Below are 127,775 nucleotides of genomic sequence, written 5' to 3'. Positions count from 1 at the left end.
AGCTACTCTTCCCTCTCCGGGTTGATTACACTGAGAGTAAGGTTTGATTAATACCTCTTAATGCTCTCTTCCTCTCCTTCTTATAATAGTATTTGTCCCCTCTCCCTCCCATGCCCTCTTTGTGTGTAATAGAATATCCTATTTTCTTATGCACTCAAGTTTCTCTTGGTGTCCCCTGCTATTCACCCCCTGTTTCCCATCCCCCATGCCATCTTAGATTATTTAGTGTTCCACCCTCACCCTGCTAATTATTCTTCTGATTACTATAATAGTGAATATTATAATAGTGAATAGAGTTCACTACAGAGAATTAAATATAACATTTCTCTACATAGGAATACAGATAATTAGATCTCACTGAGGCCCTTAAAAAGGCAAATTTAAAAATTATAAATTTTCTTTCTTTCCCCTCTGTATCTTATTTACCTTTTCAGGTTTCTCTCGATTTTTGTGGTTGGATATCAAACTTTCCATTTAGCCCTGGTCTTTTCTGTGCAAATACCTGGAATTCTTCAATTTTGTTGAATGCCCATACTTTCCCCTGGAAATATATAGTCAGTTTTGATGGGTAGTTGATCCGTGGTTGCAGGCCCAGCTCTCTTGCCTTTCTGAATATTGTATTCCATGCCTTGCGGTCTTTTAGCGTTGAGGCTGCCAGATCCTGTGTGATCCTGATTGGTGCTCCTTGATATTTGAATTGTTTCTTTCTGTCTTTTTGTAAGATTTTTTCTTTTGCTTGGAAACTCTTGAATTTGGCAATTATATTTCTGGGTGTTTTCTTATCTGGGTCGAATGTCGCAGGTGTTCTATGGATCCTTTCAATGTCTATGTTACCCTCTTGTTGTAGGACTTCAGGGCAATTTTGCTGAATTATTTCTGTTAGTATGGAGTCCAGGTTTCTATTAATTTCTGGTTTTTCTGGAAGACCGATTATTCTCAAATTGTCTCTTCTAGACCGGTTTTCTTGGTCTGTCACTCTCTCATTGAGATATTTCATGTTTCCTTCTATTTTTTCAGTGTTTTGGCTTTGTTTTATTTGTTCTTATTGTCTTGAGAGATCATTAGTTTCTATTTGCTCAATTCTAGCCTTTAGGGATTGATTTTCGGCTATAATCTTTCGGTTTTCGGCCATAATCTTTCGGTTTTCGGCCATAATCTTCTGGTTTTCGGCCATAATATTCTGGTATTCCTTTTCAATCTGGTCATTTCTGGAGTTCAATTTGCTTATCAGTTCATTTGGTTTCTGAACCTCACTTTCCAATTGCATGATTCTACCTTTTAAACAGTCATTTTCTTGCCAGATCTCTTCCATTTTCCTCAAAATCTCAGTTTTGAACTCTTCCATAGCTTGTGAGGAGTTTTCCTTATTTGAGGAGGGTCTGGATGCTTGTTTGTTCTCCTCCTCTGTTTGCTCAGTTGTCTGGATTTTCTCTGTGTAAAAGCTGTCGAGTGTTAAAGACTTCTTTTTCTTGTTGTTAATCTTTCTCTTCTGAACTTCCTGAGACTGGGTAGCCATTGTTAGCCCAGCAGCTTCTCAGGTTTATCCTTGCGCTCAGGGTCTGTCCACGGTCTTTTGGCTCCTGAGTTCTGAGTTCTGGTTTTTTCCAAGGTCAAGCCCCCTGGTAGACCCCCTTGCTTGATCCTCTGCCGAAGGTTTCTTTACAAGTCTCAGGGCGCTGCTTCCACAGTCGTATACCCGTCCACACTGGTTCCCCACTTAGGCTTTAGTTCCTGGCTCTGTCTGCCTCCACCCACGCCTCCACAGTGCCTGCACTCCGCTCAGCCTGCGTTGTGTGCCCTGCGTCCTGAGCCCGCGCTCAGATTTCGCCTGCGTTTTTTGGCTTAATGGGGTCCTAAGTCTTGCTGCTCTCAGGATCAGGCCCCGGAGCTGCCAATGACTGGATGGGTGCCCCAAACTTGCTCTATTTCTTTTTAGCTGGCTTCGGAGCTACAGGTGTTGTGTGTGGAGGGGGTGGGGGTGGGGTGGTTACTTAGCCCGCGATTTCGTGAGGGCTGTTTCACCCTTTTATAGCATGGAAATGCCTCGATTCCACATACCTTCCACGCTGTGCCCTGTTGTGGGGGTTCCTCCGTTCGTCTGGACTTGTTTTTATGTCCCCTTGAGGAGTTTTGTGTGTTTCAGTCAGGAGAGGTTAAGAGCTGCTTCTTACTCTGCCGCCATCTTAACCCAGAACCAGGATGTATTACATTTTTATGATGGTTGGAGACATAATGTTGAATAATTTTACAATGGACACATTCAAACTAATTAACATCTTCATGAATTTGGAGAATAGCTTCATAGTGGGTACATTCAAGCATTTTCACATTTTTAAAGAAATGATCAGGAAGTTGGAGACAGATATAAAGAGAAAAGTTCAGGACTGGCTTATTTGGAAGGGGCTGGTGTGAGGATCAGCCCAGCCATTTGGCTTGACCAGCTGGAAGAAGCTTCAGATACAATAGAAGAGGCTTCTAAGACAAAAGGGTACTCAAGATTGGACCTTAAGATTTGATCATGAGTATTTCAGGGTCTTAGAGCATCCATCTAGGACTCCTGCCTCAGGCAAATTCCCAAACAAATCCCCAAAGACCCAACCAATATTTGTTCTGCTTGAAGGAAGGGACGGGATAACCTTGTCTTGGAGTTTGAAGAGAAATGGATAGGGGGAGGGAGGGCTTGGTTTTTACTAACTTTTTGGTGATATTAATAACTCTTTATAACATACTAATTTTTCACTCCACACAATAAGTAAAAATTATAAAATTAAGATACAGTCTCCAGAGAATTTTAACCATTAACAGCAAAAATTGGAATGAAGAACTAAACTCAAATGGGGGCTTCTACACTTACTATTTGTGGCACTAGTATCTTTACATCTCTGAATTCTAGTATCTTCAAAAACAAGGCTGCTATGAGGGTTTCGAATAAGCTACTGTATGCCATGGAGAACCCTCAAAGTTGTAAGGGGCAGAATGTAAGGGGTAAAAATAAAAGGGTTGGACTGAATTTATCAGAGTGTGGTTGCTAGGAATTAACTAATCCCAAATTTTTTTTTAGCAATTTATTTGTAAAATAGAGGGAAAGAGTGAAAGTAGAGAAATGAGAAAGAGAGCAGAGTAAGAGATCTAGCTTAACAGAATTAGATTATGTGCTTAAGTCCTGGCTTTACTCTGTCAGGGCTCCAGAAGCCCTAGCTGAAGGGCCTAAGGATCAATTAGTAAGAGTTTTAGTCAGGAGACCTCCTCCCAGACAAGGGGCCCCTCTGGAGGGTAGTACCTCCAGGAAAGCAGGGGAAGAGAGTCAGCCTTTTTCACTCATCCATGTGGTAGTCCTAATAGAAATAGAAAGGAGTCCTTAGCTGGGGCTCCTCCAGGGTCAAGTTGAAGGCAAAAGACCTGCTCATAGGAAGTTCTTGCCACTTATAAAGAACATTCCTTTCTTCATTTCCTGTGCCTTCCTCCCACTTTACATGTACCAATTACGGCTAAAGCTTTGCTTTGGACTGCCCAGGGGCAAGTCAGTCAATTCTGATTCATTACTCACTATAGCACACATGGGTCACAGACCTCCCCATGCTTAAGGACAAGGATAATTGGGGTATATACACTCTTCTGGTGATTATATCTAAAAATGGACAGGGGAGAGTTAATCCCATCTTCACAAAGTTCTTGCTGGCTCTGGTTATCTCTGGAGCCATGTGTGACTCAGACCTAAAGGACTTGTACTTTGAGATTATGAACTGGAAGATATGATGTCTCAGTGGATATTTAAAAGGGAGTGTCTTACTTTTAGGTCTCTCTTCCCTTCTAGCCACAAATCAAGTCAGTGTTGTTTCCAGCAGTTTTCCACAAAGATTTGGTGGAGGGATAGCCAGACATCAGAGGCACATGAACTGCCTAGGTAAGCCTGAACTAGAGTTTAGGCTGCCTCTTTGTGTTTGTTTTTATTTGATTTTAAAGAAACTAATATCTGCCCTTGGATGGATAAAGTTTGTAGGCAACATAGAAGGTTTGAGAGGTTGGAAGTTCCTGAACATCACTGATTTGCTTGCAAGAGAGTCCTTTCTACTATTCCAGGACTCTTGGAAAAGTCAGCTACCAACCAGATGATTGGCTCAAATCTGAGCCATTTTACCATAATAACAGTATTGTTTGGATAGTGCAGAGTTGAGGAAAGATGGAAAATGCCTATTCAGCAGTCCTGCAAACTATTTTGTGTGTGTGTGTGTGTGTGTGTGTGTGTGTGTGTGTGTGTTTAAACCCTTCCTTTCAGTCTTAGAATTAATACTAAGAATAGTTTTAAGCCAGAAGAGTGGTAAGGGCCAGACAATTGAGGTTAAATGACTTGCCCAGGGTCACACAGCTAGGAAGTGTCTGAGGCCAGATTTGAACCCATGACCTCTCCTCTCCAGGCCTGGCTCTCTATCCACTAGGTCACCTAGCTTCCCCAAACTACTTTATGTTTCGAGATTTGAGCATCTCAAGGGAGTATGAGTAGCTATAAGTTAAATTACTGAATCCAGTTTTAAGTTGTTCTATCAAGTTTTGTTAAGTTGTGAGTTTTGTGTCTGCTTTAACATTTTTTGTATATGTTAGAGATAAATGTCTGTCCCTTATCTAATTTATGTTGTATATTAAGACTAGACAGGAACTACAACATAAACTCTAAGTAAATTGGCTTCCCAAGATGACAAATGTGAGAAAATAGAGCCTAGCCCCTTTTATTAGAGATTGGGGTCCATAAGGACTAAATTCAATCTGGATTGTGTGCAAGGGTTCAGAGCAGAGTCAGTTAGTCAAACCGATAAATATTCATTAAGTATCTTCTTTAGCAAGAAGTGAGAAGAGACTGCAATGGGGTGTTGGAAGTAGCAGAGGACAGAAGGGGCATATGGAGAAAAGTTGCAGGGGTGTAATCAACAGGATTTGGTGGGATTGATTGGTTTGGGAGAAGATTATAAGAGATAGTGAGAACTTTAGGGGGTGCAAGCATAGGAATTGGGAGGATGAACAAGCCCTCAATACTAATAGGGAAGTTTGGAGCAGGGTTAGAATTTAGAGGCAGAGTTAACTAGATGACTCAGAGGACAGAATGCTGGCCCAGGAGTCATGAAGACCTGAGTTCAAATCCAGATTCTGACACTTACTAGCTTTGTGACCCTGAGGAAATCACTTAAACCCTGTTTACCTTAATTCACTAGAGAAGAAAATGGCAAACCACTCCAGTATCTTTGCTAGGAAAAACTTATGGACAGTATAGCCCATAGGGTCAGGACAAGACCAAAGAACAAAAAGGTTGGGGGAAGGGTGATGAGTTCACTTTTGGACCAGTTGGGTTTAAGATATCTACTAGATATTGTTTGAAATGACTTGAAAGGTATATGGAGATTTGAGATTGGAAGTCAGAAGAGAGGTTAGGGGAGGGTATAAGGATTTGAGAATCACCAGCAAATACACAGTAGTTGATGAGATTACCAAATGAAGCGGTATGGAAGAAGAATGCACCGAACTGAGTCCTGTGTGACATGGAGAGTTAGAGGGCATGACTTGGTTGAGAATACAGCAAAGGAAACTGAGAAAAAGTAGGTAGAGGGGCTTCTTTGTGGAGAAGGGAAAAGGCTGAGTGTCCCAGAAGTTATCAATAATAGATATGTAAAAGATTTGGTAAACCTTAAAATGCTATAAAAATGGCTGGAAAGAAGAAAAAAAGAGAATGTTTTGTACTTTACTGGTTTATTTCTTGTTCGCAAATTATTTCCTAAACACTTATGGAATAGTTGTGCTCCACGCTGTTTAATTATTAATGCTAATCATCATTAAAAAAAAAAAAGCCAAGGCCTTTTTATTTTGTAATGAAGAGCACGCAGCATATTATGGTCGGGGGCTAGGGGTCATGCAGGCTTTACACCGCAATACTCATTGTAAGACCTCAGAATGCACTTGGCTTGGGCTCTGAAATATCAGTGAAAAATATTCTCGTTAAAAACTTGGGAAGGAGGTGGGGCAACGAACGCCCTAGGTTTTGGAGTAGGAGCTAGAGCACTTTAAGTAACTGACGCCTTAGTTTGGGGGTGTGGCGACAGAGGTGAGGGGCGGGGTCCCGTCTCTGGAGCTCTCGAGAGAACTACAATTCCCAGAAGGTCCTGCGAACACAGGAGGAAGAGGGGCAGGAAGCGGCGCGGGAGGCGGGCGCCAGCAGCTGGCCCAGTCCGGTACCCCCTCCGTTGTCATTAACTACTGCCGCCCCCGGATTTCCCGAGCCAGAGCTGGTGCTGGAGGAGGGAAAGAGGTACCCGCGGCCTCGATGTTCTCAGGAGCTCTCAGCCTTTCTGGACCGCCATGGGCTTCGCCGGGGATGTAGGGAGCTAGGCTCCGAGACCGGGCCCTGGAGGCGGGGAGGAAGCGGGGCGCTGCGCCCCGAGGATGGAGAGAGCGATGGAGCAGCTCAACCGCCTGACCCGCTCCCTGCGTCGCGCCCGCACTGTGGAGCTTCCAGAAGGTAGGGGAACAGAGCGGAGCTGGGAGGGAGGAGAAGGCCAGTCCAAGGCAGCCGGAGGATTGGAAAAGAACCTCTAAAGTTATACTTTTCCCATCGGCAGAGGGGCCTTTTGGCTGTCCCTCGCTCTTTTCTCCGTCTATCCCTAGTGAGCGGTGTGGAGTTGTGAGTTTGGGTGAGGGCCGGGTCAGTGTGACTTGCCTTGACCTCACTGTCAGGGTGAGGTAGTGAGGGCTTAATGGGTTGGTGGGAGTGGTGATGGTCAGACCCGATATTCTTCTAATATTCAATTAGATTTTTCCGAGCTCTTCACCCTCGGCACATGAGATTTTATTTACTTTTTAAAAATGCATTTTGATAAGTATTTGGATGTGCTGGTTACCATTGTAACCATATGTATTTTATTTTAGGCATTTAAGCCCATATTTTGAGAAGAGATTCACAGACTTCTCCAGAGTGCATAAGGGGTCACGTGACACAAAAAAAGGATAAGAACCCCAGAATCAGAGGCTTGGTAGAATCTTAAAGGACCTGGGTTATTAAGGGGTTCGGTTCCCCTTTAATTTCACTGTTCTGAGCTATGCCTTCTCTTCTGTTGCTGTGAAGACCAAATTGTAGATGCATATTTCTCCCTAATGTAGGATCTCAGGCTTTATTTCTAAGTTGCTAGTAGGCGGTTGTTTATTTAAATTTGCCTTTTTGAAATCGCTGATGGGGTGGTTCTGCAGCTACTGATCTCAATTCATATTTACATAGGACTCACAACTACCTCTTGAGCTAGGTTACAGGTATTCCCATAATGATAGATTCTGAAACAATCCGAATATAAATGCAAAGATTGTTAGGATTGATTGCTGCATGCTCAAGAGGTTTTGAGATTCATGAATAAAGAATTTGTTAGAGACTTTGGCCTCATTGGGGAATCAGTTTTTGATGACTCTTTAGCCATCTCAAGTTACTACTGAGGTTGGATAGTTTGAAGCAGCATTTATGCTGAATAAGAGAAAGTATAAATATTTGAATTGTTTTAAAGAATCCATTCTTATTTGATCTGGTAGTGACATAACAATTGTTTCAGAGAGCAGGTTGTTGAGGATTGAAAAAGATTCATCCTTGGCATGGATATCTTAAGAACAGCCCTTTAAAAAAGAGATGGGGAAAGAGGTAGGGAAAATGACCTCAATCATATTTAATTCTGGAGAACTTTTAAAGAAGTACTTCTTATTATTTATTCGTTTAGGAAAATAGCCTTGTGACATTTGGTTAATTCAAGGGATAATAGAATTTTAAATTTCTACTAAAATGTTTTAGGTGACCATAGCTAACCATATAGAGTATAGTTTATGTAAAGTTGTTTTATTAGTGGTGCTAAAGGGTTTTAAAGTATATTATACAATGACATTAATGATTTAGAGAAAAACTATAAAAATATATTATCTCTCTCAGAATTGAGGCAAAGGGAATATTTGTATAAAGAAGGTTCTTCTTATTGTTCATTAATGATTTGCCATTTAGATTGAAACTTTTTCTGGCACAAACCCCCCCAAATTTAAAAAGCTTATGATAAAAACACTTTTCCCCCTTCTATACATATCCATTCTTCTTACTAGTTTCTGTTACTTTTGGAAATAATATTATGATCTCAGGACTTAAGGAATCAATTTTAATCATAGAGGAGAAGACAATCTGTGACCATATCATGCTGATTTTCCCTCTAATATTTTGAAGATATTTTTCTTTAAACCCTATAGCCTCTACCTTCTATTAATAAAGACTGATTAGGGCTATGCAAATTATAATAGTCTAGGTCTACTGTCGTCTTTTTCTCTTGTAATCTGATTTCCACAGTATTTGTGTTGTTCTCTGAACAGAAAAAGGTGTTCAGTAAATGCTGATTAGATTGCTTTCAATTCTTTTTAAATGATTTTTTGAAAATATCTAAGTATAACAGTTTTCCTTTACACATTTTGTCTGAATGACCACAGATGCCATGAATGAAAAATGTTATCACTGGAAATGGTATTCATTTCTCCTTTAGTTAGGGAGTATCAATGGATGAATATTCTATTTATAACACTCTTAAGCCATTATTTGCTAAGTTTCCTGCTAGTGATATTGTTTACCATGATGTGATCTAGTTGAGTTGATAGAGTTTGTGTTCAAATTTTATTTGAGTGTGTACACATGAAAGATAAAAGAGTACTGTCATAGTATCTTGCATTGAAAAATATTTTTTGAATACATATGTTTATGACACCATTTTGATTTAGGCTGCTAAATACTGATTATTTTTAATGCCTTTTTACTTTTATAAGTGTTTGGAAAGATTTCTTGTTAATATTGAGTATTTTTAAAAAAATTAAAGTCCAAATAGCAAAATCAAAAATTAGTTATTTAGTAAGGACATTTTTGAAAATGTACATGTAAAGCCAATAAAACTTGCTAAACTGGAGCATTGTCTTAAACATCTTGATAATTTGACACATTTGTAATTTAATTGATGTAAATACTTCCTTAGTTATGCAGATAATAATCTGTGCCTAACTTCCCATTCTGTTTGACTCTTGTCCATGGCCTCTCCTATATACTCCAGTAGGGATTCTTGCAACATGCTAGGGTCTTTCCTGTAAATCTTTTAACATTGTGTAGATACCAATAGATTGCCTATTAAATTAAGACTAGCCAGCTTCCAATTCCATTTATGAATTCCTCTTATTATCCCCTTTATTCTATTTATTGTGTAATGCCTTGTTGGGAACATGCCACATGTGGCCTTTTAATGCTCACCTTGCCTTTTTCATATCCTTTTAGGTAGCCTACGAGGTGAATTCTTTGATGGCTTTAGTATTCTGTGACTTGCTTTACCTGAAAAATATTGATCTTAAAAGATGGTCATTTGTTTCAGGGGGAGGATGTCATTTAAAAAAACAGCACTGCAATGTTTCCAAAAGCAATCTCGGGCCTTCTTCTGATATTCTATTCTGAGTTGTTTCAGGTAAAAAAAAATCTGCCTATTTTGCAATAAAAATCACTGAGGCATAACTGCAGGCCAATAACTATTTATTAAAGGGACCTGGCCCCATTTTATGAAAGGGATCTTAAATCTTCCTTACTATCTGAGATATGCCCCCTCCCTAGTACAGATTTTATAAATGTTAGGTCCCAGACAGTCCAGACAGTACACCACAAAATACAGATTCTTATTGGTAGTTACAGTAACATTGGTGGTCCCAAGGCAGTGGGTTGGGCAACAGGCAGAATTTGGGCAATCATCAAGCCGGTGAGAATCCCACCCAATGTTGGGCAGTTGAGGGAAATGACAAAAGATCAAGGGATTCCTAAAATGACTTGTAGACTTTCTATGAGTGATCATAGGAGTTGCAAAATAAGGGTAATTTCTGCTGATAGGATGGATAAGAGGTACACCTATTACTGACTCTCATAATGACTTTTATGGGGTCATAAGATGGGCAATGGATTGTTTATCTCCTCAATTTGGGTGAAGGGAAAGTATCAGACTGTAGAGATTTGGATGATCCCCTTCATTTAACATTAACTTATCAGGCCACATGGATGTTGGTGCTCTAGCTGAGACATTTTTCTGGATAGGCATGTGAACTCATGACTCTTATTATACAGTCTTAAGCCTGATTTTTATGACCAAAAAAGTTTGATAAAAGAAAGAATCCCTTCAACCTGTTGTGAGTATGATGTGGATTATTATTTATATAATCAAACTTGATTGACTACATATGAATATGGACATACTGAACAGTTACTTAGTAATCATACTTTAAACAGTAATACTGCTTGGAAATAACTAGGGATAATTATAAACTATGGATAGATCATGAATCAATCAATCAATTATTTTTCCTACGATCTAGTTCATTGATCATTCAAAGTTTCTGTTCAAGATATACGTGCTGGTGGACCAGCTCTATGGGATTTTTGTCCAGTTGCTTAGTATAATCTGAACATTACACAATTCTTTATCTACTTCAATTTTTTGTATGCATATTTAGGCCAAATTATCTTGAGTCATGATTTCTTGCCTCATTTAGGAGACTACCCTTTTCTGAGAATAGATACAATATGTCAGCATTTTATCATTCCCAGTCAGCATCTTGATCATCTATTTTATGGGCATCCCTCTTCATTTGCATTCTGGAATGGAGAATCTTAAATGACAGACAGAAGGATGTAGCAAGTATGTATCTCCCTGTTTTATATCTTGCTTGATAATTATCAGAATTTCATAGAACAAAGTTATTTGTTATATCTTTCAGGGAATCATGAAATTTGCATGGGAGATACTTTTTTTTTGGAGGAGATTCTTCAAGGCAGTGTTTTATGCTACAAAATTCAATGTTTTTTGTAGTCTTAAGAGACTGGATTTGTGTATTTTTTACATTTTCAGCCAATTGTGTGTGAAGATGAGGTCTACTATGGAGAATTGCTTGTGAATTTACTTCTTATATGTTCATATTATTCTCATTAGGATTTAGTTGAAATGGAAAGAGGCATCTGGATCGGTACTTTATCCATATATTTTAGGCCATTTTTAGAGGGTAATAAGATACATAATTTCCCTCAAGCATAATTATCACCCCTTCTTTCAGATATCTTGTGAGTCAAGCCCTCACTAACTGCAAGATTATGTTGCTTTTTTCGTGGTCTTATGCTTATATGTAACTAGTTCAGTTTACTTTAGGCTTTGAATATTTTTGTAGAAGCATTGCTTTTTGATGAAAAGCCTAAACTTTTGGCATCAGCATATATGCATTCATAAAAATCATAAAAAGATCTCCATGAAAACAATAATAACTTATGTGCCAGCATCTATTGCAAAAGATGAGGAGATAGAGAAATTCTCTTAAAGAATTCAATAAGACTCTCCAAATAAATCAACTTTTTCTTTAATATCTTATGATTTAAATGTAATGAAATGCCCACCTAAAGGGGAAGAGTAAAGAAATTTGGAAAAATGGCTGTAATAAGAAACAGGGGAGAGACTTAAGGCTTGCAGCCCATATGCAAGCCTCATGTTATACATATCATGAATACTTTCTTCAAGTAGAGTTGGGAGGTGCTAGACATGAGCATAAAACACTATTACAAAAATTAAATTGATGGTATTTTAAAAATCAATCTTTAATCAGCAAAAAAAAGAAACCACCTTTCTCTCCCTCCCACCTAATACCCCCCCGCCCCGACTTTTAAAAGGGTTAACATGTTTTTATAAATTATAGTGCTAGGGATACTTGCTAAGGAGGAAAGAAAAATAAAATTCTTATTCCAAACATGTATAGTTAAACAATATACATTTCTTCGTTGGCCATGTTCAAAAACAACTCTCATTCATGAGATCTTTATATGTGTATCAGGAAGTAGATAGCATGTTTCATTCTGAGTCCTTTGGATTGTGGTTGCTCATTACTCTGATTAGAGTTCTTAAGTTCTAAAGTTATTTGCCTTTACAGTATCATTGTTATAAAAATTGTTCTGTTTCTGTTCATTTCCTTCTATTAATTTATTCTTTTCATTATGTCCTATAGCACAGTAGTGTTCTATCACATTTATATACCATAACTTGTTCAGCTATTCTCTAGTTGATAGTCACCCCCTCAGTTTCCAGTTCTTTGCCACCTCAAAAAAAAAACAAAACAAACAACATTTTTTAAGTCCTTAAGAGTTTTTTTTTGTTTGTTTGTTTAGGATTAACCTTTCCCTTAATCTATTTTCCTTTTCCTTTCTTTGTCTCTCTTGAGTGAAATATATTTCTGTACCAAAATCTATATCTGTGTGTTCTTCCTTCCTTTGACCAGGTAGGATGACAGTGAGGTTCAGATGTTAGCTGCTCCCCTTCTCCCATTTCTTCCTTGTTATGTAGACCTCAGAGGGAACTCTTGTATCATCTTTATTGAAACATAAACTGTATATCCTGGTTTTGTCCCTTATGCTTGTTTATTCGTGCTTACCTTTTTATATTTCTTCTGACTCCTGCGTTTTGAACTTTGTACAACTCTGAACTTTTCATTGGGATTGTTTGGAAGTCTTGTATTTCCTTAAAGTTTCATTTTACAGACATAGAATTCTATTCATTTTTTCTGACTCAATTATTCTGGAGTGTAAGCCTAGATCTTTTGCCCTCTGGAATATTGTATTTCAAACTATCCACCCTTTTAAAGTGGTGGCTTCTAAATAATTCGTGACCCTGCCGGTGACTCCCTGTACACACGAACCCTTTCTTTCTGGTTGCTTGCAGGAAACTCTGGATTTTGGTTGTAATATTCTGGGAAATTTAATTTTGGAATATCTTTTAGGAGATGATTGGTGGATTCTATTTTTACTTTGCCATCTGGGTAGTTTTCTTTTATGATTTTTTGAAATATGACTTTTTTGTCATGGTTTTTAGTAGGTAGTCTAGTGATTTTTTTTTAAACCCTTACTTTTTGTTTTTGAATCAATACTAAGGGCTAGAAAATAGGAGTTAAGTGACTTGATCAGGTCACATAGCTAGGAAGTATTTGAGACCAGATTTGAATCTAGGACCTCTTGTCTCTAGGCCTGGCTCTCAGTGCATGGAGAGTTGCCCCCTTGAAAATAAGTTTGAAGGTGGTATCTCTTCTGATATTATTCCTTCTCTAAATACCTTGAATAGTTGATTCCAAAGTAATCTTAATTCTTTCCTTTTAGAGAACTAGGCACTTAGAACTATTAGAAGTCTAGTTATACTGTAACTAGATTATGCTTTAGTAGCAACTGCATGTTCTCTCTCTGAAATTCTTTATTGCACATGTACAGTAGTGATATACTAACTTCTTTTTATTGGTTTCTACCTAGATAATGAAACTGCTGTCTATACATTAATGCCAATGGTTATGGCTGACCAGCATAGGTGAGTATTTCTTTGAAAGACTAATATAATTTTTAGAGTTAGCTAAATAATTACAAAAAGACAACTTAAAAATTTAGACCTATGAATGATCTTAGAGACAATCTAATTCAAAGCTTTATTTTATGTATATGAGAAGTAGAGACAATGTATGTTTAGACTTGCTCAAGGTGAAATAAACCAACATTTGTTTAAAACTTCCTTCATTATGGCCTTTAAAACCTTTTTCTTTAAAAAAACAAATTTGTTGCTGGAGCAGTCCAACCAGTGGAATGATCTTAGACAAGTCAGTTATCTTAATAGTACAGATGATGAAAATAACAATAATAGTAAACATTGTGCTAAATGAGATTTGTTGTACTGGATTCAGTAAAAAAGAAAAACCTATTGTGAGGCTAGATACAAATACAAACCAATTCCTTCTCTGAAGAAGCTTATGTCCTGCTAGAAGAATGAGAGTGGGAATCTAGCATGTGCACAGAAAAAAGTGAGGGTATTTGATTTCACTAGGGTACTTTTAGATTCAGAGATTATGTAATTAAAATACTTTAACTTTCATGGAGAAAAATGTATGGTTATGATATTTTTTCCTATAGTATTCTGAAAGTATGATGAATTATATACAAAGTGTCCCAAAAGTCTAGTGCAACTTTTTTACTTTTTTCTTTAAGCCTTAATCGCTTTAGTCACATAAAAATAACACTTTTGGGACACCTTGTAATAATAACACATTCCATGCACATTAATGTTGGGCCAGTTGTCATGGACTACTAAGATGTATTGAGGTAGAAGGAAGTGAGTAAGTGCAGATCTGTTCACCTGGAAATTGTAGAAATGTAGGAAAGCATATTTTCATAAATGTATTGCTTTTTTGGTACTCTGCCATTTGTGAAGAGATGTTGACTAGAAACAGAAAGGTACTTAAGCCTAAGATTATTGGCATTTAAAATGGAATAAAATTGCTCACCTATAGACGAGGTTGTAAACTTAACTTTAAGTTGGTAAGTATAAAAACAAACAAAAAGAAAGCAGCTATGGATTTCGCAGTAAATTTACAAGTGATTCAGGGAAAACTTAGATATGGGGTCACAAATTCCACATCAAGCATGTATTATACATATGCAGTTTCTCTAACCTACCTCCCTTTGTACAGAAGCATTCATTGTTAGCAAAAACCACTCTAGGTAACTTCAGAGTAGGGAATATATCAGTGTCTTAATAGTCATGATTGGAACTGTCTGGTCTCTAGTTTAATTGATTATATCATGTACTTTTTGGTAGTTACATTGCTTTGGGCAAATTGTTCCACTTCAGAGAATTATTTCTCTCTTGTGGCTTTGACTCTCTCCTTCAACTTGAAGATTTGATAAGGTGAGTTGAGAAGCTTTGAACTGTACTTTAATCTTCTGATTTTGTTTCTGTGTAGGTCTGTTTCAGAATTATTATCCAATTCAAAGTTTGATGTCAATTATGCATTTGGACGGGTGAAAAGAAGCTTACTTCATATTGCTGCAAAGTAAGACATAGTTGGTTTGGGCAGATAAATGTGGTTTGTGTGCTTACCTTTTCTTGTCAGCATTCTGTTTTTTTGTTAGTTTTTTTGGGGGATTATTCTGGAATGTCATCATTGATATAACCATAAACTACTGCTGTAGACTCTGGGTTGGACCTTGTGAAGATTGTAGGCTGGGTGAAGTGTAGATTCCTTTTGTGATAGACTGAACAATAACCCTTCAACCAAATTTACTTTTTTTTCTTTTGAAGTGGAGAAATTATTAAAATTATTAAAAACTTCAAATTAACTTTAAATTAGTTTTTATCTGAAAATATGCTAACTAATTTAAAGTCATTGACTTTTGTCATCTATTGCTAATATATATTTAAAGCTAGATGGAGAATACTATTTAGTTAGATTGTTCCATTAATTATTAGTAATAGAAAATTAGACTTTTGGAAAATGTTTTCATGACATCTGTAATTCAAGAAGTAATGATGAGTCAGTCATTAAAACAGTGTATCTACATATGCATTAGTACACGTTTATGTATTTTCTGGATTTGCGAACTGTGGCTAAAACAAGCTTCTAGTTAATTGATATCCTAGTAGAAATAGAATGTATTATCTTCATGGGGTAAGTGTCAGATGTTTAAATTGGTGACCAGAAATATACTTAATTTTTGACATTTGAATATTGAATTAATCAATATGTTTCCTTTAGTTACTAAAAGAATTTGAACTCTTAATATTTTCCAGTTGTGGATCAGTTGAATGCTTGGTTCTGCTGCTAAAAAAAGGAGCAAATCCTAACTATCAAGATATTTCAGGGTGTACACCTCTTCATTTGGCAGCTAGAAATGGGTAAGATGATCTTAACTTGTTTTTCATAATATGTTCAAAGATTTCCAATTATCTTTAATTAGTGATTTGTGATATTTACCTTGTGAAAGTCATATAAATATGTAAGTATGATCAATTTTAATGTAGAATTTTAATTAAAGATAAAATAGGTTAGACTTTTTCATATCAAGGACGGGGGGAAAAGCATTTTTCAAGGGCTTATTGTGTGTCAAGCACTGTGCTAACAAATACTTTACAAATTCTATCTCATTTGATCCCTAGAAAGTCTGAGGCCAGACTTAAACTCAGGATCTTGCTCATTCCAGGATTAGTGCTTTATCCACTTAGCCAGATAGATATGTAGCTGCTTCAAGAAATAAAGACTATCAAGAAAAGTAAAATGACTATCACCAAATTTATATGGTTACCTGGTTTTTTTAGATGTAGTTATAGGTGAACGTAATATCATTGGACTTCTATAGTTTTCTTTTTTGTGAGAAGCAGTAGGGTGAGTAGAGAGAGAATTGGTCTTGAAGGCAAAAATCTAGGTTCATATCCTGCTTTGTGCACATATTAGCCAGGTGACAGGAACAGTCACTTAACTTCTTAGTTAATTTAATTTTCTTAAGATTGGGGATCTTGATTTTATTATTATTTTTTTTTAGTATGATGTTTCCCTTTGGCAGTCTAGTGAAACCTATGGATCCGATCCCTTCTCTGAATAATGTTTTTAAATGCATAAAATAACACCCATAGGTTACAAAGGAAACCAACTATATTGGCCTACAGTTATCATGATATTATAAAAACAAGTTCATGGAGCTCAGGTGAAGAATCCTTTCTCCTAAGTGTCAGAGTGTCAGAGGAAGTGTTGATTACCCTCACTATTCGTCAGGGAAGCCTCCTCATCTGTGAGATCATGGATTCATTCCATTTATGTTTTTTATTTCATCTTAAATTATAATGACATCAAACTTTTTGAAATATGGCATTCCTATCTCCTTTCTGGAATCTTTTACTTCTCAAACTTTACTTCCCCCTCCTCCCCCCTATGTAATTTAGTTAGGGTTAGACCTCAGAGAGAATACTTTTTTCAGGCAGAATTTTAAAGGAATGAATCATTCTCTTTTAAGTAGATTTTTTAGATAACTGAAGCTTGCTTCCTTAAATGTCAAAACATTTCATTTTAGCCATTTTTGGTTGAAAATTTTTTTTTGCCATTTTTAATAGAGTACATAGAATATATTAAGGAGATGACTCTGGATTATTATAATAGTGTGAGACAGGGCCTAGACTTCTAATTTCATTCATATAGAGAACTCTCTGTTGAAGAAACTCCTTTTTTCTAATGCGTGTTACTGTTTCTTCTGTAACTTATAGTTAAGGTTCTTTAGGGCATGGAGAGGCTAAATGATTTGACCAGGGTCACACAGAAATGGTATATGTTAGAAATGGGATTTGAAATCCAGTCTTTCTGACTGAGGCCAATTCTCAATCCATGCCACATTGCTTCTCTATTTCTATGAATAGCCGTTATTATACTCTTATATTAAATTTTTTTCGGTAGCTAGGTGATACAGTGGATAGTGTACCTGGCCTGAAGTCAGGAAAACTCATCTTTTTTAATTTTAAATCTGGCTAGACTTACTAGCTGTGTGACCCTAAAAAAGTCATTTAATCCTGTTTGCCTCAGTTTTCTCATCTATAAAATGAGCCAGAGAAGAAAATGACAAACCACTCCAGTATCTTTGTCAAGAAAACCTCAAAATGGGATCATAGACACAACTGAAATGACCAAACAACAAAAAAAATACATTTCTGACCTTTAATCCTGTTTGGACATAATGTTACTTGCCCCTTCACTGAATAATTCCACATTGCTGAGCTTTTTTAATTCTTGCATTAACTTTTTTTTTTTTTTTGAGGCAAACAGGTTTAAGTGACTTGCCCACGGTCACACAACTAGTAAATATCTCAGTCTAGATTTGAACTCAAGAAGATGAGTCTTCTTGACTCCAGGCTAAGCACTCTATTTACTGTGCCACCTTTCTGCCCTCTTGCACTGACTTGTAAAACATTTTCTATGTTCTTTGGAAACTGCCTATCAACCATCACTTGTTGCTAGTGTATTTGCTTCTACTGACATTCCTTGCCTCTTTTCTAATTTATACTTTTTAATGCCATGGGCTAACAAACAAGATAATGAAGCATGTGAAAATTAAGTTTAAGGAAAGGTTAAAATAGGCTCTAATTGAGGTTCTCAGAATTTTATGGGAATTAAGTGCAGGATTTGTGACTCGTTTGCTTACTTAGTGATTCTTTTGGTTTATTTCTTAGTTATCAGCCATTTTCTAGATAGTTGAAGTTGCTGGATAGGTAATATTTGGAGAAAGGAAAGTGGTAGTAGAGCATCTTATGTTATTCTCTTCTAGCAGTGAGCTCATTACAGGATTGATCCAAATGATCAGTGAGGAAAATATATAAAGTGGTAATAAAATTGCAGAGGTTGAACATTTTTAGGACTGAATTACTCTCTGGCCTTGTCCCTTTTCTCATATAGTCCCTGAACCAAGTGATTGGCCAGTACTTTTTAGTAGGTCATCTGTTGTAAGATTGTTATAATACCTATGGTAGACATTGTAAGGTGAGCATCAAAGTCAGAGTAAGTTAATCCATTGCTAAATTTACTCTAGATCTGAGAAGATTTAGTCATTTTATAGACTTTTGGAGCTGAAAGGATCGCTAGAGATCATCTAGTGCAGTAACTGCCTCATATTACAGATAAAGAAACTGAGGCCAGAGAGGGGAAAGTGAATTAGGACCTAGAATCACATTCCCTGTCTATAAGGCAAGTATTCTTTTAACTTTAATTTTTAACTCTTAGCTTTAACATGTCTTCATTTTTTAGGTTTAAAAGATGGCAGACAGTAGGCAAGTAAGAATTTTTTTTAATGATTAATTTGTTACTATATTGCTATGTGGGGTTAATAATATAGTGCTTAACTGTCTTATGAAAATGTGCAGATATGAACAATTATTTCACTAAATGTTCATAGTCTAATTAGAAGCTGAAGAACAGTTTGCCTCACAGCATGAATAAAAACAAGTTCAATTCTTTTGTCATTATAGCAGGAGATTCTGGCAGGTGACTCAGTGACTCAGTATGAAAGATATGGACAAGGTCCCAGTATTGAAAGGCAGGATGTTTCCTGCATTAGTCTGCCAGAAAGAATTCTTTTAAACTCTTCTTTAGAAACAAAGGCTTTACAATTAACACATGAAGATGAATCATTTTAATTATTAGGTTTGTCAGTATTAGACCATCTCAGTGGGAGGAGGTCCTCATCCCATAAATTTTTTTTTAATTTTATTTTTTAGAAAAGTTATCATGGTTACATTATTCATGTTCTTACTTTCCCCTTCANTAATACTTATCGAGGATCACATGCTTTCTGAGGTAGGCCTCAGAGGTAGGACAATGCTCACATATCTCCATTCTGTTTTTTTTTAATAATTTTTATTTTTTAGAAAAGTTATCATGGTTACATGATTCATGTACTTACTTTCCCCTTCACCCCTCCCCAAATGCTCCCCCCTCCCATAGCCGATGCACATTTCCCCTGGTTTTAACATGTGTCATCCATCAAGACCCATCTCCAAATTGTTGATAGTTGCATTGGTGTGTTAGTTTCGGGTCTACATCCCCAATCATGTCCGCCTCAACCCATGTGTTTAAGCAGTTGCTTTTCTTCTGTGTTTCCTTGCCTATAGTTCTTCCTCTGAATGTGGGTAGGGTTCTTTTTCATAAATCCTTCAGAATTGTTATGGATCATTGCAATGTTGCTAGTACAGAAGTCCATTACATTCTATTTTACCACAGTGTATTGGTCTCTGTGTACAATGTTCTTTTGGCTCTGCTCTTTTCACTCTGCATCAATTCCTGGAGGTCTTTACAGTTCACATGGAATTCCTCCAGTTTATTATTCCTTTTAGCGCAATAATATTCCATCACCAGCATATACCACAGTTTGTTTAGCCATTCCCCAATAGAAGGGCATACCCTTGTTTTCCAGTTTTTTGCCACCACAAAAATTGCGGCTATAAATATTTTCCTACAAGTCTTTTTATCTATGATCTCTTTGGGGTATAAACCCAACAATGGTATGGCTGGATCAAAGGGCAGGCAATATTTTATAGCCCTTTGAGTATAATTCCAAATTGCCGTCCAGAATGGTTGGATCAGTTCACAACTCCACCAGGAATGCATTAATGTCCCAATTTGGCCACATCCCTTTCACCGTTCATTACTCTCCCCTACACTCATTTTAGCCAATCTGCTGGGTGTGAGGTGATACCTCAGCGTTGTTTTGATTTGCATTTCTCTAATTATTAGAGATTTAGAGCACTTTCTCATGTGCTTATTGATAGTTTTGATTTCTTTATTTGAAAATTGCCTATTCATGTCCCTTGCCCATTTATCGATTGGGGAATGGCTTGATTTTTTATACAATTGATTTAACTCCTTGTAATTAACTCCTTGAGTAATTAGACCCCTGTCAGATTTTTTTGTTATAAAGATATTTTTTCCCAATTTGTTGTTTCCCTTCTGATTTTGGTTGCACTGTTTTTGTTTATACAAAAGCTTTTTAATTTAGTATAATCAATCATCCCATTCACATTCAGAGTTTTAATTATCAGTTGTGTATTCTCCAACATTTTGGTATCCTCTCTTAGGCTGTTTCCTTTTAAACCAGTGTTTTGTTTTAAACCAGTAACCCTTGTCCCCTCCCTTGATTTACTACCTTTCTACCCCCTCCCTTGTTATTCCCCTCTTTTTATTTTTAAGGCCTAATGAATTCCCTCTCCCTTCTCCTCCCCTCCCTTTTTTGACTTCCCCACTCCTCTGCTCCCATTGGTTTATCCCTTTTGACTTTCTCAGTAGGGTTAGATAGAGTTCTATATCTCTATGGATATAGCTACTCTTCCCTCTCAGGGTTAATTCCACTGAGAGTAAGGTTTAAATATTATCTCTTAATGCTCTCTTCCTCTCCTTCTTATAATAGTATTCATCCCCTCCTCTTCCCATGCCCTCTTTGTGTGTAATAGAATGTCCTATTTTTCTTATTCATTCAAGTTTCTCTTGGTTTCCTCTACTATTCACCCTCCTCTTTCCCACCCATCCCCTTATCATCTTAAACCATTTAGTACTCCAACCTCTCCTTGTGAATAATTCTTCTAATTACTATAATAGTGGATACTATAATAATGAATAGAGTTCACTACAGAGAATTACATATAACATTTCTCCATATAGGAATACAAATAATTAGATTTTATTGAAGTCCTTAAAGAGGCAAATTTAAAAATAAGAGTTTTCTTTCTTTCCCTTCTCTTATTTACCTTTTCATGTTTCTCTTAGTTTTTGTGGTTGGATATCGAACTTTCCATTTAGTCCTGGTCTTTTCTGTGCAAATACTTGGAAATCTTCTATCTTGTTGAATGCCCATACTTTCCCTTGGAAGTATATAGTCAGTTTTTATGGGTAGGTGATCCTTGGTTGTAGACCCAGTTCTCTTGCCTTTCTGAATATCATATTCCAAGCCTTGCAGTCTTTTAGTGTGGAGGCTGCCAGATCCTGTGTGATCCTGATTGGTGCTCCTTGATATCTGAATTGTCTCTTTCTGGCTTCTTGTAAAATGTTTTCTTTTACTTGGAAGCTCTTGAATTTGGCTATTATATTCCTGGGGGTTGTCTTTTCAGGGTTTAGTGTAGAGGGCGATCTATGGATCCTTTCAATGTCTATATTGCCCTCTTGTTGTAGAACTTCAGGGCAGTTTTGCTGAATAATTTCCTTTAGTATGGAGTCCAAATTTCTATTAATTTCTGCTTTTTCAGGAAGACCAATGATTCTCAGATTATCTCTTCTAGACTTGTTTTCTTGATCTGTCAATTTCTCAGTGAGATATTTCATGTTTCCTTCTATTTTATTAGTCTTTTGACTTTGCTTTATTTGTTCTTGTTGTCTTGAGAGATCATTGGCTTCTACTTGCCCAATTCTTGTCTTTAGAGACTGGTTTTCTGCTATATTCTTTTGATTTTCCTTTTCGATTTGGTCTATCCTGTTTTCTAGCTGTTTGATTTTGGTCTCCAATTTGCTTATTAATTCTTTTGATTTGGGGGCATCTTTTTCTAATTGCCCAATTCTAGCCATTAGAGACTGGTTTTCGGCTATAATCTTTTGGTTTTCCTTTTGAATCTGGTCTGTTTGGCTCTTCAAGGCTTCCAGCTGGTCATTTCTGGTCTTCAATTTGCTTATCAATTCATTTGATTTCTGAGCCTCACTTTCTAATTGTGAAATTCTGCCTTTTAAACTGTTATTTTCTTGCCAGTTCTCTTCCATCTTTCTCATAATCTCAGATTTGAACTCTTCAGTAGCTTGTGACCAGTTTTCATTTTTTTGGGAAGGTTTGGATATGATTATTTGTTCTCCTCTGCTGTTTGCTCTCTTGTCTTGAATTTTTCTGTGTAAAAGTTGTCGAGTGTTATAGATTTCTTCTTGATCTTTCTCTTCTGGAGTTCTTGTCTCTGGCTTGCCATTGTTAGCCCAGCGCCCTCTCAGCTTTATCCTCATGCCAAGGATCTGTCTGTGCTCTTTAGGCTCCTGAGGTCTCAAGTCTAGTTGTTCTCAGGGTCAAGCCTCCTGGTGGTCCCCTTGCTTGTTCCTCTGCCTGAAGCTCCTTTAACAGTCTCAAGGTGCTGCTTCCACAGTCGTATACCACTCTGCACTGGGTCCCCACTCAAGGTCCACTCCTGTGCTCAGGATCTGCATCTGCAGCTGTGACCGGGCCTGCACTCAGGGTCTGTGTTCAAAGTCTGTGCATTCTTTAGCCTCTTGGGGTCTTAAGTCTTGCTGCTCTCAGGAACAGGTCCTGGTGACCCCAGGTAGCTGTCAAGGACTTAATGGATGCCCCAAATTTGCTCTAACTCTTGTACGCTGGCTTTGGCCCTGTAGGTGGTGGTGGTGGTGGAGGGGTTGCTCAGCTCGCGTTAATTGGTCTCTCAGTTTCTGATCCCTTAAATTCAACCTTCATATAATTGCCAAAACAATCTTGTTAAGGCCTAGGGACCATGCCGTGGTCCTCTATGGCAAAACCATCAATGGCTCCCTATACCATTAGGATAGAATACTTTAGTTTAGCTTTTAAAATCTTTCTCAGTGTGACTCCAGTCTCTACATTTCCAAACTATTTACAGTTATTTTCCCTCCATGCAATCTCTATTTTTACTCACTGCTGCTAGTATTTCCTGATATGGCTTCCACTAACCCAACCATTTCCTTCATACCTCTCAGAACTTCTATCTACTTTCTAAGCTCAACTTGACTTTCCTCAGTGAAACCCATTCCTAACTTGCCTTTTGGTCTTCTCCCTCCTGTTTGTTAGTGCTCTCTCTCCCTCCTTAGATTACTTTGTAAACACAAGGTGTACTTGAGAGTGCATTGACATATAGTTATTGAGCACTGGACTTTGATTCAGGGAGACCTGATTCCCATTCCTGATATTAACTACTATTTTGACTACGGTAAAATCTCTTCACTCTGAGCTTCATTTAATTTGTCTTTCAAATGGGGAGAATAGGACAATTCTGAGAGATTTATGGAAAAGAAAGCTACTCACATTCAGAGGAAGAACTACAGGAGTGGAAACACAGAAGAAAAACAACTGCTTGAACACATGGGTTGATGTGGACACGATTAGGATGTAGAGTCTTAATGACCACCCTAGAACAATTATCAACAATATGGAAATAGGTCTTGTTCGATGATACAGGAAGAAACCAATGGAAATATGCGGGTTGGGGGTTGGGGGGAGAGAGAGCAAGTACATGAATCATGTAACCATGGAAAAAATTTTTCTAAAAAAAAATTAAAAGTTAAAATATAAATAAAATAAAATGAGGAGAGTAATACTTCAAGTACTTCTTGCCTGTAGTTGTGTGTCTGACCAGAGATCACGTATTGAAAGTGCTTTGCAAATTCTTAAACACTATCTAAATAACATGTATTAGTAATAGCATTGTCCTTTGGTAGAAGAGAAGGGTCTGGAGGGCAGGGATCCTTTTTTTTTTTTGGTCTTCTTTGAATTCTTAGCACCTATCATAATATTTTGTCTATAGAAAGCACTTAATGTTAGAATTATAATGATTTGTATTTTAGTAGGCCAAAGATAGGAAAGCTTTAGTGTTGACTATTTTGTGGTAATTGCTTTTTCTTTTATCTTAGTATTATCTTTTAAAAGTTTTATAATTAAGAACATGGTATTTGATAAGACTATCATAATATTTCAACTGATTGAAATTTGACTTATTTTATTTAAAGAAAGATTTGAGTGCTGCTTTCTGAATGAAGTAAAAACTTGATTATTGTTTTGTATGTTGGCACACACCTGTATTTACCTTGTGTCAGCAAGGTTAAAGTTGGCAGGTCATTTGAGTTTGGGAATTCTATATATAGTGTAGTATTTCTAAAGCCAATCAGGTGTCCACTAAGTTCCTTGCCACTCACTACCATTGAGGTGAGTCCCTGGGAATGGAAGACAACTTTATTGACTATGGAGGGGTGAACATAGCCAGCTTTGAAAAATGGAGCAGAGAGCAAGGCCTAGAGATGAGAGGCCCTGGGTTCAAATCTAGCCTCAGATACTTCCTATCTGTATGACCCTGCACAAAATCATTTAACCCCAGTCACAAAGACCCCAATTTAAAGGAGGGGGGGGGGAGAAAATAAAAATGGAACAGGTTAAAACTTCTGTGCCAATCAGTATTGGATTAGAACCCCAGAGTGGCCACTTCCACCCTAGTTGAGAGAGAGAGTCTCAAACAAACTTCAAAACAAATTCCCTAAAACAACAATGACAAAAAACCTGATTACATATTTTCCCCCTCTAGCTATCTGTAAATAAGACCTAATGTTTGAATATGTGCAGATTTTAGAAACATTATGATTTTGTATTTCATTTTAAATGATGTTGGCCGAGTTTATTGTTTTAAGTAGGGTAGTTGCATAATTATGTAACATTATCAGCTGTTGGAATTGAATTAATTTCTTTGTAAAATACCTCTCTCATTCTATAGTGTGTTATACTGTTACTGTTTATGACATTTGTAAATGTCTCTTTTCTTCTTTCCAGTCAGAAGAAATGCATGAGTAAATTATTAGAATACAGTGCAGATGTCAACATTTGTAATAATGAAGGACTGACTGCAGTAAGTGCTGGAAATTTTGCTGAAAAATGCTTTTGAAAAAGTAAAACTTAACATGATATACAAGTTTTGAAACAAATGATTTTTTATGCTTTTGTTTAAATGTTTAGAAGTGTCTTTGCAATAACTAAATGGATCATAGATATCTGAAGGCTTATTTTTCTTTTAGATTTTTTGAGGAATTTATTTCAGAGAAACTTTGCTAATAATCATCTTTTTGTTTCCTTGCTTATTTCTTTTTGCATCTGTTTTTATTCTGTCATCCTCTAGTTTTCTTTCCTTAGCTTCTGTCACTGATAGTCACTGAATCTTTCAATAGTACATTTTTTCATAGACATTTTTGGAGGTTAGACAGTGGGTGTGGTTTTCCTCTTCCTTGTTTCCTCACTGTGCTCAGGATTAGAATGTTTTTCTTTCCTCCTTATCCTGTCCCTTTCAAAATGAAGTCAGTGTAATATACTTTGTGTGAGCATTTTCCTCCACCAAGGTCCTTCTTTGATACCTTGTGCTTTGTTGGAGTCATTCTCTTCTGCATTTGGATGTGTATGTGGCCCTGCCCATTACAGTGTGATTATGACAGGGTTCTTTTTGTTGTTTTTATTTGCCTGTTTTTCAAACCTAGTTCCCGACATCAGACTTGAGGTTAGGTCTGTGCTCTCTGCCACACTTTTGGAGGGGAGACCTGTATTATTCCTGTTGCTGATTTCTTGAGGATATAGAGTATTGGGATGGGCACCTGCAAGATTTCAGTGCTCCCAAACTGGTCTGATCCAGCACAAGTTCTTTTTGGCTACTCCCAAGTCTGAGCTCTGCAATTCCTGACCTGACTTTGGCTCTGTGTAAAAGTAGACAGCTGCCTGATTCTGACTCTGTCAAACAATTTGAAAGACCTGTCGACTTAGAGCAGTAGGCTCTGCTTTGTTGGTTCTGATATTCTGGTTATTCCTCTGCATGCCAGGCTAATCATTGTAAGTAAGATCCTGCTTTGTAACTGAAGTCTGAGCTATACTACTGTTGTTGTTTTCTGAACTTCCTCCTTTCTCCATACCGTGCCCAGGGTTTCCCACTGGGAAAGGCAGAGGTCCTCTTCTCACTCTCCTGGATTGTCATCTATCCCTGTTAGTGCTGTGGTGTGGGGCTCTGGAGATGCCCTGGTGTGACTGTGGGACCTACTCTTATCTTGGTATACAGCCTTGGTGCTAGAGTGTTGTTCCCTGGCCCACTCTGGCTGCAGCTTCTCTCAAGTCCACAGAACTGCTTGTCTATATCTTTATGCTGAGCTGGGCTAGACCTAAAGGACTCACTGTGATTTTTTCTGGATTATTTCTCTATTAGGATTTGGTCTGGCACATTTTCTAGATCTTACTAGGAACTTGTCCACAGCTGTCCATTTTCTAAGTATGAAGAATATACAACTTGTCTCAATGTAGGGAGTTTCAATATTGGTGAAGTCAGACCCTTGAAATAAGTATGTAAACTGTATGGAACAGATAGTAATTTCTTATATATTATAATATATTAAGTTATAAAATTATATCACAAGTTCAGAAATCTAAAAGTCAAATTTTAAGGGGTTATGTTCTAGAAGATATAAAATGAAATACTAATTTTAAGAAATAGTATGTTGAAGTAGTTTAAGTGTAATAACTAAGACATTAAATTTAATCCTCCTTTGCCATTTGTATTGCTTTTTAAAAATATGGATAATAATTTTGAGTATTGTCTATTGTAGTGGTTCCCAAACTTTTTTGGCCTATTACCCCTTTCCAGAAAAAATATTACTTAGCCCCTTGGAAATTAATTTTTTAATAATTTTAATAGCAATTAATAGGAAAGATAAATGTACCTGTGGCCATTACTGCTCTCCTGGATCTCTGCAGCACCCACCAGGGGGCAGTAGTGCTGCCCACTTTGGGAATCACTGGTCTATTGTATACCTATTCACAAATAAAGATTTTTGTCATGAAAAGTCCCATGAGACAAGATAAGGGAAGTATCAGTTTTGAATGGGAAGATCAAGGAAGGCATCTGAGAAGGTGATATTTAATCTCTGCAATGTAGACTGACTGGGTAGAATATATATAAGTAAAAGTAGAAATGGTAGGGAGGGTATAATATGAACCTAAGTAATGAGAGTAAATGTATGTTTGGAAGATTACAGACAATCTAACTTGATTAGAGTATAGAACATATGATGAGTTGTAGTGTGAAAAAAAGAATGGATCTAAATTGTGAGAGATCTTGAATGCTAGGTAAAGAGTTGGTTTTTATTTGGTAGACTTTAAGGAGTCATTGAAGGCTTTTGACCCGAAGAATAATGTCATTATTTTAATGACTCTGGAAACCAATTTAGGTGGTGGTGTATAGGTTGGCTTTGAAAAGCTAAGGAAAATAAAAGACAGAATTTCTTTTAGGGGCTATCGTAATGTTCTTGGCAAGCAAGACTTTGTTTTAGAAGACAGCCTAGTAAAGTAAAAAGAACATGACTTTGGAGTCTAAGGATAATTTCTGTTTTTGATACTACCTGTGTGACCTTGGATAAATAAATCATTGAACCTTTCTGGACTTTAATTTTCTCACCTGCAAAGTGAGGGATTTGGACTAAATGGATCCAGAGGTTCTTTCAACTATAAATCTGATGCTCTGCTCCAATGATAATATAAACTCTTTTGATGATAGGAAAAGTAGTAAGATGGGGATAGGGTTGAGCAGTAATAAGAATGAATCAATAAGATTTGGCAACTGCCTTTATAAGATAAAGGGGAAGAATCAGAAATAACTTTGGGTTTTGGTGATAAATGGTTAGAGAATGGTGATGCCATTAGAAGAGATAGGAGTAGGGGTAGCTAGGTGGCTCAATGATTGAGAGACAGGGGGTCCTGCATTCAAATCTGGCCTCAAACACTTCATAGCTGTGTGAAGCAGCCCTGAGCAAGTTACTTAACACCTATTGCCTTGCTCTTACTCCTCTTCTGCCTCGGAACTAATATACAGTGTTATTTCTAAGACAGAAGGTAAGGATTTAAAAAAAAAAAGAGGTAGGGAAGTCAGGAGTGACAATGTTTAGAGTAAAACTGATGAGTCCAGTCTTATGTTCAGCTTGAGGTACCTGTGAGATATCCAATTGGATATCTTCAGTAGATGTGGGAAATATGAATCTAGATCTTGAGAGAGGTTAGGCCTGGAGAGATGTAAATTTGGGAATTTTCCACAAAGAAGAGCCAGAAGCAGAGATCATAGAAATAGGAAAAGAGTTGTCAGTAAAAAAGAGTGTTAGTAACAGTGTGTGGAGAAGTGTATGTTAAGCTTGTGGGAAGAGGAAGAGGTGACAATGGACACAAAGAAGGGGCTGTTAGGCAGAGAGAAAACCATATTTTATTCTCTGACCTTGGTTTCTGCATCAAAGAGGTGGCAGTTAATATTTTCAAATGCGTCAGAAGTTCAGGAAGAATGAGGACTGTGGAATGACTGTTGGATTTTATGCAATTAGTTTAATAGTGACTTTTGAGGGATCAGTCTCAGTAATATGTTATGAATTGAAGCCAAATTTAGAAGAATCCTTTCATAAAAGTGAATGAGTGGGGCAGGAGGATATGGAAGTGGTGAGTGCAAGATTATTCAGTCAAGCAATTTGACAGTGAAAGGGAAAAAGAACAATAATTTAAAATAGTGGAGGTGAAGGGAGTTGGGTCTTTTTTTTTTTTTTTTGATAAGGAACACGTGATATTAGGCAGGCGCAAAGGTGAGGAGAGATAGAAAATAGAAAAAAGGGAAGAGATCTCTTTATTGCCAACTCTGTCTTTTTCTGAGGATGTTATCCTTCTTGATCTCTCTGTAGTATTTGATGCTATTGATCATCTTTTCTTCTTGGATAATTTTTCCATTCTGAATTTTTGTGACTATTTTCTTGCTTCTTCCCTTACCTTTCTGAGCATTCCTTTCCAGTTTCCTTAGCTGTATCATCATTCATATTCTGTTCCTTAAGTGTTGTGCCTTAAGGTTGTCTCCTGGGCCCAGTTCTGTCTGAACTTTCTCACTTAGTGACCATATTAGTTTCCATAGGCAGTTATCTCTGTGAAGATGACTTGCAGATCTAGATTCCTAATCCTAGCCTAGAACTCTAGTCTAACATCATCAATTGTTTATTGGACATTTTGGTCTGGATATCCCATAAATTTTTCAAACTGAACCAGTATAAAATAGAATTGAATATCTCTTTTTCCAAACCCACCCTTCTTCCATACTTCCTAATTTCTGCTAAGACTATCACTCTCCATCATTCACCTACATTTATAATTTCATGTATCATCTTCTGTTCCACATTTCCTATTCATCCCATATAACCAATTAGTTGCCAAACAAATTTTGCTGTTTCTTTTGTCTCCTTTGCACTTACATAGCCACTGGCTTAGTTCATCCTATCACCTTTGATCTCAACCATTGCCTTAGACTCTTTAATTGGTCTCCTACCTCAAATATTTACCCATTCTAGCCCATCTGCCATAAAGATACCAAAGTGACTTTCCTAAATTGCCTCTTGGATATCATTCACTGTAATTCTAGTAACTCGATATCAAGGATACTTTAAGGATCAAATATAAACATCTCTGCTTGCAATCTATAGCCCTTACCAAACTAGCTCAAACCTACTTTTCCAAGCTCATTATACACTTCTTGATTGTTACTATAGCCAAGCCAAACTGACATTCTTAATTGTTTTTGACACAGAACATGCTATCTCTTTGCCTTTGCACTGCCTTTCTCTTATGTATGGTATGTACTTCTTCCTTACCATTTCCTCTTAGAATACCTAGTTTTCAAAGCCCAACTAATGTTCCACTTTTTACATGAATCCTTTCCTTATCCTCCAGGATGTTAGTACTTCCATTCCTAAATTATCTTGTGTCTCTTTTGTATGCACTCATATATGTTGTCAACTCCTTGAGGGCAAGGACTATTTCAGTTTTGTCTTTATACACCCAGTCCCTAGTGTAATTTTGGTGATATATTAACCCTAGATATTAAATTATATTGCAATTTGCCACTAGTGGTTGGTGGTTATAGACAGGCTTTTGGGTAGAGATGATCCTGTAGTTGACAGTTGAAAAGATGGCTGAGAAATCAACTAGAGACTGAATATATAAAAAAATCCTACTTATTTGTAATTACAAGGTTCAGGGAAAGAACAAGGAAAAAGAAAGGTGTTTTATAAATATTATTCCTATACTAAAGCCTTCTAACTAATTCCCCAAAAACCCCACCAAAAATTCACAAGAAGTGTCTTCTGCCTGAGAAACCCAAGCCTATGCTAATCTCCTTAAATCTATTTTAAGTATTTATAGTATAGTATAGTATAACTTTCTAAACTATATAATCTAATCAAGTTATTAGTATTTTTATTTTTATCTTAAAATCAATTCAGTTTCTCAGTCTCTCCTCCAGTCTCCAAGCTCAATTCACTGACAGGATAAAGGTTCACTCCAGGTCCGACTATGATTATTATTCTCTTCTTCCCACACTGGTCAGACCAGGGAAACACCCGAGTTTTCTCCTACTTTTGTCAGTTTTCTCCTTCAAATCTTTATCATCTCACATGATGTTTCATACCAACTGCCATCAGAAATCCTCCACAAACACACAGAAATAATCTGTCACCTCCTTTCTCTTGAGAAATCAAACCCAAGAGAGCACTTAACTTCCAACATTCTCAGCAAAGGATCATTGGGAATTTAAGAACCTCCATGAAAATCCCAGTTTGGTCTTAAGGTAACACCTCTTTCATAACTCTTTCTGTAGCTGGAGACCTTTTTTATAAGAGACCTTCTTATAACCAACCTTATTTCCTAATAAATACAATTATCCTAATACTAGCAAAATACCTAGAAAAAAGTAAATGTTTAGTAAATACTGGTTGGTGAATTAATAACTGATAGATCAGGAACCTGGAGGAGGGATTGAAATTAAGGGCATCAGTAGAATAAACCTTGACCAAAGGGAAAGCTATCCTTTTCTTTTTTGAAACAGAAGTGAAGGAACAAAAATTGGGTGAAGGCACAGAGAGATTTTGAGAGAGATTGTGTTGAGTAACTTTAACCTTAGCAGAGTAAGAAGTATGATTATTTGTTGAGAATATGTTTGTTCAGGAGTTGGGCCAGTGGTTCAGAGAAGAATGAGGCCTTTAATTTTTTCAAATAGTTTATATAGTATTGGAATTAGTTGTTCTTTAAATGTTTGATAGAATTCACTTGTGAATCCATATGGCCCTAGGGATTTTTTCTTAGGGAGTTCCTTGATGGCTTGTTCAATTTCTTTTTGTGATATGGGATTATTTAATTATTCTATTTCCTCTTTTGTTAATTTAGGCAATTTATATATCTTAAAATATTCATCCATTTCACTTAGATTGTCATATAACTGGGCAAAATAGCTCTTAATAATTGCCTTAATTTCCTCTAAAGTAGAGGTGAGATTGCCCCTTTCATTTTTGATACTGTTAATTTGATTATCTTCTTTCTTTTTTTATTTATTAGTTCAATGGTTATTTTACTTTTAATTTTATTAATTTCTCCTTTGATGTTTAGAATTTCCAATTTAGTTTTTATCTGGAGTTTTAAAATTTGTTCTTTTTATAGATTTTTTAATTGCATGCCGAATTCATTTATCTCTTCCCTCTCTATTTTATTGATATAGGCACTCGGGTATACAAATTTTCGCTCGAGTATTGCTTTGGCTCTATCCCATAGGTTTTGATTATGTTGTCTCCAAGTTGTCATTCTCTTCAATGAAATTAGTAATTGTTTCTTTGATCTGTTCTTTGACCTACCAGGTTTCAAAAATTGGATTATTTAGTTTCTAATTGATTTTAATTTTGTCTCTTCATGAACCATTATTAATTATAATTTTTATTGTATATTATGATCTGAAAAGTCACATTTATTATTTCTGCTTTTCTGCATTTTTTAGTGATGTTTTTATGCCCTAGTACATGGTCAGTCTTTATATATAAATCATGTGCTGCTGAAAAGAAAATAATAAATTTATTTTATTTTTATTTATTTTTATTTTTCATTAATTTTTTTTGTTTGTTTTGATTTTTGTAATTAAAATTTTAAATTTAAAAAATTTCTAAAAATTTATTCATTATTTTATTCATTATTATTTTATTAAATAATTATTTGTTTTAGTTATAATTATATGTATAATTATAAATTATATATAAAATATATAATTATAAATTATAAATATATAACACAATCACAATTACTAAATTAATTATTAAATTATTAAGTAATTTAATTTATTTTAAAATTTTATTTTAAAATAAATACAAATAAAAAATAATTAAAAAATAAAAAATATTTTTATCCCTATTCAATTTTTCTTGATGTCTATTAACTCTAATTTTTCTAACATTTCATTCATTTCTCATTTCTTTCTTATTTATTTTTTGGTTTAATTTGTCTAGTTCTGATAGGGGAAGGTTGAGGCTCCCCACTAGTATGGTTTTACTATCTATTTCCTCCTTAAGCTCCTTTAGTTTCCCCTTTAAAAATCTGGAAGCTATACCATTTGGTCCACATATGTTGATTACTGCTATTTCTTAATTATTTATATTGCCTTTTATCAAGATGTAATTCTCTTCTTTATCTCCTTTAATCAAATCTATTTTAACTTTAGCTTTATCTGAGATCATGATTGCTACTCCTGCCTTTGACTTAGTTACAGCCCAATAGATTCTGCTCCAGCCTTTTACCTTTATCCTGTATGTGTCTACTTGCCTCAAGTGTGTTTTTTGCAAACAACATATGGTGGGATTCTGTTTTTTAATCTATTCTGCTCTCCATTTTCATTTTATGGGTGAATTCATCCCATTCACATTCATAGTTATGATTACCATCTGTGTATTCCCCTCCATTTTGATGGCTTCTTTTAATCCTGACCTTTCTCCTTTTATTCTTTCCTTTCCCTCCATTGTTTTGCTTTTAATAAGTCTCCCTGCTGCCTCCCCAATATTATTTCCCTTCCTACCACTTCCCTTCTTATTCCCCTCTTACTTTGGGGCCTTTTGATTGCCTCCTCAACCTCTCCCTCCTCTCTCAACACACCCATTTCTTATTCCCTTTCTACTTCTCTATAGGGTAAGATACAATTCTATTCCCCAGTGAATCTGGCTGTTCTCTCTCTGAGCCAGTTCCAATGAGAGTATGGTTTAAATGTTACCTGCCACCAACCTCTTTCTCCCTTCCATTGTATTTGTCTCCCCCCACTGCTTCTTTATGTGATATAGTTTACTTCATTTTACTTCTCTTCCTAATTCTCTTTTAACCCCTAGTTTTATATTTTTTGACATATCATCTTAAAGAGCTTATTACCACACCCTCTATGTAAACTTCTTACTGTTATGATGATAATAACAATTTTTAAAAATTACAGATATTATCTTTCCATATAGGAATATAAGCCATTTGACCTTATCAAAGCCCTTAATTTTTTTCTCTTATTTTACCGTTTCATGCTTTTCTTGAATTTAGTATTTGGGCCTCAGATTTTCTGTTTAAGTTTGATCTTTTCTTCAGGAATGCTTGGAAATCTTTTTTTGTTAAATGATCATTCTTTCCTCTAAAAGAATATTGCCAGTTTTGTTGAGTAGTTGATTTTTGGTTGAAAATCCAGTTCCCTTCCAACCAGAATATCATATTCCATGCCTTCTAGTCCTTCAATGTGGAGGGTGCTAGGTCCTGTGTGATCCTGAATGGGGCTTGATGATATCTGAATTTTTTCTTTTTAGGTGTTTGTAGTATTTTCTCCTAGGCCTGGGAGCTCTTGAACTTGGCTATATTGTTCCTGGGAGTTTTCATTTGGGGATTTATGCAGGAGGTGATCTGTGGATTCTTTCAGGCTCTATTTTATCCTTTTGTTTAAGAATATCAGGGCAGTTTTATTGGATAATTTCCTGTAGTATGATGTCTAGGCTTTTTTTTTGTTGTTGTTACTTTTTTGGGTATTCCAATAATTCTTAAATTGTTTCTCTTGATCTATTTTCCAGGTCAATTATTTTTTCAGTTAGGTATTTCATATTTTCTTTTTTTTGTTCTTTTGATTTTTTTGTTTGTTTCTTGATGCTTGTGAAATCATTAGCTTCTAATTGCCAAATTCTAATTTTTAAAATCTGAATTTCTTCTATGACCTTTTGATCAATCCATTCTTCTTTTCAGGTCACTTTTTTTTTCTCCTTTGACTTTTTGGCCTCATTTTCCAGTTGGTCAATTCTAGCTTTTAAAGCACCGTTTTCTTGTTTTAATTCATGTGCCTCTGTTTTTAGATCACCTATTATGCTTTTTAAGCTATTGTTTTCTTTTTCCCATTTTTCTTTGGCCTGTCTTACTTAATTTTTGAATTCCTTTTTGAGCTCTTCTAGAGCCTGAGTCCAATTCCCTGGATTTTTTTAGGTTTTTCTTGAAGTTCCTTGGGTCTCATCATCATCTGTTGGTTCTGTTCTTTGGTCTTTATCTCCAAAGAAATGTTTAATTGTTACCTCCTTTTTCTTCTTGTTGTTTACTCTTCTTTTTCTTTCTTTCTTTTTTTTTTTTTTACTCATTTTTATCCACCCTGTGGACTGTAAATTAGCCCCTCTGTTGGTTTACTGGACCAGGGTGTTTGAACTGCTCTGGCCTGGAATGGAATCTTCAAATTTCTCTCTCTTCTGCTGGTATACTGGATTAGACCATCGAGTTGACTTGCCATGCTATTCTGCCCTAGGACCAAATCTTCACTATAGCCAGCCACCTGTGGAGCCTGAGGGCACCTAACCAGATGAAATGATAGGATACTTGATATTTTAGTCAGTGTAGACATAGACTCATTTTCTTGGTATCTATTATCTAATTATGATATTTAAAGATTTTTTCCACTAATTAATTTTGAGAAGGAAATAATGATTTGCCCCCCACACACATTTTACATTCATTTGTTCTACATAATTTTCTTTCCTTTAGTAATAGCTAGGAAGGAGGTTTGCAAGGTTAAGCTATCTGCTTCTATTATAGTAGTGAGATGCCTCTACTTTTCCCCCTCCTTGCTTCTCTTCTCTAGCTTTCTATCAAGAGTGCAAACTTCTCTTGACTATTATTATTGGGTATACTTAGCATAATAGTCTGGGAAAATTTTGAGTGCTATAGGAAGTTTTCACTATGGGAGGATTCCAACTTGAAAGTATGTGAGAAAGCATTTTGATATTAAGCATTTTCTAGGGTTCTTGGTGACTCCTATTTTTTCCTGATTTTGTTTATATATCTGTTGAGAATAGCATCTTTAATTACAAAATACTTTAGTTTTAACAGCAGCTATTTTTATATTTATTTCCATGATTTCTTTGTTACTTTCCTTTGTATGTGTGTGTGTATATCTATGTATGTATATGTATATTTTATTGTTGAAGGGAAGGTTGGGGAATGAAGGTAAATGAGGGTAGGATGAATTTAGTACCAAGGTATGGACATGGGAAAAAATTAGCACCTTGCCTTTTGGAAAACATTTGTGCATATTTTGAAAACTCAAGGGCATTTAAGAAGGCAGATATCTTGTACTTGCTTTATCATTTTGTATTATGGAAAGATTAATTCTGAAACATAACTTTGGGGTGCCCAAATTTCATTGCAGATTTTAATTGGGTAAAAAATTAAGGGAAATATATATAAACTTAAAAGGATCACTAGTTTGGATGCTAAATTACAATTAAAAATTAGTTTATTTTAATGTTCAAATGTAAACATTTCTTATAAAAGTATTAACTGGCACAAATTATTCTACAGATCCATTGGTTGGCTGTAAATGGAAGAACAGAACTACTTCATGATCTTGTACAACATGTCAGTAATGTGGATGTTGAAGATGCAATGGGACAGACAGCATTGCATGTTGCTTGCCAGAATGGTCATAAGACAGTAGGTTAAATTTAGTTGAAATTTTTTATATTTTGTAAATTTTTGAAAATTCTGAATTTGTGAAAAGTTTTTCAGTAGGAATATTTGTGAATTTTGCCTTGAAATATCTTTCTTTTAAAAAATTTTCTGTTAATGACTAGATTGCTGATTTGTTTTGGTAAAGTAGAAGAATGTCATGCTTTTTAATACTTTAGTGTTTAAGTAACTTAGTGCAGATTACAATTCCTTGAGACAGTTTTCATGAGTGCTATTAAGCAGTAGGTAAGCTAGTAAGACTTGAAACATTTTTAGGTTGATGGGAAATACTAGAATTTGTGCTTTGATGGACTAGCCTTCAGGAATCTAAGGTTGTTTGTGATGAGACATTATAAGAAATTTATAGTGTTCAAGTATGAGGCACAGTATCAAGACTGAGATTGGGAGGCAAAAGTTGTGTTTACTAACAGGAAAAAAGATTTCTTTGGGATGTCCACTTTGATTTTAATGTCTAAAAATTAAATTAGTTCATTATCTTTAAGGAATAGTTATATTTTAAGGAATAGTTATTATTCCCTAAAAAGTTACCCTCTTTAAGTTTATGAACCTATATTTTTAAAATTCTGCCAAAATATTCTGACATTTGATTTGACTCTTCAGTGTTTTGGAAAATCATAATTATGGCTGAAATTCAGGAATTCTTTTGTAAAATTATTGAAGTTTTGTATGTGATCCCTGTCAACAATATCTTAAAGAAGAAGAATCTCCTGAGTTTTCAAATTTAAAAACTTTTAGCTACATAATATGAAATAGTTAACCATAGTGAAAAAAATTATAATAATTATAACAACCTTACCCTCTCTGTTTCCATAAAGTTTAGATGAGAAATATATTATAGTAGTTGAGATCAACTGCTTTCAGTTAGGATAAAAGATAGTAGACCATTAAGAAAGCTTTGGCCCAAACCATATGTGCTTTATATAATGCACTAAAAATGTGAATTATACTCTGGAGTCATTGAAGATTATGTAGTATAAGTATAATGTGTTCCATATGTTTTACAACATAAAGCAGGTGTGGTAAATAATGCTTTGCAGCTAAGGAATTCTGCTTTCAAAAATTATCTTCTAGGAAAATTTATAGATCATTGGACTTTACCATGATGATTTTGCCTGGCTGAGATTTTGCAGATGTAGTAGAGCAGGAAAGGAAAAAATAGTGAGCTTCCTAATAGTATTAGAACTTTTTTTGTTCCTACAGTTTGTGTTGGGGAATAAGATTGCTGCTAAATCTCCATCTTAGCCAGAGGGTTTTTTGAAGATTGTACAGAAGGAAATATATGGTGGTGAGATGTTACTCAATCATTGGTGATTGCCATTAATCAGAGGATCAGAGTTTCTGAAGGGACCTTGAAAAGTCACTCAGTACTCTTGTCTCTGGGTAAAATTATACTTATAGTAATTGTGCTAATTCTAATATGCCTTGGAATTGGTAATTTTTTATCACCCAATAGAATTTTATTGGATAGAAATCTTGTATTGAGCTGGACTGAATTATCTTGTCGAGATTGAAAGCTTTTTAAGATGTTAATTATTATTATTGTTTTTAGTAATAATGAACCATTTCCTAAGTTGCTAAAGAGTTGTTCTAAAAGGCTTTATTGCGTCTTAGTGATTTAGGAGGTTTTGGAATTAGGGAGACTTTTATTTCAGTTCATTAGAATTGTATATGACCACCTTTAAGCCCTCCTAACCCTGATTATGTCCATGAAGGAATGGTAGATCAGCTAGGTGATTCATTGGATAAAGTGCCAGGCTTGAAGTTAGAAAAATTAATCTTTATGAATTTGAATCCAGCCTCAAGACACTTAACTGAGACACACAGTGTGACCCTATTTAAGTCATTTAACCTGATTTGCCTCAGTTTTCCTGAACTGGAGAAGGAAATGGAATACCACTCTAGTATCTTTGTCAAGAAAATCCTAAATGGGATCGTGAAGATTCAGAAACAACTGAAAAATGACAGAAAGAGCTTATGTATGTGAGGACATGTATTGTTTTTACATAATCTGAATTTTTGTTCTTAAAATTTTTTAAAAGGCTTGAAATTTTAGTATTCTTTTATAAAAATAAATGTAAAACTCTTCAGAGGGAAATACACCTTCAAGGTCCAAAAGAAGTCTTCTGTTGAATTAATATAGAGAGGCAAAAGACAGAATTTTTCTGTAAAGTTTTACTTTTAACCTCAGTGTAGATTGAATTTTAGGTATACCTAAGAAGAAAGTTTGAGTAGATGTTCATGAAAGAGAAGAAGCACTATTTCTAATTATCAGGCAGCTTCATAGCATTTCTTATTGCTATTTCATTGTTGCTTTGATAATGAAAAATGCTTTAAAGATTATTAGGATGCTAATTAAGTTAATTTAGTAATCTATTACGAATTTACATAGAGGGTTAAATTTAAATCCAATTTGCAGAACATATATCTATTTCTCCAAAAATAATCAACATGAAAAACATTTTTTTTTTTGCTGTTGATCCTAAGCTATACAATATGGACATTCAAATTTTGTTTACTGAGTCTATGCTTTTATCTTAATGTACAAGGTGTTTTAGGATTTTGAAGGTTCCTTCTTAAAAGGCAGTGTCAGACAGTGGACAGAAAGCCAGTCCCAAGAAGAACTGATAGTTGCTATGCTGCTGGGTGGAAGGAGTTCTCTTCACCAGTACTATTATAGGCCTAAGCAAAAAAAAAGTAATATTTATAATAGACAGATTGAAAATTGTGACCATAACTTCTGAAACTTCTGTCCTTGATTGATGATTTTGACTAATAGCTCTTATTTGACCTATACCTTTGCCCTATGTCACCTTAATTATAACATGACTTTAGAACTTATCATCAAGGGTATATTATATAATCCAGAAAACTTTGAAACTCTTGGATCCTCTTGACATGGAGGGGACCATAGAGGTCAGGTGTGGTTCATTCATTGGCTAAATAGTTATACTTGGGATAACAACATTTCTTTCTCTATTCCATACTTACTCTTATGATATGTACAGAATATTAGTGACATAGTAGATGAAAGTGCTCTGAACTCAGGGGAAAAAAGTGCAATATATGTATCTGAGAATATGGTTCTTATTGCTGTGGAAAGTGACTTTTCCAGGAACAGAGCAACTTGCAGACCTCATGTGTGATGATTGGATTTTGACATACAGTAGCAATTTAGTCAATGAATTGAATTTTATCCAGCTATCTAAAATGCCAGATTTGAAATTAACCTTTAATAGTTTTAATTCTTGCTGTCTTTAGTTGTTAGAAAGTCTTAAATGAAGTGAACTATTGTTGTAAATGAGTGCTTTCTTAGCTTTTTGGGACAATTTGGAGCCATAAACTCAGAGCATTTTATTGTCAAATGATCTAACTACTTAAACTTAAATGTTGTCAGTATATTTAGCCAGAAATTAATTCAAAATTAAATTTAAAGAAAATATCTTTTTACTTGAGTAATTTGATATCTTTAAATTTGATATCTCCGTTTTAAGCTTCACAAATTTTATATGAAAAGGCAATTGAAATCTTGTTAGGGTAGACTAAAGCTCATCAAACTAAAAAACAATTGTTAATTTGACAGTGGCATTATAGATTGTTATTTTCAAGAGAATTATGACTGACTGCGTTTCTTATTGAAATTGCAGGCTTATTAAGGAACAATAAGGTTATTCTACTACATTCAGTCAGCTATATTGGTATCCATAACCATCCTCCAAACTTTTCATCCAGAAACTTACAGGGCAGTCATGTACACTTATTTGAATGCCTTTCCCCAAAAAAAGCTTGGATTCAGCTTTGAGGCATAAAGGTAGGTTTGATTCACATATTTCAGAATTTATTTTTAGGTTTAGAGAAAGTTAAATTTTTCTGATGTTAGAGTTCTATGTTGGCTGATTTGTAGTGATAGCAGTTTTTCTAATTACTATTATTTACCAGGACAAGTGAATACTCTTGACAATTGCTTGATAATTAAAGAAGTGTATACATAAGTTTTAGGTAGTTGGTCTTCTAGAGAGATGATGGTAAGCCAATTGAAGTTATCATATAGCAGGTTGTTTTTAGAGAGTATGTAAGCATGTTATAATATTTTGCTTAAATGATTAGACTTTAATTTCCAGGGTTGGCAGGAATTGTGTTTTATTTAATTTTGTATATCCTTCAGTGCCTAAAATAGTGCCTTAAATGTAGTAAGCACACAAAGAAAACTTGGTTGACTTGAAATAATGCGTTTCTACTTTTTGGATTATTTATAACCATTTGCTAAAAGGAATTTGCATTTAGTCCTTTATTGTTTTAATATTGGCCATTTATTTTGTTCAGTTTTGTCACTTTGAATTTGGACATTGACATGATTTTGGATATGTGTGTGTATGCTTGTCATCAGTGTTTTGGTTCTTGGCTTGCCATTGACTTCAATTAAATGACTTCAGAGTTTGGCCCAAGAACATATGTGAGAGCCTTCTTATTTTACAAAAGTGTGCTGAAAAGACATACAGCTTGTTGTGTCTTCTAAGGCAAAACCTGGAATCCAGATGGGCTACTGTCTTCCTTTCTCTTGCCCAGATTCCTCTTTACCAGTTACCTACTTTTTAAGGTTCTAAGAAGGAAGATTTGTTGAGCATAATAAACCCTGTCTGCTCTTTGGAGAATCCTGAAGTAAAGTTTAAAAATTTCTGGCAATTTTGAAAATGTGGGGGAAATTGAAAAATTTTTATGAAAGAAATTAGATATTATATAATATTTAATGGCCTTTAGCTATATGATTTTATTCATATTTGAACATAAAATGTATCATATATCAGTTTATACATAAGATTGTGATTGATGTATTAAATGCAATAGTGTTTTTAGGTGGTAATTAATTAGCTAATTGATTGATCTTTTATTCTTAAATTTTTGTTAAAAATGCATTTTAAAGCTTCCAATCTTTGTGTATTTTAGACTGTATCAGTTTGAGAAGCCAACAAAAACTCTAAAAGAATAAAAAAGAATATTCTAATAAAACTGACATAATTCTAAAAAAACTGACAATTTATCAGTGTGTTAAGGAGGTACAGTAAGCAAAGATATATGAAGACTAATTATATGAAGACTAATTAGACTTTTTTTTCTGCCCATTGTAAGTTCTGGAAATTGGGATTTTGATGGAGTCTATTGTTTCTGATTGCCTTTGAGCTTCATTGTGACTAATTCTGGTTCATTGTGGGTTTGAAGTATCCTTGAAATAATTTATATACACCAAAAGCCACTGAAACTTATGGTACAATTGTTTAATTTTGGGCAAGTTACTTAAAACATATCCTTCCTTAACTGTAAAATGTGGAACATAACACCTATCTCACAAGGTTGTTGTGAAGATCAAATAACATAATATTTTTAAAATGCTTACTAGCACAATGCATGATGTATAGTGGATGCTTAGTGTTTATTCCCTCCCTCTTATCTGTTCATCATTTTTTAAATTTTATTTTAATTTTTTCAGTTCTTGCTAATTCTTATGTCTTCCTCTCCTTCAAAAAAATCCCAAACTCTAATACTAAAAATGCATTGTCAAGCAAAACACATTACTGTATTTGCTATGTCCAAAAATGTGTGTCATTTTGTATATTTAGGTCATTACCACTGTCAGACTCTTTTGTAGTATTCGAGTATATTGTTTTCCTTATTCATTCAATTCATGTTTTAATGTATGATTCCAAATTCTTTATATTTGCTGTTTCTTATACCACAGTAATATTCCATTAAATTCAGAGAAACCCTATTTGTTTAGCCATTGCACATGTGCTGAGACTCATTTTATTAAAAATCTTACTTGTTTTTACAGAGTTCCTTGATTTCATTGATGTCAGTCACCTACTGGCTATTTATTCTGGTTATGATGCTCAGCAAACTTAACTAGACTACCCTTTGTACAGTGGATATAATATGCTTTCTTTGGGTCATTATTAAAACTTCCATTAAAAAGGGCATGCCAGAGCTCACTCTGTTGGTGTAGCCTTTTTCTAAAAAAATAAATTATCAATATTTTTCTTTTTTATATCACATTTCTCAATGTCCCTGAGAGCCATCTTTTAGAAGAATAAAAACAAGGGGAAAAAACACAAAACAGTTCACAAAAATTAAATACATTAAAAAAGGTCTAATGTTTCTATTGTTCTTCATCTAGAACCCCCCCCATACTTGGAGCCAAACTTAGTCATTATAATTCCCTAATATTCAGTTTAGATTTTTTTCCTGTTTACAATGTTACAATCATTTTCCTGATTCTACATATTTCACTTTTTTTGTGGTTCATATAAGTCTACATAGTCTTCTCATGCTTCTCTATATTTATCATTTCTTATATTGACATATTATAAATGTTTAACCATTCCCCAAATCAATGGACATTTACTTTGTTTCTGGTTCTTTGCTAAATATTTTGATGTATATGCCCATTATCACCTCTTTTATTTAACATTGTACTAGAAACACTAGCAGTAGCAATTAGAGAAGAAAAAGAAATTGAAGGTATTAAAATAGGCAAGGAGGAGACTAAGCTATTACTCTTTGCAGATGATATGATGGTCTACTTAAAAAATCCTGGAGAATCAACTAAAAAACTAGTAGAAATAATCAACAACTTAGGCAAGTTGCAGGATACAAAATAAATGCACATAAATCATCAGCATTTCTATATATTTCCAACACATCACAGCAGCAAGAGGTAGAAAGAGAAACACCATTTAAAATCACCCTAGACAATATAAAATACTTAGGAATCTATCTACCAAAACAAATACAGGAATTATACAAACATAACTACAAAACACTTTCCAAAAAAGTAAAACTAGATCTAAACAATTGGAAAAACATTGAGTGCTCATGGGTAGGACGAGCTAACATAATAAAAATAACCATTCTACCCAAATTAATTTATTTATTTAGTGCCATACCTATCAAACTACCAAAAACCTTTTTTACTATATGGGACTTTTTTTTTTATCATTGACTTTTTTGGGGTGGTGGCCTAGGGATGTATGGATGTTTATTCATTCTTTTTTTTTTAGTAAAACTCCAAATTGCTTTGCAGAATGGATGGAATAATTCGCAGCTATATGAGTAGTATATTCATTATCCATTATTTTACAATCTTGACATCCTTAATTATTCCCATTTATTCAGTTACATCACGGAACTCTCTTGGCAGATTAACTGAATTTCCTTTTTTGACATGTTTTAACTAGATGGATAAGTGGGGACTGCTGTTGTGCACAGTTTGCCTAGATTCCAGTAAAACATGTGATAGTCTATTCTTGTGGATGAGAGGGTAACCTACAACTAGAGAACAGTATGGTTAGGTGCATTCAGAAGTGTTTGGGTGACTGTACCCAAGGGCAGTTACTAATTTTCTTTATGCCAGTTTAGCAGGCAGTCTTTTGGAGTATACCAGGGCTTCTTCTGTGGTTATTTGCTATTCAATATATATATTTAAAAATTCTATCTTATTTTAATAATGGATTTTACTTATACATCACATTTATTTCCAAAAATATCCTTTCCACTTCCTTTTTTCCTACTCAGCAGGCCATCTTTTGTAACAAAAATTTAAAAAGGAAAAAAAGGAGAAATTCAGCAAAGGTTACTCTTGATGTTTGACAGTACTATTCATATCTTCAAGTGAAGGGAGGGTAATTACACTTTTTCCAACTTTTTTGTAGAGCATAACTAGGTCATTAATTATGCAACATTAAGTTTTATTTTATTTTATTTTTGTTTTGTTTTTCTATTTACTTTGTAATAGTCATCGCCTTTTTGATTTTGTTTAATTTACTGTCTGTTCTTACAAAGTCTTCTTATGTTTCTTTTAATTCATCCTATTCATCATTTCATACACTACAGTAATATATTTTATTCATGTACCACAAGTTTGTTTAGCCCTTACCGAGTTGAAGAGCATCATCTGTCTGTCAGTGGCTTGGATGAAGGTATAAATTGTGTACTTCAGAAATTTTCAAATGATACAAAGTGGAGTGTGTAGTTCATAAAGTAGTAGTGAGAATCAAGTTGGTCAACATATAAAATGCTTTGAAAACTTTAAAGTGTTATATAAATGCTAACTCTTATTGTTGTTATAGCTAATATACTGAATGAAGAACCAGGATTTAAAAAGACAGACTAAGTTAGAAGGTTGTGCTAATTCTAAGAGGGGAAATACACAGGGAAGAAGTATGAAGTCATATAAAGTCATATGACATAGGTTAAAAATCAATATTTCAATGAAATGTGGAAAAATAGCAATTTCTTTGGAAAAAGTTCTGAGAGTTTTAGTGGATTTTAGTAACTCAGTTTGATTAATAATAATAAGTGCACCAGAAAATCCAATGTGATCTTCTTAGGCTCTTTTAAGAAAAGCCTCATATCTAACCCAATACAGACCTGCTTTGTTCTGTCCTGATCAGACTACATTAGGGGAATTCAATTCTGTTCACCACAGAACAGGAGAGCATTGATAGGCTGGAGAGGATTCAGAGGATAGTGAGGAGTAAATGAAGGCTCTCAACATTATGCTACAGATGGGCAATGTTCACTCTGGAGAAAATGAGTGAATTTTGAAACTTGATATAAGGAAGGGCTTCCTAATAATCAGAACTATACAAAAGTGAACTGGATCGCCTAGCTCAGTTCACCAGAACAGTGTTTGATTCATCATAGGTGCTTTATAAATACTTTGGGATTGTAGGTTTGCATTCATTAGAAGACTTCAGGTAAAGGCTGGATGACTACTTGTTGGAGTTATTGTAGAAGGGATTCCTGTGAATGTATGAGTTAATCTAGATGACTTCTGAGGCCCCTTCCAATTCTGGAATCTTTATATTGCTTTTGGGAGTCCATGCTTTTGGAATCATGTCATATAGATGCCTTTTGCCACTTCCTACAGTAAATACCATCATATACAGATTAAGACTAACTTACCTAATACAGAATCCTCAGTAGAGTTAATAGTTATAATGAGGCTTTGGTAGATTTCTGTTGAATATGAGAAATTTTAAGGTAGCTTCTTAAAAAATAAAAATTTATGTTTACATTTTAAGAATTTTCTGAATGTGAATGAACTCTTACTATATATATATATACATATATATATATATATTTAGTGTAGTTGGTCCTATAAATTGAAACTTTTATACTTTTTTCTCTTTAACTTGGTTTTGACTCTTTATTTTTTTCTTTCAGACAGTTCAGTGCTTGCTAGATAGTGGTGCTGATATTAATAGGCCAAATGTGTCTGGAGCCACTCCACTGTACTTTGCTTGCAGGTATGGTATTTTATTTTTTATTTTCAAGAACAATATATGACATAAAAAACATGGGACTTAAAATTTTACATCAAATCAAATAGTATTTTTGTTTGGTTTCATATTGAGTACTGTGTATTTTCTGTGCAATAAACAGTTTTTAAGATACAGCATGGTCCTGTGACTAGGATGCTTGATTTAGAGAGGATATAAATTACTTTCTCACTCTCTTTTTCTCTGAAAAATAACTACATCATCTTCATTTTCTGGGAATCAGTTTTTTCTTCTCTTCAGTTCTTTTTTGTTTCCTTCTCATAGCGTTCTTTGATGGTAAATTAAATAATTATTTGCAGTAATCTGAAAACTTTTGATTTTTCTTTGAGATTACTTCTATGGACAACATTTTTATTAAAAATACTAATAATTGTTGTGGCTGTTCCCCAGTTTATCTTATGCCTTTTGTTGACATTTTAAATGTCCTTTCCATTCATGTAAACAAGTGAAAAATGTGCTATAGTGGAAATGATACTGAAATGGGAGTCAGAAAACCTGAGTTGTAGATCTAGCTTTGCTTTTCTCTAGTTTACGTGACTTTGGGCAAGTCACTTGGCCTTTTGGACCTGTTTCCTTAGGCTTCATTTCCCAGTTTCCTTTATAAAATGAAGGGGAGTTGGACCAGATATTCTCTATATTTTTGCCATACATGTTACAAAGATAGCAAGTGAGAAGTAACTGGTAGAAGCAACACTCTGGACAGCAGTTCAGGTAGTCCAATTCAGGGAACAGTCTTGTTTATTGTTAATTCCCTACTACTTTTGATCCCTTTCAGAACTATTTTGGACCTAGCTATTTTGGACATTTCTTTGTGGTTTGCCCTCCTTCTCTGCAGATTACAGTCTTTCAAGACCCTTTTATCTAGCCTGTCTAATTCTTGTCTGTTTTTTTCCTTAAATTCTTTAGAGAATATGCATTGGAGACATTTCCCTGAATCTTGTTAATATTTTGCTTTTGCTCTTGTACTGTTCCAGCTATCCATTTCTTATTCCTTACTCTCACTACCTGACTGATACACCTCTTCTTTTTGACCATGTATGTTCTTGATAATGTCTTTTATGTCATCTCACAAGCAAGTTATTGGCAATGAATTGTAGCCTACTAATACCCACTATTTATCTCTCTGTTGCCTTTTATTTTTTCTAATTTATTTTTATTTTATTGATTAATTATGAAAAATTTTCCATGGTTCCATGATTCATATTCTTTCCCTTCCACCCCCCTTCCCATAGCCAGTATTCAATTTCACTGGGTATTACTTGTGCCATTGATCATGACTTATTTCCATATTATTGCTATTTGCACTAGGGTGATTGTTTAGAGTCTACATCCCCAATTATATCCCCAACAACCCATGTGGTCAAACGGTTGTTTTTCTTCTCTGTTTCTGCTCCCACAATTCTTTCTCTGGATGTGGATAGCATTCTTTCCCATAAGTCCCTCAGAAATGTTTTGGATCATTGCATTGCTGCTAGTAGAGAAGTCCATTATATTAGATTGTACCACAGTCTCTCTGTCTCTGTGTATAAGGTTCTCCTGGTTCTACTCCTTTCACTCTGCATCAATTCCTGGAGGTCATTCCAGTTCACATGGAACTCCTCCAGTTAATTATTCCTTTTAGCGCAATAGTATTCCATCACCAACAGATACTACAGTTTGTTTAGCCATTCCCCAATCGAAGGACATCCCTTTGTTTTCCAATTTTTTGCGACCACAAAGAGTGTGGCTATAAATATTTTTGTACAAGTCTTTTCCCCTATTATCTCTTTGGGATACAAACCCAGCAGTGGTATGGTTGGATCAAAGGGCAAGTAGTCTTTTAAAGCCCTTTGGGCATAGTTCCAAATTTCTCTGTGCCTTTTATTTTATTTATTTATTTGTTTGTTTAAACCCTTAACTTCTGCATATTGGCTTGTAGGTGGAAGAGTGGTAAGGGTGGGCAATGGGGGTCAAGTGACTTGCCCAGGCTCACACAGCTGGGAAGTGTCTGAGGCTGGATTTGAACTTAGGACCTCCTGTCTCTAGGCCTGACTCTCATTCCACTGAGCTACCCAGCTGCCTCCCTTCTCTGTGCCTTTTAGATTGTTACTCATATGTCATTTTCATCAAATGTAGTCTCAATCTCTCTTACCTGAACTTACTTTTTCACCTTAACATCCTTGTCTAATGTTGTTTAACTCTTCTCTAGCTTTTATCTAGTTCTCTCAGGGAAATTCTTTGTAGACCTCAGAAAAAATGACTAATAATGTTTGGGAAGCCCATGGGATACACATGTTATAGAAAGATCTTATTTGTGTTATTTTTTTTTTCTCCTCTACCATTGGACTTGAAATTATGCCTATTAAGAAAGGGACCAGCTTTTCTATTTTCATAGAATTTATAGGAATCTAATTCTATAAAATCACTTTGATTAGGTTGATTCAGTTTTTCCTGAAGCAACTGGTATAAAAGAGCTCTATCTATATCTTCTGTGCTATAGTCTTATCTGAACCTAGCATGGCATATCTCCTTTTCTAGAAATTTATATACTTTAAATTTTGTTCCTGATTTTTAAGAATCACCTTTTTTGGGGTGTTCACAGTTAGGGATTATCTTTTACCTTGTTTCTCTAAACTCAGCTCTAATAATAAGAAGTAGTTCAATTTGATTTTTGGAAGGTATCTTTATGCAATGTCATGATCTTTTATAATCATCTGGAAATAAAACATTGTTATGTCGCATCAAGTGCTCATCTATATTCCGAGGAGCCGTGATTTTAGTGTTAACCGTTACAGAACCTTTCACTGTCTTCTTATGCTTTTATTCTTGCCTTTTAAGTTTAACACAAGTGAACTTTAGGTTTTTGGGGAAAAGATGGTGAAATATATTTGAGGTTAGAATTATACCGAAAGAATAAGTTGACCATTTTGGAAGGGAGATAGAAATTGAACATCAATCTCATTTGTTGTCAGTCCTTTTAACAGTGTCCAAAGTGCAAAGACGATAGTGAAGACAGTATTAAAAAGATGAATACCTACCAACCCTCATATATTTTCTTTGAGAAGGAATAGGGCAGTGTGTATAGAAAACAGAAAAAGTTAAATTTGCAGACAAACCATAGTTAGAAAATGATAGAAATGGACTGAATAAGTTCTTGAGAGTTAATTATTCAAGAATGTTTTAGTAGAGATATTGCCATTGTTTTCTTTTAAGAGACTCATTAGTTGTAACCTAGGAGGTTTCTTGAAGTATACAAAATCTTGTATGTTTTTCTTACTGTCTGAACTCTTACTATTAAAATTATTTTTCTTTTTAATCTTTAGATTACTGCTTATTCTCTATAATGTGGAGTATCTCCAAAATAACCTTGTTAATTAGTATGCACTCATAATTATCCACAGGTAAAATGTTGCTAAGTGATTTAGAGATTTCACCTTTTCATTTGTGAACTAAGGTTGCTTGAGGCCATGAGAGGTGAATAAACTTAAGTTTAGGGTTGCCCCCATAGAGTAGCAACACTACAACTCTCACTTGGACCTCTGACTCTAAATCTAAATACTCTTTTCATTACACTAGGCTGCTTCCTTCTGCTTATTTTATTGTCTTCATTCTCAGAATCTTGGATCCTATTTGGATTCATGCTATTCAGAGTTGTTCTTTTCAGAATTGCTTGCTATCCTTTGGACTTTGACTTTTCTCCTATCATTTTTCAGTTGTGTCTGACTCTGTGTGACCCCATCAAGCAGTTATTTATGGAGTTTTCTTCACAAAGATACTGGAATAGTTTGCCATTTCCTTCATCATACTGGTTTGCTTTTAATGCTGAGTCCTTTAATCAGTGCCACTATTAATTGGAGTGGGAGAAGTTGAATTTTGTTTTTACTTCAATTTGTTTACTATGACTTTTCATCTCATAAATACATTGTATCCTTTTTGAATTCAGCATGCTTTTTATTCTAACATTATATTCATTGATTGACTGACTCTTAGATTCTGTTCTCTGAAGTTGGAACCATTCTATTGATTAGCAAATACTAGCTTATAACTGCCTAGTCAAACAGATACCTACTTAGTGCAAAGCAACTCCTCTGAGACAGAGAAGGAACTTAGTAGTCTAACAGTCATTGCGATACTGAAAGGCTCAAGAGACCAAGCAGGAAGTATTAGAAGCTTTCACTTGTTCTTGTTCTGATTGAATAAGGGATAGTTGAAAAAAATTCCTGTATAACTCTTAAGGAACCCTAACAGCCCCCTCCCCCTTGCAATTTCATGTACTGTGACTCAATTGACAGATTTAAGTTACCTTGACTTGGAAAGGATGATTTACACATAATGTGAATGTTACACGTTAGCATGTGTTCTGATGCTCTTATTTAGAAAGCTATATTACTCCTTTCTATGAAGTTCTTACTTCCATCTACCACTTCCAAACTATTCTAACCCTGTTCACCATCCTTGTTGCTATCATCTACTTACCTAAAGTCATATCTCATCCAAAATTAATATTTGGCTAATGGTCATTTTTTCCAGCCCCATTCCTTGTGATCATCTTTGTGGATTTTAGTATTTACATTATCATTTCTTCCCCAGTAAACTAAGAGAAAAAAAAAGACCAAAAATACATGATCTTGATATTTTTCAGGTTTCTCAACAAAAACATCCTCATTCTTCATCTTACTTCAGTCATGGTGACACATTAGAATTTACCATTTATCAGAATTATATTTCATCTAAAATCTGGAACTTTGAAATTCTACCTCTTTAATCTTAAACATACCCATAGCTTTTATTGTGACCTAATATGTTCTGTCAGTTTATTTTCCCCACTCTAACTTCTCTCATATCTATGGTAGCCTTGGTGACATGGTTAACCACTTTGACTGTTACACTAGCTAATATCTTTAAATGCCTTGCCTTTTTAACCTGGTATTGTTTCTACCTCATAATTCATCATCCTTAGGAAAATCATACTATCTATTCTTTCTCTTCTTTCTCTAGAGTTGTTGAGTATCCCTGGAGAAAAATCATTACATTGAACTAAATTCACCTACAAAAAATTTGTTACATAACCGCAACCAACCTTCGTGTGTCTTATAATGGGGAAAAACCAGGGAAGGTGCCTTAAATATTAAATATGGGCTCTGTGGGTGGATAGGAGACAAGAAGGGAGAATGGGTGAGACTTTACAAGTCAGGGAACCAGGTTTAACTACAAGGGAAAGATCATTGACTAGAGTGACAGTTAAGTCTGACCAACTGTTACTCAGCCCCACCTAGCCTGGAATAAATACAGATGAACACATATACACAATGAGGACCTAAAATTACTAAAAACACACAGGGAATCAGTTTAATTATAATATGAAGGGATTTGAAAGGGGGTTAGGTAAACTATGGCTAACAACCCAGGACTGGAGTCAAAAAGGGTAAGATCCCTAGCCAGCCTGACTTCTGCCAGGCTTTGACAGCTTGGCTAAGGACCTGGGGAAGAGGGCTTGCACTTGGGATCTCACAACTCTTCCAGGGATGTTACAGGATGCCAGGAACCAACTCCTCCGGAACTGATGTAGCTAGGTAGGGATTGAAGTCTGCAAGCTGTCCACCAGTTTACAGGCCACTTCCCTACTCAGTGTCATCTTGCAGGGTTGTTGTCTTCTGCTGTCAACTTTCACCACTCTCCAGGATCCCAGGGAATCAGGGTACAGCTCCACTAGCTCTGAGGTCTCCCAGGGTCAGTTGCAACTTGTTCCAACCACCAAGGAGTCTTTCTCAGAGAGAGAGCAAGCCACTTCCTGCTTCCCCATTCCATGTGGAATTCTCCAGCCCTTCCTGCTTAGTCTCCTACATAAATACTAAATAATCTTCCTCACAACAGTCTGCTAGAGAACATTTCTATTTCACCTTATTGTTTTTCTCTCTTTCATTTCCCAAAATCTTTCATTTCCAAAATCTATGATAACAAATCATCTTGCCTATTTCATTGAGAATATTGAGACCATATGATATACACTCCTCAGCATCTTCCTTTGTTCTTCAAAATTTAGCAGCATTGTCATCACTTTCTCTTAATTTCAAGTAACAGAAGAATATAATCAGTTTTCTTCATTATCCTATTATTTTATACATTTGAAAACATTGTTCTCAGAAGGTATCTATAGGCTTTACCAGACTGCCAAAGAGTTCTGTGATACGAAAAAGGTTAAGAACCCCTGGCCTGGAGATTGACTTTTAAAATCACTTGTTTTTAATGTCACTCTTATGTTTTTTGTAGTCTGCATAAAGGATAAATGCTTCTCAGGATCTCAGAAAGGTGATGGTGGCCACTCTCAAGCTAGTGCTGTCCCAGTAGATGGCACAGCATAGATCATCTGGCTCCAATTCTAACTTCATTAAAAAAAATGGCCTGGAGCAAAGTTCCCTTTTCCATTTTCTAGTCCATACATAAAAATGGAGAAGGGAGGAAGTGAGGCAAATGGTGAAAGGAATCCATTCTTTATACTCACCCAGGTACTGTGGCTAGCAGGGAAGATAGAGATGGAAGTGGATACTAAGCTGAGTATGTTGGGTGTAGTGGGAATCTAAAAGTTAAGTGGTGGTATGGGCAGACCAAGTGTCATTAAAATCAAGGAGACAAGATTTCTCATGGATACTGGGACTATAGTAGGTTTGAGCTTAGAAGATGGTATTGATATGAACCCAAAATATGCACTTTCAACAATTAGTAACAGCATCCTTTTAAAATGCTTATTATATAAAGTATTAAAATAAACTGTACTTATTTACGAATTTTTGGTTTAGGAGGCATGGAAGAAAATTTTAAAAATCTTCATTAGGAGGTATGTTTGATGGAGAGAAAGCTTATTTAGAATAGAACAAAATTCATCAAATATTTTTAAAGTACTTACTGTTTGTATTTAACACTTTTCACTGTACAAGAAGAACTATGAAGTTTAGATAAGAAATAGTCTCCTGTATAGAGTATAATGGGGAAATGGCATATATGTAAGTAATAATACAGGTTAAATACATTAGGTACAAAACAAAGTGCTTTATGAGGACTGAGAAGGAAGCAGTAAAAGCAGTAAGTGGCACCTGGGAAATATTCTTAGTTGTCCTAGGCAACTCAGTAAGTCTACTGTTTCCCAGACACTATGCTAAACAATAGAGCTATAAAGAAAGGCAAAAGATAGTCCCTGCCCTCAGAGAACTCTCCATCTTCTGGGGGAGACTGGGAGCAAATAGATTTGTACAAACAATGTCTACAGGATAAACAAGAAATTAAGAGGGAAGGCACTGGAATTAAGAGGGTTTAGAATAGACACCTTTTAAAAAGGTAGGATTTTTACTTGGGATTGAGGGAAGCCAGAGAAACCAGGAAGTAGAGAAGAGGTAGTGCATTCTAGGCTTAAGGGATAGCCAGGAAATGCCCAGAGCTAAGAGAATGGAATGTTTTATTAATGAAATGGCAAGGAAACCAGTGTTGCTTATTTGGTGGGGAAAGGAAGAGGGAGGAGGCAAGAGAAGAGGGCTGAGGACATATTCCTGGGGGATATGGAGGGTTAGAGGGCATATCCTGGATAAAGGTTCAGCAAAGGAGACTGAGAATGATCTATAGTATCAGTTCCTTCTGTTAGAGTTTCTTTGTTAATTGCCTATTTCTATGTCTTATCCCACACAGTGATGGCGTACTTAGTGTTGGGAAAGTCTGGAAGATTCTTTTGAGGAATAAGAATAAAGATAGACTTACTTTTTTTTTTTTTTTTTTTTAGTATCAGACAATAATTTGTAATAGATGAAAACTTTAAGTACAAAATAATTTAAGTATTTGCCTCTGTATTTTATACAGTCATGGCCAGAGAGACACAGCACAGATTCTTCTTTTACGAGGAGCAAAATATCTGCCAGATAAAAATGGAGTAACCCCACTGGATTTGTGTGTACAGGTATGATTTTCTTTATTATCTTTCATAATAGAATGTGAGATAAATGCTACTCATCTTTTTTCATCTACATAGAAAATCAGGTCTAAAATTTATTTTATTTGTTTTATTTTTTCTTCAGATATTTTATTTTCCCCATTATATGTAATAACAATTTTCAACATATTTTTTGAAATTATAAGATCTCAGTCATCTCCCTTCCTCCTTTCTCTCCCATTCAGAGATGTAAGCAATTTGATCTGGTTTATACATGTATTATCATGCAAAACAAACTTCCATATTGGTTTTTGTTGTATGAGAATACTCATAAAAACCACACCCCCAAATTTAACCATAAATAAACTAACATGCTTTGTTCTGCATTTGATTCCAACAGTCCTTTTTCTGGGAGTGGATAGCATTCTGTAGTAAGTCCTTCAGAATTGTCCCAGATCATTATATTGCTGAGAGTAACTAGTCTTTCACAGCTCATCATCCTACAATATTGCTGTTTAAGTGTATAATGTTTTCCCAGTTCTTCTTATTTCACCCTGCATTAGTTCATGTAGACCTTTCTAGCTTTTTCTGAAATCATCCTGTTTATCATTCCATATAGCATAATAGCATTCCCCTAATATATACCACAATTTGTTCAGCTATTCCCCACTTTATGGATATCTCTTCAATTTCCAATTCTTTGTCAGGTCTAAAATTTTTTATTGGGTAAAGCACATATATTTAAGAGGAATTTCACTTTTATAGTTTATTTTTAAATATTGTTTTGTAGGGTGGCTATGGAGAGACATGTGAAGTATTAATTCAGTATCACCCTAGGCTTTTCCAGACAATTATTCAAATGACACAGAATGAAGAACTTCGAGAAAATATGGTAACTGACTTTCTTTGAAAGTATATGTATATGTACGTATTATATTAAATTTATATGAAACATTTTATAAGCATCCTTCATAGCCTGACTTTATGAATTTCAAGAATCCAGTATCTTGTGCTTGGCTGCCAGTTTTAAGTATGAGTTAGATTTTAGCCAGTAAATTAAAAATGTTTCAGGACTATGTCCTTTGTGTCTTTGACCTTTCTGTAAGATAACTATAATTTGCATAATTGATACAAATTCTCTTTTCAAGTTGTTTCTGTTTCAGATTTAAAATTTGCACTGGCTTCATAATTTCTGCCTTTATTAATGGTTAATGAACTAAAACTCAAATTTCAAGTAATTTCTTAAAATTACTGCATTTTTCCTTTATGTACTCAGATGTAAAGGGTAAAAATGGGAATTATAAAGATTATGGTTGGACTGGATATTAAGGTCTCCAGAAATCGATTAACTTCATTTCAAAATAAAAGAGACCCAAGTCAGGATGACTTTTATGGTGGTTTATTTACACTTAGGAAGGTTGAAGGTAGGGAAAAATGAGAGAGAAACTCTGTCCCGGACCAGGCCCAGACCAGGGAGGTTTCAGAGGCCTTAGCAGAGGGGCGCAGAGGTTAAACAAGGCTTCTAGCCATAAGGCCTCCTCTAAGAAGAGAGGCCTCCTTGAGGCTAGAGCCTCCAGAAACGCCAAGGGAAGAGAAAGAGAGTCAGCCTAACTTACCCATGTGACAATTCAAGGGGAAGCAGTCTGAGGTCTCACCTCAACTCCTTTAACACCAAGTTCAAAGCTCCAAAAGCCCTTCACAGGAAGTTACCATCATATTTAAAAGATAGCCGCTTTCCTCACTTTCTGCGCCCACCTCCAGTTTCATGTGGACAAATGGCAGCCTCAACACTATTTTGGACTGCCCAGGGGGCAGTCACTTGTTTTTGATTTGTCACTTACTATCACATGTAGGTCATAGACCTCCCCCCTCCCCTCTTAATTCTAAGTTGGGTGGGGTGACATTATTCCTGATGGCTAAAGTCTAAAGAATGAAGGAGGGTGAGCTAATTCCATTTACACAGGGATTGGTGTTGCATTCTTTCTGTTCTGAGTGGTGAGACCACTAGGCAGGGAGATTTAGCATTAGCTTTACGGTGTGACTCTAGATAGAGGAATTATCAAAGAATAAGTAACTTATTTCTTGAGCTTCTAAAACTGAAAGAGAAATTATTGTGAAAAATTTTATTTCAGAAAACTGACTTCTGGCCAAGTTATACATAGATTTAAAAAGAGTAGTTAATCGATTACCAGATAAATTGTGTATATTACTCTAATCTTAATCACATTTTTGAAATTTCTAAAATATTCAGTTGCGACAAGTTTTGGAGCATTTGTCCCAGCAGAGTGAAAGCCAGTACTTAAAGATTCTGACAAGTCTTGCTGAAGTTGCTACAACAAATGGTCATAAACTGCTTAGGTAAGAATTTTAAAGTGTAAACAAGTCAGTAGGAAACAATATCTCTTGCATTAATTGGTTTTAGGGCTTTTTCTCTCAGAAAGAATTATAATTCTGGATGACATCTGTTAATAATAAGATGTTATTATAATATGCTGGCCAAGTAAATATCAGTGTCTAGTAAAGTCTGGGGTGACAGGCAAGTCAAGCACTGAAATTAACCTTATGTCATTTAAAAAGATAATCTCACATTTTTTATTCAAGTGAGTAGATTTCAGCATAAATTCATAACATTTCATAAAACATTTAATTAGGCTTGTTAATGAAATGATAATTCATTCCAAGAAAACACGAAAAATAGTACAGAAATATTTACTACTAGAATGAACAAAAAAACATAACTATGAGAATTTTCAGTGTAATTCCTGGTATATTTAATAATTACGAAGTAAAATAGTAATTCAGTGTAATTCAGAAAATTCTCTGAATTTTATACTCCTGAACTGTATACCTTTCTGTCTGTTCTTTGTGAGTACTGTTTATAAGACTTCATGAGCTCAGTGACCCATCACTACCTCAGATTAAATCTACGGACAGAGTTGTTTCTCTTTCCTGCATAGTGTGGACCTTTAAGAAAAGTTCTTATTAATGAACATTACTACTAAACTGTCATGTTTCAAGCTACAAATCTTAAAAAGGGTTGTTCTATGTTGTCATTCTTTTTTTGTCTGTGGTTAGTTCCAGCTTTGTTCAGTTCATTAGTAACACATTTTCAGTTCATTAGTAACACATTTATTAAGTGTTTGACATCTAAAAGGAGCTATGGTCGGAATTTGGACACATAAATGCATTCTATTTGAAAGACACTACTTTCAAAAATCTTACAATACTCTAGAGGAAAAGGCCCATATTTACCAAAACAATTGTGCTACATGGGGCATGAGATAAAAGCAGAATGGGGGAAGGGCTCATAAAAAATTGCCATGAGAAAAAGAGAGAAATGACTTTCAGCTCCAGGTTCAAGGTAATCTTTGTAATGCAAGTGGCACTTAAATTGAACCTTGAAGGAAGGAAGAGCTTTACGTTGATGAAGATAGGAGAATGTTCATTTCAGGCACACTGGCACAGAGTTAGGAGAGGGAAGGATGAAAGTAGAGACAGAATAGTACCTTTTTTTTTGCTTTTCTTTATTTTTTTAAAAATTTTATTGATTAAGACAATTTTTCCACGGTTACTTGATTCATTTTCTTTACCTCCCCTCCTCCCACCCCCCGTCCCATAGCCAATGTAATTCCTCTGGGTTTTACATGTGTCATTGATCAAGACATATTTCCACATTATTGATATTTGCATTAGGTTGATTGTTTCGAATCTACATCCCCAATCATATCTCCATAGACCCATGTGGTGAAGCAGTTGTTTTCCTTCTGTGTTTCTGCTCCCACAGTTCGTTCTCTGGATTCTAAATTAACTGTGGGCCACACCTAGAGAAAAGCTTTTAAAAACCTCTCAGAGGGAAAGCATTTCTGCTCTGTGCCCCAAACAATTTCATCTTGTAAAAAAAATCTCAGGAAAAACTGAAGAAAAATTATTGAGCTTAACTTAGCTTTTATTAGAGTGATTTTAAGTTGAAATTAACCATTTTTACCTTGTTTTACTCCTGAAAAAACTCTTTTTGCCTCAGAAAAGCTGCATTTTGCCCAAAAGAGAAAACACGTGCTTAGGAAGCACAGAATGTATTACAAGGGACATATATTGCACTATATTTGGGTTTGAGTGTAATACTTGTAAGTGGAGTTGTTTATCTTTACCTCTCCCAGAGAAACTTGAGAAATAGCCTAGATACACTAGAAAAGCAAGAGAGAGACTCATCTCAGAGACTGGACTATATGGAGGAGAATATAACAATCCTTGCAAAGTATTTAAACAGAAGAAAACTTTAAACTTCAACTGAAGACACTGACTCTGTTCCTCCCACTACTCTGTAGGACCTCCCCCAGTCGCTGCTGCTGACTCAAACCCTCAGACAGGGAACCTAGAGGCAGAAACAGAAAGTGATGTAGCCCAAAGCTTATTTCCTCTAAGGGAAGTACCTATGTTCAACCCTCAAGATTCAGCTAGATTTAAAGAAAATATGTCTACTTTTGAGAAGGAACCAATCTTAATTATGAAAAAATTAGAGTATATATTCCAGACTTATGACCCCAATTGGACAGATGTTGAAAATCTATTGGAAACATTTCTAACAAGAAGTGAGAAAAATAGAATTATCTCTCTTGTCAATAAGAAGAAAGGTTGGGGAGCAATTAATTGGCCAGTCCAGAATCCTAAATGGAATTACAATTCAGACCCAGATTACACAAAACTACTAAGGCAGAGAAGCATTATTGTCAGCCATGAAAGTCTGCTCTGATACGCCTAAAAGCTGGTCAAAATTCGAGAGACCAAACAATATATCAATGAAAACGCCCTCCCAGTTTATGGATAGACTTATTGAGGTGGGCAACATATATATGGACAGAAGTTAAAATACTAAGAGAAAAACTGAAAAGATGGGGAGAGACCATAGCTCCTCTTCAAGAATCTATTGATCCCTTACCTGCCACTTCTGTGAGAAGAAGGGCCACCCAATGATGAACTGTAGGGATTTGTTAAGAGTAATCTGAAATAACACCCAGTCGAATAATAACTATAGAAATAATGATAAGAATAATAATAATGATTCCAGGAATCACAACTTTAGGAGTGATAAATATGCTAGGAATAAAAATTAGGAAGATTATAACTCATACGAAATGACCCCGCAACAGTATAGCCTAAGTGGAGCTGGCCCCTGAACTACTCAAGGGGCTAAGGCTGGAGCCTGAGGAAATGCCCAAGTATCTTTATGAAGGTGCGATGGGTGGGAAAGGGCCTTGGAATCAAAAAGGGAAACCTTTGACTTTCTAGTCCCTGATGCTTTAGTGCAAATTATCCCCACACATTCACCCCCAAATAGTAAGGAACCTCACGTAACCCTAAAAGTGGGAAATTCATATTATAATTGTCTTTTAGATATAGGAGCATCTAGATTAGTCCTGGTGAGTAAACCAGATGAAAACTGTAACTCTATTGGTTCTCTAAACGTAGTAGGGGTATCAGGAACACCTCAAAATGTTCCAAAACTTTCTCCTTACATGGTAAGCGTAGGACCCCTAACGGTGGAACATTCCTTTCTTTTAATGCCTGGATCCCCCACAAATTTGCTGGGAAGGGATCTATTATGCAAACTTAAAGCCACAATAATTTGTGATCCAGACAGCTCTATGTCATTAGAATTGCCGGAGGACTCTTTAAATGTGTTCCTTGTACTTCTCTCAGAGACTCAGGAAGTAAAAGAGCCTCCCACCTTTGAAATCCCAGACGATATCCCTAAGTCTCTCTGGGCCACATCATCTTCTGATGTAGGCCTACTTAAATCAGCTGTTCCTGTTCAGATTAGAACAAGAAGAGGGCCAGCTCCGCCATTTCTCAGTACCCCTTATCAAAAGAAGCCATTGAGGGAATCACCCCAGTAATAAATTCATTAATTGAGCAAGGAATAATAATTCCATGCAAATCAGAATATAATACACCTATTTTACCTGTTAAAAAGCCAAAAATGGGACCAGATGGAAAAGCCCAATATCGATTTGTTCAAGATTTAAGGACTGCAAACAATCATGTCATAAAGAGACATCCTTTGGTTTCAAACCCAAACACAATTATTTCCTCTATTCCTAGTACAGCCACTTACTTTAAGGTAGTGGACCTGTGTTCATTCAGCCTTTTTCTCGATTCCTATTCATGAGGATTCCAGACATATATTTGCCTTACCTGGAAAAATTCTCATTGGACGTGGACTCATTTGTCCCAAGGGTACGTGGAAAATCCCAGCCTTTTTGCACAGATTTTGAGCCAAGACACAGATAATATAACATTTAAAAACAGTAAGTTAATTAAATATGTGGTTGATTTGCTCTTGGCTTCACCAGATGCCAAAACATGTCAAGAAGATAGTAAACATCTTCTTTTAGAATTACATAAAAGAGGCCACAAGATTTTAAAGGAAAAGGTTCAGTGGTGTCTCCCCAAAGTAGACTATTAGGGTTCATTTTAACTGCTGGTACTTGTTATATTCCTCCTAAGCGCATTGAAAATATTTAAAAATTGAGCGATCCTACCACTAAAAAACACTTAAGAGCAATCTTAGGAGCAACAGGCTTTTGTAGACAATGGATCCCTTGCTTTGGGGAAATTACTAAACCCCTTATAGCACTAACAAAAAATTCAGTCCCTTCGTGGTCACCAAAAATGTAAGGGGGAGAAAGGAATTTTATGGGTTCAATATATTAAAAGATGTTCTCCAGAGGATTGAACTATTATCAATCCTCAATTAAGAAAGATCTCAAGTCAAAATTGACTTCTATGGAAGTTTATTTACAATTAAGAAGAGAGAGAGAGGGGAAATAAGAATGTAACCTAGTAGGTAATTTATTACGATCCTCTAATTAATCCAGGTAGATCTTAACCCTCAGCTAAGAGTTAGAGGGCCAGAGGCCTGGAGGTGAATGGAGCAAAACTTCATTCACAGAGACTACTAAAAGAAATTTCTTGAGAAGTTCAGGAAGATTCAGTCAGTCTTTAAACTCACCACATGGAATTAAAAGAAGATATTTAAAGCAGTCTCACCACGGTCTTAGTGTTCCAACACTCCTCCATGAACCAAAAAATGCCCCTCACCAGACGCCCTCTAAAACTGAAGTCCTTTCACTCAACTCCTTTTTAAAGGGCTCACTTATGCATCACTTCCTGTGCCTTCCCCTAGCCTGTGTGTCCAATCACAATAGATGCTTTCTCATAGAACACCTAGGGGGTGGTCAGTCGATTCTGATTTGTCACTCACTCTAGCACATGTGGCTTGAGGACCTCCCAGAATTAGAGGTATTCTCACCTTTGGTGATTAAATCTAAAGATGGGCAGTATAGACTTAATCTAATTATCACAGTGCTCCCATTGGGCTGCTGGGCAGAAGGGCAGGGGATGTGAAAAAATGTCATCAGGCATGGTGGAGAGCAGAGTTCTACTGCATTTTTAGTAATGAACTTGAGGGTGGGGGTGTGGTGGGGAAGGGGGCCAGAGGCCACAGACAGCTCTCTTTGTGTGCCATTTAAAAAAATTTTGAAAGGGAAAATTTTAATTAATTAATTAATTTGGCATATTTTCCCATGGTTCCATGATTCATGTTCTTTCCCTCCCCTTCACCTCCCCCCTGAACCCGCAGTAGCTGACACAATTCCACTGGGTTTTACATGTATCATTGATCAAGACCTATTTCTATATTATGGATAATTGCACTGGGGTGGTTGTTTAGAGTCTACATCCCCAATCATATCCCTATCGAACCATGTTTCCAAGCAGTTGTTTTTCCTCTGTTTCTACTCCCACAGGTCTTTCTCTGGATGTGGATAGCGTTCTTTCTCATAAGTCCCTCAGAATTGTCCTGGATCTCTACTAGCAGCATTGCTACTAGTAAAGAAATCCATTAGATTCTATTTTACCACAGTGTATCCGTCTATGTGCATAATGTTCTCCTGGTTCTGCCCCTTTCATGCTGCATCAATTCCTGGACATCATTCCAGTTCACACGGAATTCCTTCAGTACATTATTCTTTTGAACACAATAGTATTTCATCACCAATGGATACCACAGTTCTTTCAGCCATTACCCATTTGAAGGACATCCCCTCATTTTCCAACTTTTTGCCACCACAAAGAGCATGGCTATAAATATTTTTGTGCAAGTCTTTTTCCCTATGACCTCTTTGGGGTATAAACCCAGCAGTGGTATGGCTGGATCAAAGAGCAGATAGTCTTTTAAAGCCCTTTGGTCATATTTCCAAATTGCCATCCAGAATGGTTGGATCAATTCACAACTCCACCAGCAATGCATTAATATACCAATTTTGCTGCATTCCCTCCAACATTTATTACTTTCCTTTGCTATCATGTTAGCTAATCTGCTAGGTGTGAGGTGGTACCTCAGAGTTGTTTTGATTTGCATTTCTCTAATTACTAGAGATTTAGAACACTTTCTTATGTGCTTATTGATAGTTTTTATTTCTTTATCTGAAAATTGCCTATTCATGTTCCTTTCCCATTTATCAATAAGGGAATGGCTTGATTTTTTTGTACAATTGATTTAGCTCCTTATATATTTGAGTAATTAGACCTTTGTCAGAGTTTTTTGTCATAAAGATTTTTTCCCCAGTTTGTTGCTTTCCTTCTAATTTTGGTTGCATTGTTTTTGTTTGTACAAAAACCTTTTAATTTAATGTAATCAAAATTATTTGTTTTACATTTTTTAATTTTTTCTAACTCCTGCTTGGTTTTAAAATCTTTCTTTTTCCAAAGATCTGACAAGTATATGATTCTGTGTTCTCCAAATTTACTTATAGTTTCCTTCTTTATATTCAAGTCATTAACCCATTCTGAATTTATCTTGGTGTAGAGTGTGAGATGTTGATCTAAACTCAATCTCTCCCATACTGCTTTCAAATTTTCCCAGCAGTTATTTTCAAATAGTGGATTTTTTATTGTGTGGAGAGTGTTTTGTAGTTGTGTTGGTAAATTCCTGTGTTTATCTTGGCAGATAGATTCCTAAATATTTCACATTGTCTAGGGTGATTTTAAATGGATTTTATCTTTCTAAGTCTTGCTGCTGAGATGTGTTGGAAATATATAGAAATGCTGATGATTTATGTACGTTTATTTTGTATTCTGCAACTTTGCTAAAGTAGTTGATTATTTCCACTAACTTTTTAGTTGATTCTCTGGTATTCTTTAAATAGACCATCATATCATCTGCAAAGAGTGATAGTTTGGTCTCCTCGTTGCTTATTTTAATACCTTCAATTACTTTTTCTTCTCTAATTGCTACTGCTAGTGTTTATAGGATAATGTTAAGTAATAGAGGTGATAGTGGGCATCCTTGTTTCACTCCTGATCTTGCTGGAAAGGATTCTAATTTATTCCTATTGCATGTGATGCTTGTTGATGGTTTTAGATATATACTGTTTATTATTTTTAGGAAAAGCCCTTCTATTCCTATAGTTTCTAGTGTTTTCAGTAGGAATGGGTGTTGTATTTTGTCAAAGGCTTTTTCAGCATCTACTGAGATAATCATGTGATTTGCTTGTTGATGTGGTCAATTATTTGAATGGATTTCCGAATATTGAACCATCCTTTCATTCTTGATATGAATCCCATCCCATGCCACCTGATCATAATGAATAACCCTTGTGATCACTTGCTGAAGTCTTTTTGCTAGTATTCTATTTAAGATTTTTGCATCTATGTTCATTAAGGAGATTGATCTTTGGTTTTCTTTACTTGTTTTTGACCTACTTTGCTTTGGAATCAGTACCATATTTGCATCATGAAAGGAATTTGGTAGAAATCCTTCTTTTCTTATTATGTCAAATAGTTTGTATAGTATTGGGATAAGTTGTTCTTTGAATGTTTGACAGAATTCACATGTCAATCCATCTGGTCCTGGGGATTTTTTTTTTTTTTAGGGAGCTCTTTGATGGCTTTTTCAATTTCTTTTTCTGAGATGGAATTATTTAAGTATTCTGTTTATTCTTCTGTTAAACTAGGCAATTTATATTTTTGTAGATATTCATCCAAATCACCTAGATTGCCATATTTATTGCCACATAGTTGGGCAAAATAGTTTTTAATGATTGCCTTAATTTACTTATCATTAGAGTTGAGGTCTCCCTTTTCATCTTTGATACTGTTAATTTGGTTTTTGTCTTTCTTCTTTTTTAATAAATTGACCAGTACTTTGTCTATTTTATTTGTTTTTTCAAAGTACCAGCTTGTAGTCTTATTTATCAACTTAATAGTTCTTTTACTTTCAATTTTATTAATTTCTCCTTTAATTTTTAGGATCTCTAATTTAGTTTTCATCTGGGCATTTTTAATTTGTTTGCTTTCTAGTTTTTTGATTTGCATGCCCAATTCATTGATCTTTGCCTCCTAATTTGTTAATATACATACTCAAGGATATAAATTTCCCACGGAGTTCTGCTTTGGCTGCATCCCATAGATTTTAGTAGCATGTCTCATCATTGGCATTCTCTTCAACGAAATTGTTTCTAAGATTTTTCTTTAACTGATTGTTTTTGGAGAATCATATTCTTTAATATCCAATTAATTTTAATTTGTCTATCTGTGTACCCTTACTAATTATTATTTTTATTGCATTATGATCTGCATTATTATTTCATCTCTTTTGGAGAATTTGGCAATTATGTTCCTGGGAGTTGTCTTTTGAGTACTTAATGTAGAAGGTCATCTATGGATTCTTTTAATGACTATTTTGCCTTCTTGTTGAAGAACTTCAGGGCAGTTTTCTTGGATAATTTGTTGTAATATGATGTCAAGGTCCCTGTTTGTTTTTGAGTTTTCAGGAAGACCAATGATTCTCAAATTGTCTCTTCTAGACCTGTTTTCTTGGTTAGTCTTTTTTCTCAGTGAGATATTTCATGTTTCCTTCTATTTTGTCAGTCCTTTGACTTTGCTTTATTTATTCTTGCTGTCTTTTGATATCATTAGCTTTTACTTGCCCAATTCTAGTCTTAAAGATTGGTTTTTGGCTTTAATCTTTTGATTTTCCTTTTCGATCTGGTCTATCTTGCTTTTCATGGTTCCTAGCAGGTTATTTCTCGGCTTTAATTTGCTTATCATTTCATTTGATTTCTGTACCTCAATTTCCAAATGTGAAAATTTTCTTTTAACCTGTTTTTTTAAAACTATTTCCCACCATCTTCCCAAATCTCTTCCACCTTTCTCATGATCTTAGTTTTGAATTTTTCAGGAACTTGTGACCAGTTTCCATTTTGGGGGGAAAGTTTCGATGTGTTTGCTTATTTGTTCTCCTGTGCTGTCTCCTCTCTGGTCTGCATTTTTCCTCAGTAAATATTATCCAGGGTCAGTGAATTTCTCTTGTTCTTTTTGGTGATTACTTGGGCATTGCTGGCCATCATTATGCTGGTTTTCCTTTTCCAACCAGAAGTCTGAGGGAGGAGGGCAGTCTCTCTGAGTATGATGGAGCTATTTTTGCCTGAGGGTACTTTTTGAGTCTTTGCTGCTTCTACTGTGTGCTGCCCTTCTCCCCTCTATCTCAGTGCCAAAGGTCCACACTCAAGGTCACACCTATTCTCCCCCGCCCCCCCCTTATAGTGTGGAAATGTCCAAATCCCACGTACCTTCAATGCTATGCCTTATTGTGGAGTCCCTTTGTTCATCTGAACTTGGTTTCTTTGTCCTTTTGAGGTATCATATATCGGTTGGTTGTGAGGAGAGTAAATGTCCTGAGCTTCTACTGTGCAGCCATCTTAACCAAGAATCCTGTATGCCATCTTTGGCACCTGTGCCATAGTTTCACCATGACTGCCAAATAGAGTTAAAAGAGAATGAAGGAAGTAAAGGCACATAATTTAGATTAATTTAGTATGGATTTTAGCCAGAAAAGGGAGGGGAGAATAATAACAGAGGACAGTAATACTTTGTGGCAATGACTGAATCAATTGAGGGTTTTCTCAGCATGGGGGTAGACAGGGATTGGAGATAAGTGGAATTTGGTGGAGACTATAGGGTGGAATGAGATCTCTTATGCATATAGGACAGTGATGGGCAAACTTTTTAAAGAGGGGACCAAAGGAAAGGAAATGCTCATCTGTCAGTCTGTTTCTAAGGCAACTCTTTCAAAGTTTCATTGTATTGTATCCTACTCATTGTATTCGTCAGATAAGGAATAATGTAGTGCATCGGGATAGAACAAGGGGGCCGCATCTGGCCTGTGGCCCATAATTTGCCCTTCACAGTCTCTAAACCTTCTTGTACATAGCAAAACATATATCAGTGCATTTTATTCTTGTTTTGTTCTCTCTGTCTTTTTGCCCATCTTAACTTTTTATTTTTGTCCATTTTTGCCTGTAGATTTCCTTAGGCCAGGGAGATGAGAGAAGCCATCAAGAGCTTGAGTTAGATAAGAATGTCTTCTATCTTGAAATGTTCTTGCCTCTTCTGAATGGCTGTAATTGCTGTCTTTATGATTCATGTTCTCATTTTAATCTCTCTCCTATGGCTTAATATTCATTAAGAAGTTTTATTTAGCTTTTTGCATGCTTATTTTCTAAATTGAAAGCTCCTCAAGGGTAAGTTACTAAATATATCTATTCAAAGTTTAGAGGCATTCTCTGTTGGTAGGGGGATTAAGGGATTGAAATGAGATCCCTGACTTATTTAAGTATGTTTTGAAAAAATGCTGGTACATTCCTTGGAGAACAAATATTTTATTACATATACATATACAAATACATATTACATATACTTTACAGCAAACCAGAAGACATGGCAACTCAGTAGGAATCTTATAGTGAAGTGTCAGAAGACATTGAAATATAGCAAAAAAGGTAGATTTTATTGAAGAGGCTAAAGTAACTTGGGAATAGGCTGATTTAGTTTCTGATATAATTATGTTTTGAGAAAAGTACTTATGCTTAGGAGGAGATGGCACAATTTTACATTGTCTTCAGGCAAAAACCAAGATAAAATAGTTGCTATTAGTGATTTATTTGTCAATGACACTGCTTTTAGGGTATATCCTCAGTAATGAGTCAAATTGAATCCATTTCCTGTACCGTTTATAGCTATACATAGTAGTACTTCAGTGATCTTGATTTGTTCCTTTTATTCATGCAGAACATCTCTCTTTCACTGCTTAGCAGATAGTGTTCCTGAATTTTTTCACCCTCAAAAATAAACCACCTTTTGGCTTACTTTCTGGTAATGAACCATTTCAAACTTAGCTAAGTTACAGATTGTATCACTAGGACCTTACTTGAAGCCTTACTATGTTAGAAGGACCTGTGAGAGCATGTTTGTCTCTGGTATAGCTTTAAAGAACTGAGGTTTCAGTGTAGCTGGGTAGCTCAGTGGATAAAGAACAAAGCCTGGAATCAAGAGTATCTGGGTTCAAATGTGGCCTCAGACACTTCTGTCTGTGTGACCCTGGGCAAGTCACTTGACCCCAGTTGCCTAGCCCTTAACACTCTTTGGCCTTAGAACTGATACTTGTTATTGATTTTAAAATGGAAGATGAGGGATTAAAAAACAAACCGAACAAAAACCTGAGGTTTTTCACCATATGACAATGTAGTGTTGGAGTAGGATTTTGTAACTAATAGTACAGTTGTAATTAATATGCACAGTGATCGTTGTGAGAGCACAGAAAATCCTGAAATGTTATCAGAATTGTCCTAAGTATGTTGCAGATTAAATAAGATCTTGTGAATTGACTTAACGAAAGTAGCTTCCATATTCATTTGTTTGTAAATGACTCACAGAAAAACAAACTTTTTAGATAATAATAATAATATTCAAAGTTAAACAAACCACTCTGTAAAAGCAAATGTTTTATGTTATTTTGTTATTTATTTATTTTCAGAAGCTTCTTTGAATATTGGTAATTTGTGTAATATATTGAATAATTCTGTGTCAAAAAAGACTAATCTATTTATTATGTCAAAAGCTAATGAAGAGTTTGCTGTGTTTAGATTAGATGACATAAGTAGTCAGGCCATGGGATAAATAAAAATCTTAAAAAACAAATCTCGAAGGGCAGCTAAGTGACCCAGGGGATAGAGTGCCAGGCCTGGAGACGGGAAACTTCTGTGGCCCTGGGAAAGTCATTTAACCTTTATTGCCTGGCCCTTACTACTTTTCTGCTTTGGAATTGATACTTAGTATTGATTTGTAAGACAGAAGTTAAGAATTTAAAAAAAATTAATAAATCAGTAAATCTAGAGCTTCAGATTTATTTTAATGCATCTAATGTGTTCCATATTACTTTTCCTTTCAGCCTGTCTAGCAATTATGAAGCACAAATGAAGAGTCTCTTAAGGATTGTGAGGATGTTTTGTCATGTCTTTCGAATTGGCCCATCCTCTCCCAATAATGGAATTGATATGGGCTACAATGGGAATAAAACTCCAAGAAGTCAGGTGTTCAAGGTCAGAAAAGTATATGACGTTGTTAGGAAGATAGACGTTAAAGAGATGAATTTCACAAAGCATGCATTCTATAATCAGAACCCTCATGAACAGGACGTAAGTTTGGTTCATACCCATATCTGTTTTTAAGTTAGGTACACCTTTTCCCTTTCACCTTTAACTAATCATCGCTCAGACTTAATTGGTGAGCTTTCTTTGTCTCCTTTCTTAAGAATTAAACTTTTAAATATATTTTAATGTATAATATATAGTATAATTGCTTATATCAGTTATGTTTTACTGCCAGGTTAGAGGTAATTTAGGATTTAAAATCTGTTTTTACTGAAACTTGGGTTATTAAAAAGAAAATGAATTATATATTCTTTGCTCACTTTTATGCTTTACATTTCTTATTAGGAAGAGGAATACTTTTAAGTGTATTTCCTGTAATGTGCCCCATTCATTTATTTAGTACACATTTTATGCTTTAAAAGCATCCAGAAAGATTACATCTCTAATTTGGTTTTGATTTAATATTAAGATTGACTTCAGTGAAAAATTGTTGTTTTCCTAAAACATTTTGTATTACTTCAGCTTCTCCTCATATACTGGTACTTGCATGGGTGGAATCCTTGGCAGAAAGAGTCTATATAAAAACCAAGGTAGTATTACCCCTTCAGTGCTAACCTTAAATTGTAACTTAGAGGTAAAAAAAGAAATAATTGCTTTGTTAATGCCTCTTTTTATTTTTGCCTCTGTAAGTATGCAAGAATTTAAAGGAAAAGATTGAATTTAAATCACCACACATATATGCATATATATATATATTCTTGCCAAATATATATATATACATATATATAAATATAAATGTTTATTTTTTTAAAGGTGATTTGTTTAAAGTATTTTTTTGGAGCATACATATTTCTTCGTTTTAGGTTGATGAATTGATGAATGCTTAAAGGTTTAATTCTTAAATTCTTTCATAGTAAGGTTTCAGACTATGCTAAGTAAAATAATTAGCTATGTTGCCCAGAATTTTGTTATTCACACAATAATCTGCCATATTATTCAGAGAATTCTTTTCTTATGATGGGAACATAGACATTTACTAAAAATAGCTAGCATACTACATTTGATGTTACTGAATTTAGTTTTCTTTCATACTTAGGATGGGTATAATAGCTATTTTTCTCATTTCTTTTTTCTTGTTTTGATTTTCCTGTGGCTTTATGGTGCCCTCTCCTGGAAGAAAATGGCTATACATTTCTTAATTCTGTTTTTTCTATTCTTTTTTTTAAGAAGTTTAATTTGGTTAATAGTAACAAATTGATTTCCTTGTCATGTTGAAAACCAGATTCCTGATCCAAAGATTTTTACTAACATTTATTTGTTACAAATATAGTGTAACAAATTCCCATTTCATTCTGTGATATTACAGAAGATCATATATGATAAAGTTTTTAGCACAGTGCCTGGCATAGAGTGGAAACTTAATAAATACTTATTGATTGATTGGCTGATCATTCATTTCTTAGCTCTCTTGAGAAAGAAGTGGGTTATCAGTTTTATTTTGTTCTAATACTTATTTTAGTCTTCTTTTGCCTTACTAATAAGATATTTTTGATATTTAATTAAACTTAAGTATCACATTCTTTTATCAGAAGATTACATACCTACTAGATAAGCTTTGCATTGGCATTTGTCTTTTAAGTTCAGTTTTTTAATTTAAGATACCAATAAAGGTAGAAAAGTATATCAAACTCTTTAGCTTTCCCCCCTTTTTAGGGGCTGTGATTATCATTTGTATCTCTTGTTTCTCTGTCCTTTTCATTTTATGCTGTTTGAGCTGTATATACTGTACTTTAGTCTTTGTATTGGCTTTTGAACTATGCATAATTGTTCTTGCTTCTAAATATATTCTCTATTGTAAATTTTAGACCTTCATGTTGACAAAGCTATCTTTCAAACCACTCTTCTGTTTATTTTTAATATGAACAATTGCTAAGGTAAATAGTGAAGTATTTTAAAGGACAGATTGCCCCTCTACATTTTTAATCTTGTATCTCAACAGATCTTTGAAGGACAGCAAATTTGACCTTTCTTATGTGGGTTGGAATTAGATGTAGGAGAGGAGGCTAGGAGATTGTGGTATTGTGGCTGTTGGGTGGGGTAGATTTCCTGTTGAAATTGGGTTTCATTTTTAGTTGGGGAAAGTAAATCCTGCATTTTTTTTTGTTTTCAATGACTTTTTTAATGTCATTAAACATTTACCTCGTGTCTTAGGATACATTGGGATGATGATAGGCGTTAATAGGATATAAGAAAGCATTGGAGGGTTAGACTTCTCAGGTAGTGATGTGTCCTTTCTGTACATTTTAAAATATGGTTATTTCTAAGTTATGGGATTGTTACTTAGAAACAAAGGAATTCATGAATATTCAGTTTTAAAAATCATTCCCCACCATGGGTTTCATCACATTTGTAGTATGGGGTATAATGTCTGAGAATATTCAGGGCCACAGTGGGTCTTCCGAATACCATACTAATAACACTGGATTTTAGAGATTAGGAGCTTTTATTGTCCTGCTAAATCATTTGATGCATTGCCAGTTTGTGTCTTGAAACTGCCAGTTATGCTCTGTAGGGGCAACCTCTCTTTCAGATAGCACTAGCAAATTCCAATTCACGATGATCTTGTATATTAGAAACAAATTTCACAGTACAGTAAAGTTGTGAAACTACTGATATTTATAACATTCTTTTGAGACTATTCTTTATAATAACATTTTTGCCTAGATGTTTTTGTAGAACAAATTTATGATGTTAAAGGGACTATGACTATATTTTGCTTGTAATTTTGAAAAGTTACTTATCTACTTTTATACTTTAAGGATCTGTAGTTTCTGACATTAATCTGGCTTTTAACTTCCCTGATCACAATCTCTAAACAGTTTCCTAGGTTAACCTTAATGATTACTGTGATCAAGAAATGCATTAACCTCTGGCCAACTTGATAATGCCTCTTTGAAAGTGGCTAGGCTATTTCTTAGATATCAATTAGTTGGTTCTTGGATCCAGATTTTCTAGCTTTCTAGGGTCTGCACTCCATTGACAAGTCTAACCTTCAAATGTTTTCTTATATCCTATTAACTCCTATCACCATTCCAATGTATCCTGTGACACTAGGCATTGTTTAAGTGATCTAACAGGACATGTAAAAGCTCCTATCCTCCAGGACACCTCTGCTTCATGATTGTGGAAGTAGTTACAAATACATCTTCCTTAATGTGTACAAGCCATTAGTCAATAGACATAGCATATTTAATATATGCATGTTGATATCTTTTTAGTTCCTTCAGCTAGGGCTTTGGGTATATATTTGGTACTTAAGTAAATATTGAGTAAATGGATTTCTATTGTGATATGTTTGTTGAGCTCAGTAAATGTTTTTGCTGTTATGAGTACAGATTAGGGTTATAAAAAAGGAGGAATTGTGCTTAAGTCATAGCTTGATTTAAGTTTGCAGTGAAGCTTGCTTTCTTCTCTTGGGCCTTCATTTCTTCATTTGTAAAATGAAGACTGTGAATTAGATGATTTTGAAGATCCCTTTCATTCGAAATCTTATAATTCTATGAAATTAATTCTAGGCTGATGGAGGGTGGTGATGTAGCCTTTTTCTATGAACATTTTAAAAAAGTAGGTTATTCTTTATCTAGGATTCTGAAAGTCTGACACTACCTGAAGATACACCTAGGTGGCCCCTCAGTGTCTTATTTTGTTATTTTATAAAAAATAGCATTTGTTTTCTCTTTCCATATCCTTCCCCACCACTTTAAAAAAAAGATAAAAGAAAAACAAAACCCTTGTAACAAATATACAATATCAAGAACTACAAATTCCCACATTGGCCATGCCAAAAACAGGTATCTCCTTCTCCATATTTAGTCAGTTCCTCTCAGAAGGATGATATTCTTCATTGTCAGTCCTCTGGATCATGATTAACTATTGATCAGAATTCTTTTAGTCTTAAAAGTTGTTCAGCTTCTGTTTACTTTATTCTGCTACAGTTAATACAAGACTTTTTAATTTTCTTTGAAATTGCATTCTTCCATTTTTTTTAAACCCTTACCTTCCACCTTAGAATCAATACTGTGTATTGGATCTAAGTCAGAAGAGTGGTAAGGGTAGGCAATGGGGGTCAAGTGACTTGCCCAGGGTTACACAACTAGGAAGTATCTGAGGCCAGATTTGAACCTAGGACCTCCCATCTCTGGGCCTGGCTCTCAATCCACTGAGCTACCCAGCTGCCCCCTTCCATTTCTTATAGTATGATACTATTTGATTGCATTCATATACAATAATTCATTCAGTCATCTTCTTTTATCTTTTTTTTTTTAAATAAAGTTGATGGGTGTTCCCTTAGTTTCCAGTTCTTGACCACCAAAAAAAGAACTACTATAAATATGCTTGTACATGTAGGAATTTCTCCTCTTTTTTTTAATTTCTTTGGGCCATGGCCTTAGTAGTGGTATTGATGGAGCAAGGTATATGCATAGTTTCTTAACTTTTTGGGGATGATTCCAAAATGCTTTCCAGAAAGGCTGTGCCAATTATAGTTGCACCAGCTTTATTAATGTGCTTCTCCCCCCCACCCCTCAACCCTTAAAGAATCTGTCATTTTCCCTTTTTTGTCAGCTTTGCTAATCTGATAGGTAGGTGATAGAACCTCAGAATTGCTTTAATTTGCATTTTTCTAATTTTTAGTAACTTGGGACATTTTTTCATATGACTAGATAGTTTGGATTTCTTCCCTTGGGAACTTCTGTTTATAACCTTTGACCATTTTTTCAGCTGAGGAATGGCTCTTACAATAGTGATATTTATGAAAGTATAGAAGTGATGCAATAATTCAGTTCAACAAATGTTTATTAAGCTCACACTTTGTTCAAGGCACTGTAGTAGGCCCTTATGGATATGAAGAAGGCAATTTTAATTCTTATTCTTTGCTAGGTAGCTAATATCAGATATAGAATATAATAGGATATAGGAGAGAACCAAGGGTTCTAGGAAAAATGGGACAGGGAAAGATCACTTTTACTTGAAGTGATCAGTAGAACCATTATTAATGACTTTTTTCTTTTTCTTTTTTTTTTCTTCTGGTTTTGAGAATGAATTTTCCAACATGTCTTTTTTTATAATTGTTTAGTATTTTTCATTTTTTAAATTGCAGTTTTAAGGATGCAGAGATTCTTGAGGTAGTCTATTTCATTATGTAATCCACATTCTTTTATGTTTAACTTGTGTTCACTGTAAGGAACACAGCTAATTTTGCATTCAAGAGAGTTTATTTTTATGAATCTTTTAAAATGTAAATTTATATTTTTAAATGATTATGAAGCATGAAGTTGATATTCCATATAATAACAGTCTCCCAAGGACTACTTTAGAAATAGATGCATACTTTAAAAGAATAAATTTCCTATGATTTATAGGATTTTAGAGGTAGAATATGTCATAGATTTCATCTAGTATAATTTGTGTCGATAAGGGAACCCAGTACTAGAGTAGGTAAATGACTTGCTCAAGGACATGTAACTTGCAGGTAACAAAGTGGAGGTGTGAAACAGAGCTGACTCTAACTTTGAATCCAGTATTCTTCCTGCTTCATCATTTGTGTCAGTGTATCGAATGCTTTTTTTTTAAGTGACTATATGTGGACAAAGAGTGACTTTTCCACCATTACTGAATTTTCTTTTTTTCATCTTTAAATTTTCTCATGTTTATACTTTATAAATTCATGTTTTTTTCCTTTTATTGCAAACAAACATTTCATTTAAAACTGATACCTTAATACTATGTTTCCTATAATTATCATCTCGTTTTGAAAAAAGTTAACTGGCATGATTTACTTTTTATGATATTTATTTGGAAATGTATTCTATTTATAGAATTATTTGTTAATGAATTGATGAGCTATTTTTCTATTGCCTAAACTAAAAATCACTTAAAATTTTCATTTTTTCATAGCCTTTGGAGTTGCTCTGGCACTCATTAGATGAATGGTTAGTGTTAATAGCCACAGAGTTGATGAAAAACAAAAAGGACTCGACCAACATCACATCTATTTTATTGAAGCAAAAAGGACCAGATCAGCAAGATACTACTTCTATACCTTCATTTGGCAGTCCAGGAACTGGGAACAGTGAAAATCTATCCATTGACACAGGGGAATCTAAACCAGATGATGTTGCAGGGAAGCAGGAAGCTAATGTGGATTGTCAGGATGTTATCTCCATGACAGCTAACCGGCTAAGTGCTGTCATTCAAGCTTTTTATATGTGTTGCTCTTGTCAGATGCCTCCAGGGTAAGAAGCTTTTTGCTTATTACTCTCATCTCTACTAAATAATACAATTATAGAATCTTTATGATTTTAGCAATAAGATATTACATTTTTAATTTTTGGGGAGAATCTTAAACACATTTTTTGTGGAACATAATGCTTTGGTCCCCAATTTAAAGAAATCTCCCTAGATATTTCATAATTAAATTTTAAGTAATAGAATTGTAAGGTAAGAGAAAGTAAACTTAAACAAATACCTACACAGTACATAAAGATGAGAGAAGTATTATTTAGAACCATTTTAGTATTCAGAAATTTAGTATTCATATGTTTTCAGTTTTCAAAAGTAACTTGTTGGTACAATTATTCTCTAAGAATTTAACATTTGTATTTCTCTTAAATACTTTTCCTTATTTTTCTAAGGCTCAAGAACATTGATTGAAATAGATTAGCCCTCTATTGTAGATCTTCTCAGTAGAGTCATTAACTCCGGTGGGTTCAACTATCATCTCTACACAAATGACTCAAAGATATTTCTTTGTATATCTAATATATATCTATATATGCAGTCCCAGGCTTCCCCCTGAACTGCATCATCAGTTAGTTAGTGGACATTTCACACTGCATATCCTGGAGATATTTCAAGCTCAAAATGTCCAAAACTGAATTGTTTTTATTCCTAACTATATTCTGCCCCCTTCTTCGCCCACTTCTAAACTTTAAAGGCACCATCAAATTAATTGTCTCTCAGATTTATTAAACCCCTTCTCTCCACTCAACTTAGCTTTGCTCTTTATCACTTCTCATTGAGATTATTGCAACAGTGTCCTAAATGATTTCTCTGTCACAAGTCTTTTCCCCACTGTAATCTGTCCTCTATACTATTGCTAAAATGATTTTCCTTGAGTCTATGACTGACAGCGCATTCTATCAATTCCAGTGGCTTCCTGTTGCTTTTAGAATCAAATATAAACATTTCTGTATATCTTTTAATAATTTTCAGATCCTGGTCCCCCAGCTTACCTCTCTAGCCCTCTTGCAACTGTACTGCCCAACTAAGCTAGCTTTCTCTCTCTATTCTTCACACTCAATACTCTTTCTGTCTCTGTTTTTGCTTTGACTTTTCCACTTGACTAGAGTGCACTTTCTCCCAAAGAATCCCTCTTCTTTAAGAAACAGCTTAAGTACCACCTTCTACATGAAACCTATCCTGATTCTTCTCAATTTAGAGGGTATATCATTCTAAATTATCTCATATTTAACTAGTTTGCATTTTTTTCTTTATTTGGTCCATACTAATTCATGTACTTGTTTTCCTTATTTGAATGTAAATTGCTTTCAAATAGCAATATCCTGAGTATGGTCCTTGGCACATAATAAGTGCTCGATAAATGTATATTAATTGACTAATTAACCTCTGATCTTATGGTCATAAAATTATGTTGTTTCATTAAGTTGTAGTTCTTGTGTGTCCTGAGCCTAATGGATTTTGTTTCCCTTTCCTACAGAATGACTTCACCCCGTTTCATAGAATTTGTATGCAAACATGATGAAGTTCTTAAATGCTTTGTCAATCGGTAAGGCTTTTAGATGTCTCCTAATGCTTAATTTAAGGTAGGATAAATAAAACACACATTTTGTTGTATTTTCTATACCTTCTGCCAAATGGAACTTCAGGATGAATGGATTTTAATTTATAATTTTGTATGCACTTTTTGCCATGAATTTCCATCTTACTAGATTCTGTTCATTTCTGCTAACTGAATAATTTCTTTTTCCAGAAACCCCAAAATTATTTTTGACCACTTTCACTTCCTCCTTGAGTGTCCCGAACTGATGTCAAGGTTTATGCATATTATAAAAGCACAGGTAGAACTTTCTCTCATTTTGGGGTTTTTCTTTTAATGAAAGTCAAGTTATATTGATTTTTGAAATTTAAACACATTTTTAACCAGATTGTCTAGTGGGAGATTAATCAATTATATGTTTCGGCTTAGACCTTAGAGGGCTAGAACTATATGTTTAACTTGTCTATGTAATAATAAGTAGAAGCTTTTCTCACTTGCTTGCCATAAGAAGGAGATAGAAACTTATCTTCTCTGGGGCAGGGTAGTAAAGCACCAAAATATAGAATTATATGATTAAGTAAAATGTCTTATTGGTGTTTTATATTTTTCTTTCAATTACTTAAACTGTTGAATTGGAACGACATTTTTACTTGTTCCTTTATTGTCATCAAGAAATATTGATTGAGTTTATGTTATTTTGGAGAATTTATATTTGTGGGAAAGAAGGGAAATATAGAGTCTGGTTCCTGACATCAATTAAAAGCTTAAATTTAGTTGGAAATATTCAATCATTTATTAATTACCTTCTGTGTGTAAGGTGGGGTGTGAAGCTCCTGGGATACAAAGATTAATGTAACATAAAATAATCAAGGCCCTCACATTCTACTTTATTCAGAATAGTGGAAAGGTAAATAACAGACTTACTCTTCAAATAGTTCTAAATAGAGTGAATAGGTTATGTGTGGCTAACACAGAAAAGCTACTGGTACTTTGCAGGAGCAGACCAGCGACATTTTGAACCTAATTAGAAGTCTTTAAGGTTGGATACAGATCACATAGAAGGGCTTTTGACTCCAGGCTTAGCTCTTGGGGTGAGCTAGAATGAAACTTTATAATCAATTTCTAGGAATAAGGCTCAGTTAGATTAGATAGTGACAGATAAGTTAATGATTAGCAAGAACTAGATTGATTTATATTTAGCCATTATTTCTTTTAAAAGCTTCTCTATAAGTACTACCTCTAAGTCAAAACTCTATTATTGGGGCAGCTGGGTAGCTCAGTGGATTGAGAGCCAGGCCTAGAGACAGGAGGTCCTAGGTTCAAATCTGGCCTCAGACACTTCCCAGCTGTGTAACCCTGGGCAAGTCACTTGACCCCCATTGCCTACCCTTACCACTCTTCCACCTATAAGTCAATACACAGAAGTTAAGGGTTTAAAATAAAAAAAAAATTAAAAAAAACTCTATTATTGTTTTATTATTAGTTGTAGGGAAATTATATTTTGATTTTAAAGTGCATCAATAAAACATTCATGGCTCTGCTTTGGAATTGAGATGAAATTGGAACCTTGCCATTTGAATCATGTATGGAACATCAGAACAATTGGTAGCAAGCATTTTACCCTATATGGTAGAAAAATTAACTATGCACAAAAGAAAAATTTAAAAACAATTCCAATTAGAACTTTAAAAAGTTTTTTAAATTGATAGTTTTCATGTTGGGCCATCCCTTGTAATGAAGGTTTTTTAAAGGGGGTGAAAAAAGTTCTGGCATCATTGACCTTATCTGATAGGATATGCAATATTCTACATTCAAAGTCATCTATATCTGCCATAATGGATGCCTTTTATCAACTTTTTCTGTGGCTGTGCTTGGCTGTTATAATTATGCAACATTTTTTAAATTTCATTTTTCCCCATTTACATATTTGTACTGTTGTGTGTATTTTTTTCTTGGATCTGTTTATTTCATTCTATATTGTTAAAAAAAGACTACAACAATCTTCAAGTTGTTTAGATTCTATTCTAGGTGGCAAAAACTTACAACAACAAAGAATAATTTATAGAAAGCAATTGATGTACTGAATGATACAAAGATAAGAATTTAGATAACAGTAGGCTGTCCTGGAGGAGGTGGTATGCAATTTGATAAGAATCTGAACTAGAGGATCATTTTGGCCAGAGACCAGTATGTTCCAGTAAATCTTCTTGAATTTTGCTTCTAAAACTTACATATTTGAGATCTCACTAATCTCTTTTTCTCTTTTCTATCTTCTTCCAAATTTTCTTATTCCTCATAAAGACACTATTTTCTATTCTTATTTTCTTTGACTTCACCCACCTCTTTACCTCCTGGGTCCAATTGGTTTATAGATTCTTTCTTCAAATGTTTTTTATTCATCTCTTTATCTCCATTGTAACTGCATAGTCAAGTGCCCTTATTAACTTAGGTTTACTAGTAAATAAATATTTATTAAGCATGCACTGTGTGCCAGCCACTATGGTAAGTATTGGGGAGACAAATAGAAATAAAAACTAAGACAGTCTCTACTCTCAAAGAGCTTATAATCTATGACAGGAACACAAATGAGAGGAGGGAAGTTGGGGGGGAAGAATATATTAGGGGTAGAAGGTTACCCATCACAAGACCATGATGGAAAATTTTGCTCTACCAGAATTGTCACTTCCATGATAAAAATCAAACCAAAACAAAATTGCTGCTTCTTGTATAGCAAATCTAAGGTTTTTTGATTTTTTTATACAAAACACAGCCATTCCCTCTTTCTGCTTGTCTAAGCTTATTTTCATCTAATTTCAATACTTTACTACTTTTGTCTTGTTAATTTGATTAGCATTAAGTGCCCACTGTGAGCATGGAACCTTTGTGTTTTTTCTTCTGTTACTCTTTCAGCTTGGAATGCCTACTTGCCTTCTTTCCATCAAATAAACTCCACTTTTGTTTAATGACTAACAGACAGCAAGGAGCAGTTGAAAGAATAGTAGGCTAGGAGATAACAAAATTGTGTTTGGGCGCCAACTCAGCCACTATCTTTATGGTCTTTTCTCTCAATTTTCTTATCTGAGAAATGAATTGATTGGACCAGATAATTTCTAGATCTCCTAGTAGCCCTAAAAATTAATGAATCTTTGAAAGTTATACCCTTTTTATGATGTCTGTTTTAGCTGCTTTGGCCTCTACCTACTTTTCTAACTCCTTTCTAATCTATAGTTTACATCACATATTTTAAACACTTAAATAGCTGCATGTACTCTCTTGTGTTGTTTCCTAATTGTTTCATGTATTAAGCTTATGTCCTCAACTGGATTATATGAGTGCAGAGATTTTGCTCTGTGCTTCTTTTTCATCCCCCACAGTACTGGCCAAATATAAGTGCTTAGTAAATATTTGCTAATGGATTACAAAATTACTCATCATTACCTTTTTTGTTTACTTAGTAGCTAATCAAAATATCTGCATCTGGCTTCAGGTTTTTTATTAGCTTCAGAGCTTTTGGAGAGAGGAAAGGGTACCAAATTCTTCTTAATTGCCAATCACAAGGCCATCTCTCATTCCAAAGGGCAAAAAAAAAGGCTACATATGGGTCTATTTTAATTAAAAATGAAATGAAAGATGTACAGTGATTTTCCTGTATTTAATTTTTATAAGCCTTGTTGAGCTTGAAAAGAAACTAATTTGTCATAGATTTGTTCAATTATGTATCTGACATTAAATGGCTGGACATAAATTTGTAAATTATCAAGGGTATCCTGTTGCAAATAGTAGCAAGTTCTAGAAAATATGTGGGATGTTCCTAGATCTGCTTTTATTTTATGAACAGTTGCTGGAATGTTTGAACATTATCAACTAATTACTCATAAGAGTCTCAGAATGGTACTTTATAATCAGTGTATTTTACATAATACTTAAAGTGAGGATGATAATTATATAATTGTAATATTTAACATATCTCATTTTTTTGGTAGCCTTTTAAAGATCGTTGTGAGTGGTTCTATGAACATTTGCATTCAGGGCAATCAGATTCAGACATGGTACACCGACCAGTGAATGAAAATGATATTCTGCTGGTTCATAGAGGTAAATCTGACAAAGAAGCTAATGCATGTGAGATTCACTAAGACTTTTTTTTTTTAATTATGAGTTTTAAGATATAAAACTAATCAGTCCTACATATTTAGATTCTATTTTTAGGAGTAGCTGTGAAGTTGTGTCTAAAGCAAATTGTGCAAAGCTAAAACAGGGGATTGCTGTGCGTTTCCATGGAGAAGAAGGCATGGTGGGTATAAAAATAAATGAAATGCACATCACTATGTAAAAAAAAAAGACTAAAATATACTTAAATAGAACTTGACAGTAAGAGGAAATAGGAGAAATTTAATAAAAATTTTGTTTTCCTCATATTTTAAAATATGCAAATGTATCTCTGCATGTATTTATTGTCATTTCTCATATAAAATACTATTGGTTATTCTTTTCTTAAACCCAGGGGCAAGGTGTTGTACGCGAGTGGTTTGATATTTTATCTAATGAGATAGTTAACCCTGATTATGCACTGTTCACCCAGTCAGCTGATGGTAAGTGTACTGTTTCTTTTATCTTTGCAGAGGATATTAATACTAATTATTAATTCATTTCATTTGTATGCGTAAACTATTCAAGTATAGTGTCTGTTTACATGATCTAACTTGCTAAAAATTGTCAGATCAGATATTATTTTCAGTATTTTATAGATAAGGAAACTAATGAAGCATACAGTAATGATTTGCCTGAAGAAAGTACAAAGATTAGAATTCAAGTCTTTTGACTCAAAATCTAGTGTTATTTTTATTTGACCATGTTGTGTATTCAAGACTACATTAATTACATATGCATTCATAAAATTAATGTTTCTTCCTCTTTTCCTTGCTTATGATCATACTTGTACTTTTTTAAATTAAAAAAAGACAACTTTTTTATCATCCCAATTTATAAAATCTTACTCTTTGATTCTTAATTCACTCAAACTGTTTCAAAATCAGAATTACCTAGTCTATTATGTAACCTCTTGAAGTTAAATTATTTTTAATTAATTAGTCTTTATTAAGTGCTTATTATATGTAAAGTGCTAGTAATACAAAGAAAGACAAAAATTATTTTTGCTGTCAAGGAGCTCATAGTTTAATTGGGGTACAATATTCAAATAACTATGTACAAATAAGAAATGTACAGGATAAGTTATGAGTATTCTCTAAAGGAAGGAACTAAGATTTTTAGATTTTTTTTTAGATTTTAGCTAGAATATGAAGGAGACTAGGAGGTAGAGATGATCAGGGAGAGAGTTATAGATATGGGGGATAGCCAGTGAAAATAATTTGGAACTGGGCAGTGGAATTTTTTGTACAAAAACTAGCAAGAAGGCCAGTGTCACTGGATTACATAATAAATGGGAGAGAGTAAGATGTGAAAAGGCTGAAAAAGTTGTGGGGGAGTAGATTATGAAGGACTTTAAAAGCCAAATACGCTTTTATATTTGATCCTGGATGTGATAGGGAGGTCTTAGAGTTGATCAGATGTTTGGTTGGGGGAGAGAGGTAATATAATCAGACCTGTACATTAGGAAGATAAATTTGATAGCTGAGTGTAAGATGAAATGGAGTCGGTAGAGATGAGACGGAGAGACCAACCAACAGGCTATTGGTAAGAAACCTGGACTGTAAGCCTGGGTAATCCTAGGATGGTGGTACTCTAGATAGTAAAAGCATTTAGAAGAAGGGAGGGTTTTGGAGTATGGGGGGAGATCATGGTTTGGTTTTGGACAGGTTTATTTAAAATGCCTAAAATCCATTTGAAGTCTTCATCTGGAGACTGCAGCTTATCAGAGACTTTAGGACCAGATAAGCAGATTTGAGAATTTTTAGTATAAGCATGATAATTGAACCTGCGGGAGCAGATGAGATCAGTGAAATAGTATTTTTGGGGAAGAAAAGAAGGCCTAGAGTAGGGTTTTGGGTGATATCCATGGATAGTAGGTATGATTTGGATTAAGATCTAGCAAAGGAGTCTGAGAAGACCTAACAGATAGGAGGAGAATCAGGATAGAGCAGTGTCACAGAAACCTAGAGAGAAGAGGGCATCAGGAAGAGCGTGAACGATAGTGTCAGAGGCTTCAAGGAGGTCAAAAAGGATGAGAATTGAAAAAAAGTTTTTGCATTTACCAATTAAGACATCATTGAGAGGCAACTAGGTAGCCAATGGATAGTGGATAGGCCTGGAGTTGGGAGGTCTTGGGTTCAAATTTGGCCTCAGACATTCCTAGTTATGTAAGCCTGGGCAAGTCACCTAACCTCAGTATCCTAGCCCTTGCCACTCTTCTGTCTTAGAATTCATAATAAGACGTAAGGTAAGGATTTAAAAAAAAAAAAAAGATGCCACTAATAATTTTGGAGAGCTGTGTCAAGTAAATGATACAATTAGGAGTTAGGTTACAAAGGATTAAGTTTTAGGAACAATAATCTTATTGAGATCCATGAAATTTACTTGAAACTACTGGCCTTTATATTCTACACTGGACAGAATGTTTTCAGTCATTACACCAGAAAGAGATTAAATATTGTAGGTATATAAAATTATCTACATATACATATATTGCACATATACCACCAGGCATGAAGTTTGAGAATTGGTTTTTATTATTTTAAGATCGTTTTTGGTACTTGGAAATAGCTATTTGTATTCTATATTTTTATATCTCCTTATTCCTTGCTTATCTAGCCCATTTAGAAAGACCTACATACCATTCCATTTATCTAATTTACATTCTATTACAATCCTTATAGTATATGGAATGGGCTCTTATTCTCTTACAGACATTTTTTTCCTTCAATCAAAGTCCCATGAAAACTTATTTATTGCACAAATACTTCCCTTGATAAATGGAGGTGAATTAATGATTTTTTTTCCTATCCCCCTTTCCATTGAATAATTTACACATTCTACAGGCAGTATTACTGTTGAAGCTTATACACAACATCATTATTTATTAACTCAACTGTGGCCAAGGATATAGTTTGCCTGTGTAATAGGATTATATTATGTCAGCAGTGAAATAATGTTGTTATAGAATGTAAACTACTCTAGGCCAGGGATCTATCCCTTTAACCATTTTGCATGTAGTTATTTGCATATGCTACTTATGTTTTGTAAGCTTGATGTCATTTTTTATAGAACTTCTGTTGTTGTTCAGGCTTCTAGAGTTATTTAAATTAAATGAATAAATAACTAGTTTTTTGATTATTAAAACTATCGTGTTTTCATACCATATGCTAACTTTCTTTAAAATGTGAACTCATTATTATTAACCCTTCCCTCTGAATGGAATCCAAGAATAAAATTTTTTTTTTTTAATTTCAAAAGGGACAACTTTTCAGCCCAATAGCAACTCATATGTTAATCCTGATCACTTGAACTATTTCCGGTTTGCTGGACAGATCTTGGGATTGGCTTTGAACCACAGGCAGCTGGTCAACATTTACTTTACAAGATCATTCTACAAGCACATTCTTGGTATGATTCTGCTATCAATCCACTAATGTCTTGTTTAGATGATGTTTTCCTAAATCTTTTGTAAACATTTTTGCGTTGGTTGGACGTGAAACAGAATTGGTAACTTCACTTAATCGTTGTCTTTTCTCATTCCTTTAAAATTTGATCTTAGTCATAGTCATAAATCCTACCTATATCTATGCAAAGTTGTCAGGTGATGGGAAGGTTATAAATCAGACAGATTTTGATGTTATTGAAGAGTAAACTTTTCTTTTGCTGGAGAGCCCATTATTTTGGTGGAGAGAGCCTTATTCAAAATTAAAGTTGTCATAGCAGTTGAAATTTTAAACTTTGTGCACCATTTCAACAAATATTAAGTATCTAATTCATGCAAAGATCTAAATAAAAATATGAAATAAACCCTTTGCCCAAGGAGCTTAAACTTAAGAACTGATACAAGAGATACCAACATAATTGCACAGGACAGGGTATGGGCAATATGCTATGAGAAATTTGAGGAGAAGAAGATCACTTTTATTTTAATGGAATGCTTCAGGTTTTGGCAAAGTTGCTTAGAGACTATACAGAGGTGACGAACTCTGAATTAGACCTTAAAGGGAAAAAATTCTACAAAGATTGAGGGTGGTGGGGTATAGGGAAGGTACCATAAGCACAGGAATAGGCAGGTTGAGGACAGGGAATAAAATAGCCCAGTTTGATTATTTTAATATGCAGAATACATGACAAGGAATACCTTGAGATATGCAGTACAGGTAGAGAAACCACATGGTAGAAGACTTTAAGGGTGAACGTCAGGAATTTATGATTTATTCAGCAAGAAATGGGAAACCACTGTAGGTTTTTTGAGTGGCACAATGACATCACAGTGGAGTATTAAGTTGACTCAGGCCTGCCTCTCCAGTCTCATACATCAAAAATATTCATATCCTTGCTCTTTGTGGTGCAAAATATTGGAAAATGAGGGGATGTCCCTTGATTGGGGAATGGCTGAAGAAATTGTGGTATATGGTGGTGATGGAATACTACTGTGCAATAAGGATTGGTGAACTGCTTGATTTCTTTAAGAATGGAAAGACCTACATGAATTGATGCACAGTGAAATAAGCAGAATTAGGAGAACATTATACACAGTAACTGAAACATTGTAGGATGATCAAATGTGATAGACTTTGATGCTTGTAGCAATGCAGAGATCCAGGACAACTCTGAAGGACTTATGATAAAGAATGCTAACCACATCCAGAGAAAGAACTGTGGGAGTAGAAATGCAGAAGAAAACATGCAATTTATCACTTGTTTACATGGGTATTTGATTTGGGGTTTGGTTTTAAAAGATTATTCTTTTACATAAACGAATATGGAAATAAGATTTTGAATGATAATATGTATAACTCAGTGGAATTACTTGTTAGCTCCAGGAGGGGGGAGATAAGAGAGGAGGCAGAGTACATGAATCGTGTAATGATGGAAAAATATTTTTTAAAAATTATATTAAAAAAATCAAAAAAGTACAACTAGCCTTACTCTCCCCCATGCCTAGAGAGCATTCTTTCTTCACCTCCATCTCTGAGAATGCCTTGTTTTCTTCAACATTCAGCACAGTTGCCACTTTCTACAGGAAGCTTTCAGAGTTCCAAGCATATTTATTAGTTTTCTCCTTTCCAAAATAACTTATTTATTTTGTATGTGTATATATGTATTTATTACTTGTCTCCCTCAACAGAATGTTGGCTTATCAAGGCCAGAGATTGTTTCATTTTGGCCTTTATATCCCCAGCACCAAGTAAAGTACCTGGAACATAGTAAGTGCTTAATAAATGCTTATAGGAAGACATAGAGGTAGAATGATAGATTGAACTAGAAATTGGCTGGAAGCAAATAAGCCAATCAGGATATTTTATAACAGAATAAAGGATCAAGAAGGAAAGGGATCAGACATTTATTAAGTGCCTATTATGTGCCAGGCAATGTGCAATGTTTTATAAATGTTTTCTCATTTGATCTTTACAAAACTCTGGGAAGAAGAAGCCATCATCATATCCATTTTACAGTTGAGGAAACTGAGGAAGAATCAGTGAATTGCCTAGACACACAGTTAACAGGTGCATTTGAAAGCAGATCTTCCTAATCCTAGGCTCAGCACTCTATCCACTGTGTCACTTACCTGTATTGGCTAGAATTGTTTCAGTAGTGGATGTGTGATGCTAGAAATATTTTGGATATAGAAATAATAAGTCTTGACAGCTCATTACATGTACTAGATGTGGAATACTAGATGTGAGGAGTTAAAGATAACTTTAAGATTATGAGGCAGATGGTGATCCATAAACAGAAACAGGAGTTAGAGAGAGACCCATGTGGAAGAAGGGGGACCAGTAATAAGTTTTTAAATATGTTGAATTTTAGGACATTTAGTACTGTAGTTTTGAGAAGAGTTCCAGATTTGGAAGACATTTGTATAGAGGTTATAGTTGAAGAAGTGAGGGCTGAAAATAGAAAAATCCCTTGGAAAACCCCAACATATATGAAATACAAAGAGGATGAGTAGCCAACAAAAGATTATACAGCCCTATGGACATTATATTGGAATCCAATATTTTTGCTACCTTGAGATTTTGAATGTCAAAAAAAATTCTTTTTATCTTCATTTGAAGAAAAAGTAAAACTTCTTATATTTTCTTCTAGATAAGTTGTGAAGTAACTTGGAATTTTTTTGTTATTTAGCTTGTTTTCTTTGTGTCTAGGTCTGGAAAAACTGAATGCATTTTAAAAATTGCATTTTCCATATTAGGAACAGTTAGTTATTCATTGTTATTTTAATATTAAAACTTAAAAAATCCAAGTCCCATTAGAAAATTGAAGGAACATTTTTCCAAGGACAAGGGATATAGAACCTTATTCTCTGTGTTCCAGTTCTTTGTAATTTTTCGCTTGTTATTCTTATCAGAAACTCATGTGGATGTTTTGTAGCAGATTAATTTTGAAGAAAGTAGAACCCAAGTCTCATAAAAAAAAGATTTAAAATGATGCTGAAGACAGATTGACTTAATTTTAACCAAATTTTTGAAAAAAAAATCTAATCTTAGCTGAAAGGAGAAAGATGTTATTAAGTGATGTTTTTACATTAAATATGTATGTCAAGATACTATATAATGTGAATATAACTAATATAATAGTCATTTAAAGGTGTTTTTTTTATAGATGTTAAAAATCTTTATAATAGTAGGAGAAGCAACTTAGAAAGCTGGCCTCAAAGTCAGGAACATGAAGGGTCAAGTCCTACCTTTAATACATACCTACTATATATGACAAGGTGCAAGCCACTTAATCTTTCAGTGCACTTAGAAAATTTTCCAAGATGGTTGAGTTACAGAGCTGTTGACTACATTGATAGTGGGAGTTTCCTTTCTTGTGAGTACTCTGTACTAATGAAATAACAATTCCTTTTGCTTTTAAACTCTTAATATCTTCTTTTGTGGTAAAGAATCAGAAAAGTAATTGCATTTAAACTTAATATTTCATTAGATTCTTTACCAGTTACAGGAGTAATATCCATTTAAGTTATCCAGTGAATTTAGTTTTATTTTGCAATTTTACCATAGATCAGCAGAGGGCAATGTTCTACCATGAAACAGACAGAAAAGCAGAAGTACTTTAGCCTCTGAAAATTGCATATCTCTGTGTTTTTCAGGTATTCCTGTAAATTACCAAGATGTGGCATCTATTGATCCAGAATATGCTAAAAATTTGCAGTGGATACTGGATAATGATATTAGTGATCTGGGTTTAGAATTAACCTTTTCCGTTGAGACAGATGTGTTTGGAGCAATGGAAGAAGTGCCTTTGAAACCTGGAGGTGCAAGCATTCTTGTAACACAAGACAATAAAGTGAGTATCCTAATTTTCATCCTAACCATTATTAGCTAGATATTTTTGCCAGTCACTAGTCAAGAAAATTTTACTCACTTTAATAATTTTATAGAATCTATTTTCCAGACTTTGAAATTCTTTCAGAAGGTTTCAGTATTGTGCCATCATATGTTGTGCAGTCACATATTGATGAGGGATCCTGTTGTTTTTCTTTTTTTGGAAGATAAAGTGGCCAGGAACATAATTTGGCCATACCATTTTAGTCTATATTATTAAAGTTTCCCTAAATCATTCATTAGTTATCTCTGTGAAAAATGAGTTTAGAACTAACAGCTTCAAGATCAAATTTGCTTTAACAAAAGAGTATTGTAAAATATATGTATAATGTTAAAAGTTTCAATAGATAGAAATTAAACATTTCAGTAAATAAAATAGGACAAATGCATATTTCAGTTTGAAATAGATATATAAAATATACCACCATTTTTCGATTGCCTTATATGCTAAAATCTACCATCCCTAAATTAATGAAGTTTTGTGTTCTAAAAGTTAAAGAACTCAGTCTATATTTATTTTCCCATTGAATTATTGTTACAAATGTTTGGATTTTTAGGTCGGTCCACAAAAAGTCTGTTCCATAATTTAATGCAATATAATGTCCCAGATTTTCTACAGGGCAGTCCTGGTTTATGGAAGGAAAGTATACTTAAAGAAATTACACACACACACACACACACACACACACACACACACACACATATTATTATTAGAGGTAGATAACAACTTTTTGCCATCATTTCATTTTATAGACTCATCTCTTTTGCTAGACCATATGTTGGTAAGAATTATCCTAGGTCAAAATGCTAAGGACCTCTGCTTTCCAAGGAAATTAGCTGTCCTCCAGGAGGTTGGCTTGGCTCCTGGGGTTTAGAGATTTGCTTCATGGCATTTTTGATTACCTGTTTTTCCTACACAAAACCTTCTGAACCTTGGCAGCAAAAGAGCACTCTGTAGGGAGTGATTATAGCTCAAGGTACAGTGGAAAGGAAGAGATCTTTACTTATTCAGCATATATATATTCAGAACCTATTGTATGTATAATTCTGGGAGGCATGGGGAGATAGAGATTTAATGAAAATCTTAATCAGTGGAAGCTGAAATTTCTTCATCAGTAGTTGTTTAAATCAATAAAATTCTAAATCCAATAAAGAATAAGAATCACTTGACATTTATATTATGCTTTAAGGTTTGCAAAACATTTGACATACATTCTCATTTGAGCCCCACAATAGTCATATAAGGTAGATGCTACAAGTATTGCTATCTGCATGTTACATATAAGGAAAATGAGGCTTAGAGGTTAAGGAACTTTTACATGGTCACACAACTAGTAAGTACTAGAGCTGGAATTTAAACCAACATCTTTTGGATTCCAAAGTCAGCATTTTATCCATGATGTGGTAGGGAAGCACAGGTTTTGTGTGTTGAGTAGGCCATTTTGTCTAGAGTGTAGAAAAATGGAAGAGCAGTAATGATAGAAATCTGGAAAAGCAGGATGGCTAGAGATTTTGGAGTGCCTTGAGTTTGAACTTTAGACATTTATTAAATTTACAAAAGTAGAAGGGAGCTACCAACAACATCCTGTGGAGACTGGAAAGTTAAAGGGAGTTCATTTGGCCACTAGTCATTGTGAGCGTCTCCTTATGTAAATAAGCTCTTTTTATACCTTGAATGGATATAGGCTCATATATTTAGAACTGGGAGTCATAATTTCTCAGAGTTGGAAGGGAAATTGGAGGCCATTTAGTAAAACCATACCTTCTACAACAAACCTGGTGGTCAGCCATCCGTCTTTTACTTGAAGAATTATGGTTATGGAGAATGCAGTGCTTTCTGAGATTTATATTGGCTTAATTTGGATGGGTTTATTAAGTTCTTTAAAGCATTTCTCTAGCTTGGGTTGGCAACGTATGGCTCTTGAGCCATATCTGGCTCTTTTGAGGGCCAGATATGGCTCTTTCTGCAGGAGCCATAAAGTCAATTTTTTTTTCAGGCACTGTTATAGGAGCGCACACTGTGAGCACTGTACGGCTCTCACGAAATTATATTTTAAAAAATGTGGCGTTTATGGCTCTCACGGCCAAAAAGGTTGCCGACCCCTGGTTTAGCTTATCCTCTGCAGCAGATGTTGCCATGTAAACCGCACTTTTCATGACAAGATCATCATTGAGAGTTACAATATAAAATGGCCAAATGCATCTTGCATAGTGATGATGCTTGATATCTTTGAACACCTTATAAGACCTCTATTGCCATCTTTTTTATTTGCCTCGACAAAGAGAACCTATGAGCCACCTTTTCACTTAGTTGAAACTTCATTTTGTTTTATGATTTATTTATAGTAAAACTGTCAAGCTCAATAAGTTGCATTTTTTCTAGGAGTGTATTCTTTTGTTGGCCACTGGGCAAGAACCTTATATTTAGAGAAATGATAGCTGAGTTAATGCTTATAGATAGCTTAAAAACTGTGCCCCCTTTCCTCCATTCAGCTTCCATTACTAAAGGAAGAAGGTGCCATAACAGACACAGGGCTAGTACCTGGTTTTCTTTGTTATATAGATTGCAATGATCAGTTACCAAGTAAGTAGCCTGGTTGTGATAAGCATCTCTATACTCAGCTAGTCTAGTCTTCATTGAGATAAGATCTGAAAGAGGAAGTGAAATAATAAAAGTAAAGTACATTTCAAAAGTAAAAACATTATATAAATGTTGAATGATGATGATGATGTTTACTTGATGCCTTTCTAACGTTGTTAAATTGACAGAGCTTCATTTCCATGCTACAGTGAGGGATTAGAATGGAAATACAGTAAAGCATTTCCACTTTAATTGTAAGAAAATGGGGGTGATGCTTTTATGCTTCGTTATGGTTAAATAGTGCATAGTGAAATTCTGAACTATAAAATTTAATTTTTGAAAAAAAGAATTGACTTAAAAATGTTTTAAAAATTAGTGGAAGCTGATTTCTTAGACATACTCAGGTTATATGCACAAAAGAAATAATATTTGTTTATTATCTTTGTTATATGTTATTGACATTTTTTATTTTGATATCTTTGTTATAGGATCTTTATCATCTACCACAAGTCTCTCTTCTTCCTTCAGTCTAAGCTCCCAAAATGACTTCTAAGTCACAGTCCTGACCATGCCATCTCTATTCTTATTAAATACTGGCTCCCTGTCACAACTCTAGGATGAAATAAAAAATCCCGTTTGGTTTCCTTTGCCCCTTCATAATCAAATTCCTTCCTCTATTCTTTCATCCTCCCTCCCCCCCTTAGAATTTTAGTCTTCTTAGAGTTACAGCCTTCTATGTACACTTTTTATCCAGTGACACTGGCCATCATCAAGACATGCCATCTTTTGACTCTGGAAATTTTTCTGTTTATACTCCATGCTCAAAATAATCTTCTTCATGTCTGTCTTTTGGCTTCCCACTAAAAGTCCCTCTTCCTACAGAAGGCCTTTGATTCTAGTGCCTTCCTTCTGTTAATTATTTCCTATTTATCCTGTTTTGTTTGTATATATTTGTTTGTTTCCTATCTCTCCCATTAGACTATAAGCTCCTTGATAGTAAGGGCTCTTGTCTTTTTTTCTTTCCTTAGAGATTAGTACAGGGCCTGGAAAATAATAGGCATTTAATAAATCTTGTCTAACTGACCTGCCTTCCTGATTACATCCCTCTCCTCTCTTTTCTACACTGTGATCCATCCCTTTTTAAAAAATTTTACATATTATTCATTTTTATAAGTGAATAATCTTATAATCTTATAAAACCAAAGCCCCCAAACATACTCAAATAAATAGGTGATAAATCACATGTGTTCATCCTGCTCCCAACAGTTCTTTCTCTAGAGGTGGATACCATTCTTTGACATAAGTCCCTCACAATTGTCCTGGATCATTGTATTGCTTCTAGCAGCCAAATTTATCTCATTTTATCGTGCTGTAATTTTGCTGTTACTATGTACAATATTCTCCTGGTTCTACTTATTTCATTATGCATCAGTTCATGTAGGTCTTTCCAGCTCTTTTGGAAATCCTTCTGTTCATCATTCCTTGTAGCACAATAGTATTCCATCACCAGCATATACCACAATTTGTTCAGCCTTTCTCCAGTTCAGGGACAGACATCCTTTTAGTTTCCAATTCTTTGCCACCACAAAAAGAGCAGATATAAATATTTTCATACAAGCAAGTCCTTTCCCATTTTTTAAGAAATCTCTTTGTGATACAGACTTAGTAGTGGTATTACTGGATCAAAGGGCAGGCATTCTTTTATGGCGTTTTGGGCATAATTCCAAGTTGTCCCTCTAGAATGGTTGGATCAGTTTATAACTCTATTAGCAATGCATTAGTGTCTCAGTTTTGCCACATTCCCTCCACATTTTCCTTTATTGTCATATTGGCCAATCTGCTAGGTATGAGATGGTACCTCAGAGTTGTTTTAATTTGCATTTCTCTAAACAAGAGAGATTTAGAACATTTTTTCATATGGTTATTGGAATCTTTGATTTCTCCATCTGAAAACTGCCTATTCATATCCTTTGACCATTTATCAATTGGGGAATGATTTGTATTCTTATAAATTTGACTTTATTCTCTAAATATTTTAGAAATGAGACTTTTATCAGAAAAATTTGTTACAAATCCTCCCTCATCCCCCAGTTTATTACCTCTAATCTTGGTTGGACTAGCTTTGTTTGTATAAACCCTTTTTAGTTTAATATAATCAAAATAATTTATTTTACATCTTGTAATGTTTTCTATCTCTTATTTGATTCCATCCCTTTTTTTAAAGGGAAAAAAAAGTGAGGCAAGGGGCACCTAGATGGCCCACTGGATAGAGAACCAGGCCTCTAAATGGGATCAGAAGTGTCTCAGTCACTTCTTAGCTATGTGACCATGGGCAAATCAGTTAACTCTAATTGCCTAAAAGCCCTCACTTCTTTTCTGCCATGTAACTGATAAGACAGAAGGTAAGGTTTTTTTTTTTTTTTTAAAGCAGCTCAGTATAAACAAATAACACACCAATGGAGTTCAATGGTGTATGTAACATTTCTTATTTTTATTGCCCTACCTATACAGAAAATGGGTGTGGGGTGGTATCTATGTGTCTTCTAAGTAATTGTCTTTAACCATAAAAGAAAGGTTCTTTTGAGAAGCATGAAGTTTCAATTGTCAGCATTGTAGGGTAAAACTTATTAAACTTAAGTATATTCTGACATATCATGCAATTCTGCTTAGTCATTAGCTGACTGTTATGCTAGTTACTTTTAGTGGAGTCATTTATTATTATTTCTTGAAGGACTTGGGTAATTTTCAAGTGGATTAGATTTAATACCTTAGGGTTTATGTTTATATATATATATATGTATATATATATATAAAAAATTGTAATAAGTATAATTTGATTGCTGCCCACCTTCCATGGGCTCTGTAAGTGCCTGACCTAGGTTTGGATGTGAACAGTAATAACTTGTTGCTAGTAATAACTAGGCTGCCCCTAAGAGTCAACTGGAAAATCTAACAACTTAATATTAAATATTAAATTAAATTCTTTTGCTTCAAAGTGGCAGAATTATAGGTTATCCTTTGATCTGGGTTTCCTGCTTTGGCTATTCATTTTCAGGTTGGACTAGACAATAGAATAGATTTCCTTTTCTGATCTTGGAGAGTCTGGGCCACACCATTGCTGCTACTGACTTCTTTTCTTGGTACACTGCCCAAGGCCTCCCTATCTGGCAGAGTTAATGCCAACCTACCTGGGCCCTGCCCTGGGTCTCTTCTCACTCTCACACTGAACAATAATTGGAGAATGAGAGACAAAACTCCCAGTTGGAACCTGTCTTAAGTTGCATGTACCTATGTGATTCTGGGGCCTCTCTCTGTGCTGGGGTGCAACCTCTCCTTGGGCACTGGAGTATCTAGGCTTTAGTCCTGACTGTCTCCTGTATTTATAGACCTCTCTGTCTGATTTCTTGTGTTGGCCTGGGCAAATGACTTTTTCTGGATATCTTTATCAAGCCTAGAGATGAGAGGCCCTGGCTTCAGTCATTCTGTGTGATCTTGGGTAAGTTTCTTATTCCCCACTGTCTAGTCCTTACCTTTCTTCTGCCTTGGTACCAATACTTAGTATTGTTTCTTAGATGGAAGGTAAGGATTAAAAAAAAAAAATCCAATCTGATACATTTTGGGAGAGTTGTAGATGGGAGCTCAACTGCATTCTTTCCTTCTACTCTGGCCATTTTGACTCCAGACTGTACTTCTCCACCCTCCCTTTCCTTTGCTTCCCCCTCCCCCCCTTTTAAGGCCTTTAAAGATTTGTAAGAAAATAGAAGTTGTGAGTAATCCTTTGCTTTTTGACACATTTAGATAAGATCATCATCATAAAATGTCACGGAAACTAGACATGCAGTTACTACTGGTAGGAAATTTATCAGTTACTTCTCCTTAATCTTCTAGTGTTTATTTTCCGTATTGAAACTTTTTTATTTACTTATCCCATATCAGCTGCCAGTCCTAAGGGTTAAGCTTGCAAAATTTGCTGAAACTCATCTTTCTCTTGTCATTGCGTTGAGATTTTATGTTAAGACTTTAAGGAAGGTTCTATATTTTCATTTCTTTTAAAAAATCTATACCAATCAAAAATATTTTATAGTCCTACAGGATCTCTAATTTTATACTGTGTTGTCTGATTTTGTAAAAAATCTTTGAGTTCTTGCCAATGAAGTGTAGATTAAGTTTATTTGACATTCCATACCACCTCTCTTAGAGAAATAATTTATTTCAGAATCTCTCAGTGTAAATACTTTGACTCCTATACATTTTTCCATAGAGCTTACAACATTGAATACATGTAAAAACTGTAAAATGTGGATTAAAGGATTCAAAATTACTTTATATTTTCTGTGATGATTTTTCCATAAGTAAACTAAGCCCATAAAGTGAGTCAAATTGCTAAACAATTTTTAAAGTACATTAGGAAGATGCTTTTGAAATATAATCATAACTTAAGTGAAAGAGAATTTAAACTCTCTATTTTAAGTTAATCAAGATCAAGAACCTGGAGTGCCCTGCCTGTCTCACTTAGTTAGTCTTTAACAGTTAATAAGAACATTTTACTAGAAAAGAAAGTTTATACCCTTAAAGACCACAAGCACTGGCCCCCCCTTCTCCCACCAGTGCTAGGCAAATAGGGAGACTGTGATTGACTTCTGATATGTGATGGAAAACTGATGGGTAGAGAAAACTGTGTATAAGCAGGAGCTTAGGGGATCCAGAGTTCTTTTGCAGTCTTCTGGTAAGATTCTTTGCCGTCTTTTGGTTCCTTCAGTGGATCTAGCTCTTGGATGGCTCAGAGTCTTTTGTGGCTTTTGGATTTTGGCTTCCTGATTCAGACTTTGAATTTCAGGTGAAGATTTGGCTTTCTGCATTGAAGACTTGGGCTGAAGAGGGACACTTACTCGAGTGAGACTTTTGCCTCCTTGGCAAGAGAGACTGCCCTTTGTGGCTCAGCCTCTTTGGAGTCTGTCTTTGGTTGTAGGAGTCTGTCTTTGGTTGTAGGAGTCTGTCTTTGGTTGTTGAAAGGCCTGGCTGTGGACACTCTCATGGGCTGGTGAGATTCCCATTCAGATGCGCATTCACAGTCTGGAGGCACTCTGACACTGACTTAGGTTATTTTTAGCCAGACAATATTTTCTACTTCCTTCCTACATTTCCCTCTCTTACTGTCACTATTTTGCTGCAATAAAGCTACTAACAGTCTCATGACTTAAGAGTTAATTTTTATAAACAGTGTCCACAACTTCTTATATTTGTCAAACCCATTTTAATTTTTACACTTAGGAAGTTTCTTAAGTTAGACTGATACATGCAAGAGAAGTAATATTTGTTGGTAGATCTTGCCTCACTTCTTTAGGTTGTAGGAAGAAATACAGTATTAAATAGTTCTGAGATCTTAGAAACTTATTTAGAATGAGTAATTAGAACATTAGTGTAATAAAGAAACCTGGATTTGGAGTCAGAAAACCTAGTTTTGAGTCCATGCTTTACCTCTTTAAGCTCTGTGAGTCTGGGCAAGACTTAACTTTTCTATGTTCTAGTTTTCTTCATCTGTAAAATGAAATTTGAGGAGATCTCCCCCACTTACTCTAAGGGAATATCATGAAGAAAGGAAAACTATATATTGAGCCATAATATATAAGAAATAGATATTGTGTGATATGAATATTGCATTTATAAGTAACCTTTTAATAGAGCTAGTTACTTTTTGGAAAACCATACATGGTTTATTTTTAGCAATCTTTGCATATACTTTTTTGTTTGAATATTCCTAATATAATTAGGCAGTTTAGTATATATCGTTGGTCAGTACCTTTAATGTCTAACATTTTAATTTTCTGAAATCTCAGTGTTTCTTATGACTATTTTTTCTGAAATTTACAACTGTGCTATTGTTTACATAACCTAAAATACTTTTAGGAAATTTAATCCATTGCTTTGATGCATCTCAGTTGAGTTGATGCATATTAGTAAGGAATGTTTGAGCTTTGTAAGTATAACATTAATGTATACCCTCAAAATAGATAATCAAATATTTCAACTTATTTCTCAAAATAAGTCGCTAGGAAGTTTTAATGTGCTAACGATTCTAATATACAGTCATAGGCTGTTAGAACTGGTAGATTCATTAGTTGGTTGACTATCAATCTAATCTTTGGTTTTAAAAATAAGATGGTCACACAGCTTTTTTTAAGAAATGGTATTGACAGATGAAACTGGGGTTTTCTGACTGCTGTGCTATTTTCAGTTTCAAATTCTGTTCAGTATTATTTCTGCTACAGTATATATCCTTGTGTGCATGATTTTACTTTCTATAAAACTGCAACTAGACTGATGAATCTATGAGAGACTATGTTTTTTATAATCTTTGTTTCTTCCCAAGTAACTGGCACTGCTTCTTTCCATTGTAGGCACTTAATAAATGTTGGTCTCATAAATAAGTGAGTTGCAAGGGTCTTTGGTTGTATGTCTGTCTAAATGTAGAGAAATGACAAAAAATAGAGGACTGTAGTGTTTTTCATTTAATGTAAATACAAGACACTGTCAGGATAAACTTAACCATTGTCTGAAAGATATATCTTTGGCAAGTAATTCTGATTATGGAGTTTTTGATAATTTTTAGCTATTTTTTACTTGTAGTCTTTATTTTTTTTTTCTCTAACCTTTATCTGAAAGACAACTTTTTATAATATTATAACAAAAATATCACTTCTTACAATTCATTTTAATTTTAAAAGTACTTGGTATCATAATCCAGAATTATTTGACAAAAGCAAGATAGTCACTGGGTGGATGGAAGAAATGAAAGGATATGCACACTGCGGGAGAGAATAGTTTGTCATTCCCCAAATATCATTATCATCTTTGAAGATAATTTTAGCAGCAAATAAATGAGTGCATTCTTGTAAGTATACTAAATTCCAAACATATTAGTATTTTTCATTATTTCACACTTAAGGGTTTTTTGTTTTATTTTTTATGCTAGGTCTCCCCATATAGCCTAGGCTAGAAGTATAGCAGCCACTTCTGGACTCAGTCCTATTACTGAATAGCACCGAAGTTTTAATTCTTTTTTTTTTTTTTTCCAATCTGGGTCCCTTTGCCCTTCCTTAAGCATCCTGTTGGCAGTGGACACCTGACTGACTTTAACCCTACTGCAGCTTCCAGCTCTGGAGCTGAAGGAATTCACTAATCTCACATTTCCCAGCAGGAGGGTCTATAGGCCCATGCCTACTGTTATATAGAAGTGAGGTAAATCTTGGTTAAAAGGAGGGATAAAGGTGATGAGGTGATAGGAAGAGGAATGAAGGGAATAGCTGAGTGTAGGGAAGGGATGAATGAGGTGGTATATTGGAGTAAAAGCTTCTGTTGCATCCTTGCATTACACTACACGTGGGGCTCTTTTTTTTTTTTTTTTGACAATTACTTAATAAGTATTTGAGAAATGTTTGTACATGCCAGCTTTCCCCTCAAGAACCTTACATTCTTATGGAAGAGACAAAATGTATGCACAGAACTATTCATGTAATATGAATTGAGTGAATATGATTATGGATGAATATATAATATGATTGTGAATAAAATGAATGAAAATGAATACAGGATAGTTATGGGAGGGAGTGCTTGTAGTTGGGTGATCTGGAAAAACTTCATATAAAACTTGACACTTAAGGAGAATCAAAAGACAACAGAAAATTCAAGATATAGTGATGAAGGGATAATAATTCAGGATTGGGACGACAGACAGCAAATTGGAAGGCACAGAAATGGAATGCCATATATGTGACACTGTGACACAAGGGAGTGTCAGTGTTTCTGGATTCCACAGAGGAGAATACATAAAAAGTCTGGAAAGATAGAATAGGTCAGGTTGTGAAGAGCTTTAAATGCCAAATAGTTTATATTTGATTCTAGAAATAATCAGAAGTCACTAGAATTTATTTGGAGTGGGAAGAGGAGTTATGTGATCAGACCTGAAGCCTGAGGAAAATTACACTTTAGCATCTGGGTGGAGAAAGGATTAGAGAAGGGATAGACTTGAGGCAGGGAATACAATTAGGAAACTATTACAGTGTTCCAGGTGAGAGGTAAGAGAGGCAATCAGGACTTGAACTAGGGTGTTGTGTGAATGGAAAGGTATAGGGAAAGATTTTGTGGAAATAGAAAGGAAAAAGTTTGGCAAATGATTGGATATGTAGGTTCAATGAGAGTGAGGCAATATAAATATTGAATATTAAGAAATAAGCAGAAATTAAGCACACAGAAAGAGTTCTTGGGTAAAAAAAAAGAATTAAAAAAAAAAAGACTTAATACTTCAGAATGTGTAAAAAAACCCAAAGGTATTAATTTGAACTGATAGTGCAACTTATCTTAGATATAAGTAGAGCTATATGGAAATAAATTCTTTTTATGGCAAGTCAGGTTGAAGAATAAAACTTTTCAGGACAGTCTCAGTGGGATTATTTTCATTTTCGTTTCTTCTCTGCCCGGAAAGTATCAGTAAATAACTTGTAGCAAATGAGTCTCCCTGATAGAGACTGGACTTGAATAAACTTTGATGTTTAGATGTAGTTTGTTATTGAGGGAATAGCACAGGTGGTAGCTGACATCTGATATATTTCCCTGTGAAGGGACAAACTGTTCCATTTCTGCACCAGGGGGAATAAGTAGCCCATTTACAGTATTGGGAGTATATTGATGACTTTCAGGCACCCTCAATTCTAAGTGTTTTAGAAAAACCATAGTCAGTAAGCAGCTAGATGTAACTTGCTGACTTAGGATGTGTGATATTTCTCTTAAAACAGAACATTAACTGTTCTATGCTTTCAAAAAAAGTAATAAATGCTGTTTGGCTAAGTAGGTACTTTCTTTTCTTGGTGGGGCCCAGGGAATATGCATTCTCTTATTCAAAAAATAATTGCTGTGAAATTCAAAATTTAGTGAATCAAATTTTTGCTTAGAAAATACAAAGTTGATAGATAAAGCAACATTTTTTCAGTAGTTTTCATATGTTTTTATTCTTGCTGATGCCAGAATTTAATTTGATAATCATTTGTATCACCACAACATATATTTTTCAATATGTTTCCATTTTATGATGAATCATTATTTTTTTTTTAAAAGACTTCTTTTGAGTAACAGGAAGATTAGCTTATGCTTAGCTGAGGTCTTTTGTTATATCCTTTACTTTGTAAATTGTGTTGAATAATAGAAACTGTAATAAATTTATGTGAATTTATACCAAATGGGGGCAGGTTTTACCTTTTGAAATAAGGAAATATGTTTTATATTGTTAATTCTTTTTTCTTTTTTTTTTTAAACCACATTAAGACTTTAAATTCTTTGTTGCATTTTAAATTACAGGCAGAATATGTCCAGCTTGTTACTGAGCTCCGAATGACAAGAGCCATTCAGCCTCAGATCAATGCTTTCTTACAGGGCTTCCACATGTTCATTCCACCTTCCCTTATACAACTTTTTGATGAATATGAACTTGTAAGTAGAAGTACTTAGGCTTTTAATTATTGACAAGACAACTTCTGGTTTAATGTGATTATTCAGAAATTAGATTTGGACTTTTGAGCAGCATTTTTAACACATTGTATTTGCATGGCACAATTTAAGTTGGAGTATGAACATTTAGTTAATCAATGAATTTAGCAATTATAAGAGGTTTTTGTTGTTTGTTTTAGTTTCTCCCTCCTAATCATTTAAGAAGGTTAGGGTATATTTTGCATTTAGAAACTTATAATGATTAGATCCTTCCTTTTAAGAACTGATAGATTATAAAATTGAAATGGTGAAATTAAATAGACATAAACATAAAATCACCCCGGATTAAAAACTCAACTTTATAACAAGATAGAGGCACTTTGGCTACACAACAATTTAAGATTTGCCTAGGAGTTTTAGTGACTTGCAGGCTTAATATTAATCCACATAATGGTAGAGCTACTAAGAAAGGTAATTCAATATTAGGTTGCATCAAATAAAATAGTGTACCCAAGCCTAGGGAGATGAAGGTTACCTTGCATTCTGTTTTGGTCTAGACTAGAGTATTATGATTAATTTTGGGGTCCCACATTTTAGGAAAGGTGTTAATAAGCTTTTAAAGAGGTATCTAGAGAATAACTAGGGCAGTGATGGTAAACCTTTTAGAGACTGAATGCCCAAACTGCAACCCTCATGCTGCATATGAGCTTCCCCGTTACCCTAGATAGGAGGGAGAAAGTGCTCCGATTGGGGTAACGCTGCTGGGTAGAGGGGCAAGGGAAGTGAGGCATGTCCTCAGGCATGTGTGGAGAGGGGCAGTGGAGCAGCCCCCTCCACCAGGCTTCAGCACGTGTGCCATAGATTCACCAACATGGAGCTAGGGTGATGAAAGCTTTTAACCATATGGGGATCAATTGAAGAAACTGGAGACATTTAATCTAGAGAAGTTGGGTTCTGTTTGGCCTAATTTGGCAGAACTAGACCTTGATGGAAAGAAAGTCTTCATAACACTTAGAGCTGTCCAAAAATGGAATGGGCTGGGGGCAGCTGGGTAGCTCAGTGGATTGAGAGCCAGGCCTAGAGATAGGAGGTCCTAGGTTCAAACCCGGCCTCAGCTACTTCCCAGCTGTGTGACCCTGGGCAAGTCACTTGACCCCCATTGCCCACCCTTACCAACCTTCCACCTATGAGACAATACACCGAAGTACAAGGGTTTAAAAAAAAAAAAATGGAATGGGCTTGCCCCACTTGTCAGCTGAGACATAGAAGTATGTTTGACTTTTTGGCCTCTGAGGTTCCTTCTTATGTGATTCTGCCTCAACATTTTCTTTCCTTTTTTCCCAAGGTATGTAGATTATAAACTCTGTGAGTTTAGGTACCATGCCCAGGTATTCCCCATTGCATCATTTCCACAAGTGTACTTTCTCTTGTCACCTTATTAATTTATATATTCTATTTTGTATACATAAAATAAACCATTCTCTTATACAATCAGGCTTTTACAGTAAGTTTTTAAGAGATCAATTTTTTTAGAATGAATTAATATTATAGAAAACAAGATACTTTCTGTTGAAGAAAAATATCCTCTGTAATATAGGTACATACATGTCTTCCTGAAATTATTTTCATTAATTTAGATTATTCTTAATCTAAGCATTTTTTTTTCAGTTTAAAAATGTCCAAACTTACGTGTTTCCTCATACTTTCAGATATCTCTCTAATTCAAGTGATTTTAAAGTCCCAATTTAGTAGTATTTTTTAACAAATACATTTGATAGCCAAGGTAAAGCATCTAGAATTTAGGTAACAGTTCAGTAGCAGTTTGCTTCATTAAACAAAAATAGTCACTTAACTTTCAGCATACCTTTGAAACTCAGTTTCCCAAAACCATTTAATTCTTTGAACACTGTTCAAGGAGTCTCCTTTTCATTTGGTCAGTACTGCTTGAACTTCTATGCACTGTAGTAATCCAGTAGACCAAAGGTGTCAAAACACATTGCCCTGATGCTGCCTGCATCATTTAGGAGGGCAATCAATACCAAGTTAAAATATAATTAGGAAATATTTAATAAAATAAATAAAAAACCCAACAAAACATAGATAAAATTGTACTTTAAAACAAAGTCATTATGGGGGGCCCTCAGAGATCCCTCTGCAAAATTAGTTGTTTCTGGGTCATAGGTGAGTTTGACACAGCTGAAATAGATTTGTCTTTAAGGTGGGTTATTACTGTAATCTCTTCAGTGCCTGGAGAAAGAGGTTGCTCTTCTTAGGTACGTCAGTTTAGGGCCTCTTGCCTTTGTCCAGTCACCTCTGAAATTAATTCAAGAGAGGACTCCTTCCTGCACTGATCTGAGAGGGGAGAGCAGGACATTATTTTGGAACTGATAGTCAAAGAAAGATGAGATTTCTTCTCTCTTTTAGTTTAGCTCATCGTCTTCAGACTAAGGTAATTTTCAAATGGTTTCTTACTATTTCTAAAATAAGAAGCAGGGAGGTCTGCTTCCACAGAACTCAAAGCAGGTCTAAATCACATCTGGCATCACAACCGCATATAGCATCAGCAACCAAAAGAGAAATTTCAACAGAGTTAATAATGCCCTTGTACAGGTTTCTGGTGACAGCTTCAAATTCAGTAGCTTTCTTATCACACCAAAAAAATCACCATAGCATCAGTTCTTTCCCTTAACCTCCTTAATCCCGTGTGACTCATCAAGCTATTGAAGCAGATGAACTTGTTCAATGGTCAGCAAATAAATAAAGATAGACAATATGTTTGAAATAAGAACCAAGATTCCATTTGATAACTCAGTTTTGGAATTTGGATATATTAAGGGAAAAGGCCTGAATTTTAAAGCTGTTCATATCTTTTCATGAAAGAAGAGAGACCAGTTTTCCTCTCTCTTCTGGAATATACGAGAGGACTATATTTTTGTGAAATAGATACTATTATTCTAGGACAATCAAATCTGTAAACACAGTACTCACTGAACTTCATAATACTGACTTAAACTGGAGAATCTGCCACTTAGTTTTCATTAAAAGAAAAAACAAGTAAGAAGAATGAAATAGTTAAGAAGAGTTAATATAAAATATATCCCTATATGGAATTCTCAAATATCACAAATTTAGTTTTTCTGTAAAAGTCCAAACTGACTTGTAAATACATGTATGAGGAACAATTTTGAATGGGCACGTGTGATTGCACAGATACAGGAACATTTTTCAGTATCTTTGGAAAGAATACTCAAATTGGAGTTAGAGAATCTGGCTTGAAATCCCTACATAAGTTATGAATAATAAGTTATGTTACCTTCTTCAGGTTACTTTAATCCCTCTGTACCTCAGACTACTTATCTATAAAATGAGAGAATTGTATTTAAGATGATCTCTGAAATCTCTCTATATCTAAATATCTAATCTTAAAGCTATAACCCTATGATTCTTACTTCTTTAGATGCTGATAAATAAAAAAGAACTACCAAGCATTCAGAGAAATTCAGTTTTTCTTTATATTCACTAGATACCTTTTCCCCCCAGAGGGTTGGTATCTGATGACCCCTTTGATTGGCCCAACTAGAAGCCTATTTAGGTTTTCTGTCATCTTCATTTTTAGAACAGTTTTCTGTTATTTTCAGGGTTCTCTTAAGTTTTTAGCAAATAATCTATAATGAAAATATGAAGGAAACAAAATTATAATCCAGTATTCAAATGTTATTCAAAATGTCACAAACACATATGGTCTCTATGTTTTTGTGAAAATACAATGTAAAGCAAGCAGCCTGTGAAATTTTTGACGTGTATAAATTTTGTCCAAATTCAAGAGTTGCATTGTTTGTTAATCTTCTACAAACAATTAAGGAAAGAAAATCAATTTTATATACAATGTGTTTCTTAAAGTCTATTATTTAAATATTAATATCCTTTCCCCCCCCTCAAGATTATCAGATTTTTTTTTTTATCCTCCCACCAGGAGTTACTGCTTTCTGGTATGCCAGAAATTGATGTGAGTGATTGGATAAAAAATACAGAATACACAAGTGGTTATGAAAGAGATGATCCAGTTGTTCAGGTAAAATCTCTTTAAGTGACTGTAATGAAACTGAATTTTGCATTTTAATTCTATAAACTTTTCAGAACTATTAGATCAAAGCCTACACTGATTAATCATAACAAAATATTTCTCATATTCTTATGTAAATACTGTATTAGGACATTATATGTATATACATATAATATACATTATAGGACATTATAAAATGCTTTTTCCTGTATATTTTCTATTATATGAAATATGGATGAAATATCTTTTCTTCCCTTAGTGGTTCTGGGAAGTTGTAGAAAGCATAACTCAAGAGGAGAGAGTGCTTTTGTTGCAGTTTGTTACTGGCAGGTAAGAAATATTTTTATAATTATATATTTGATTTGGAAAGAATTTTATTTATATTGAAGTTGTAATGACTCGGGAAGAATTGGTTTGTGTAGGGCAACAACACTGCCTCAAGGATAGAGCTCAGGCTCAGAGTTAGGAGGAAATGATTCAGATGTGACACTTACTAACTATATGACCTGGAACTTTGTGCCTCAGTTTCCTCATCTATCAAATTGGGACAATGATAGCACCTACTTTTCAGGATTGTTGTGAGGATCAAATGATATAGTATTTGTAAAGTATAATGCGTGGCACATAGAAGACTACATAAATGATTGTAGTAGTTATAAAGCACTCTAAATTTCTGATATTCTTAACTCTTTTCCATCATTTTAATGTAATATACAGAGATAAACAGTGCAGAACAAGGTTACCAGCAAGCATATTTTATATTGGGAAAACCCATAACAAAAAATAAGCAGTTTCACTTATATTTTTAGTGTTGCTATGTTGTTGGTTTGGGTTAACAGAAATTATATCCAATTTGGAGTGGAAGCTATTTATTTTGTAAAGTGATGTAAAACATATTTCCATATTAGTCATGTTGCAAAAAAGAACATAAACCAAAACAAAGAAACTCCTAGAAAAATAAAGTTTTAAAAAAGTATGCCTGGTTCTGCATTCAGACTCTCATCAATTCTTTCTCTGGAGGTGGATAGAATTTTCCATTGTAAGTCCTTTGGAATTGTCTTGTATCATCGTGTTACTGAGATTGGCTAAGTCATTCACAGTTGATCAGTGCACAGTATTGCTGTTACTGGCTCTGCTCACTTTACTTTTCAGTTCATACAAGCCTTCCAGGTTTCTCTGAAGCCATTCTCCTCATCATTTCTTATAGCATACAGTATTCCATCATAGTCATATATTGCAACTTGTTCCACCATTCCCTAATTGATGGGGATCCCTTCAATTTCCAATTCTTTACTGTGATGAAAAGAGCCATTATGAATATTTTTGAATGTACAGGACCTTTTCTGTTTTTCCTTTTATCTCTTTGGGGTAAAGAGCAAATAGTGCACCTTTCAGGATTCTTAATGAAAAGAGTATTTTTTTAATTAAAAAAAAAAACCCAATATTTTATGAAATAGTTTGTCTTTATATTCCAGTCAAGGGATGAAAAGGGATGGTCTTCCATATTTTTCCAGATTGAACCCTTCATTGTAACAAAGAAAAAGAATTAATCAGGCAAATTCACATCTAATAATAGATAGGACATTCTGTCCTAGTAGTGCTTCATCTCTTGGTCTTTAGGAAGTTTGTTTCATCATCTGCTTTCCAGAACCTTTAATGAAGAATTTTAGAAGAAACTATTTACCTTCTGCTTGTCTATTACATTTAGACACTATATATATTTTGTGCTCCACAAAAACTTACTCTAATGTATTGTCTCATGCTTATTATGGGAATTCTGGTGTTGTGAAGACTGCGTCTGCGACTGCTCTAGCAGCGTACAGTCTCTAATAGGTTTTGCCAAGCTGAAATGTTTTTCAACCACAAACCTATATAGCATGAATCCTTTCTTCTAGAAGACTATTGGAAGACAATGGATAGGGTGAGTGTCAAACAAAATTATAAAAATTAAAATTGAGAATATCTAAACAAATAGGAAAGTAACAATGTGAGAGTCCATTGGTCCTCATTGCTACTTCCAGACTGTCCCTTTGCAACTAGCATTCAGTGGTTTTTCCTTATGTCACTACCAGTGCAGTTGCAGTTATTACAGTTAGACTCATAGACTTTCCTGCTCCACTGGACACTTGCCTTTTTTCTTCGGGTCTTCAGTACATTTTCATGTTCTCTTGCATACCCTGTCTTCGATGTTTGTCAATTTTTAGTTTCTGTGACTTAACTCTTCACTCTATCTCAGCTCTCCATAGGATTGGGCACACCTTTGATCCCATAACTTTGCTACCTTTTGCAAACACAAAAGACATCGTTGTTGCATTTGAATGTCAGTATCTTTGTACTCTAGGTAATGTGTGCCTCCAGTACAACTTTTAAAAATTAAATATTTCCAGCTGCATACCATAAAATTACTTAAATGGAGCCAGTAAAACAAATATTCCTCATTAATCATGATTAAAGAATTGGAATATTGTTGTTTATAAAATGTAATATTTTGTTAGTTTTAGTTAAACTAGGATAATAGGGTAAAAACAGGAGTATTATATTCATTGAATTTAAGTACTCTTGAGAAATTTTGATCTTTCCCATCTGTATGGTGAATTTTTAATTTTCCTGGAGTCATTATATATTACTCCTCTTAGTTGATCATTTTATTTATAGTTCCTAAGTGGTCTTTGATATTCCCCTTCTATACAAACCTGGTTTTTGAGGCAACACTATTAACATTCAAAGAATGAGTCTGTCCTTTCCAACTTCCCTGTTTTGGGAGGCTAAGTCATGTAAGTGTTTTGATAATATCCCTGGGCATTTTTATACAATTGAACATGGACTTTTAAAATGGAAATATTGGTGAGTTTAAAAAAACCAAAAAACTGATATAGATGGAATTGAATCAATTGTTTGTGCTTTCCAGAGTTTATATTGTATATATAGTAAACTTTCATCCATACCTCTTCCACAGGCAGAGCATTTTATTTGGTAGAGATCCTACTGATTACCTGACTCTTAGAGTAGAAAACCACAATAGGAAACACTTAGAAGGAAGTATTCAGTAAGACCTTCAGTTTACCTAATGACTCCTATAAGAGGGAACACCCCTCTGGCCAGGTAGGAACAGTGGAATAAGATAAAATAACTTCAGATTTTGGTGTGTCTATAACCTGGAATATGCTCAAAAGGATTTGGAGATGGGGGACAACTAGGTAGCACAGCAGATAGAGCATCAGTCCTGGAATGGGGAGGATCTGGGTTCAAATCTATCCTTAGATACTTCCTAGTTATGTGACTCTGGGCAAGTCACTTAATCCTGTTTGCCTAGCCCTTGCCCTTTTGTCCTAGTGTTGATACTAGGACAAAAGATAAAAGTTTAAAAAAAGAGGAAAAAAAAGGATTTGGGATCTTTATGACATTGATTGATTTGTTGATGCAAGTCACATCCTAGCCAGACTTGCCTAGCTAGTGATTCCTTTCTGTATCATTCTACCACAAGGACATGTGGGAGGCCTTCCTCACTTTTTCTGGAAGCAAAGATAGAGGGTAATAATGAAAAACATTGTATAAAGCAGATTCGAAAAGTTTCCGATAAGATTTCTGCTTAATAACATTGTTTTTTAGTTCTAGGGTCCCACATGGAGGCTTTGCAAATATCATGGGTGGAAGTGGATTACAAAACTTTACAATAGCTGCTGTGCCCTACACTCCAAATCTGCTCCCAACCTCAAGCACATGGTATGTTTTACAGCCTGAGTGCTTTGTCAACTTAAAGCACTATAAATGTGAATAATTACCATTATGCAAATGTTTCATTGTGAGATACACTGGACTGAGAGCCATCCTTGGAGATTGGAAGACCTGGGTGTAGGACCTGCCTCTGACACTGGCTGTGTGACCCTGGCCAGTCACTGAACCGCTAAAGTGCCCAGGATAATTACTATAAGTTTCAGATATGTACAATTCTGCATCAGTGAGGGAATTTTTCACATCAACAGTTCTTTCTCTACCAGTGAAATTAATAGTCTTATCTGTTAAAAGGGCCAACTTTCATTACATAGTTTTTTTAATTAATTTTTTAAAACACCAGAGGTGTGATTTGTGATAAAACATTGAAAAGAAAATATAGTCACTGAATTATGTACTTTTTATTCAGGCTTTTGAAAGAATTGAGAGGTGGTGGGCAACATAGAATAGTGATCCAGCCTTCAAGTGAAAGAGACCTGTGTTCAAATTTTGCTTTTCAGAGCTCCAGGCAACTCTCTGATACATCTTAAGTTTTAAAGAAGGTGCTGCTTTGCATCAGTAAAAGGAATTTCCTTTAACAATGAATTCACAGGTTTAGTTCTGATCTCTGACATGTGGGCATCTCACTGTCATTGTGTTGGTAGTAGTGTTGGATGAATGACTCCCTGCTATGTAATCAAATGGAGTACATTGTCTCACCAAAGACCACGTGACAGTTAATTTGCAGAAATTCTTTAAACTAAGTTCTATTGCTTTTTATTTTAAACCAGAAAGAACTTATTCTCCTGCAATCCATCTGAATTCTAAAGCATGCTGCAATGCAGCAGTGATGCTTTGTTTCCTTCATAAATACCACATCTTCAGGGTTTTCCCATTTGAATGCAAATTTGAAAGGACAGTTTCATGTTAATTATCTAGTACTGTTTTCAGTGCCAGAAAAAAGCAATCTGAAATTTCATATTTAATAGAGGTGTGGGTGTTTTTTTTCTTTTCTTTTTAAGCATCAACATGCTCAAGTTACCTGAATATCCAAGTAAGGAAATCCTTAAGGACAGGCTGCTTGTGGCATTACACTGTGGAAGCTACGGTTACACGATGGCATAATGAAGTCTAGAAAACTCATCTGACTACTGATGCACGATTCCAAGTGGCAGAAGTCATTTAGGAAACTATCACAGAGAAGCAACCTAAATTCAGCCTGGAGGCAGGGCTGATGTTTAGAATGCCTAAAGGATCCTTTCCCCCCCTTTCTTTCATTGTATGTTTATTGAAGTTTATGATATAATTACAGAAAATTTAAATTGCAATAGATTTCATTTGTAAATATATATATTTACATGTATTTACACATACATGTATATAGTTTTGTATTGGTATGCTATATACATGTATATAAGTATACATGCATATAGTTTTGTATTTGAAATAGCTCCTTTCCTTATTCATGTTGCCTTAATCTGCACCAAATATGTTAAGTCTAAGTCCTGTTCTACATTCCACTTCTGCCATCTAACTGTTAGGCTTCAAAGGGTGGTGTGGTTTTTTTGTTTGTGTGTTTGTTTTTTCCATTTTTGCTCTCAATTTGTATCATATATAGACTCTCCCACACTTGTATATTTTGTTGCATGTAAAAGTGCCATTTATTTTTTGAGGGAAAAATATATAAAATTAGTTGAAATTTAATTGTGTATAAAGCCACAAATATGTATTTTCTCACATTGTATCTATATTGCAATGATGTTTTTTAAGCTTTTTAATATTTTAATATATAATGTAACATTAAGACCCAATGTCATTGATAAATAGGTGGTGAAATGGCATCTGATTTACATATTAAAGTTTACATTATATTGGACTAATTATTTGTGTCTTAATTGGCAAATTTGCCACCTGTATATATCATTTATGCATTCTTTTGCATTTATATACATGTGTTCTCAAATCTTTCCTTGTACCTGGTTATTGTATTTGTCCATTGTATTTGAGGTACAATTTAGCTGTAATATTTTATCATTCTTTTAACAAAACAGTCAGTTTTGTTTTATTTACGAATTCTGAGGACATGCCTGTGGAATGAAATAGCCTGGCATATATCATTTAAAATGTGTTTTTATTTTTGCATAAAGTATCCTTTTAAATTAACATGCTCAGTATGTTTATTTTGCCACTTACTGCAAAATTAAAACGTATAAACCTTTACATTTTAAAAAAGATCCACCTGTTTGCTTTTAGAAAACACATATGAATAGATTTAATGCGTTTCAAGAAAAAAAAATTTAAAGAGGATTGTGACAAAATCTTTCTTGTGGAGGGTTTAACAAAAGACATAATATAGTGTCCTTAAGATCTTTTTACTTCCTGAAGTTAGTAACAATAGTATTCCAGTGCTTTGTTACCCTTTATAAGGTCCTATTGCTTACACTTAAAATAACTTTCAAATGTTAGAGGAATGTTTTATATGCAAATTTTGCCACCCGTGGAGAAATGAAATATTTGTTGACACTGCCTTTGCAGTATTCTTTAAATGTTTCTAGAAAATGATAAAATACTAGAATAAAAATACCTGGGAAAAAGAATAAGAGAAAACCCATGTTGTACTAAAGGAGATAGAGGAAGGAATTCGGTTTATTGTGTATTTCCTCAAGGAAAAGATTTATGGAAGGATGTGGACAGGATGTGGACAGGAAGAGGAGAAGAAGCTACATTATACTCTGCTCTAGTGTATAGAATGCTCATTCCACACCATGGAGCCTGTAGTCCAAATAAGTGCGTGTTCTACAGATAAAGGTTAGGGCTAGCCAAGAATGGCTCGAAACTGACTAGCAGCCACCTAGAGAAAGCTTCAGGTGGGGAAGGGAAGTGGGAACGTGAAACTGAGAAAGGACCTGTCTTAACTCAGCTCTCAAGTGGTTTTGTAATCAATGGTGTTAGGAAAGTTGGATTCAATGATTCAATAGATAATTTATAACAAGGGTAAGCCCTATTTGACTATTTAAAACTATCAAGTTTAAAACTAACATTCTGAACTACCCTCCTTTCAAAACCCTCACAGAAATTCAGGCAGGGAAAATGAAGATGGGGAGTAAGGGAGGTTAGGGAGATTCAAAGGAAATAACTAAGCTAACAATTTTTAAAAGAAAAGCTACAGAATATAGGCCAGGTTTCAATCCAAAGAAAGAGCTCAGATTGACCCTGCTCCTCTCCAGGAGTCCCCAGGATCAACTGACTTTTCCTCAAGATTCCAAACCCTTCAACTGTCAGAAATTCTCTGCAGCAAGGCTTTGCAGGGCTGACATGCACTCTATTTGGACTACAAGCCACAGTTCTCTTCAAGTCTAGAAGTGTGCATTTAAATTAAGCACCTTTAAAATCTTGAAATACAGTTCTGATGATGTCTTTTTGAGTTGTTTTTCAGTCATGCCCGACTCTATGACTCCCTTTTTTTTGGCAAAGATATTGGGGCGCTTTGCTATTTCCTTCTCCAGTCATTTTACAGATGAGGAAATGGAGGCAAACAATACAGTGACTTGGCCAGGGTCACACAGCTAGAACTTGTCTGAGATCAGATTTACTCAGGAAGAGGAGTCTGTACTGCACCATCTAGTGGTCCCTCGGGGGATGTCTCACACTTTCATTTATACTTTGTCATACCTACCTATGTTCTTCACGCTCAGCTTTGCAGTCCTGTGACCTCTCCCAGTCTTCTGTCATCCGACATCCTTTCCTTTGTTGTTGCTTTCCTTGTTTAGCTTCTGACACAGGCCCTGGCCTTCTTCCCACACTCGCTCACTGCTCCAGGCTTTTCCTCGGCTGCCCACTTCCAGGAACCTCTCCTTTGATTCCCTTCCCACCCGCCACTTGTGCTCTGAAGCGCCTCTTCTTCCCTCAGCCAGCTCAGTTTCTGGCTCACAGTGTTTGTCTCCTGCTTCGCTCCTCTTCTCCTCCAAGGGGGCTTCGGCCTACGCCCTGATACTCTCTGCATCCTCACTTCACTTGGTCATTGCCTTCCCTGCGCCTCCACTCGTCCCCCTCTTCCCTCTCTTCCATGTTCACAAACTATGAAATTCCTTTACCTGATCCCAGTCTGTTGTCATTCCTCCTCTCCCTATACCGTATCCTCCACTGACACGTCATCCGTTCTGCGCCTCAGCAGCTCCAGACTGGCCCTCCCTCGCCCCTCTGGTTCTCTTGTCACATGGGGCGAGTTGTCCTTGTCCAGGCACTGCTCTCTGCACGCATCCTGTCCTTCCCCTAGTTCCCCACTGGCTCCCTTAATATTCAGTCTTTCCCTCCCTACAAACATGCCCTTGTATCCCCCGACCCAAACCCCTTCCTCCCTCCCTCCATTCCCACCGCATGTTAGGGCACATCATCTCCCTTTTGTGGCTGAACTCCTTGAGTTTAATTTTCAGTATTTTGATGTACAAGGACTTACTTGAGGAGGCTACCCGTATATAGTTCTTGCTCTCCAAATCATACTTCCTTTGAATTCAGCCAGCGATAGAGAAGTCCCTGCTCTGTGCCATTGGGAATACGCTAGCCAAAAATAATAGGAAGCAAGCCTTCACTTCAAACAGTTCGCCTTCTGTCAGGGAGAAAGAATTCGCAGACATATAAGTAAAAACAAAATAAATAAATAAAATAAAAGATAGAGGCTGGACTTGGCATTTTTAGTGATGGAGCGAACTCCTGAGTGAGGCTATTTCCTCCTCCCCCCCCCCCCCCAAACAGGGAGAGAAGGTAGAGATCAGCATCTTCACTGCAACTTGCGGTCCAAGAGACTTCTCTGAGGGATGTGGGACCCCTCCGAGGAGATCCTTGAGGGGAACCAGGAAAAGCTCTAGCACAGGTTTTATGGCTGCTTTGGAAGTCTGGTTGAACCAAAGTATCCCTTGTTGGCATAATTTTGTTTTCTTTTTCAAATTCATAATTGAAGTTAGAGGTTAGTAAAAATAATCTTTTCCCATCCAAGTCGTCATCTCCTGAAATCTATTCCCCGACCTTAGATTAGGAAGTCCTGATCTAAGTGAATGAGAGTGCCTTCCCTGCAGGATGGAATCTAAATGTTTATGTGGCTTATTTATGATTTTATTAATTTAGTAAGATTTGGAATTGTCCGTGTGGTTGAGGCAGGATGTCATAATTACAGTAAAAAGACAATTTTAGAAGAGCACCTGCAGCGTATTAACAGCCATGTAAGAAGAGCCTGTTGAGAAACTATAACTGAATATAGCTTATAGTTTAGAGTGATTAATTGGATTATATCTGTTCTCTCCCACTGTGTCACAACAAGTCAGGGTGGGCATTTTATCATTTATGAAAGAAAAGAACAGATGTCTTGTCAGATCATAGATCATGGTTACTCATTAACTTTTATTATCTCTGTAAAATGTTCAATCCCAAGCATACTTGATGTTTGGAAATGTGTTGTGTGTCTAATGTGGCAAAACCATCAAAACCATGAACTGTGACAGAACTGGAAAACTCCTACTGTACACTGGGTGAGTGACAGGAGGCTAGAGGTGCAAGAGGCAAGAAAATCCCAGTGGGAGTTTGGGAGCCCTCGTCCTCATTGTTCACTTGTTTTGGTCGTGTCCGACTCTTCGTGACCCATTTGACGTTTTCTTAGCAAAGATACTGAAGTGGTCTGCCTTTTCCTTCTGGATGAGAAACCAAGGTAAACAGGGTTAAATGATTTACCCAAGGTCAAATGGCAGTAAGCCAGATTTGGTCTCAAGAAGAGGACTCTGACTCTGGGCCCAACACTTAGCCCATTGCTCCATCTCCATCCCTCTCCCATTCACCACAGATTTTCTTCTCAATGCTAAATATCTCCATTTCCTTTCACTGTTTCTCATATGGTGGTGGATTCAAGGCACTGCACTTCATTGGTTGTCCTTTGGATGCTTTCTGGACCACTTGAAATTGTGGAAGTGAGTGAATTCACTAAAGTAGAGATTAGAAAGAGAGCAGATAAGAGTCAAGGAAAGATGTTTGTAAGAGTCAGGGGAAGAATTTTAAAATAGAAAATGTGTGGAAGTAGAGTGGTATTATGGACTAGAATATTGGTGGACCTCAGGAAGTGTCGGTGGTCCCCCCAGACTCCCACAATACCAGTTGGACTGTTGTAAGCAAGGAAGCTGCTGTGCTTATCTAGGACAGTTTGGCTTAATGTTGCCCCAAGGTGTATTGATCTGGATCCCAGCTGTGGACTCTTTGGGCAAGAAGGGTATAAATGTAGTTTACAGGATTTTAGCAAGGAGCTCATGAGACCCCTGGGAACCTCCTTCCTGGTTGCTTTTAACTACCTTACCAGGATTTTGTATTTGTTCATTTTCCTGAACTACATTTTAATTGCCTTGAGAACTGCTTCTACCTGGAGATATTGTAATATGATTTTAGAAAAAGGACTATTTGTTCGAACCCTCAAACTCTGAGCTCTACACTGTGCCAGATGTGGAGTAGGTAACTCGGTGAGGAGAGGAGCAAATGGCTAGGGAAGACATAGGTCAAAAGAGACCTTGATGGGTGGAACAAATTCCTGGCAAAGGCAGGAGGGCATGGAAGGAAGAGCTCAAGCAGAAGAGAAGGTGACTGACTCTGGGCCCAACACTTACCACCTAGCCCTTCAGATACCTGAACATATGTCCTCCTCTCTCCACAGGTTTTCTTCTCAACGCTAACTATATCCATTTCCTTCAATTGTTTCTCATATGGTGGCAGATTCAAGGCACTCTGCTTTATTGGTTCTCCTCTGGATGCTTTCTGAAGAGGAACCTCGAGCCCGGAGGCTTCTCTTGAGATGACGATGAAAGCGTAGAGGGGGGAAGGAGAAGACAGGAACTTTGAGGCTCTCTAGCGTCTCTGCAAGTCCCTTAAAGGGAGCGACACTGGAGACATTTACTACTACATGGCAAGCTGTCATTGAGGCCTTTCTATATGATGCAAGTGTAAGCTCCAATACCAATTCTGACACAATTGCTGTGTAAGTCACTTTGAAGTAAGGATGTCACTAGTTAAGCAAGGTATTTAATTCTCTGAGCCTCAGTTTTTTCACCTGTAAAATGAAAGTAATCATACTTACACTATTACTCAGAAATGAGTTATGAGGAAAGAGCCTAGTAAAAGATTCAATGTTTAAATCAAACTTTTCTCTTTACTTAGCTGAGGTTTAGTCTTAGCTCCACTTCTTAAAAACATTTTTTAAAATTTTGAATATTTTCCCATAGTTACAATGTTTCATGTTCTTTTCCTCTCCCCCAAACCCCTTCACTCCTTTGTAGCCAATGCACGATACCACTGGGTTTTATGTGTATCATTGATTAAGACCTAATTCCATATTATTGATATTTGGACCAGAGTTATCATTTATCATCAACATTCCCAATCATATCCCCATCAGCCCATGTGTTCAAGCAGTTGTTTTTCTTCTGAGTTTCCTCTCCTGCAGTTCTTCCTCTGAATGTGGGTATCATTCTTTTCCATAAATCCCTCAGAATTGTCCAGGGTCATTGCATTGCTGCTAGTATAGAAGTCCATTACATTTGATTGTACCACAGTGTATTGGTCTCTGTGTACAATGTTCTCCTGGTTCTGTTCCTTTCACTCTGCATCAATTCCTGGAGGTCATTCCAGTTCACATGGAATTCCTCCAGTTTATTATTCCTTTGAGCACAATAGTATTCCATCACCATCAGATACCACAATTTGTTCAGCCATTCCCCAATCTTAGCTCCACTCTTAACCAAGCACACCCAACCTTTCCTTTGACCCATCTGTGGGATCATTTCAACTTCAACTTTAGTTCAGAGGCCTCCACAAATAATTTCTCTCTAATTCCTATTTTGGTGTCTGTTCTTCACTTTCAACTATTTCCAAATTTAATGTTTGACTTCTTTGCACATGTAAATTCAGTATCCCACCCACTCCCCTCCACACAAAGGGAAACTCTTCTTGTGAAGAGGCCCAAATTTGGGACAAGTGCCATGGGGAGTGCCATAGGGAGTCTGTTGTTGTTGTTGTTGTCAAATATTCATTTATTGCAGGCCTCTCCTTGGCAGCTTCTAGCTAGCTGGGCATTCCACAGCCTCACTCTTGATGTCATCAATGACATCATGAGAATGTCTGCCATCCATGCTGTAGCCCACAGACTGGGCTGTTCCAAATATCCCTCTCTGGTTCCAGAGGAGTCTCTTGCCAGGGATCTGTTGGACAATGTTGATGATTTCATTAAAACCAGTGTTTCCATTGTGTTTAATATTTTTCTGCTTCTTTCTGTCCTGAGAAGGTTGCTTTAGGGCTCTGATGATCAAGGCTGAGGCAGAAGGCACAACCTCAGTCCATTCTGAATGGGACCTTTCACTGCAGACCTTATCCTTTTTCAGTCACAGTTGCCTTGACAATGTCATTACCAACTTTTTGGGAGACAAACTCAAGGAACCAGTTCTGGGGACCAGAGTCTATGTGACACCAACTTCACCATCAGCACATCGTAGAAGTACTAGAGAAGAAAATGAGACTGACTTTAATTTTGTCAGTGTCAAACTTGGAGGGCATGACTGTGATGAAGATGGAGGCTAGTCCTGGATGCTGATGGATGAATCTGGATTCTGGATAATCGAAAGAAGTTGCACCCTCGCCATCCACAAACTGGGAGCCAAAAGCAAAAGGGAGTCTTGAAGAGTATAGAGATCAATACTCTATAACCAGAGACTAATCTGAGTGGCCTGGGTGGTCGTCAGACGCAAAGAATGAAACAGACTGGAAGCATGGCTTGTTAGCTCATTGTACTTCAAGAAATACTGAAGTAGCCACTTTATTATAAAGGAAATTAAAGATCCCCTTCCCCCAAAAGCCAAGAAAATTTCCCACAGTTACAGAGAGCAAGACTTTTACTATAGTCAAAACAAAAGTCTTAGAAGCCTCCAAGGCGTAGACAAAAACCTATGCTAAACTATCAACTACATGTGTTATCCTGGGACATCTCCGTTAGGTCGGAAAGCCCCGTCAGTTTCTCAGCCTTGATGGTATTAAACAATTTTTTGAGCCTCATTATTTTACTTTAATTCTGGGCAAAATGCCTTGCCAAGAGTTCGGCCTTGGCCGTACCAGCCATCTGTGTTCTCGAGTAAAGGGGAACAGAGTTAGCCCCCCTCCTGCTGGAGTGCTGAGAGCCCAAAGCTTTTTTAATAAGACTATATTGTATTTTGAAGGAAGGTGAGAATTATGAAAGGAATCAAAAGAGGAATCTCAGATTTTTATCTTAGATATCCCACACCTGTCTCGTCCCTATTTAGGGTGGAAAGATAATACATGGCTCTGCCGGTCTGTATTGATCTTTTGAGGGGGTCCAGATAAAAATATCTACTTGAGATTCTAATTTCTCTTAATAGCTCCCGACAGAAAAGATAAATGAGATTATGACATAGTACTGAGGCCCTAGCATGAATATTTAATGGACAACACTAAATTCAGTTTAAAGAGTTTTTCAACAGTGTTTGACAGCTGGGGATAGGGGACAAGAAAAAGGCTGATGGAAGTTACAAAAAAGAAAATGTTGGGAGAGGGTGAGGAGAGGAATGCTGGGTCAGAGGAGAAATGGGGGAACATCAAAGAAGCGAGGGATTCTAGGATGATGGCTTATTGTTGAAATGGCTAGCTATGGACCTAAGATGGAAAGAGGGAGATAAAACAAGACAGAAGAGAGGTAGGTGTAAGAGGAGGAAAGACTGGGATTGACTGTGATAAGGATGAAAGTCAGGAACAGCAGGAGGAAAAAGTGAGAGGAAAGTATAGTTAGAACAGAATCTCTGAGATCAAGACTGGGGATGGAGCAGTAACAGTAATGGTGAGAATTAAGATAAAATCATGTGTATGTGCCATTAGAGCAGAGCCGGGAGACAGATCATTTGAATTGTAGAACTCTGAGTTGAGAGTGCGAGAGAGAACACTACTATAAATGTTATTATTGCTCTGGATAATAGCTAGAGATGGGTTAGAGGAGAAAGACTGAATTAGCAGCTAAAATTATTGAAAAAGGAAAGCAAATAACCTGGAAAGTAGTGATGGACTATGACAGAGATCTGTAGGAAGGGGTCTAATCTAATTTTACTGAAAGGAAAGTAGGTTATAGGGTGTTAGAGTAATAAATTACAAACAATAAAAGAGCCACGAGTTAAATATCAACTCCTCTAAAAGAGGAGATGATGAAGGGGCAGCTGGCATTCATCAGATAGAATTGGCAGCTAGATAGTATTCTTAGGGAGTAACTAGGTTAAATTTGATGTTCTGATGTGGAACGGGAAATTGAGAAAAAGATAAAAGGTGAGGAAGAATTTGTTTATAATAGAATTGTGAAGGCCAACATGGAAGTTACTGGTAGGTGGCAGAAGAGGTAAATTGGATTTGGAGTGGGTTGGCCTGAGCTAGATAAAAATGTGGAAAGAGGTAACAGGGAAAAGGGGATAAAGGAGAAAACTATGTATTCAATCCCTAGCCACATTCTCTCTCCCTCCCTGTCTCTCTGTCTCTGTCTCTGTCTCTCTCTGTCTCTGTCTCTCTCTGTCTGTCTCTCTGTCTCTGTCTCTGTCTCTCTCTGTCTGTCTCTCTCTCTCTCTCTTTCTCTCTCTCTCTGTGTCTCTCTGTCTCTGTCTCTGTCTCTGTCTCTGTCTCTCTCTGTGTCTCTGTCTCTGTCTCTGTCTCTGTCTCTGTCTCTCTCTCTCTCTCTGTCTCTCTCTCTCTCTCTCTCTGTCTCTCTGTCTCTCTCTCTTTCTCTCTCTCTGTGTCTCTCTGTCTCTCTCTCTGTCTCTCTCTGTCTCTCTCTGATTCTCTGTCTTTGTCTCCTTCCCCCTCCCCATATTTCTCTTTCTCTCCCCCTTTCTCTCTCTGTCTCTCTCTGTCTCTGTCTCTCTCTGACTCTGACTCTCTCTGTCTCTGTCTCTCCCTCCTCCGCTCTCTCCCCATCTCTCTCTTTCTCTCCCCATGTCTCTCTTTGTCTCTCTCTGTCTCTCTCTGACTCTCTCTCCCTCTCTCTCCCTGTCTCTCTCTCCCTCCCTCTCTCTCCCCATCTCTCTCTTTTTCTCCCCACCCTGTCTCTCTCTGTCTTTGTCTTTCTCTGACTCTCTGACTGTCTCTCTCTCTCCCTCCCTATTTATATCTACACTTAAAAGTAGGTTTATATGGAAATGGTCTTGAAAGTCACAAAGCATGGTGAATGGAGCTACATGGTATTTGATTGGTATGTTCTTCTCAGAATAAGGGTAGTATTGATTTGGTTATAGTTCCACAAATCTAGGGCTGGCAGGCATTGTGTATGGGTGCAGAGGCTGGGAAAGTGTCAAGAAACCTGCCCTCCCTGATGTGTGAGTTGGGACAGCTAAATCCCAGAGTGGAATTCCAAAGTCAAGTGGATCAATTTCCCCAGGGACGAACATGCTCTCTGATGTCCTGTCTGAAGGACACCATTGGGAGAAGGGGAAGGGAGAAGTCAGGTAGAGGCAAAACAGAAAGCAAGCTGCTGCCCATCATGAATGGCTGGATGGGGCATTTCTCATTTTGATTAACTGCATCAGATCATCTATGACAACACACACACACAGAGAAAAATATGACAACTGCTTATAATAAAACAATAAATGTGGCAAGCCCAAAATTTTCCCTTCTTTTTCTCTAAGAATTTCTCTAATTTAATTATCACTTATTATGAGAGATACTTTAGGGGCAGCTGGGTGGCTTGGTGGATAGGGCCAAGCCTAAAGTCAGAGAAACTTCTTTTTCTGAGTTCAAATCTGGCCTTAGGAAATTACTAGTTGGGTGACCCTAAATAAACCACTTAACCCTATTTAACAGCTTCAGTTCTCTCTTCTAACAAGTGAATTGGAGCAAGAAATGGTAAACCACTCCAATATCTTTGCCAAAAACCAAACCAAACCCAAGTGGAATGATAAAGAATTGAGCTTGACTGGAACAACTCAACAATAAGTGGGAGATTTATTAGCACTTCTGGAGTTACGTATGAAATACTTTATCTTAGTATAATCTAAAGTTCACAGTCAGTGCATAGGCTGGCTTAAGTATTTGATTTGATTTAATTTGTTAATACATGTGTAATCGTGTAAAACATTCCCCCATATTATTTGTTTTATGGAAGAGTTCTCAAATGGAAAAAAGGAAAAAGAAAATGAAATATAGTATAGTTCTGTCTGCATTCAAACTTCAGTTCTTTCTTGGAGGACAGATGACATTTTTCATCATGAGTCTCTGGGATTGCCTTGGATCACAGTATCTCTGGGAGAAACTAAGTCACTTGAAGTCATTCATCAAGAAATATTGCAGTCACTGTGTACAGTGTCTTTCTGGTTCTGCTTACTTCACTTTGCCTCGGTTCACATAAGTCCAGATTTTTCTGAATTAATTCTGTTTGTCATTTCTTTTAGCATGGTAGTATTCCATAACTATCATATTCCACAACTAATTCAGCCATTTCCCAGTTGATGGACAACCCTTCAATTTTCAATTATTTACTCCATAAAAAAGAGCTGCAATAAATATTTTTGTGCAAATAGGTTGTTTTCTTTTTCTTTTTCTTTTGGAAGTGGGGTGGTTCTTTTTGGTATATAGACATAGTAATGGTATTAATGGATCAGTTTGAGTCCTTTGAACATAGTTCCAAATTGTTCTCCAGAATAATTAGATCAGATCACAACTGTACCAACAGTGTATTAGTGTCCCAAATTTCCTGCATCCCCTGCAACATTTATGATTTCCCTTTTCTGTCATATTAGTCAATCTGAAAGGCTTGAAGTGGTGTCTTGGAGTTGTTTTAATTTGTTTTTCTTTAATCGAGAATGATTAAGAGTATTTTTTCATATGACTATAGATTGCTTTGACTTCAACTGAATATTGTCCATTCATATCCTTTCAATTTTTATCAGAGAATTACTTTTATTTTTACATATTTGTAAGTTATTTTATTTTATTTTTAAACCCTTACCTTCCATCTTAGAATCAATACTATATATTGGTTGTAAGGCAGAAGAGTAGTAAGGGTTAAGCAATGGAAGCTTAGTGACACAGCTAGGAAGTGGCTAGGTTTGGCTCTCAATCCATTAAGCCACTCACCTGCCCCCGTTTGTTTTTTTTTCTTCTAATTTTATTACTTAACCAGTCTTCAAAATCTGTAAACATTTCTATCTCTAGGGAATGACATATATGGTGAGGCATGTTTCCAGAATAAATAATTTGTACCTTGGCTTTTTAATGATTATCCTTGTAAGCAATCTCCATTTCAGTCAAGAAGAGATATCATACCTATCTTCTGTGATATGGCATATTTTGGAAATGACAGATTAAAATGAGAAGTTCATTATCATATAATACACAATGGAAAAAAAAGCCCTTCAGGCTTTGGCTATCTGGAAATAAAAGATGTTACAACATTTTCAGTAATTACATGGCAAGGGAAAACAGATCATGGATCTCAATTTTGTTTCAGTTTGTAATGGTTATCTTTTTCTTTTCCTCCATTTATAATAAGTTTGAGAGACAATGTGGCATAATAGTTAGAAGACTGGTCTCATTTTCAGGAATATCTGGGTTTTAGTCTCTCTGTTCAAACCTGAGCAAATCAGGTAGTCTCCCAATGCCCATGGAAATTCTCTAATACTGTAATTTCAATTGTTTTCAGTCATGTCCAACTCTTTATGATCCCATTTGGGGTTTTCTTGGCAAAGAAACTGGAGTAGTTTGCCATTTTCTTCTCCAGCTCATTTTACAGATGAGGAAACTGAGGCAAATAGGGTTAAGTGACTTGCCCAAAGTCACACGTCTAGTAAAAGTCTGAGACCAGTTTTGAACTCAGGAAGATGTCTTCTTGATTCTAGGCTTGAGCCGCTTAGCTGATCCTACCTAATAGTGTAAGTTATAGACAAGTTGACTAATTGGCATTGATGAAACAAGAGTTCCCCCAGACAAATGAACTGATAGACTTAGAAAAAAATAAAACTTTAAGTTTGTGACCAACTAAGGAACTTGAGGTGAATTTTGCAGAGAAAATTGTCTCTGGAAGTTGATTTTATTCTTATATCTGTGTCTGAAATGCTATTGCTTTTCTAAGGACATTAAAAACCCTTTAGCAAGTACATTACAATTGCAATTTCTTAAAATTGGCTGGGACAGTGAACTTCAGGATGTATTTTTAGCCTGGTCATTTGTCCTGTTCTTGGAAGTGACCAGGTGCTTGAAAGGAGTTCCCATGGCAAATGAATTAAACATATCGGAGGACTTATCAGTTTGAAAATGAAGATCATTTAGACAGTTTAGGCACATAGCTTTTGAGAGAAATACAGAATTTATTACTTTCTCCCTCTTAATTTTGTTTCTTCTCTCCCAGGAAATTACCTTGGCACTTATTTCACCATTATTATTATAACTTTCATTATTGGTGAGCCAACTTCATTCCATTCAAATTAAAGAACATTTATTGAATGTCTATTATGTGCCCAGCTCCTCTAAGTGCTGCAAAGGCAACCAGGGAAGCGTATAACTTAGATATTCCTGGGCTAAAGGAGGTTCCTTAAGACGATAAGTCCACAAATAAGAAGAGGCAGCATGGTGTATTGGACAGGAGTCAGGGAGTGGAGCTCAAGTGCCTCTTCCTAGAAGACATCTTTTCCAATCCCTCCTCCTCCCCGATTTCTAAGGATCCCCAGCATCGATGAATTTGTATTTTGTCTACATATCCTTAACTGTAGCACATTCTTTCCCCTTAATGGAGTACAAGTTCCTTGAGGGCAGAGGCTGCTTCATTTTTGTCTTTTTATTCCTAGTGTACCTGACACATCATAAGCCTTCAATAAACGATTGTGGAATGAATGAATGATTAATTTGTGCACAAAAGAGGTTAGAGTTTGGGTGTGTCACCTGTATGCAGCTTTCTGTGTTTTACCTTCCTAAGTGCTTGTGACATTCCATACCAAGGGTTCTAGCTGTGGAGTTGCCCAGAGGCCGGTGGCATTTGCCAGGATTATTAGGATTCTCATGGGAGAGATGCTCTCCACTGATTGCCTTTGACATATCATTTTGCTTAGATTAAAATGCAATTGCTACTGTCTAGTCCAATTTAAACACCAAAGAGAAGATGCCAAAGTCTTAACACTGTCCAGTCTATAAAAATATCTTGATAGGAAAATGCATTGCGTGTGGTCAAAAGGAAATTCCATTGGAGAGAGTCAAGTGTTTTTATAATAGTGGTTGTGAATAGAAACACCAAACAACTATAACAAAATGGAAATAAGTTTTGATTGATAATACACATATAACCCAGTGGAATTGCTTGTCAACTCTGGGAGGGGGAAGGGAAGAGTGGAGGGAGACAATAAGAATCATGTAACCATGAGAAAAAAAATGATAAAAGAAAATAAAAGAAAGTAAACACCAAACACGGCCCTACCTAAGTGTGTAAACTGAATACACAAATTAGTTGCAGCTTCACCTGTACTTGATATTCAATGTTTATAATGATGTTTTCTTATGTCTTTAAAAATATTTTTACTATCAATTTGATAAACACCAAAAACAAAATAATTTCCAGATATAAAGAAGAACACGAAAAAGGTTTGTTTATAAAACTAGAAATCTCCATATCAGACCGCTTGCCTTTCTTTTTATAAAGTATAAAACAAATTCGAACTGCTAATTTTAAATCAGTCCTTGATCTGTTCTTTCTTCTGAACTTACTTCTGTATTCTTCTATGGACCTTTTAAATGTCTTAATGGTCTTCCTAATTTTTTTTCTGGAAGGATCATTGCTATTTCCCTTATTCCCAACTAACCCTTCCAATTAAAAAAACAGAAAAAAATAACCCCCCTTTAAAAAATAATCTGTCTATACCAGTAATGGGCAAACTATGGCTCACAGGTCAGATGCGGCCCCCTGAAATATTCTATCCAACCATGTGACATTATTCCTAATCTGACCAATACAATAGTAGGATACAATACAATGAAACTTCCAAAGAGTTGTCTTATGATGAGCATTTTCTTTCCTCTGGCCTTCTCTTTAAAAAGTTTGCCCATCACTGGTCTACACAGTTATCATCTCTTTCTCTCTCTTCTCCTCTCTCTTCATCCTTCCCTCTATCTTTCTCTGCCTCTCCTCCTCCCTATAAATCTTTCCGCATCTTGTGTTCCTTTCCTTGCTTTCAGGAGCTAAGTAGCAGCATGCTTCAACACAGGTCCTCTGGAATCAGGGTTGGCTATTTCTTGGATCAACATTCATATGATTTTAAAAATTTCTTTTTATTTTACAGTGTTGTCATGACTTAAATTGTTTTCTTGGTTCTGCACATTTCATTCTGAATCAGTGTCTTCTTCCCAGAATTCTCTGAAATTGTTTTGTAATTTCTTATAGCATAATAATATTACATTACATTGATGTATCCCAATTTATTCAACATCCAACTCATGACCACTCTTATTTCTCAGACTTTTTTCCTCTTTTAATACTTGGTTTGGGATCAAGAAGTTAGTTTGGCTTGTAACTATTCTCTTCCTATTATTACTATTCTCCATCAGCAGTGATCCTTCCAGAAAACATTTTGTAAATGTTTAACAACTGACTCTCTGAAAAGCACAACACATTTTTTAAGATTCTTTTGCATAATTAACATTTTTCTCTCACTTTATTAAGTCTAGAAATCAACAAACAATAAACAAATCCACTGACCTTTGAGGCATAAATGCCTATAATGAAAATTGAATAATTGACTCTGTCTAGCTGGTAGGAGCTAGCTCCAATATACCAACTCTTCTTTCTTAACACCTGTATCTCACTCTTGCTTTATCCCTCATGAAGCTGATATATTTCTATGCAAAGATGTGTGTGTATGTGTTTTGAACTGTTCTTCTGGTTCAGAATAGAGTGAGATTTGTCTGATGCTATTTCTCCTATTCTTTCACATTTAGATTCTCTTCTCAAGAATCTCAAGTATTAATAATAGTAAAGTTCACCGCCTTTTCCTCCTTTTTACACCTGCACATTTTCTCACCCTTATTTTCTTTTCCTTCTTAAAACTGAATTAGTCAGCAAGAACAGAACTAATATGCCCCCAGTTCCTTTGTTTTTCTTAATTCCCTCCTCACTCTTTGAAGATGTTAAGATTTTAAAGGGACAGCTATTTATTTTCTCCTTATTAGAATTTAGCCCTTAAACATCATGCATACTCTTGAAATTACTTAACTAAGTTTATCTTTCTATAAAACTTTTATGTTACTTACAATTTTTTAATCAGAAATGCTTAGAAGTCTCCTATTCCATAAGAAACTCATTTTCCCCCTTTGTAGAGTTATACTCAGCTTTGTAGATCTTTATTTTTGCTTGTAAGTCCATTTATTTTGCCATTTGGAATAATATTCCAAGATCTTCTCTCATTTATGGTGGAAGCTGCCAGGTCTCATGTGATTCTTATAGTGATTCCTTGATATAATTTTTCCTTCTAGCTGCTTTGAGTACTTTCATTTCTGATAATGAAGCTCTAGATTTTGACTATGATATCCCTAGGACTTTTGGGATTTATTTCAGAAATGAATTGATGGATTATTTCTATTTTCATTTTGCCCTCTGTTTCTAATAAATCTGGGCAATTTTAATTTATGATTTATTATTTAGTATTCAAGACTTCTTATGATTTTTAGGGAGTTTGAATTATTTTTCCTTGAAGTTTTCTTAGGTCAATTAAAATATCATATAAGATACATTTTCTAGTATTTTTCAATCATTTGACTGAAAAATATTTCTTGCTATCTTGGTCACTTATTTCTAACTAGTCTATTCCACTATTTAGAGTGTCCATTACTTGGGTAAGGTTTAATGCTTTCTCTTCTAAGCTCTTTATTTTTCCAATCTTTCTTCTAGAACTTTCATTTAATTTAAAAACTTTCTTGTTTCCTTTCTTATAGGCTTTCTTATAGTTCTTTTTGAAAATCTACCCAAGCTCTTTTTAGAGAATTAAGATACAAAGTTTAATACACTAAACAGAGTTGATGAAAGAGGAAGGTGTTATGCTCACATTTTCACTCCCAACTTAAAAAAAATTCAGAATCTTTTTTTTTCCATAAGTTTGTAGCTTGGAAGCTTAAATACATTTTTTTTGTTTTTAAAATTGAAAGTAGGAGAGACTTTGAGGAATTGAATTGCAGTTGTTGCTTGGTGGCAAAACAAGAGACTCATAAAAAGTAAGTTTTTTCACCTTTAAAAAAATACTCCTAAGAAACAACAAATGAAACAAGCATTCTCCATCTATAAAGCTTGCTTTTTTGAATCAACAATCATTTATCAAACACTTAGTATATCACAGGCATTATGATAAAAACTGAGGATAAAACAGAAGCAAAAAGAAATATAGATATCCTTTCAGCACTGTGACTTTCCTCATTGCAGTTTCAACATATCACAAATTGGCATAAGAAATTAAATGGGAATGTTGGGGGAATGTTTCAGAAGCTGCGGATGACACATGAAGGTTTGCAGATGTCACAGAAAAAGTTTAGAAACACAGAAATGCATACTTAATCCAAAATTTGCAAAATGGTACTATAAATATCCCATAAAAGAAAAAGAAAAAAATTCAGACTTCTCTGGTATGAAGAGAAACATTTTCAAAACATTTTATGAGAACTTATATTTTAATGGGAAGATGGCAGCATACAGAAGGGGAAACCAGTGCAGAAGGGAGATATTCAAATTGAGGCTTGATGGAGAGAGATATCTGGAGTTTCAAGAGTGAGACCCCAAAGAGGAATGAAGGAATGAATGTGGCTGGAGTAAAAGGCCTGGTGACTTTTCCTTACAAATGGAAATTCTGGGAGAAAATGACCAATCAGAGGAAGGGACCTGAGGAGTGGAGAGATCTTGGCTAAGAAGGCTGTTGGAGCATTGTGGCAAAGGCAGCTTCAAAGGTGCTATTAGAGAAAATGGAGAAAGAATTCCAGAGAGTGAAAAGGTTGATTTTTCCTCTTAAGTATGTAATAACTTCAATAGATAATTTTCAAAATTGACTTACTTTCTGTGTTTCCTTTATGTTTTCCTTCTGTTCTCTTCTGTGCATTTAAAAATGCTTCAATTATCTCTTTTTTTCCTTTCCCTCTCCTCTTTCCCCCTCTTCTCTCTTTTGCTCTTCAGATATGTTACAAATTGCTCTCCAAAATGATTAGATAAATTTACTGTTCCACAAAGAACACTTTATTATTCCCATTTTCCTGCAGCCCTTCCCATAATTATACTTTTTGTTGTTGTTGTATTGGATAGAGCATTGATCTTGGAGTTAGTAAGCTCTGAATTCAAACCCTCCCCAGGCACTTACTACATGTGTAGCCATGGACAAGTCACTAAATTACTTGGGCTCAATTTCCTAATCGGTAAAACAGAAATCCTACTGTACAAGGTAATTGAGATAAAATTTATAAAGTACTTTGCACACCTTAAAGTGTTATATGAATGCTAGTTGTTGTTGTTATTATCTATTATTAATGACAATATCAACTGGCTTTTACAAAGGGATATTTATTTTAGAGATAAAAATTGTGTACATATTTCTCTACACCTTGAGCTACAATTCTCCCTATACCACTTCAAACTCTTTGAGTGTATTTGTGTGGTGGAAATCAGGCTCTCCATTGTTCAACAAGGTACTGGTATCACTGTTGTTGGCTTTGGACTCTTGCACCTTGAGGCATTGATGTTGGACTCTTGAATGCTTATGGTCTGTGTTCCTGGACAAGATGGAAGATTCCCCTTTTTGTACCTAGAATGGAAAAGAATGAACAAAAAGGTCAAGGCAGGCCCATTTCTCAGGAGTCCTATGGCTTTGTGAAGGCACAACATCTCTCTCACTTCATGCATTGTCTAAGATGTAGGAGTCACTGTCCTAGACTATAATGCAGCTAAAGAAATACCTGACTTGGACCTTTTTAAAAAAACATTTAATTTTATTTTTTCAACTTTCTCTTTCACCCACCTCTACTCTCTAACTAAAAAAGAAAACAAAATTCCTTGTAACAAATATGTACAGTCAAGCAAAACAAGCACCCACATTGGTGAGCCAGGCTTTTCTGAAGATGTCAACAGCTCAGACTACACAGCAAATGCAGAAAAGCTCTTCCCAACCCCAGGACAGGACAAATGGAACCAGATACAGAATGTCCACATGGGACCCAGTCCAGGAATTTCTCAGAAGCAGCCTCTTATTGTCTCCATGTGAATGAAGCCATCTAAGCCAACTGATGGGGACTGCACATGGGCCAGACCTTCATTATACTTGTTCATTAATTGATTATATTATGCTTTCCTTCTCATTTTCCCTTCTTTCTTTGTGAATATTTTTGCTGATCTTTTCTGTTTTGGAACCCTATTCATCTTCCATTTTTTTCTCTTGTTCTTCTTGAGTTTTTCCTCCTTACCCTGTCTGCCTTGTGATGTTAGGTCTATCAAGCTTTGTGTCAGGCTTTTGTATGGTATAAACCATCCTCTATCTACAACTGCCCCAAGTTTTCTCCAAAGCCTTTTGATGATGATGTATTATATTTCTTGACCCCTTTTCCAACAAGAGCCTCCATGTTTTCTTCTGTCCAGGCCACGAGGATTCTTAGAATACTCCTTCAGTTAGGGATAGCTAGAAGACAATTTGTTTCATGAAAATTCTTTGGAGATGGACAGAATCTCAGCTTCTTTCCTCTCTCTTCTACTCCTAATCCTACTGCTGCCTTTTTTCTCAGTATAAGTGGAATCTGTACTAATGGGTCTCCCTTCACCATGTCTGTTGTTTCTCCTTTCCTACAGAATTAGATGAGTTCTTTGCTTGATATTCTAGGCCAGTGGTGGTGAACCTATGGCACAGGTGCCAAAGATGGCAT

The 127,775-nt window shown here is 35.4% G+C and overlaps 1 protein-coding gene across 4 annotated transcripts; it reads left to right on the top strand.

The window, feature by feature from the left end:
* The first annotated feature begins 6,426 nt into the window (after positions 1-6,426).
* HACE1 (HECT domain and ankyrin repeat containing E3 ubiquitin protein ligase 1) lies at positions 6,427-108,104 on the top strand. 4 transcript variants are annotated; one of them, XM_044674278.1, is made up of 24 exons: positions 6,427-6,502; positions 13,346-13,400; positions 14,824-14,913; positions 15,651-15,755; positions 24,923-24,998; positions 35,807-35,938; positions 45,191-45,273; positions 53,131-53,227; positions 53,991-54,092; positions 55,452-55,558; positions 67,488-67,638; positions 73,645-73,982; positions 75,467-75,535; positions 75,740-75,827; positions 79,510-79,621; positions 79,723-79,820; positions 80,031-80,118; positions 82,937-83,086; positions 86,778-86,974; positions 98,945-99,076; positions 103,047-103,145; positions 103,396-103,466; positions 106,746-106,859; positions 107,870-108,104. In XM_044674278.1, the coding sequence occupies exons 1-24, from the start codon at positions 6,427-6,429 to the stop codon at positions 107,970-107,972; spliced, it is 2,733 nt and encodes a 910-aa protein (XP_044530213.1). In that variant the 3' UTR covers positions 107,973-108,104. The 4 variants fall into 4 exon arrangements, with proteins under 4 accessions (XP_044530213.1, XP_044530214.1, XP_044530215.1 ...); XM_044674279.1 differs by lacking the exon at positions 35,807-35,938; XM_044674280.1 differs by lacking the exons at positions 24,923-24,998; positions 35,807-35,938; positions 45,191-45,273.
* Positions 108,105-127,775: the final 19,671 nt, after the last annotated feature.

This window comes from Gracilinanus agilis, chromosome 4 (assembly GCF_016433145.1).
Source record: "Gracilinanus agilis isolate LMUSP501 chromosome 4, AgileGrace, whole genome shotgun sequence".
NCBI classification, from domain to species: domain Eukaryota; kingdom Metazoa; phylum Chordata; class Mammalia; order Didelphimorphia; family Didelphidae; genus Gracilinanus; species Gracilinanus agilis.
This window is presented reverse-complemented; position numbering and strand designations above follow the sequence as displayed.

Excerpts from the sequence above, each read along its gene's own strand:
- HACE1 (XM_044674278.1), top strand. The coding sequence starts at position 6,427 with ATGGAGAGAGCGATGGAGCAGCTCAACCGCCTGACCCGCTCCCTGCGT. Across the intron at positions 53,228-53,990 it reads CACTGGATTTGTGTGTACAG|GGTGGCTATGGAGAGACATG; the intron begins GTATGATTTTCT and ends ATTGTTTTGTAG. Across the intron at positions 55,559-67,487 it reads AATGGTCATAAACTGCTTAG|CCTGTCTAGCAATTATGAAG; the intron begins GTAAGAATTTTA and ends TTTTCCTTTCAG.